This window comes from Dryobates pubescens, chromosome 20, assembly GCF_014839835.1.
Source record: "Dryobates pubescens isolate bDryPub1 chromosome 20, bDryPub1.pri, whole genome shotgun sequence".
Classification (NCBI taxonomy): domain Eukaryota; kingdom Metazoa; phylum Chordata; class Aves; order Piciformes; family Picidae; genus Dryobates; species Dryobates pubescens.
In genome coordinates this window covers 15,749,062-15,892,474 of record NC_071631.1, presented here as the reverse complement: position 1 = coordinate 15,892,474, position 143,413 = coordinate 15,749,062, and the positions used below count along the sequence as shown (strand labels likewise).

At 51.0% G+C, this 143,413-nt stretch overlaps 1 protein-coding gene across 3 annotated transcripts; it reads right to left on the bottom strand.

Moving 5' to 3' along the window:
- Positions 1-33,663: 33,663 nt before the first annotated feature.
- SEPTIN9 (septin 9) lies at positions 33,664-132,523 on the bottom strand. Of its 3 annotated transcripts, none has more exons than XM_054170564.1 (11): positions 131,473-132,523; positions 89,002-89,640; positions 51,407-51,598; positions 47,924-48,052; positions 47,460-47,541; positions 46,485-46,622; positions 39,320-39,437; positions 38,283-38,378; positions 37,391-37,487; positions 35,880-35,931; positions 33,664-34,944 (listed from the first exon to the last, which is right to left on the bottom strand). In XM_054170564.1, exons 1-11 carry the CDS (start codon positions 131,492-131,494, stop codon positions 34,809-34,811), a joined length of 1,701 nt encoding a protein of 566 aa, XP_054026539.1. In that variant the 5' UTR covers positions 131,495-132,523; the 3' UTR covers positions 33,664-34,808. The 3 variants fall into 3 exon arrangements, with proteins under 3 accessions (XP_054026539.1, XP_054026540.1, XP_054026541.1); XM_054170565.1 differs by lacking the exon at positions 131,473-132,523 and adding an exon at positions 103,974-104,191; XM_054170566.1 differs by lacking the exons at positions 89,002-89,640; positions 131,473-132,523 and adding an exon at positions 58,463-58,553.
- Positions 132,524-143,413: the final 10,890 nt, after the last annotated feature.

The following is a 143,413-nucleotide window of genomic DNA, read 5'->3' as shown; positions in this document are numbered from 1 at the left end:
ATAAGGTTGTGACATCCTCCTCTGCTGTCCTAAGTGAGCAGGCTTATATATAATGCATAAAAGGGGGAGGAAAGGGGGGAAAAAAACCCAACCAATCCATCTTTTAAAAGACTTTATGCATCCCACCTGCTTGCAGAGCATCCTTGGGAGAAATCTGGATGGTGGTGATTGACATTACCTGGTGCTGTAATTAGAAGCTGTATTTACAGCCTTGCTGCCATTTTAATGCTGTTTTGCATCTGTTGTACTTTCACTTAGAGAGTAAATGTAGTGGGGAACAGCTGTTTTCTGCTGCCAGCTCATGCGACGCTCCCCGGCCAGCGATTTCCCCTCTGTTCCAGTGGGCTGTAATTATCTCAATTGCCAGTGCAGGGACATCTCCCTGCAGCAACAAGTACCAGTCCTAGTCCAGCTTTTTGGAGCAGATTGGAGGTTTGAGGTGGCCTGGCTGGCAGGTTAGCTTAATGCACCCTCACAACCCCCCTCACAGCAGGGCTCTGGGCTTGTTTTCTCCTCTTCCTCAACCACTAGTCAATCAATCCCCAACCCGATGGGGCTGGGCACCTCAAAAAGAGATGAAGACACTAGATTCCTTCTTCACCTCTACATTTAACACCAGTGATGCCTGGAGCCTGAGGCTGGAGAGTGGTGACTGGGGGAGTGATTTGAACAGGATTTGCTGCTGAAACTGAATGCAGATAAGGCAATGAGGCTTGGTGAGATTCATCCCAGGGTACTGAAGGAGTTGGGTAATGTTATTGTGAGACCTCTCAGTCATCTATCAACAGTCCTGGGAACCTGGAAAGGTCCCAGTCAGCTGGAAGCTAACAAATGCTACTGCAGTTTTCAAGAAGGGCAAGAAAAGACAAGGCTGGTAATTACAGGCCTGTCAGTCTCACTTCAGTGCCTGGTGAAATTATGGAGAAGAGTATTCTAGGAGTTATTGAAAAACACTTGAAAGACAATGCAGTCACTGGACAAAGCCAGCATCTGTTCATGAAGGGACACTTTCACTGCCTTAACATGCCAGGATGACCAAATTCCCCAACTAGTGGCCAGTGGCAAGGCACTGGGTGTGGGATTTGAGCTAGCTTTTGATACTGTCTCACAGTAACATGCTGGACAACATCTAGAGTTAAGCATCTACACAGTACAACTGCCTGAAGGGCCAGGCTCAAACAGTTGAAGTAAGTGAGGCAACATCTGGCTGGGAGCCAGTCAGTAGTGCTCTCCAAAGCTTGGTGCTAGAGTCCATGCTCTTCAGTGTGTTTATCCATGACTTGGTGGCAGGAGTTGGACACACTAGGTGAAGCTTGCCTATGATACTAAAGTAGGAGGAAGACTTGATTCCCTCACGGACAGAGAGGAGACTTGGGAAGGACCTTATCACACTCTACAACTACCTGAAGTTGTAGCAAGGTGGTGGTCAGGCTCTTCTTCCAGGCAACTTGGCCTGGCCTGAAGCTGTGCCAGGGGAGGTTTAGGTTGGATGTTAGGAAGCACTTCCTCATGGAAAGGGGTCGTTAGACACCAGAATGGACTGCCCAGGGAGGGGGTGGAGTCACCATCCCTGGAGATATTTGAGGAAAGATTGGAAGTGGCACTTAGCAACATGGTCTGGTCGAAGTGGGGGGTGTTAGGTCACAGGCTGGACTTAATCTCAGAGGTCTGTTCCAGCCCCAGTAATTCTTTGATTAGATCTCTGGGCATGATTGCCCAACTACATCAGATTTAAGTGCCAGGTTCTGCACCTGGACTGTGTAAACCTAAATGCACGTTTGAATGTATGTTTGGATGCATGTTTAGATTGAAGGACAAAAGGTTGGACCATAGCCCTGCAGAAAGAGATCTGAGGGGGTTGGTTGATGAGAAGCTCAAGGTGTCCCAGCAGCCAGAAGGTTGCTACATCAGCAACAGTATAGCTAACCAGTCAGCAGAAGTGATTGTCCCACTAAACTCAGCATTGGGTGCAGCATGTACTTCTGGGCTCCACAAGGTAAATAGCACATCAAAATATTAGACTGCATCCAAAAGAGGGTAATAAAGGTGGTGAAAGTACTAGAATGGTTCATTTGTGAGGAGCAGACAAAGAGAGTTGGTTTGTTCAACCTAGAGAAGAGCAGACTTAGGAATGACCTCAGCGCTGTCTACAGCTTCCTCCTGGGGGAAAGCAGAGAGAAGGATGCTGTTCTTTATTTCTGGTGCAAGGGAGTGACTTCAGCTGTGTCAGGGGAAGGTCATGTTGGCTCTAATGAAAAGGCTCCTCACTGAGAGGGTGGCCAAGCACTAGAACAAGCTAGCGGTCGTCATCCTGAACCTGTGAGTGTTCAAGCAGAACTTGTACTTGGCTTAACTTCTATCCAGTTAGAAGTAACAGGGGCCAGCCAGGAGTTAGACTCTGTGATCCTCATGGGTACCTTCAGACTCAAAACACTCTATGACTCTGTTCCCCCCTAGCTTAGAAGTGCATTGGCAGTCCTTCAACACTATGTGACTTCTCCCAAGCGAAACAAAGTCTTTTGCTGTTATTGCACTGTACTGAAAGAGGCCTTTTGAAGCATCAAATCACTGCTGAATTACTCATTCCTGGACACACATCTCTCTCTCCACAGATCTGTATCCTTTTCTATCCATTTGTCCATTCTGACCCTGCTCCCAAGCTAAGCCATCACCAACACCTCAGCCACACGCAGCATTTGCCACGAGAGGGCTCCCCCACGCAGAGCCACGGGCAGCAGCTCCCACCCACCCCTGCTCCTGCAAATTAGCTCCAGACCGGAGGTTTTGCTGAAAACAAACGTGTTTCTGAAACACCAGACCCAAACATGTCTGTGTTTTGGATCTAAACCCTAGCACTCCTTTCACTGTCTCATTCCCAGTGGTCATGTGTGTCCTGCGCCACCTGAAGAATGCAGGAAACAATAAAACTTCATCCTCAGAGCTGCAAGAGCTTTCACACAGGAACCAGGCTGTCCTCAAAACTATTTTACAAGAGAAAAACTGCAGCACATGGAGGGGAAAGGGTTAAATCCTTTTTGACCATGCTCCTACCATGGGTTTCCAGCAGACTCCAAGGTAAAAAAAATTATAATAAAATCCAAGCCTCCCATCCCAATCCATTGCCCAGAGCCCAGCTCCATAGCCAATGCTTTCCAAGGAGCTGTGCCCTTTATCTTCTTGTCCTTTTTTCTGCAGTTCTTAGCACAGCATCCTTCAGCCTAGCCCAGTGACTCATCTGGATTAGGAAAATGCCACGAATGCAGCCAAAAAGCTTTTAAAAATCATTGCACTGACACAGGTATGGACAGAGTGCTCTTCATGCTGATTTCAGCCATTTCAGGTTGTACTGAATCAGGCTAAAGCAGCACAAGAGCATCTGCTTGCCCAGAGTAGAATCAGGACTGATTTTCTCAAAGCAGATGCTGATGAGATGGAATAGAGAGCTGGGTAGAAGCTGTGGCTGGGGAGAGCAAAGGAGGTGGCAGCTTAGGGTTGCACTCGCAGCAGGGAGATGGTATCACAGATCTTACAGGTCAGGCTTGAGCTGCATTTGCAGAACTAGATGGTTTTCCAACCCCCAGCTAGCAGTGGGTCTCCTCCTGATAAGGCCACACTCACTTCTGTGACAGCCTTGTTCTAACTTCCTCTCCTCAGTCCTGAAACACCATACATTGAGAGAAGAAATCTGTCTGCAAAGCACTGTGCTCTGGGACCAACTCAAGCATCAAAGCAGCCCTAGGGCTTGCTTTCTACATGGCCCAGGGAGTCCACAGCCAAACCCTCTCCTGATTCTGATTCACTGCCCCTGTCTTTCCTAGTCAAACCAAGCTGCTCCAGGTTGGTGCTGCCTCCCCATCTCTGCAGATCAGGGCCGAGTACAACAGCTTGCTGATCGCAGGGCTCTCCAGACAGTACCACACCACAAACAACTGTTAGTAAACACCAGCAGCTTGAAAATGCACCAGGAAAACCATTCTGCTCTGTAGCACGTGGAAGGAGAGTTATGCAGGTTTGGTTTGTATCTTTCTTCCCACCCCCCTGCCATCATAAAGCAAACAGAAGGTTCTTAGTCTATTTAGGTCAATTAACTTCAGCTTTCAAATGAAGTTCTCATCTCATTTTACAGACAAGCTGTAAGCAAAGCATAAAAAAAAAAAAAAGGTCAGCTGAGGAGAGCACAGCCCTGGATTTCTAGACTGTTAAGTAATTTAAACCCAAAGGGTAGAAACAAAATTGAGATCAGAGAAGAGCACCTAGACCACTGAACGACGTCTGCTGCTTCACACATTTCTTTTTCCTTTACTCTGTGCATCAAACTTCCAGGCCAGGAGAAAAAAAGAAAGAAAAAAAACAAAAAGAGAAGAGTGGATAGTAAGAGCTGTGCAGAGGAAGCCATTTGTGGTACACAACAACACATTTATTGGTCTCACACACCCAGGGATGATGCTCCATATTCTTGAGTGCCATCTACTGGCATTTTTATCTCTTTGCTATATATTAAAAGCCAACCCCAGTGTTAAAAGAGCAGTCAGGTTGCAGTCAAGCACTTGAAAAATGCCAGAATCTGGCCTGCATGGATAACCCAAGCCCACTCCCCTGGCATAGATGCATTGCAACACACGTTGCAAGATCATCACAGACCCCTTGTGCTGCAGGAACGAGCCCCCTTCCATACACCAGATGGATGGTCTTCTCTTAATGAGCAGCTATTCAATATTTTTCTTTATCCTCATCATTCAATATGTAGCTCTGTGTATGGCATGCTATTGAAGTCCTGGTCTAAATAATGAGCTATTAATTTTCTCCTGGGCTTTCACAGCATTTATTATCATAGTATCTGAGTGGCTTGCAAACATTAATTTGCCTTACAGCAGCCTGGGAGGAAGGGTGGAATTACTCTTGTACAGATGGGGAACTGAGGCACAACCAAATTAATCAGCAGGGTATCATGTGGTTGGGTGCTCAATTTGGGATGCAAAAGGATCCATATCTCAGAGCTTTGCAAGTCAAAGCTTTCAGTTGTTAGGGCACTGCTCTGACAGCCTCCACGTTCAGCTATGAGCCCACAGCTTTCCCAGTCCCATCTGCCATAGCAGCTGGGAACCTGGCAGCTCTGGGGTTCATCTGAGATGAAGTTTCTCTATCTTACCTCGTGAGTCTGCTGCAGTCATCCAGGCTGCCTTACTAGCTGGAGAGACACAGCCCCCCAGGAGCAATGTTTCACTCCGAGGTGGTCATCCCTCAGAGACTGCACAGACAGCCCAAGTAACTCCTTCAGTTTGGGGCAGCTATGGATCATTCCAAAGACCACCTCTCCTTGTAACACAACCCACCACAAACCACTTCCTCACACACCCCTGAAAACTGAAGATCTGTATGAAAAGACCAGAAATCATGACCAAAAAAAATGCCAAAGGGGGAGGGAGCAAGAGCATCGCAAACAGACTGGGGTCCTGCCACTGCTGATTCAGAAAAGCCTATAAATACAGCACTACAGAAGACAGCAAACCCATCATCCATATTCCCTGCCCAATGGGTACAGAGGGGGAAAAAAAAAGTGGTCTCCCACATCCAAATCCAGTGGTCAGCACAACACAGGCCATGTGAGCAGCTGCATCAAGCCCAGCAGTGCCAGGACAACCACTCACTGTGCTCTGCCTGTCACAGCAGCTCTCTCTGAAGCTTCAGAAGCAGTGAGAGAGACCTGAAACACCATCAGCAAGTCATGGGTGAGGTCAGGGGAAAGGATAAATCTCTTCTTGATACCTATTGCTCCCCACACAGCACAGACATTGAGCTATATTCACCACAGCCACCCAGAGAGGCAGAGCTCAGTGAGCAGCTACCCACAAGTATGGAGCTCCAGGTGAGCTGCTTTCCACACCACCACCTTTTTGGTAGGGGCAAGGCTTCAATTGCCCTGCTCTGGGGCCGGTACATCAGGTCAGCCCTCTGCTCTGCCCTGACAGGGGCATTTTCCACACCCTGATCACTGTTTTCATGCTGCTCTGCACACCCAACAGAACTGCAAGACCATTTTGGGGAGCAGAAATCACTATTTGGTGTCATATTCAGAGAAGAAGGCACTACCCATTTGCATCACAACAACATTGTATTTCTTTGTTACTTTCCACCCTTTCCCCATCCCTTGCTCCTCCTAAGATCTTATTTGCATTTTTGATCAGACCCCTACACCGAGGAGATGCCTTCAGGGAGCTGGCTGTAGCAGTGCCCAGGTCTTTTTCCTGGGCTGAATCAATTAATCTACACCTCTGGGAATAAAATGATTTTTTTCCCCTGCAATGTGTACAATTACTTCCAGTTTTCATTGGTAAGAGAAGAGGAAGAATGAGGCTTTGAAATGCAAAGTCATATGTGCAAATCATCATCTCCAGCAGGGAAAGCTTCAACCCCTCCCCCCCGTGCTGTGATCCCAGGTGAGGCAGTATCTTACCTGTGCTGGAAGGAGCACTGCCTCTTCTGAGCTGACCTGCCCACACCAAGCCATCCCAGTTCATCCTTGCCTCATGCCCCAGGCAATCAGTGATGGCCCTGCTGGAGGAGACACATGGGATGGTTACATGAGAGCCCAAGTTACTCTGTGCCTTCCCAAGGGGCATCAGCATTCCACAAATCTGGTTGCATAGCTCATGCTCACCTTACAAGGCCATCTCTGATCAGCCCCCACTAGCTTCAGGTACTGCTTTAAAACTTCCATCTCATAACTCAAGCCTGCAAGTCTCCACCACATTCCCAAAGTGAAGCATGGCAGCATAGGGACTGTCTGAAGGTTCTCAGTCTAATTTGAGTTTTTCCAGCCCATTTTCCTCCTGTTACTGTACTGTTACAACTAGACTTATTTCCTCAAGAATTTAAACATGGACAGTCTGTCCCTTGTGGGCAGCTAGGAATAAGTCCCCTTTCTCCTGTAACACTAGAAATAGAGGAGAAAAGACTTGGTGTACTCTAGTGACTCCTTCTAGGTGGCAACTATTTCTGGTTCTTCCCTGAGTAATCTCCTCATAGGTGCTTTAGATAAAATGCTTCTCCAGGCCTGGCCAGCAATCAGGTCTTGCTTCACACAAGAGCTGAACCTCCTCCTCTGCCTACAGCCCCTGCACACAGAGGCAGCAGTGCTTTTGGAAATAGCCAGCTTAGTTAAGAGTATTACACAACAGGCTCGATAACCTCCAGATATGAATGCTGCTGATTAACCACACACAGAGTCCCTTTTTCCTCTCTCCCCCAACCCCCACCTTGCCATTTCAGTTCTCATTCCCTCATCCCTCTATCATTTCTATCTCATACCTCTTTCTCTAACAGAGCAACAGGCAGTTTTGAAGGCTCCTTGCTAATTTTTACCTGTGCTTCCCATCCCTCTTACCTGAGCAGCTCCTCTCCCAACGCTTTCCTTTCTCTGGCACACACTTTCCTAGCCACAGGAGGCTTTTACCACTACACAAACAGCTGAAGCTCATCTACCAAACAATGGGGAGGAGCTGCCAAAGGCAAGGGCCATCAGAAACGTTAAGGTAAAGTCGTCAAATTGGATTCAGGTGACTCCCATCAGGTTGGGTAACTTTATTTCTCGTGACCACTCACGTGCTGACACTCATTAGGTTCAGCTGGTGAGAGAAGGACCTCAGGAAACCGTGTCCTGCAAAAGCAGTGACCAGGGAGCTCTGCTAACGCTGGCTGATAAAATCTGGGGGGTTCTGACACAGCCAAAGCTGAGCAAGTGTTCAGGAGCTTCCCTTCACCTGCAAGGTTCAAAGAAGTTTCCCAGGATTCCCGCAATTTACTGCAGAGGTGGAGGATCTTTTCTATACCAAAGGAGCTGGTGGCGCCATCCTGCGCAGGGGTTGCAAAGGCTCTGGGAGGTGAAAGCCACCCAGCTGCATCCACTGCCACAAGATGCAGCACGGGGCGCCTCAGTTTCCCTCCAGCAGGACATACAGACAGCCACAGCCTCCTTTTGAAGGGGCAGCAACATCCCTGCCTGCAGAGCAATCTTCTCCACACCTGGCTCCAACCGCAGGTGGAGCAACTTAAAAAAATCAAGCTCTCCTCCTCGGACAAACTCCCTGCACCAGGTTAAACTCTGTAGAAAATAGTTAATTAATCTCTCTTGCTGCGGCCTAATTCTCTTTCCAACATGTGGCTGTCACTTCCCTGTCATCAGAGCTGATTTACAATGGGGTTTAATTAAATCCTCCGTACATTATTCAGCATTCTCTGAAGACAACACCAAAGCAGCCAAGGGTATTTAAAATGTCACCTGCTGAGACGTATCATCTCCTCCTAAATAAATATGACAGTGATCAAACTTTGGCTAATTACAGTGACTTCGTTATTTGTTTGTATGTTTTAATATTTAATTGCTTTCGTGTTCATCCAATTACAAAGCAACAGCAAATAGAAATTAACTTTTTATCAGCGTGTTCCCAGCCCAGCTAATCAGCACTTCAAAGGCCAGACACAATGGGAGGCCATCCAACCTGAGAGAGCTTTACAATATATTCTCTGCTGAATGGACCCTTCTATTAAATTAAGGGAGAATTGTGTTTGTCAGGGTATTCCCAGCTCCCACCCAGATTCCCTTTATGTGGCCGTTTATGGGCCTTGTTGTAGCATCCGTGCAGCAGGGTAGTAAATTGTTTGCGTTGCTCCTGCCCTCGTGCCGATGCTGCTGTCTGCTCTGTGGCTGCCCGAGGTAATGGTGCCCTGCTCCCTGCCAGCAAATAACCCTGGGAATGATTTGGCAGCTCGCACCTCGGTGTTGAGCAGAAAGGAGGACGCCGGCGTGCGGCTCCTTTGCACGTGGGGAGCAGAGGCAGCACCGTGGGAAGTGTCCTGTCTGGAAGTCCCTGTCAGCTAAACAGGCACAGAAATTAAACCTGATTCCCTGTCCCCCAAAATCTGAAATTCCCAGTGCTGTCAGCAGCACCAGAGCTCACAAGCCATGGGTCTGCAATAACTTTCTGCTTGTCCTCACACACACCTGGTGCAATTAAGCTCAGCTTTGCCGTGGGAGCTGCTGCACGGAGCCCTTTCACTACACTCCTTTTAGTAACAGCCAGGGGAATAAAAGGCAAGAGAAGCCTGAAGATACACAACTGATTTAAACAGGATAATTCCTGCCACTGCAACAATCTTGCCAGTGACCAGTAAACTATTTATATTGTCACAAATCTGATGTAGCAAACACAAGGTTAAGTGCAGCTGCTTTGCCTCCACAAATCTCCTCGCAGAAATGGAAGCCTGCTGCAAGACAAAATGATTGAGGGTCAAAGCAAACAGATAAACAGCACGTCGGCCAGACATCAGAGGAGAAATACCATCAGGCAAGCACATGCATAAATGACCCACATTAAAGACAACTCATCTGCATTGTGTTTGTCCTGCATTTCTTTGCATCCCCCCAAAGTATCATTACTCCAGAAAGCCTTTCAGTTGCCACAGTGGAAAGCCTAGACAAGGGATCAGGGATTGTGCTGCAAATGCCCACGATTTCGGGAAGCAGTCCTCATCACAATGATCATAAAGCACAACCTCCTTGTTTTAAATATCCAAGCCATCAAATCTGTGCATCTCTAACCCAGGCCAGGCAGTAGATCTTTCTCTTGGAAGCCCACACAGATTCTGATGTTATGACCCAACCTTGCCTTGTTCACAAGCAGCCTCTCTCTGCATGCACAAAGAGAATGAAGAAAAGCACTTGGCATGATTAAAGATCAGACAAATTGGAAGGCTTCTTGCCACACTTGCTGCTGTTCCTTAAGCAAGTTGTATTCAACCCTGCGAGCAGCAGGTAAAAACCTCAATGAGCCAACGAGGTCACAGGTCCTTGTGGCAGTTTTAGGCTGATGCCTAGGAAATGTTTTTGCTTGGCTGTTGCTGACCCTTGGCTGTGTTTATTGTAGTGTCTAAGTACTAACAAGCTACTCTCTGCTCTTCTCTTCTGCCTTGTACAAGGCGGGGGGTAAAGGGAGTCGAGAGGGGAAGCTGCTGGTAACCCCATGGTTTTGTCCAGGGGGGTTCTTGTGTTGTTTATAAATTGTAAATGCATGTAAATATTGTCTATTTTGTGCATATTCCTTGCATTTCATATTTCTAGATGGTAGTGTGCTTGTAAATATAGCTTCATTTGCTTTCCAACTGAGCTGGTCTGGCAACTTTTATTTTGGCAGTAATTTCAGCCCACCACAGTCCTTCACGGATATGTCTTAAAGAGATGCCACAGTGGCTATCACACCTTACTGCTACCTATCTCCCCAGATCTACTACAGCAAGAAAACCTCCCCAAAAAACCCAAAAGGATAACATATATGAGACCTATTTCTCCAAACCACACTCCAGCAGCACGAGCTCATGTTTGTCTCTGGAGCATCAGGAGATCTGGTACCCAGAGAGCCCCCATCTTCCTGCAAAGGCTGCTGCGAGACAACATCAGAGAGAGATTCTCACAGTGTGAGGAAGAAAAATCATTCTGGGGCAAGGAAAAAAACCTAAAAAGAAGTTACTTTTCTCAGATGGATTTATATTTTCTTTAAATAAAAACCACACCACAAAACCAGCCTGGGGGTTGGTTGGTTGGTTGGTTCCCCCCCCACTGAGAAACAACTTTATGTTTAATTTTAGGCTTATCTCATAAAATATTTAAATGGACAAAGAAATATGTTTGAAATACTTTGATTTTCCTGAATTAAATATTTCATTTGACCCAAACTTTTTTTTTTCCCCCCTCTTTTCTTTAAGGTTCTTTTATTTTTAAAGCTTTGAGACTGGTTTCATTTGAGAAATCAAGAATAACAAGAGTTTCACATGCAAACAGGAGACCTGATTTCTGCCTGCCTTCTGTAAGGGCTCACCCACCATAATGGCCTGCTTCAGGTTTTGTTCCCTTAGTTTTTCTCCTCCAGATTTACATGGTTCTCTACCAAAAAAAAGATACAGAAATAATAAGCTCACCTCAAGGATGAAACTGAAATAACTTCAATGGGGCCCTTTGAAACAGCTGAGTGACCAGTGCAGCGGTGGGGAGGGAGAGGTTTAAGGTTGGGAGGAAGAGAACAGAGAGGAAATGCAGAAATATGCATATGAAGAAAAGCAGATCCTTCCCCCTTTGATATAAATCTCAGCATTTTGAAGTCTATGCACAAAGGCTTCACCAAACTCGGCTGACAGCGACATGAGAAAGGCAGGAAACAAAATAAACTTCAATTTAGAAGGGATATGTTTAGTGTCACAGAAAAGTCACTTTTCAAAAGCAAGGGGCAGGAATCACAGAATCATTAAGGTTGGAAAAGACCTCTCAGATCAAGTCCAGCCTTCCACCCAACACCTCCGTGCCCCCTAAACCCTGCCCCACAGTGCCATGTCCACATGAGATTTTAACACCTCCAGGGATGGTGACTCCACCACTTCACTGGTCAAAGGGCTTCAAACCATTTAATTCCAGACAAACCCCTCAGATACAGCCCTTTCAAAAAGGAAACTAACCAGAAGAAAATTATACTGGTTTTCCTGGCCATTGCTGACAGCACCCAGAGCATTCCACGAGAGTGATGGCAACAGAGGCTTCAAAGTTCTGCAGTGGCCCTGCTGATAGCAGTGCCTTGGGAAAAAAATGAATACTACATCTGCTCATTCCTAGCAAAATCCTGGTCTGAGTCACTTCAACATCCTTTGACCTAAGGAAACAAAAGTTGGAGGAAGTTCTGAAATCATGATGATTCCACCTTCCAATATATCATTTCTTTTCCTCTCCCTGCTTGGAGTGAATCTGTGTCCTTCAAGATTAAGGTATTTGCCCAGCTCCAGCTAAAACACAAAACCTCAAGCTCAGCTACCCAACCCAGCTTGGAGCAAATCAAAGCTTTCAGTTGGCACAGTCTGCACTCTTTGTAACTCATTGGAATCTGGAATGATGATTTACCACCCTCATCAGAGCCAAGAATGGTACCAATATTATTATTATTATTATTATGACTGTATCTAAATCTTGACTCTTTTCCAGGGTGGCAAAGATCCCTCCCACTCAGTTTTATTGCCTAGTTTCTGCATTTTTCAGCTCTGTGATATATGGGGTGACTGAATCCAGGGCATATATCCAGGCTTCTGAAGCTGCCATGTCATCAAATCTCAAGGCATAACTCCACTCTGGGGATGACATGAAAAATCAGGGCTCTCCCCAGCCTCCCATTTCTCTGGTCCTGGGTTCTTATTACAGAGCTGTTAAGTTTTAAATTGGGTATTTCATATAACAGTCCCACATCTCAGAGTCAGAACCTTACAGGAGAATCTGATCTTTCATTCTCTAAGAATCATGTTTCCAACCTTCATGTCTGCAGATGAATATTTCAAAAGGCAACACTGAAGGCTGCAAATTCAGAAGAAAGAAAGAAAGAAAGAAAGTAGTTACAATGGAGGGAAAAAAAGAATATTAAATCACATGGGAAACTCTACAAATAAGATGTCAGTAGTTGTTTTGGTCAGCATCTTTGGAAGGCTTAGCATGGGTGTTCCCAAGAATTTATGCCAGGACCCTTGGGATGAGCTCAAGACAGAGGGAAGGAGCAGGTGGAGCAGCCCCGTGCAGGATGGCATTGGGCAAGTTGACAGCAGGGCCATGGAACAAAGCTGCCCAGTGGTGTCCTTCTGTCCCACACAAACCAAACTCTGACTTGCTGCTCCTGTTTCCATCCTCCTTTTGTTCCCATGCAGGTTTCTTCGTCAAGCCAACAAAGTAAGGTGTGGAACCTTGCTTTGTCCAGTTGCAAAGCCTGGAAAGGTTTCCCAGGTCCCTTCGGTCTCACACATGTTGTGCATCTCCCCTTCAACTACCCAGAAACTGCTAGTCTAGCAGCCTAGTCCTTATGATCTACTTCAGAAAAGGGATAGGGATCTGCTTCCCTCCACCTCTTGGCAAACTCAGAGCTGCCCAAGTACCTCCATGGGCAGATCCATCATGTCGTACAGGACAAGTTTCTGGATGAAGACAACGTGAGCATGGTGGATTGCTGTAAAAACCTGCTGAGATGCACATCACTGTCTGCAAAACATGGCACAGGGGCTAGATCCTGGGAGATGGTATGTGACCTCAGCAGCAACTATGCACAAGCTAAAGCTCAAGAACATTCAAGAGCATGGGTCACCTCCAGGTAGTCACATCAGTGCCATCCAGCATCAGGCTCTAATGGTGCCCTGTGCCACGGCAAAGCCTTTTCAGAAGCAAACGCCCCTGGAAAACCACAGACCAAGGAACAGATCCACTTCCAGCAGACCCAGAGCACAGGAAAAGCCCAAAGTGAGTGGCTTGCTCCCAAGCATTGCATTTGCAATTCTGAATCACTAATAGGAAATGGCTCCCAACTGGGGGAGGGGTAGACAGGAAATATTACAGCAATGTTATTTTGTTACACTAATTACCAATAATGGCACAGACTAGGCTACCAAGCACAGCCAATTCATTTTGAAAGCTATATAATAATGTTTAGGATAAGGAATTAATTTTTATAGCCACTGAAGCAGATTTACTTGTACTGTAATGCAGATTTATTACAAATTTAATTTCCTAACTCCAGAGGTTGACTTGGAGAGGCTCAGCAGGACTCAAGGGGAGACACATCCTGTTGCAAGGAATTAATTTCAGGAGCATCAAGGTTCATGTCTTCAGGTCAAAGAGTGCCCAGACCATTATCAGCCCATGAGCATCCACACACACATTTGGATATGTCCACAAGTTCATCCCCACACCGTGAACGTGAGCAGGACCTAGTGTGGGACTTTCAAGTCGACTGCATGTGAAAGGTTGGGGGTTTGGCTTTCATTGCATGGTTTTAAAAGGTAACATTTCAGTACTAGAGGATTGTGGGGGTTTCCAATGTAGAGAACTCCATAAAAGATTCATAGAGTGAAAACTTTGAACTACAGTCAAGAAGATGCACTCATTATTTACAGAAACATCTCTGGTGTCAGTCATCGACTGTGAAGCAATTCAGAGTCTCTCTTCCACTTCCATGCAGGAGCAGCGCTGCCAGGCTGGGCCTGGTGCACACAGAGCCGAAGGCAAGGCTAGGCCTAAGCAGGAGTCCTGAACAAGGCTGAGTCCATCTTTAGCAGGACTTCAGATGCAGTCCACTTCAGATGCCGTCCAGAACAGAGACTGAACTTCATTTCTAATTAGGGCTAACAATCCAGCTTGAGTTCAGCTGAATTGTTGCTTATTAAAGGACTGGGATAATTTCAATTTCTTCATCATCTCTTGCTCATCAGCACCTAGAGCCATCAGTGCCTAGAGCCATCACCACCTGAATGCAACATCTCCAGAGTGTCCAGAATGGGGCACATATTAATGTGCAGCTAGATGAGAAGCTACACATCAATATGCACCACACCAAAGGATTTCTGATGAGACCCCCATCCCTAACAAAACCCAGTGGAAAGCTTTTCTGGCATCTGGCCAGCCCTGGCAAATAATTCAGGCAAAAATCTGTGTGATGGGCACCCACCAGGATGTCTGCCAGGGTGCTGGGCAAGAACTACATTGTGTGCAGCTCCTAATGTGCAGCTTGGAAGAGGGACCCCAGCTTGCCAATCCAACACTTATCACTGCTACCCCCTTTAAAGTCCCACTTACTCAGCCTGAGTTTTCTGACAGCTTCAGTGACAACTGGCAGCACAGCACAGCAGCCAAGGCAGGCAGGAGGGGCTTGCAGCAGGTTTTAAACATCATCGCTGCACCATCTGATCTCTGTAGGCACTAAACAAAAAACCTACTCAAATTCCTTAGGAGACAGAACAACCAAGCTGGAGTTGCTCCAAATCCAGCCCCGGCTGGAAGCAGCTCCTGGCCGTGTCTCCACGGGCCTGATGCACACACGCGCCACTGCAAAGACAATTTGATGGATGCTGTTTTCCTGTTGTTTTTTAATGACACTTCCAGAGATCCCACCACATTAAGTTTCATCCTGGGAGGGAGATGTGGAGGGAGGAGAGTCATTAGCTTATCCCTAATGCCTGGCGAGGAGGAGGAGGAGGGAGGAGGGGTTTCCTATGCTAATTCTACACAGGCTGATCTCCCACCGATGCTTTCCTGTGCTCCAGGATAAATGAGACTTTCCTAATTCTCTCCCCACTGCAAATAAGCAGACAGGGAGCCTGCACCATGCAGCTTGCACTGCCCTATTCATCACAGCGTCCCAACTGGAGGTAGCAGTGATTACAGCTAATTATTGGCAATTACCACTGCTGAGCTGGTAGGTGTGTTTCCCCAATAACTTTCAGCAGCGCCAAAAGCTCTTTGAGGGCTTCTCCATGCAGAAAAGCTGAAGGAAATCACTCCTGCTCTGCCCAGCAGTCTAATCCTCTCCCAAAATCTGTAGCAATCAGGGACCTGAGCTCAATCACTAAAGATAACCAGGAAAAATATCCCCAACACCATGAGCGCCAGCACCGCACCAGGGCTGCCCTCTCGGTCCGGCCGGTTGGTGGGGAGCACCTCTGCCTGGAATAACTCTTGTTTCTCTCTTTTTCTCCTCCACAAGCTTATCCTGCAATGGACCCCACATGCCCCCGCCCCTCCTCCAAAGACATAATTCAATTCATAAGGAAACAAACCCCACACACCCCAGCAAAGCGCATGTACAGACGGTGCTTTTCCCGCATATAAAGTACCACGGCAGCGGGCTGAGGGATGGACCCTTTGAGAAATTCATATGCCAGCCTTCCCACTATAGTAATTTCATTCTGTCTTTGTAATTGTCTGATATTACATTGTTCCCTGCCAGAAGATTAATTAGCTAGTCTTACCCTCCAACATACCATCCCTCTGCAACCCTCAAGGAAGCTGGAGTGGTGCCAAGTCGCAGGGATTTGCTATTCTGGCTGGCAGCTGCTACTGTCGCTGCAAAAAAAAAAAAGGGAAGAAAAAAAAGGGAAAGAAAAAAAAGGAAAGGGAAAAAAAAAGAAGCCTCCTTTTGTCCCCGAACAGCAGTTGCTGTGCCAGCTGACCTCCACGTCCCCAGCCTTTCCCCCAAGCCACCACCAAGGAGGTGGCCAAGTTTCAACGCCATGGGTTGGGCAAAGAGAGGGGGAAGAAAAAAAAACCAGAAGTGGAGGGGGGATGGGGGAAAAAAAATAATTAAATAAATAAATGAAAATTGAGCCAAAAAAAAAAAATAATAATAATCAGACGCCCAACCCCGACCGCCCCTCACACCCCAAGCCTCCGCCTGGCATAATTACTCACGCTCGTTAAGCATGGCTGCATTGCGTATGCGAGTCACGCGGGCCGGGCGCGCGGCGCGCTGCCGCTGTCCTGGCTGGCGGTGGGAAGGGCAGAGGCGAGCTGGCGTCCCCCATCCCAACCCAAACCACCTTCACACCCTGGCCTGCCAGCAGCCCGCACGAGGGAGGAGAGAGCGGGAGGGAGCGTCGCCGGCCGTGCCGGAGGAACCACCGCCCTGACCAGGGCTGCATGCTGCAGCCGCTCTTGGCAAGCAGCCCGGCCCAGCACCGCAGCGGAGCTGCTGCTTTTGTTCGCCCTCCATCTTCCCTTCCCTCCCGCTAGGTTCCTTCCATCTTATCTAAAACATGGTGCCCGGGCAGATGGGATCTGCATGGCTATGAGCACACGTGCTTGTGGTCACCGCCCCAGCAAGAAACAAGCTGTGGGGGCATAGGAGGTTTCCTTCTCCTTGGGGTTTTGGTAGAGGGGAGAAGAGTTCAAAGATGGGGAGACAACAATTAAAACCAGGCACCCATCTCGACTCCAAAGGATACCACAAACCCAGAGCTGTCCAGCACATTGGGTTTCTGTCCAGACAGCCCTCCAGAAGCTGCATTCTCAGTTTAGACTGGATGGTAGAAAAAGCTTCTTCGCTGAAATGATTCTCAAACACAGGAATAGGCTCCCCAGGGAGCTGGCTGGATCCCCATCCCTGAAGGCATTTACAAGACCCAGAGATGTGGTGCTGAGGGACGTTGTTTAGCAGCAGCCTTGGTAGGGTTAGAGAGAATGATTGGACTCAATGATCTTAAAGGTCTTTTCCAACCAAAATGATTTTATGAAAAACACCACAACAGTTAATGTTTGCTGCAGGACCACCCAGTCTGGCTCTCCAGCCATGGATGCCATCAGGGTTGTGGCACAGGGTAGTTCAAAGAGTTTCTGAGGCAGCACCACAGGTGCCAACAGGTTGTGTTTAAGGTAAAATCTGAAAGAAAAGGAGCCCTGCAACACTCTTAGTGACAGCTACCAGCAGCCAGCAGAGAGGTGCACCCTGGACACTCTACAAGCCAACATCATTTAGTCCCAGTGTCTTGCCTGCCTATCCTGGCACCAAGACCCCAGGACAGACCAAAAGTGAGTGATTTGCCTCCTGCCCCTCACCAAGCTCAAAAAAAGAAAACCACACTACTACCAACAGCTAAAAAAAAGGTCCAGTTTGTGATTTTCTTTCCCAACCTCAGGCAGCTGCTGCCGCAGCAGATCACCTACAACACCACGGCACAGGGACCAGCGTGAGGCTGTGGGGCTGCATTAGCTGGGCACGAGATGCCAGTTTGAAGCCACCCATTGCGGGGCTGGGGGAAGTGATGCCACATTGTTACAGGGGCTAATTAAGCTCCTCCACTAAGACAGCACATCTAGACTGCCTCAGCACCCGCCTTTGCCAGCAGCCCCCCTCCGCGGGTGCTACGGAAACGGGAATTAAGCGGTGATGAATGCAGTATTAATTAATTAAGAGAAGACACAGGCAAAGGGGGTGGGAGGCAGGGGGCCTTTGCGCCGTGGAAATTACCCAAGGAGGGGCCGCTGTAAATTTCTTGTTGGGTTTTTTTTTTGCTTGCCAGAAGGCACTGTGAGGAACCCACGTGCCCAGGCGGCGAGACCGATCCCACCGGCACCCCCAGCACCAGGACCACTCGTCCTCCATCGCCTAGGAAGAGGACATCTCAAGAAGAAGCACCGAGGGAGCGGGAGAGGTGCCGGCGGCTGCACGCCGCCATCTTCTTCCACTGCGGAGGATGGATACGAAATCAATTTGGCACACCCCAAAATGGCCGCTCGGGAAGGGCTCCTGCTCTGGAGAGGTTAATGGGGAAGCTCGAAGCAGCTGATGCTGGGGGGGGGGAATGCCACTTTCCAGTCTGCATGTTGAGATTGTTTACACACGTGATTAGTTGGCAATATTAAGCTTCTTTGAAAAAAGAAAAAGAGAAGTGGCAAAGCACATTGTTTGGGTTTGATTTGCATTCCTCACCCACCGTCTCCCTCACCGTGTGCCACGCGGAGGAGAGGAAGGACTTGGTCCTCGTTACAGGCGGTTGGGCTTTGGAGAAGGGAAACAAATGGTTAAAACCCATAAATGACTGTGGTGCCCAGTGCTGTTTGGCACAGCCACACGACCCAAGGGGCAGGCAAGTCAGACAAAAGCTAGTCCCCATCACGCAGTCTCCTAGGGCAGCTCAGCCTGCTTCAAGATCAATTTTAGGTGGGTACTCAGAATCACAGAATGTTAGGGGCTGGAAGGGACCTCGAGAGATCATCCAGTTCAAATCCCTGACAAAGCAGGGTCACCTATACCACACACGAACTCATCCAGGCAGGTCTTGAATATCTCCAGAGAGGGAGAATCCACAACCCCCCTGAGCAGCCTGTTCCAGTGTTCTGTCACCCTCACAGTGAAATAATTCTTCCTCCTGCTCAGCAGCCCAGGATGAGCAGACCCTGACCCAGGAACAAGACCTCCATGGGAAACCTGTTTTGCCAAGCCTGGCTCGGCCACTGGCATCGAGGGTGCAGGGGTCGTGTGGGCTGGGGGCTGCAGAGCCTATGTGAATTGTTTGTGCTCAGTACCACAACTTCTTCCCACTGCATGACTCTCCCCTCCTGTGGGCTGCCCATGACAGTCTGGTAACTGCCTTGAGAATGGAGACAGCCATGGCTTTGTTTTACCAACTGCATAAATTCAACTGTAGGCCTCATTGGGATGTCACTGGGATGACAGGACAGGTACTGTCATTCCCTGCTCCAGAGATATTCTGGGCATCTCCAAAACACCCCTGCCAAATACCTCAAAGCTGGGAGCTGACTGTTTTCTACCCCATCCTATCACACACACCCCTGGCAGCACAACCCAAAGCTCTGGCTGTGCCTCAAACCATTCCATAGATCCAGCTGTGGTTTGGGCCCTTGGTCTTCAAACGTCTCTGCCTCCCAGCCTGTGCCAGCATTTAACATCACCACCAAACAGGCTTCAGAGCATCTCCTCCATACAAACTTCCTCCTGAGTGAGCTCAGTGGGATCATGAGCTGGAAGGTGTTTTATGGAACCTCCTTTAAACACTGGGCTGCACACTCAGGACCTGGAATGGGCTGCCCAGGGAGGCGGTGGAGTCGCCACCCCTGGAGGTGTTTAAGGAAAGATTGGATGTGGCACTCAGCAACATGGTCTGGTTGATGTGGTGGTGTTAGGTCATAGGCTGGACTTGATGATCTCAGAGCTCTATTCCAGCCTCAATAATTCTGTGATTCTGTGACCTTGTGCTACTTCACCAACCCAGAGTCTGTGCTGTGAGCTCAAGTCCTACATCACTATCTCCTGGGATCCTCCAAAGACACAATTCCTCTCTGCATTTCCAAATACACTGGCAAAGCACTTCCAGCTCACTGTCCTCCTCTGCCATGGTTTTAAAACACACTTTTTCATTCCTTTTTCCTTGCTAGGGGGATAATCCCTCCACAGCCAAATATCTCAGCAGCTGCTGCACCAGCAACCTGGCTGTTATTCTTTCCCTCAACTTCCCCTCTAACTCTCACCACCCAGGGTGTGCTATATAAATAACATCTCTTAACATTGACTTTTTCAACACATTTTTTTTCTTTAATTTCTTGCCTTTAGAATAAAAATGCCAACCTATGCGAGTGACTGCCCCCATTACAGTTCCACTCCTCTAGCTAATTAATATCTGTTAGCTTTGGCTTATACCCCAGGATGCCTAAATCCAAAACACACAAGACTGCCAAGTTACTTTGCAAACAGAAGTGCTTGCCTTGAAGAAAGAACCACGTTATCCAGCTTGCTTCTATGCAATCTTACCATAACCCTGACTTTCAAGGTCTCAGTCTTCAGAGAAGGAGAGCTCATCCAGCTCAAGACAGATTGCTAACAAATTGAAGATGAAACCCAGAGGAAAGCAAAGAGAAGAGAACTCCCCAAAAGAAAGAGAAACACCACCAAGCTCCAGGCACACTTTCTACCTGCTTTCTCACACAGACCGCATGGGAAAGATGGGTTCTGTTTAAGAAGAAAACCCCTCCCAGCAGCTCCTAAGCAGGCCCTTTCAGAACACAGCACACACTTCTGCAGCCCACAGAGAAGGAAAGCTGACTAAAACATCTCCCAGCCACACCGGTAATCACTTTCCTTCATGGTGTTATGCTGCTGTAGTACATGTCAGGGAAGCCTGTACAGGTGAAAATAAGGCCAGAAGTCTCAGGAGTGCTTCTTCAGCATGGTGACAAATGCAGGAGACGTGCAAAGGTGTCTAAAAGAATAAGCAGGGCACAAAGGTGGGTACTGCACTCTTGCAAGCCTCCCCCCCCCCCCACTGATAGTCCCCATGTGTCGGTGCTTTCAGCATGTCTGAAGGCAGCAGGTTTAGAACTGATTAAAAAGGAAAAGCCTTATGTAAACTTAATGCATAATTAACCTGAGAAACACACTCGCAGAAGACATTATTGAGGTCATGAGAGCATTAGAGCCACAAAAACAACTCCATTGGTGTGTGAAGGATGGGAACATCCACTGTTCAATTATTTGAACACTCATCTAAGGCAAAGGCTAAAACCTGCTGTAGCTTCACCAGGACAAGCCTCTTCTGCAGGCAGATTATAGCAGGACTTCAGGTGTCTTTAAGCCTTTACAAATCTGGCAAAGGTGTGCAGAAGTCTCACACTCCATTTTCATCAGCTCCTCCTACATCCCTCTCAAAGTCCTGCACTCCCCCTTGCCCTTTACTTAACATCACTGTCAAGATGTCACAGCGCAAAGGCTCCTTTCAGACACACCCAGCTCTCCTGACTGGTTGTTTGGGATTCCAAGGTCCCAAAGATCTTCCTGATGCCAATTAAAATGAAAAGGAAAGCCTCATTTTTGCCAAGGTCTGTAAGCAAAACACCCACAGGCTTTGCCCTCCTCTCTGTTCCTGGCTTGCTTACAACCATAGCAGCTGTTTCCCATTTCCCACTTTTAAAAGCTCATGTTAAATCAAGGTCTTCTTTGCCAAAATCCAGCAAGACACAGATTTCATTAGACATTTCAGAGAGACTGAGAGCTGCCTTTCCCCAGGCTGACCCTCTCCCAGCTCATCATGATGTAAACACTTGAGGCTCCCTTTGGAGAAAGCCGGTGGTGGCACCAGCAGCACACATCCAGCTGGCCAAGCGTGGCTCTGCACACCTACTTTTGTTCTCATTGCTCTGCACTCAAATGTCCCCCATGCACAGCACCTGCTTGGGATCACTACAGCATCCCAGAGGGGTTTGGTGCAGTGGACTTGCCCAGGAGCAGCCTTCACATCTCCTCGTTCCCTCGAGCAATAGCTGATACTTCCGGCACACACAAACCTGGGGCACTGCCAGCAGCACCGAAGAGTCCCTGCAGGGCAGTACCAGGCTTTTATTCCCTGTTCCAAAAAAATCCCCAATAATAAACCAGGATTTCCAAAAGGTTAAATACAGTTAATGTAATGATATTTTGGTCTAATAAGCTTGGGGCCCTCGCATTAGCAGAAAGCAAGTATTGTAGGGCACCAGGTTTTGCTTGCTAAGTGCTTCTTTGCCTCTCCAAGGGCTGGAAAGGCTCACTTCAGAAGGAGGGATGCTGTCAGAGCACCAGACTTGAGGAGAAATGAAAACACCAGGTGTCATAAGACTCCTGATAAGTATAGCAATGACAACACAGAATGTGTTCAGGGCCAAGCCTGAAAGCAAACCTGAAATCAAGCCTGATCCAAGCTCAGCTTTATCAACATGTGGTTCATCCCACCATACAGCACAGACTCGTTTGCTGCAGGAAGACAAATCAGGTAGACTTCCCTGGTTTCCTCCAAGACCTGGAGGACTGGATTATTTCAGCTATTCAGTGCATTTAGACCACCAGCTCCATGCATGGAGCAGCCCCAAGAGAGAAGGTGCCAGACCTCAGCGTGGAAGGCAGCCATGGGGCCTCACATGAAGAGGGGACTTGGGCAGTGAAAGCCAAAGAAGCCTCTGGTTCACAGTGATTATGGCAAGCAGGGTGTATACTTAAAAGCCTCCAGGAAAGCCAGTTTTCCATCTGTTGTCAGTAACACTTGGAGTTTGTACTTTCACTGCGAGAGATGAAAGCCTGGAGCAACCTGGTCCTTCAAACCGGTGAGCGTGTGGAGTCCTGCAAAAAGCAGGGCACTTGTCACACGTTTCAGCTGTGTCTCCTCCATCCTCTTACACAGGGCCTCCTGTTACATTTAAAGAGTGTTTGTGGGATGGCTGCCATCCAGATATCCACCAGAAGTACCACGGCAAAGCCCTGACAACGCAACACCCCTGGTCCCTGCCTCTTACTGAGAGGAGAAATTGACAGCTGGTGGCAGCCCGGAGCCTCTCTGAGGCGCGGTCTCCCCCCTCGCCTATCAAATAACAAGAAAACCTAACTCTTCCTCAGCTCACAGAGGTGCTGTAACTCACACCTGACATTTGTAGCATTGCTCAGCAGCCCCTGGTAAAACCATTATCACTGGAGGGGATGCGAGGCCACACTCTGCCACCTCACTCTATCCATACACAGCAAGTCACTGCCACCAGCTCGCTCAACATGTGAGGCAGAAAAGAAAACTTGGCTTTCATTTGCTTTATGCTGCTTTTGAAATGACATCTTACATGCTTGCTGGGCAAGGGAAGGCTACACCATCATCAGGTCACCATGAAGATGATGACTTCCCAGAGGGACATTTCGTCCCTTTCTTTAAAAAATAGCATTGCAAAGGCACTGGGAGACTTTTCCCCTTGTTCACGTGGAGAAAAACTTGCAGGCTCAGGTTTATGGAATGACAGAGCAGCATCATTCACCTTCAGAACTTGGAAATGAGCAAGGAAAAGGAAGAAAGCAACAGTATTGGAAATGAGCAAGGAAAAAGAAAGGGGGGAAAAAAACAGCAGTGTTTCATATTCAGAGCATGACTGAAGCTGTCCTCATGCAGGAAGCACTCATTCCCCACCCCAGGGGATTCTAGGCATTTTACCCCTGAGCCTTAGGAACTCCTCATGAGATAGTGCATCACTGAGTCCCTTCCAAGTCCTCACCAGCTTGCTCCAGGATGGTGTCAGCATGCTGAATCCTTGTAGATGGAAACCTCTTTGGTTCTCCAGTCCTTTCTCTGTTTTCAGCTCTGCTGGTGTAGTCATTTGGTAGAGATGGATACATTCCCCTCACCTGCACAACATCTCTGGCACAACTGCTGGTGCCCCTGAGAACCCCACTGAGAAAAGGTCACCCTCTTCTAGGGCTCTGGTCTCCTGCAAGCACTCTGGTTGTTCAGCTCACCTCCACAAGGATGTGCAACTGCCAAAGCAAACTGAAACACAACCTTTGGAGAGCTTCCAGAAATCGGCTGCTCCTGACTTCAACAAAGCACCCAAATAACAAATGTCCATTCTTCCATCCCAACATCAGCACCCCAGCTGCTCCCCAGGGTCAGATCAGATCCCTCTAAACATCTCTGACCTTTCCCCCTCCTTTCTTTTTGAGCATCTGAAGCTTTTCCCTCCTTTGCAGACACTCCCCCTTGGCCCTGGTGATTTTTTTGTCACCCATAAAAAACTTGAATTTACTTTATCCAGGTTTCAGCCAAGACTCAGTGCCAGTGCCTGTCCATGCTGATGGCAGGTCCTTTGTTTCAGTAACCCCACTCTGCCAGCCCTACACTGAATTTCCTTCCAGTGTCATTTCAGCACAGAAGAAAAAAAGCTCAGCACCCCACATTCAAAGCAGGGGAGGTCAGTGACCCATGCACATGAAGGGTTCCGCAGGGTGACAGGGAATTGCTAGCAGCAGCTGGACTGAGCTGAGAGTGGATGTTGCTGTGAGGTGATGAAGATGTTTTGTGTTCACAGGTGCCTGGAGATAGCTGTTCTCATTTACATCTCTAAACACAACACTCTTCTCCTGAGCATTTTGTGGCCTTTGCAAAATAAGGACCAGGTTGTTCCAACTTGGGGTCATTCTGCTGCTATTCTTCCAGAGGCATTTGACACCCAGAGCTTTGGGGAAAGCCACTGCTTGGTGCATCCTCTGTGGGCTGTACCCATCAGCCAGCCACAGGGCAGAGCATTCAGCTGGGAACTGGAGGAAGGACTTGGGTCAGGATCTGTCCTCCATGAAAGGTAAGAGCACTACTAAAACAGCCTCCCATCAAACGGGAACTTTCTATCCACTGGGTCCTCATCCCTTCATCAGAGGGTCTTAAACTCTCCAAGATCAAAGGCTCTTTCCTTGCTCGTTCCTGAAAGCCAAGAGGAAGCTGCAGATATACTATGAGCACTTAGGAGGAAAAACATTACAGCATCTAAAGGTACTTTAAATGATTTAGATACAAACTTGCCTGTAATAAGACATCTATTTTGGTTAATCTCTTAGTTGCAAATCTTGAAACTCTTGAACCTGCCTCAGGCTACTGTCAGCAGCACTTCATTTAACACTGCTTATTGGGAATAACTGCTATTTCCCACTGTAACCTCCAAACCTCTTAAAGTGTCTCTTATTGCTTTGCCCAAATATACTTGCCTTGAGGATACAGAAGGGTTTTTTTTCTTGATAAGAACTGTTAAGATCATTTGAAGAAGCTGAATCAGAAGAGACTGTTTCCGAGGCAAAGCAGCCAAGACTCAGAATACCATCCCTGAGATACTGAGGGAGTGATTCTGGGTTTGAGCATTCACTTGGGTTGTAGAATCAAACAGCTGAGCTTTGATTACTCCTCAGGAGCAAAAGACTCAGGAGGATGGGGGGGTTCATCCTCCAGGAAAGCCACTTGGAGCCAACCACCCCTGCTTGCACCTGGGGAAAGAGATCACTTCCCAATGCATGTACCAAGGATATGATGAGCATCACTGCTTACAGAACCACTGTGGTTGGAAAAGACCTTTAAGATCATCCAGTCTAACGGTTAATCTAACTCTATCTAAGCTTTAAGATCAAGTCTAACCATTATCTAACTCCATCTAAGCTTTAAGATCAAGTCTAACCATTATCTAACTCTTCCAGGGCCACTACTACACCATATCCTTCAGCACCACAGCAGACAGTTATGATCCAACACACTGTCCTGGCTGACAGTAGCAAAGCCAAACCTGTTTAAATCAGTTTTCTCCTGGAGCAAGAAGCACCAGGAGTGTGGAATGCTCTGCTAAAAACTCCAAAGGTACTGGACTGAGGTAGGATTAGGTGGTGAGACCAGAGCCTCTGAACCAGGAAGTGTCCCAGATACAGCTGCCAGCACGACCTCAAATCTACCTGCTCCCCCTCCACACCAGGCTGCAAAAGTGCTCAGAAAAGGCAACATCGAGCATCTGCTTCACCTCTTTTCCTCCACGGGACTGAAAATGGATTCAGTGTCTCCTTCTGCATGTGCTGGTGGAGAGAAGTCATTGCAGGCAGCTCCAGGGGAAGGAGCACAGAGGGACACAGCAGGCACCAGCAGGAGAAGAGTTTCTTTGGGGGGAGTGAAGGCACCTCCAAGGTGCCACCCCTGGTCTTACCTTCACCCAGAGATGGATCCCTTGGAAGCAGCTATGCTCAACATCCATAAATCTTTACAGAAAGGCAGATGATCATTAGAGATGCTCCTTCAACCTCCTTCCAAATGCTTTGTGTCTTCATCCATTGATCAGTTTCCTCCTCCACTAGAAAAGCTCCCTTCCATGTTGCAGAGTTTCAGAAGTCATTTGCAGACATCTCAGCTTGCTCAATAATTTTGTTCTTTATTAAATATTGCTAATGATAGGGGTTTAGACTCCCAGCCATGCATCCACTTTCTGGTCTAGTATAAATTTCAATCTGTCTTTCCTCTTCCTTCTATTCAAGCCTTAAAAAAACATCTGCAATATTACTGGAATAAAAAAAGGAAAGCACCAACCAATTGAAGGGAGAAGCCAAAAACAGAAGGCAAGGAGAGCTGATGAAAGTTATGATGGTTGAAAAGTTCACTAAAACTGGAGGGAAGAAGGGAAACATCCCAATTTTCAATGAAATGGATGATGAAAAAGGTCTCTTTTTTCAGCTAAGTATTTTGAATATGAACAAGGTCAGCAGGCTGTAGCCATGATAACAAATCATGCTCCCACCTCCATGGGCCATCCCAGAAACAACACCCTCCTTCTTTTCAGTGGCTACAGCTGCTGTTTCTCCTGTGCTTTCATCCTCATGCTAAAGCTTTTCAGCTGAGCCTTTCAAAGCCTCACCAATAAACTCTTAAAACCAACAAACCTGTTTGTGGGAAGAAGTTTGTCCAGAGAGAAAAAGCACAAAAGGTGGTGGTTTACAGAAAGCTATGAGCGGAAATCAGGAGGTTGGAGTTGAAAGGCTCAGGCAGATGAAACTTGCTCAGTCTATTCTCACCACAATAATGAGCACATGCATGATTAATGACAATATTTATCCTCCTAACCCACTGCAGCAAGTTAATATTTAATCCAAAGGCCACGTGAAAGCCCAGCCTCTCCTGGTTCCTCACCTATCTCCTTGTTTCTTTGGAAAGCTCTGAACTCTGCAAGCTGACCTGAGGTTTGGCTCTTTGGGGCTGATCTAAGAACCTCTGGCTTGCCGCATAAGTATCACACCTTTTGATCCCGGAGCCGCTGTCACTTGGGACCTACAAGGTTCCTTAGATAATCCTGGAGAGTGGCTGCTTTGTAACTCATCTCACTTTGATATTCGAGGCAAAGCTGGACACCCCACACATGAAAAGGCAGCCTTCCCTTTCTTCCCAGGCTTAATTTCATCTGCAAATTAAACATATCGAGACAGATATTTATAGAGGGATGCCCTGATCCTCCCAGGAGGGCCACGGAGTCTCCAATGTGTAATTTTGCTTTAGGAGTATGATTTTAATCTTGACTTTCTTCTGAGGCTGGTGGCAGAAGAGAAGGGCAGGGAAGCGGGGGGGGGATTGCTGGTGGCAGCACTTTCTAAGCACTCCTGTGCTTCCCCCCACCTCCCTGCCTCCCCGGCTTAGGCCTGGGGCTACCACAGCAGAAGAAAGCGTGGATGTACACAAGGGGACTAAGGTGTGTTTTGCTTCCCTGTCATTGTCCTCTGCAAAGTTATTCGAGGACAGGGCTCTTCAAAGGCTACAATTTTAACCCTTACCAAAAAATGGGAGCTGTAAGCTTTGCTAGCAAGTGCTTTTGGCTGTGACTGACCAAAAGAAGCCAACAAGCCTCCTTTAAACATGGTGTGCAGGTTAAAATAACAGCTAAGCCCCAGGTCTTGGTGATTCTTGTGACAAGAAGAGTCTTGCACCTTCCTGTATCCCAGCCCCTCCATCCCACACTCTCACTGTGGGCAGACCCCAGCACTAAAAATCTACCAAAAAAGAGACTTTGGGGCTTATGTGGTTTTCAGAGAAGTCCCAGAGGGGAGAACACAGGACAAAAGGTATCAGTCTCCCTGCAGCTGACTGTCCAGGTCTTACTGCTATGACTCAGAGCTACAGTGGATCAATGATTCCTGCCTGACACTGGTGCTGTGAAAGCCCCAGAAAAACTTGTTCCACCGTCTTGCAGCCTGGTTGAGCCTGTGGAATCCCAGTGGCAGAGGACCTGCAGGAGCAGGGAGGTTTCTGCAGGGCAGGATGTGAAAAACCACAGCCACTCTTCCAGAGCTGTAGCAGGAAAGTGAGGTGGCATCAAGAATCACAAAATCATTAAGGTTGGAAAAGACCTCTAAGATCATCAAGTCCAGACAACAACCCAACACCACCATACCCACTGAACTATGTCCCAAAGTCTTGGACACCTTCCTGGGCAGCCTGTTCCAGTGCCTGACCACTCTTGCAGGAAAGACATTTTTCTTAATAAGAAGTTTCTCCTAACAGGCCAAGCCACCTCTTCTTACCATGGGCTGCTGGGGACAGCTGCTTGGGAACAGTGATGTCCACCTCCATCAGCCCTGTACAGCCCCCCACAAATCTTTGTGAGCCTCATCTCCTTCTTGCACAAGGCACAGCCAGTGCATATGCCTGCACAGGACCACTTGCAGTGGCCTGGGATTATTTCCCTGGGGCACACAGCAGACCAGGCTGAGCCCTGGGGAGCAGAGAGTAGAGTTATAAACTTCTTCCCACAGCAATTGTCCTTCTTCTGTTTTCCAGCTGAATACTGGCTTCTTTCTTACCTTCTAGATAAAGTTAATGCTATTCTTCTTTTGCCCACCATCACTTGCCTGAATGTCCACTGATTTGCACACACACACACTCGCTCCTACAACAAATTCTGCTGCTGAGAACCCCACTAAGAGGCTCTGGCTTGGCATTATCAGCCTGTTAGGGAGGAGTTGGTTCCAATGACTGAGTTTTCTTCACCCAAAGGGTCGTCAAGCCCTGGAACAGGCCGCTCAGGGCAGTGGTGGAGTCCCCAGCCCTGGAAGGTTTTAAAAGGCATGGAGATGTGGTGCTGAGGGAGGTGGTTTAGTGGTGGTCCTGGCTGTGCTGGGTTAATGGTTGAACTCAGTGACCTTAAAGGCCCTTTCCATGATTCTCGATGTTGTGTCATGCTGCTCTTTGTAAGGGCTTGGTCTGGATGCCCAGGCCCATCACTGGCAGCCCTGGGGCAGGGCTGGACACATGGTGCCATCCTTCCATGGTTCTCTGTGATGGGAATAGTTCAAAGGAGGGAAACCTGCAGAAGAGATGCTTTTAGTAGGAAGGAGAAGAGGGACTTTGGTCCATTACTGCATGCTATTTGGTTTAAGCTTCAGTAAACTTCTGGAGTCCCTGGGAAGCCGGTAATGTGCCTTTGAAGGAAGCATGACTTATGAAATTGCAGGTTTTTTAGCTTAGCTGGGTAATGTTAATGAGAAAACATCGTGGGCTGCAGGTGGAAGTCTCCTGGATCCCATAAGTTTGGAATAAATTATTCTGTTTTCTTAAATGAAGCAGCTCAGTGCCATACTGCTCCTAAATCAACCTGCTGGAGAGAATTCTTTATTAATTTGTACAGGACCAGAGACAAGCTCAGAAAAATCATTAGGAAACTCAACTGTGGCAAAGAGTTATAAACTTCGACTTGCTGCAGGCACGGAAGGTTGTGCTGTGGTGTTGAGACGGAGCAGGCAGGCTGGGGCCAGCACCCTGTGCACAGGAAGCGGCACAGGTCGGAGATGGTGGAACAAATTCTCCTTGCTGCTGGAGCTGCAGTGAGGATGATCAAAAATTCCCCAGGCTTTCAACTGCAGTGCAGCAGCTTGGCAGTAATTAAAGCCCAAGATGGCCAGTTCTGCCTGTGCCTGCTGCAGCCCAGCTTGCACATCAAAGGAGATGTTTCCCGTGAGGACAGGTCCCATGTCACCAAACTCAGGTTTTGATGTGCACTGCAGGCCGGTGTGCAGGAGTAATGATCCAGAAAAGTCTCTTAGCAGCAGCTTGTATTGAGCAGGTGTTGACACAGCCCCCTCGGGTACCCTGGGCTCACGGTGCCTCGGTGGTGCTCCGCTTTTGGGTAGCAGTCTCATCCAAAGGGACCAGCTTGGGAGGACAAGGTGCAGAGCAGGCTCCCAGCACTGAGGGCTTGGTGGGTATCACACAGATGGAGCTTTCTCTCCTGCCAGCACCTGGCCTCCTAGCTGGAGAGGATTTATTCCTCCCTGAGCAGGTATCCAGTGCTGTTATTAATCAGGGAGATGGCCAAGTACAACAGGGCTCATTGTGTGCTGTGGATGAGCCTGGGATAGCAATCAGGAGAGGCTGAGCGAAAGGAAGAGGCTGGAAGAGCAGCCTTGTGGGTAAATAGATGTGCTTCTGATGGTGATTACCTTCCAAGTAATTAGTTTTTAAATCAAGCAGACGTTTCAGGAACTACTATGAGCTGCTTTAATTATTTATACTCCCTTTTATTCTTATTATTTATAGTCATCCTCTTTGGATGGTGATTCTCTCTGGGTGGGGCTGGTCAGGTAGAACTGGGACCTATCTCCAGCCCAGCCTGGCTGACCAGCCATCTCCTTCAAACCTGCCAGGCGCCCCCAGAGCCTGGGCTTGGGGGCCCTCCTCTCCCTCCTGCAGCCAGGCAGAAAGGAGCGAGCACCCATCCGCGCTGTGGATCTGTAATTAAACTCTCACTCATCTTCATTTTCCTCATTTGTTCAAGTGAGGCCACTCAATAAGCCATTAGCACAAGGCCCTTTCTGTCAGCTACAGCCTCCTTAGGCAAATTTCCCTCTGAGACAGCTCAGGAGAGTGCAGGCAGGGAAGCAGCCCTCTTGCCTGCCTCCAACTCTCCTCAAGCCCTCCCCATCCACTCCTGCCCTACAGCCAAGACTGTGGGGAGAGGGGAGTGGATTTTGCAATGCCAACCCCTTCCCCCAGATGGGATTTCTCCTGTAGCACCACATAAACCCCTGCTCCATTCAGCACATCTGGCATTGCTGCTCTCTTCACCAACCCCACCTCTCTGGAGCTTCCCAACATCTGGAAGCCATTCGCTGCACCATTCCCACAAAGGGACCTCCGACCCACAGAGCTCCTCCTCTGGGCTAGACAAAGGCTGCCCTTATTGCTGAGCTGTTCTGCCTGCCTTCCCCTCAGCCCAGCCACAAACCGTTTCTCAATCTGTCAGCAGAACATCTGCCTGGATAGCCCTGGAGCATCCTCTGCCTCCACCTCCCTCCACGGGCATGGTGAGATGCCAGCATTGAGGAAAGCTGCAAAACACCCAGACACCAAGACAAGAAAAATGATCAGGCAGGGAAAAGCTGCTGCAGATTTGTCCAGGAGCAATGCCTCTGGTCCATGTTTGTAATTACTACAGCTACAGGATTTTCCACCCTCCTCCGAGAGCTCTTGCTCTGGGTACAACAGTGAGAACTCCCTGATCTCACTGCTACTGCCCAGCAGGCTCCTTCAGTGAGAAGAGCTGAAGGGAGGAGATGTTCTGAGCTAAAGCCACCAGGAAACTGCAGTATGGCCCGAGGAAAATGAGTACTGGAATGGGTTTAGCCCTGGGGAAAAAGGGGACACATCAGCAGACTTCTCTGTGCACCTCACTGGATGCTGTGCAAGAGGAGCTGATTCACTGCTCTGAAACCCAGGTGCTGGTAGAAAAACAGAAGAAAACTGTCTGTAAATCACTTTTGTACTCTACCTACCAATAGGAACCAAATCCAACCCAACCTGACCTCTGTCCTGTTGCTTTTGTTTTCCTGTGGTGCCAGAACCACAGAGTCTCAGAGGGGTTGAGACTGGAAAGGATCTCTGGAGGTCAGCTGGTCCAGTCTCCTGCTCAAGCAGGGTCACTTAGAGCTGGTTACTCAGGACTATGTCCAGACAGCTTTTGAGTTCAACTGGGGTGGGGGAAATACAACAGAGATGTGAGATACAGACTGGGCAGTGTCTTGTCTGTGACACCAGGGAAGAAATGTGATCTCCAGGAAAGTGAGTCCTCAAAGTGAAGCCAACTCCCAGGGGTAACTCTGCAGTCACAAAAGACCACCTGCCTGAGAAGCCAAAGCCTCAGTTGTGTGAAAGGCAAACTGCTGCTGCTGCCCTCCAACTAGGTACAACCCACTACATAAAAACACCAGCAACTGCAGTGGCAACAGCTTCACCATGGAAGCAGGAGGGGACCCACCTGTTTCCCTTAGGATTTGCAAGGACACAATGGTCACACAGGCTCTGTCCCCAGGGTGCTCAGCACCAGCAGCTCCAGCATTTTGTAATGAGTACTGAGGTAGGGAGAGTTAATCACAGAATACCAGGGGTGGAAGGGACCTCGAAAGATCGAGTCCAATCCTCCTGCCTGAGCAGGATCACCTAGAGCAGGTCACACAGGAACACATCCAGGTGGGTTCTGAATGTCTCCAGAGGCTCCACAACCTGTCTGGGCAGCCTGATCCAGTGCTTTATCACCCTCTCAAAGTTTTTCCCTTATGTTCACATGGAACATTCTGTTCTCCAGCTTGCACCCACTGCCCCCTGTCCTATCACTGGGCATCTCTGAGCAGAGCCTGCTCCATCCTCCTGACGCCCGCCCCTCACATCTTTGTAAGCGTGAATGGGGTCACCCCTCAGACTCCTCCAGCCTAAAGAGCCCCAGCTCCCTCAGCCTTTCCTCAGAAGGGAGATGTTCCACTCCCTGAATCAAAGGGGTTAGGAATGAATGAAACCTTCACCCCAAAGCAAGCCGAGCCTGGCAGGAGCTGCCAGCTCCACGAGGCCCCTGCAGCAATGACCACACCGTGGCGGCCGGGAAGAGACATTTCCAAACAAGCCTCCTTCTATTTGCATTTGAAACATTTATTTTGGGAAAGACATATTAAACACTATTATTTATACAAAAAAAAAAAAAAAAAAAAAAAGGACCAAAAAAAAAAAACCCCACCAAAAAAAAAAAAAAAGAGGACTAAATTTGTCATAATTGCTTATAACCCCCAAAAGGCCATTTTAATAGATCTGGATGAAGGGTGTTTTTATTGTATTATTTTCTTTTTCTTTCTTTCTTTCCCCCCCCCCACCCCCACCCCCAAAAAAAACCAACCCCAACCCCAAACCATCAAAACAAACCAACCAAAACAAACCAACAAAACTAAAGAAAAAAGCCCAACCAAACAAAAACCCAAACCAAAACTAAACTCCAATCAGGTTACAAAGGAGGAAGCGGCGTGTCTGGCTTGGCCCAGCTTGAGATACCAGCTAGAGGAAACCCAAAGTTGAAAGATGACATTTGCAGAAGTGCCTCACACAAGAGGGTTTTTTTCCCCCTCCCCTTCCATAGTCTTTTTTAACACTTGAAATATATATATTTTTGTTTTTCAGGTAATACACCTTTTTTTTGGGGGGGGGGTGGGGGTGGTGTTTTTGCTAGAAGATAGCAAGTCAAGAAGCAGACAGTTGGTCTTCTCCAACAGCTCTGTTGTGCTGTTGCAGGAGGGGGAACGGGAGTGAAGGGGGAGAGCAGATTCACTCCTCAACATGCACCCCTTTGGCTGCTGGGGGAGACATGTGTGGGGACTGCCCTTCAAACCCCCTGCTGAGCAACGTCACTTGGGTATCCCTCCTGAGAGGCGAGCAACCTCCAGCCTCCTGCTGGTCACCTGTGCTGAAGAAGGTGGCTCTGCCCCACCATGCAGACCATCAGGTGGGCTCTGCAGGTACCTTTCAGTGCTAGATGGGACAGGCTGCCATATTAGTATGTGTGTGTGTCCCCAAAACAGGGCAGTTTGCAGAAAGTTTTATCCCTTAGAGAGGATACAGAGACTGATGGAGCAGGCAACAGAAGGGCAAGCAGGGAGGAGGGAGGCAGGACTGCAGAGCTCTGCTCCAGGACCACCTGCTCCTGTGTCATGTTATTTAAGGAGACCCTCTTGCAGGGCCTTACTCACTGGAGACTCATTGAAAGAGGAGGGGGACACAGAGAAGGGGAGACAGAGCAGGAGGGGCCACGGGGGGCAGCATCTACCACTGCCCCAGCCCTTCCCAGGGCTGCAGGGCTCGGTCCAAACATGCACAGTGTCCTTGCACAGAGCCTAGGAGAACAGGGCAGTGTGTTACAGATACACACAGGGCAGCCAAACAAGAAAGAAAGAGTAATTAAAAAATACCAAACAGCCTCCTGTGAGCTAGGGAAAAGTCCAAGAATCACAAGGGTCAGGCAGGACAACCCTCTGCCTCCCACCACTAGCTTTGCAGAGACATTCCACTCCCAGCCCCCTTTGGACAGACACACTCTGAGCCTCCAGCAGACAAAATCTCACTCAGCTGAATGAAAAATAAATAGACAAGTGTTCCCAGGACACTGGCCACATCTATGGTCCAAGGGAGAGGGAAAAGGAGTCTCTTCAAAGCATCACAGGCCTTTTGGAGGCTGCAGACAGACAAGGCAAGCCTCCCCTCCCCTCTCCCACACTATTGCAAGGTAACAGTCTGAAAAGGCACTTCTCCCAAAGCAGGTGGCTCTGCCTGGCCAGGGGTTGGTGACAGGCAAGGTGACACCTAAACACTCCCAGTTTATTGCATGTAGGTAGGGTAGAAGGGTTGGGGGCTGGCGGGCCCCAGAGGGCTCTGCTGGCTGCAGAGGGGTTGGAGGAGGCAGCAGGAGACAAGGATGGCACCACCCTGCTCTCTTCATCCTACCAGTTCCTTGCTTCCAAAGGCTACATCCTCTTGGAGAACCCTCGCCTTTAATGGACGGAGAAGAGCCTCTGCACCGAGAGGCAGAAGGGCTCCCAGGCTCACTCCAACCCCATGGATCTGCTCCACTGAGCTTGGCTGTGGTGCCAGCACTGGGGGCCAGAGCCACAGGGAGGCAGCCCCCAGCCCAGGGCTGCTGGGCCCAGGGGCTGAGAGGAAAAGCTGCGGCACCAAGCGGGGCGGCTGAGCGGTCACCCCCTCCGCAGGACAGAGACGGCGCCTGGTTATTTGGTCAGTTAACATGGGCAGGGGGTCGGGGCAGGGGCAGGGGGACAGTGGCAGAGGGTTTATACAAAAATAAAGGGGGGAGAGGGGAGAAAGAGCGAGCACGAGCGAGTGAGGTCCTGGCTGCGGGGCGGTTACATCTCGTTAGCCACCAGCTCCTTGTCGGCCACACCGTTGGAGAGAGAGCTCTGGCCTTCGTTCAGCCTCTTGACCCTGTAGGCTTCAAAGTGGATGTTGCTGGTGATATCCTTGATGTTCTGCATGTGTGTCCTGCAGGAGAGGCAGAGAGGGGCAATCACACCTTGACCTGCCAGCACAGCCCCTGCCACCCAACCCTGGCACCCCCAGGCTCTGCTGTCAAATACTCTCTCCAGCCCAAACTTCCCCTTCTGCCTTACTCGTTAAGGACAGCTTTGGGGTGCAGGCAGGAAGCAAAGGCAGTTACAGGCAGCCAAGACCAAAAGCCTTCACTGGTATCAACAGCCTGTGCTTGGGCATGTGGGGGCCCTGGCTGCATAACTTCCATCCAGGAAGATCCTGGTCCTGCAAGTCCCTGGATCAGGATTTGAAGCCCCCCGCAACCATCTGGCAGCAACAGCCCCACGTGCGCAGAGTTTATCTTGCAGCCAAATTTAGGAGTCGTCCAATGCTTCCTCCAGCAAGCCATGGGGGCCCATCCTCCCACTACCTGCAGCAGGGACACCTCTTTCAAGAGGGACCAACAATTGTCCAGATTCCCCAGACTCCAGATGGTGATGTCTTTAGGGGGTAGGACTCGGGGCTGGTGAGGGATCACTAAGGCCAAAAGGCTTTTTGGCTGCTTGCTGGTGAGCTGGAGCCACACTGCCAGCAATCTTGGAGTCTGCTCTGACCCATCCACTGTTCCTCTCCTCCCTTAACTCAGCACTGCAGCTGAGAAAAGGCCCCTGAAGTCATAGGATCACAGAATCACTCAAGCTGGAAAGTACCCTTAAGATCATCCAGTCCAACCATTAACCCAGCACTGGTGACAAGTCCATCACTAAACCAGGTGCCACTGAGAGGGGCTGCAGCATAGCAGCAGGCTATGAGCAAGGGATGAATAGAGGGATGGATGAGCAGAGCAAAGCAGTGGTTGCTTTAAGCTAGGCTGGGCTCTCCTCTTTCTTTGGATGCCACCTGGTGACCATGGGCTAGAGGGACAGGGGACAGACAGTCCTACTGACCTGATGAGGAGGTCCCGCAGGTAGGCAAACTCACAGTGTGTTGTGTTCTCCACTGGTGGGAGAAGAGAGAAAACCATCAGTGTGCACCCACAGCATGAGTACAGCAACCACTCAGGGGAAGGAGGACCCTATGGGTATTTGCTAGCATGTGGAAGGCTTAGATGGGGACTTACCCCAGGGGCTAGAGGGTGGAGGACCAAGAGTTCTTTTTGCTGCTGTAGGGCTAGTGGTCTACCCAGATACCTACCCCAGCTCAGCATCACCACCTGAATGGTGAGGTCTGAATAGAATCATAGAATTGTTAGGGTTGGAAGGGACCTCAAGGATCATCTAGTTCCAACCCCCCTGCCATGGGCAGGGACACCTCACGCTACATCAGGTTGCCCAGAGCTACATCCAGTCTGCCTTTAAAACCTCCAGGGAAGAGGCTTCTACCACCTTCCTGGGTAACCCCTTCCAGTGTCTCACCACCCTCACGGTGGTCTGTTCCCACCATCTCCCATCAAACAAGGGAGCTCCCAGTAGTATCTACAATTGTGACCCTCAGCTCTGGACCAACACAATGTAAGTGGGCCCCAAACAAAGCAGGGAACTGGACAGGGTGAGCTTTGTAGCAAGCACCAAGCATGTCTCCACAGAGGTGTTTCAAATATAGCTTTGTCCTGAGCACCTTGTGGCATCTGACACACTGCGGTGACTGCTGCCCAGGCTGTGGAAGGATACAACCTCTTGCTGACAAAGGCTTCTGCCAGCTGAACAGAAGCAAGTAAGAGGGAAGGAGGGAAATATCAAGGGGTGCTGCTCCACCACAATTAGCCTGATGGCTCAGTTTGAATTTAAAGGACCAACTCCCTTCTAATTTTTTTTTCCACCCAAGTAGGCTTAAACACAAGAGAGAAATGACAAAGCAACAAATAACACTGTCCTGCAAAGGCTGCCCTTGAGCACAGCTGGCTCCTGGGGTCTGTCTCTGCATGCTGAAAGCAGACGCCACGCACAGATGATGAGTGCCTCAATGAGCCCCATGAAACTCGGAGCTTCCAAAGAGGGAGCACAAGAGGGCAGCAGAGCTTTAAACCAGGAGGATTTTCCTGGCATCTTTGTTAAGCCATCCCTCAACACAGGGTTCCTATAAAACAGGATTCATAAAAGAGAGAAACCTACGAAATGAGGAGGAGGAAGCTAAGCAGGGTGGCACTGAAGAGGTGCCAGCTGGCTGTCGGGGACAGAGAAATGTGTAGATGCACTGGAGCCAGAAGCCTTCTTCTAGCCCTTAAAGCATCATTTAAAATGTGGGATAAAATAGGAAGATGCTGATGGGATGAAGAAGGAAGGCATCCCACAAGGACATCAGTCAAATGCATGGACAGAGGCCTACAGAAGTCAAAGGAGAGGCTCCAATCTCAGTTCAAGACACAGATGTCTGCACTGCACTCATGTGCTCTCAAACCCAACCATCAGGCATTTAATTTCAGATAGGCTCAAGGGCTAGGGAAACAAGGACAAGGTACCTTCAATGGTTCCCCACTTGGTCTTCCTTCCAAGAATTCTTCTTCCATTAACCTGGTACTCCTGGTCACTGCCCACCACTGCAAACGGGATCATTTCCTGAGGAAAGAGACAAGCGAGGATCCATTTTCCTCCTGAAAACACTGCTCAGGAGACCAAGCCAGGGAGCTGAGTCCTACATTAAGCTGTTTTCAGAAGAGTTTCATGGGATGACCTGGTCTATCCCTGATGCCCTTAAGCAGTGCTGCCTGCCAAGGACCACAGGCAGCCCAGGACCTGGGCAGCAGCATCTCTCTCACATGTGCCTAGTCCAAAACCAGTCTATAATCTGACTTAGCCCCAGCACTTCGTTGGGAGGTGCCAGCATACAGCCAGGGCAAAGCCACCTTGACACTGCCCTGAGAATCATGCCCAGCATCTGACAATCTCTGTCTCAGTCACTCCCTGATCCAAAGGCAGTACTTAAGAGCCTCTGAAGACTTTTTTCCTGCCAAATACCTGTCAGGCTATGGGTAAATTCTATCCCAGTGCCAGGTAGGCTGCTGGCCTAGCCAGGGATGGGCAGATCCTGCCATTCCTTGCCCCTGGGGCAGGGCAAGGGGCACTGGGACCTCCCTGTCCAGTGGTGACTGAAGGTACCTTCGAGGAACAGGTTTGGGGGAAGGAACAGCAACATGAATGGGAGAGGACACCTTTCCCCAGGTACCTTCCTCACCCTCTTCCTGTCCCTTCTCTGAGCTCTGGCAGGATCCTTGGTCCTGGGCAGATCCCCTGGAGAGGGGCACAGCTTAGCTTTGGAAAGAAAATAGAGACCCTTTACAAGAGATCACCCAGGACACCAGCAGCCCCTGGAACTGCAGGGCCCATCCAGCACACCCAGGGCCACAGACTAACCCTGAATTTCTCATTCACTAGCCGATCTTCGGAGTCCTCATCAAACTCCTTCTGAGGATACACATCGATGCCATTGGCAAGAAGATCAGCCATTATCTAGGAGAGAAAAGCAGAGAAACACATGAAGAAGACACAGGCAGAAGAGCTGTACTCCCACCATGACAGCAGCTCCCAGCTGATCCAAGAGTGCCCAGCAGCAGCACCTTACCTATCCATGCTAAACAAGGCCCACCTCCAGCAGACATGTGTTTAACTGCTGCACACCTACCAAGCACTTGCCCTACAATCTTTGCAAGAACCTGGTGCCAAGACATGGGTCAGGCTGAGAGTAAGCTGCAGTTATATGAGTGGGATGCTGTCTTGGAATTGAAAAAGGCAGTGAGATGACACAAACTGCACCTTGCTTAGCTCTGCAGGGAATGCTGAGGCCATCAGACCTGCAGCCACATCCATCAGCTACACAAACCCATTTGTAGGCCCTCACTGAACCCCAAACAAGGGCACTTCCACCTCTTGGCAGCACCAGGTGTGCACAGAGTGAAGCCCATGCCTTGGATGGATTCAGACAGCCCCTCCTCAGCTCCCTACTACCAGATCCCAACTAAGGGAATACCATGCCTTGCTTTCCCCATAAACCTTGCCCAGCTGAGCTCAACAAACCCACCGGAGTCAGGCAGAATAAAAAAGGTGCATCAGGATGGATCTCTTCAGTCCCCTACTTGCAGCACCATCTACCTCCCAAAAAAACCAAGAATCAGCCTGAAAATAACAACAGTAAAGGAGGCAGGAGAAACAGGCCCCAAGACTTGGGAGCTCAAAACTTAGCCTGCACTGACAAAGATCCAAGAGAAACACAAGGAACTGCTTGGAGCACAAAGCCTCTCCTCTGGCCACGTGGGATCGCTCAGAGCTGCGGCCGGAGGAATGCGCTGGGCTCCCGGCCAGGAGCTCGCCTTCCCAGTTTGAGGAGCCAGGGAGGGGGAAAGGGGCAGGGGGACAAGAGATGGGAGCCTGGATAAGAGCCACCACCCCCTTACCCTTTGTTTGAAGTAGTCTCTCTCCTCCAGCGTTAACGTGTCGGCTTTGGCAATCACAGGGACGATGTTGACCACTTTGCTCAGGCGCTTCATGAACTCAATGTCCAGCGGCCGGAGCCTGAGAAACGCAGCAGGGAAAAGGAGATTCATGCACTGAGGCTGAGCTGCTGCAACCCCCCCAGCAGAGAGGGCCATTCAGAGACTAGGCACAGAGGAGGAATCGCTTTCTGACAGGACAAACAGGGACATGCTCCTCAAAGCAGGACAGCACGTGTGCCTCTCCGTGTCCCTCTCCGCGGTGCTTTGCAGACAAACACTTAAAAGATTTCCCTTTCAAAGCGCCCTGCTATCGCCTGCGGACCCTCACAGAGCACCTGAAGGGGGAGAGGGCTTTCATCTCTGTACAGATGCTCAGCCACAGAGGACTGCAGGAACTTGCCCGAAGCAAGGCACGTCCTTGGCAGAGCCAGGATGAGAGCAGGGAGATGCTGGCTGCAGGGCCAGCCCAGCCATCATGTACAAATCAAACTGGGGAGAGACCATAGCACAAAACCTCCTCCAACTCTGCCCCTGTTGTCACCCATTGTCACCTACCACCCAGGGACAGCACAATGCAGAAATGGCCACAGGTGACCATTCCTGCTTCCACTCCCTCCTGTGCTGAGCACCAGCCTATGGCCATGCATGAGCCATGATCACATCTCACATCCATCCCCTGGGATTAAAAAAGGCTCTGCTAATTCTCCAGGAGCTCACACAGCTTAAAGGAGACACTGCTTGTTCCAGAGAGAGACATTGCTTGTTCCAGGGGGCAAAAATGTCAGAAAATATCCACAATAAGGGTGTCAGCAGAGGAAAGCTGCAGAGATTGTATACCCCCCGCTAGGAAATTCCTCCCTGCTCCACACTCCTGCTGACAGCATGGACATGACCTCCAGAACCTCTGCATCCTAGGGCTGTAGACCAGCTGCAGACAGCAAAGGGGGAACCTGGCCATAACTCTCTCTCCCTCCTCAGTCCTCCCTGAAGGTGTTTTTTCAAGTTAGCTAGAGGAAAGCCCACCCTGAGACATCTCCACTTACTGCAGGTCCCCTTCATTGGCTCTGAGGTGATGGGGGACACACACCCATGCAGGACAGTTGAGATCCATGGGGAATCCAGGGTACATGAAAACCTTTGGAGTGCTCATGCATTTAGGAGGGTGCTTGAAAGAAACCCTTGCTGAGAACACACAGGGAAGGGGCAGGAAGGTAAATGTCAAAGCCCTAGAAGCAAAGGGGACACCTCTGCCACTTGTACCTCCTGTTGATCTCCACATGCCACCACTACTCAACTCATCTTTGATGAAACTGGGACACAGAGAGAGATGAAGTTGCCTTTTGGAGGAGCTGCAGGCTTCAGTGGCAGAGCTGGGGCCAAGAATGATCCCCAAGAGCACATCAGCCCTGTACCACAAACCAGAGCCCCACAGCAACAGGGAAGACACCAAAATAAATGTGACAGTGACTTAAAATGCCCAGGTGCAAGCAGACACCCAGCAGGAGTCCTGCATGGGAGAAAATGGAGCAGGGCACAATGTTTGGGGAGAACACAGCTAAGAAATTACCTCCTGCCAACATGCTCAAGCCAAACCCCACCACAGTCTTCCTGGGCCCTGCAAAGGCTCAGAGACCCACAGAACCAGCACAGCTCCTACAAACTCAGCAAGAGACTCACAAGTGCAAAGGGGAAGGGGCTGATTCCCCATTCCACAAGGCCACCCCTGCCCACCTCCAGTGCCAACAGACGGACGTCCGGCCCCAGAGAGATGCACTCAGCTCCAGCAGATCCAAAACCAGCAGTTTGAGGCTGCTGCAGCACAGCCAGCACTAGTGACCCACCCAAGACCTTCCCTGGTCAAACCCAGTCTTCTCCCAGGGTTTGAGCTGGACCCTGCCAGGTGGACCTTCTCCCCACACACTAATGGTATGCATGGCCCAGAGCACATCGTTAGCACGCAGACAAACGAACTCCTAACACAAACTCAGGAGTCCCAGATCACCCTGGGTCCCAGGAAAGAAAGAATTTGGCAATTAACAACACCAGAAACAAAAGAAAAAAAGAAAAGGGAAAAAAAATCACAAGGAAACCCCCACGGACACATCTAAGCAGACTTGCTGCTGGCAAACATTGTTTGGAGCTCTGCATAATGTATTTCCCAGACCTCCAAGGAAGTAATGCAGTTATGCTCCTTTCCCAGCAGATTTCTTTCCCCTCCTCTCTCTTTGCTATTTTTCAAACAATTTTCCCCCTCTTAAAGCCTCTTCCCTGCTGAGACTCTGTTCCTGCCTCTTTCATCAGCTTTTCTTTTGGAGGGAAGACCAGGATGCATCTGTAACCGATGCAGATGAATTCCCAATCAGGCAGGCACTGGAGTTTCAGCTTGACTGACATCTAACAGCCCTGTTACCGAGCACTCACCAACATCCAGAGGGTGTTGGCACTGAGCCTGAGAGCAGAAGGCCTAACCAGAGCCAGCCCACGGCCACCAGCATCCATCCAGGCACGGTGACCATGTCCCACACCAGTCTGCTCCCAAGGCACCTTTGACATTTCTGCTCTGACAGGCTTCTGCAAGTGCCTTGTCCATGGCAGTCGCCCCCCATGGGACCTCACTGCACCATCCTGGACAACAGGAAAGAAACCAAAGGGCTACCCCACAGGTTTTTGGAGTATTTGGCAAGTTTCTGGATACTCTACTGAGCCCTGCTGGGCAGCCCCAAAACACCTGAAGTTTTTCAAAGAAAGTGATTCTTTTCACTGAGAGCAAGACCTGGCACCAGACATCACATTCATCTGAAGACACCAAAGGAGAATAAATGGCTTAAGGCAACCACGAGTGCAAAGGGCATGATTTACACTAATAGCCTTGTAAAGATCCAGGTTAGACACAGACAGGTCATGATGGGGCAAGCCCAGACCTAATTCTTCTTCCTCTGCCGCTGTGAGGCACAGCCCAGGACAGCAGGGACTGCTGCTGGTATCTGCAAGGACCAGTTCTGGTGTTTAATCACTACCACCCTGTGACAAGCCACAGGCAGAACAGTGCTGGCCTCCACCACGTATCTGAACTTGTTTCACCTGCACAAAGCATCAATGCCAGCACTTGGCAAGGATCAGCAGTGAAACACTCAGACATGCAGATCAGCAAAACAGAAGGAGAAAGGGAGTTAGTGCAGCTCAGGTGTGCACAGTCTGCTCCAAGCAGACCACAAATGAGAGGGTAATGCTCAAGAAGAAAAAGCATCTGCTTTCCTCCCCTCCCCCAAATGGTCCTCAACATTAGTGGTTCATTGAGACCCCACCTGCACTGCTGTGTCCAGCTCTGGAGCCCACAGCACAGGAGAGATATAGACCTGCTGAGTTTGGTCTAGAGGAAGACACAAAAATGACCTGAGGTGACATGTGCTGTGAAGACAGGATGAGAGAGTTGTGGTTGTTCAGCCAGTGAGGCCTTCTGGTGGCCTTTCAGTTCTTAAAGAGAGACCTTAAGAAAGCTGGGGACAAACTTTTGAACAGGATCTGTTGTGACAGGACAAGGGGTGATGGCTTGAAATGAAAAGAGGAAGATTTAGACTAGAGAGAAGCAAGAAATGTTTGACACTGAGGTTGGTGAAAGCCTGTTCCATGTTGCCCATCCCTGGAATCATTCTGAGTCAGGTTGTCTGGGTCAACGAGCAACCTGCTCTAGGTGCAGATGTCCCTGCTCAGTGCTGGGGGGTTGGACTAGGTGACAGTGACAGGCTGCTTCCAACCCATATCACTCTCTTGATTCTATGGTTATTAACTTGCAACTACACACATACACACTGGGCTTTGATGGGAAGGAGTGGAAGAACGCTAAGGGGAGTGGATGTGCTGGAGCAGGAGCTGCAGGAAGGGCTTCAGCCCACCCTAGACAGTGTCAGTTGCTCCCCCATCCCCTCTTGAAAATTCTGAGGGAAGCAGGGCAGTTGGGCACACAAGATTGTGCCTGGGCACACATTCTGCATCACCCACAGCCACGATCTATGCAGAGGCTCTTTTCTGCTGGTTCCCTTGAAATGCCATTAAAAGAATCAAAATTCATGGTGAGCTGCAGTGTTGCTTTGTTTTGGTTGTGCCCCAGATCCTAGGAGCAAGAATTTGAGCTGTGTATTAAGCAAACACCAGTGAGCACCCAGCAGCCACCCAGCCCCATCACCAAGACCAATCAGCCTGGTGGGCACCCAAGAGGGGCAGCTAGTAGAAAAAGCAGCAGTGGGTTCCAGTCTGTCAGCCATCTCTGGTATGGGTAGAAAAGGGGCTGACAAGGCCAGGGCAGTGTTTTCAGTCCTGTTTTGGTCACAGGGGTCAGAGGTGAGATATTTATTGGGTGGCAAAGAGCTGGACTGGAGCGGCAGCAGCCAGCAGCCCCTGCCAGCACATTACTTAGCCCTCACAAACATGGTTTTACTGGAGTGTTACAAGAAGTACAGGGTGTGTGCAAACTAGATAGGTTGCAAAGCCTGCCCCCAGCTCCCTGCAAATGGAGAGAGCAGAAACTTCTCCACTGATTAACCCCTGAGCTGCCCAGATGGGTGGAATGGACTGTAATCTGCACCTGGGTAACTGAGCTTTTTGTTTCTTTACCTTTCTCATTTAATAAAACAAACAAGTTCTGCCCAATGACCTGGCAGGCTTAGCCCTGGCTTCCTGCAGCATTCATGTGCCAGGGAAGGGATGCTGAGTCCTGTGCTATGCCCATCCACGTGAGGAGGAGGGGATGGACATGAGTCACCACTGCTTTGGTTGCATCACACAGTGGGGGCAGCAGCTCCCTAAAGGAAGTGCAAGCAAGCCCTGCTCAAGCACTATCCCAGGATGGCAAGCAGCACAGGGAGCACATGCCTGGTACCAGATGGCATGGTGGGGTCCTCTGCAGCTAGGTGCAGATGGCCATACTGCAGCTCCCTACAGCACTACAAGCCACTGTCCTTTTCAGTTGTGCTCCCCATCTACTCGTGTCCACAGACCACAGGCAATGCTGGGGAAAGCCTGTTCATGGTGGTGAGAAATGTAACTAGGGCTTCATAAGGGAGCAGAAAGGAAACTCAGTGCCTGCTGGAGCTCACAGAGAAGAAAAATTTCCCACCACTTTCTCTCCCCCCCAGTAGGTTTTGTTCCTCTTCAATCATTCCTCATCTTATCTCTGTCCCCAGCATGAGCCTGAGGCTGGCTCTGACACTGGGGCAGGAAAATGCAGCCCCTGAGCCACGGCAAGGGGGGCAAGCACTGGCCCCAGCTGGGCTATCAGGCTACAGGGGAGGAGGATCAGCAACAATGGCCTCCAGCTGCAGGGCTTGCTCAGCTATTGGAAACACATGTTGAGTGGAGAGGGGGAAGAAAGGCAGCTCAACAGCCACACAATTGCTGCTAGCCGGCGGCTGAGGGAAACCAGAGCACAGGGCTGGAGAGGCTCCGGCAGGGGACATGGGGAGGGGGCTCCAGGACACCACCCAAAAATCTGCAACTTCTGTGCAGCTTGGATGTCTGCAGGGTTTAACCACTGGAAGTGCTTTCAAGAGTTAAACACCCAGAGTGAGGAGAAGATGCTTGAGCCTAGTGAATGCTGCAACACCCCGACCTGCACAGGCAAGGTCTGCAGATTGGGGCTGAGATAAGCAGGACCACCAAACCAGACTGGCCTAAAAATGTCACCTCCCTTTGAAATGTTGTCTGCTTCTCATAAGAAAGTGTAAAGGTTTCACCATCCCCTCTGCTCCCAGTCACCAGCTAGTTACACAAGAAGAGTGCAACTGGCCCAGGCAGTCATTTTATTCCATTGAAAGATGCATTTTTGGTCTACCCACTGACAGAAGCAAAACAAAGCCTTTTCTATTGGAATAAATCTCTACATGGGGAAGAGAAAAATGCTGACATTAATACAGTGCCAGCAGCTTAAGTTTGCTTTTGAAAACAGACCCCAAAAAAATCCACCCCCAGACACAGCCAGAAGTGGAAGGAACTGACACCAATCAAAAGGAAATTCAGGTCTCATTTTATGTTGTGATACTTTAAGGCACATTTTTCAAGATGCTTTAGGCGCCCCAGATTTTTGCCCTGGGCTGCATGCCTAGGAAAGGGGAAAAAAAGAAAGAGAGAAAAAAAGAGTAAGATCTGAGCCTCGCAGGCTGTCGCTTGAGAAGTGCCAGAGCCAGGAGAACTCTCTGCTGAATAAACTGCATCCCGCTTGCAGACCAGTCAAACAAGCCACAAAATACCCTGAAAGGGTGAGGTGTTCACTCGCCTGGTAGCAGAAAAAAAAGCCCTGGCCTCTCCCTTTACAAAGGCAGGGGCACAAAATGGAAAGATTGAAGTTCTGTTTGCAAGGGCAACCCTTTCTAGCTAATGCGAGGGCTCAGGGACTAACATCCATCCTTGGTCGAGCAAGCAAGGTAACCAAAGCAAAGCAAGAAGCTAACAAGCTCAGGGAGCCTTATGATGGCCCATAAAAAGAGGAAACACCATGTTTCCCTGGGGTATGGCAGCCTTGATGTGCTACTGCGAGGCTTCCACATGCTACAGCCCTAAGAAGGACAGCTTCTTCCCCAGGGAACATGGGGGGATCCCAAAGATCAGCACAGGAAGGATGTAAACCTGTTGGAGTGGCTCCAGAGGAGGCCACAATAATAATCCAAGGGCTGGAGACCCTCTGCTGTGAGGACAGGGTGAGAGAGTTGGGGTTATTCAGCCTGGAGATAAGAAGGCTCCAGGGAGACCTTTTGGGGGCCTTTCAGTACTTGAAGAGGGCAGTAAGAAAGCTGGGGACAGACTTTTGAGCAGGGCTGTTTGTGACAGGACAAGGGGTGATTATTTTAAACTAAAAAGAGGGAGACAGACAAAGAAGGAAGAAATTGTTTACACTGAGGGTGGCGAGAGACTGGGCCCAGGTTGCCCAGAGTGGGGAGAGATGCCCCATCCCTGGAACCACTCCAGCTTGTCTGGGGCTCTGAGCAACCTGCTCTAGCTGAAGATATAACTGCTCAGTGCAGGGGAGTTGGACTAGATGACCTTTGAAGGTCCCTTCCAACCAGATCTAAGCCATTCTATGATTGCAGCTGGGTTGCCTGAGCCCAAGGGCAGGAGAGGCCAGCAGGGTACATACGAGTGGCCGGTGGCTGGGATGAAGTATATACAGCAGTGCACACGCGTGTCCGGGATCCGCTTCTTCCGGTTAATGTTGATCTCCTCCTGCAGGTACTTCTCATACTGGTCATTGATGAACTTCATGATGGGCTGCCAGCTGCAGAGAGAGAGGAACATGTGATGATGGGTTTGTGTGAGGGATCTGGACCACCCTGAACCTCCCACCTGGTCTGACTAAAGCATTGCCTGCTGAGCCAGGGATGCTCAGCATCTTGCAGAACCCTGTAAAACAAACAAGCCAAAACACACACAGGGAACATTTCGGTTCCTATCGGCTCCCATCCCCACAGCAGCTGTGGGTGGCTGGGTAATCACAAACCTCACGTGCTCACCACTTGGCAACCTCAAACACTGCAGCAGCAGGGGATTTACAGGCTGGTTTAGACAAGCCAGTCCCGACAAAACCCTTCCTCTTCTCGTCCTGGACATGGCAGCTGAGCGGGGCAGGGCTGGGAGCATCTCTTGGCTCCCTGCACAGCGACACAGCACAGGAGCAAGAGCAGCATCAAACCCCACAAACCCAGCTCAGCTCAGAGTGAGAAGGTACACCTGCTTTCACCAACCAGACCAGCCCTTGCCCCAGCCCAGAATGGGCATCCTGCACAGCCAGCCAGGAATTCCTGGCAGAGTTCAGCCTTCAGAACACACATGAGTAAAGTCCTGGGACCAGCCAGGCTGGCACACAGCTGCTCCCAGCAGTGAACAAAGGTTGTCTCATGCCCAGAACAGCAGGATGTTTGTGGCCTTTCCCAGCACCCAGGATCAGCCCTGGGGAGCATGGCACTGTGCTGTCACCCAAAACAACTCTCTGCCCTGCTCTCCACTGAGTGTGTGTGTCACAGGACTGGGCTACAGCCCTCAGCACCAGCTCTGGGTCAGGATGCCCTGGGGCTGGTTCGCCTTCCCTCTGCACTGGTCCCCCACAGCAGCTCACCAGTTCTCATTGTTGATGTGGTCTCCAAAGCCTGGGGTGTCAATGACCGTCAGTTTCATGCGAACCCCCTTCTCTTCAATCTCTGAACGGGGGAGGAAAGACAGCGTTTGAGAGACAAACATCAAGGGGTGCTCTGGTAAAGCTCAAAATCAGCTGGAGGGGAGAAAGGCAACTCCCCAGCTTCTAGCAGGCACAAATCAGCCCTCCAAAAGGGATGGAAGCATCACATCTGCCCTGAAATACAACCCTCCGTGGCTACCTCACTCATTCCCTTCCATCACAATTAAGTAAATCCTGGTGGATCAAGGAAAATCAGATGCTCTGCCAGCCCTGCAAGCATCTATGGATGGTAAAAGTCCCTTCAGAGAGACAAGAGTGGAAGTTTTGTGGAGGTCCACAACCCTTCTAAGTCCCTGGAGCAGGACCAAAAGCCAAAGCACCAGGTGTGATCTGCAGAGCCTCACCATGAGTGATGGATTTGATTTCAATGGTCTTGGGGATCCGCTCTTCAGAAGTCGGCTGGACAGACTTCCGGCTGATCTTGGATTTGAAGAGGGTGTTGATTAACGTGGATTTCCCCAAGCCACTCTGACCTGGAAGAGAGCAGGACAAACCACGCTCAGCACTTCTCATTTCCGGGCTGTTCTGTTCAAGGGCCAGGGGATGAGGACACTGATGGACTCAACCCACACTGCACCTGTGGGAGGGAGGTAAGAGGGGCAGTTGCCTCCTTGCAGCCTCCTGGCTCAAGGAGCTTGAATCTGCCCCAGGCAGGAGGATGCTGAGGGTAGCAAGCACGTCTCCTAGCCCCAATGTAGCCAGCCTGCTAGGAGTGAGCAGGTCAAGAGCTGGTTCCTTGCATGCAGCTGAAATCACAGCAAACCCGAGGACAGGTACACACTGACAGGGATGGCTAAGGGTTGTGGTGACACTGGGCAGCCCTTAAGAAGGGTACAGGGAACCCCAGGAAAGAGCATCTTGACACATCTCTGCCTTTAACCTCTTCCTGCACCCCCACAGGGAAGACTTAAGAGCAACTTGGCAAGCCCTTAGCTGGACAGGATTAATGGCAACAACAGTCTTCCAAAACTCAGCCCTGCAGCATCTGCTGCTGCTTCCCTGCTGGACTTGATTTTGCAATCAGAGCAGCTGGCTGCACACACTCCTTTAAGCAGGTCTAGGCCAGGAGCTCCTCTGAATCCCACAAACACCCCAGGAAGCACAACAGATTCCACAACTTCAGAAAAATACAGTTTTTAAAAGAAGCATTTTCATGCATAATATCCCAAAGCTGAGGCTGATCTATGCAAAAAGGACAACAGCAGCTCTCAGATCTCCAGACCAGTTGTCCCATGAGCTCAGAGAGCAATTTTTCCAGAGAAAAGAAAACAGAGCAAATCCTCAAAACCCAGGGAGCAGATGCTTGGCTTCAGCTGGCTGTCAACCAGCACCCCCAGGTCCTTTTCCACCGGGCAGCTTTCCAGCCACACTTCTCCAAGCCTGTAGCATAGCATGAGGTTGTTGTGACTCCAAGCACAGAGCCAGCAAGGGTTTCACCTACATCCTTCAGGGCTGTGACCCATCCAGACTGCCAAAGGCACCCAGCACTGTGCCAACAGTAGTCAACCAGCACATGAGCACTGGGCATCATCCCCTGGCTGGCCCTTCCCTGATCAAACTGCTGAGCTTGCAATGCCACTGACCGCACACTGCAATCCACTGGTTGTCAGCCACTATCACAGCTGGGCTGTAGAAGAAACATGTGGACCAGGCTCTGCTCAGGTGCTCATGGGTGTCTGCTGCCTGTAAACATATCAGCCAAGCACAAATAGGTCTGGAGCTACGAATGCAGACAGCCAGGCTGAACAAGCCCAACCCTCTCAGCCTATCCTCACAGCAGAGTGCTTGCAGCCCTTGCATCACCGTTGCAGTCAGAGGAAAGTGGCCTCCTTCCCCTCATCTCCCTACTGTAAAACACAGATTGCAACAATTTCAATTGCAGGTTAGACTAGATGGGAATAACAGAGCTAAACTCATCCCTAGAAGCTCAACTGTCCCCTACAGAAACGCAGCAGGACAAGGGCTGGCTGCTGCCTCCCAGCCTCAGAACAGCACCCTGTCCCCAAGGGCACCCCAGGGTGCTGCTCCTCCCACATCCCTCTCTGCATCTTCTGGGAGGGCCAGAGCTCAACTTGTTTATGCTGCCACGAATTCCCCAGCTTGTAAACAGTCAGCCCAGGGCCTGCCAAGGGAAGAACAATGTTTTCCAGCCGTGCTGCAGCATGGGCTTTCATACCACACACAGTGTTGCCAAGGCAAAGCCAGGCCCTTTCCTGCACATCCCTCTGCAGCTGCAGAGCAGAAAGCTGAGGCACAGCTGGCTCACAGAGGGATGGGTGCCTCTTCGGGCAGGGAAATGGGGGCTCAGCTCATGCAATCTTGCTTGGGGATGTTCAGGATGAGTGCTGTGATCCCTCTGCCCTGGGAGTGCTGCTCCACTGGCAGCAAGGGGCTGGGCTTCTTAAAAAACCTTCCAAGAACTGGTTCTGCAGCAAACAGGCTCACAGAGATCTCCCAGCCTGGGAAGCCCTCCCCATATATCAATTTGTGTACAAAAATATCACAATGGGAAAGGCAGAGCAGCAGCAGAGCTCACTAGGGAGCTACAGCACCCAAATATCTTTCACAGAATTAGCAAACTCTGGATCAGGCCCTCCCATAACCCTGGGAAGCCCCCCAGGGTGCTGCAGCTCCCACCCCATAGGCACAACCCTGCAGCTCTACACAAATCCTGGCAATAGGAAGCAGGATGGTGAGACTCCATCGACATAATACAGGCCATGGCCTGGGCTTTTGTCATCACTTTGTGCACCTCCCTGGGAGTTTCAGTCAGGGAGAACTGCTGCCTGGATAGCCTGGCCTCAAGGAGCACAGCCCACCTCACAGAAGGGACACCACAGGGCCAGGACAGTTGCTGGGGAATGCAGAAAACACTCATTTCTTCTCCATTTCCCCCCTCATCTGGTCTCCCAAAGTGTCCACCTAGTGCAGACCCTGGCACAAGAAGCCCAGAGGCTGGAGGAGCAGACCCCTCCACCCCAGACGAAGCTGTAGTGGTGATGGCCTCTAGCCAAAAGAAAGCTCCTTCATGCCATCCACCTCAGAAAGCTAATGAAAAGGAGCTTGCAGGCAGCAGGATTTGAACACATAGCCTTTCCAACTCTCCCTCCCTGCATACAGACACACTCTGTGATGCTCTCATTGCCCTCCGCTCCCCAGAGGAGCCCCCGGCGGCAGAAGCCACTCAAGCGAACAGCCCAGCTGCACATATCCCTCCCCAGGGTCTTTACTCCCCTCAGTAAATCACACGTGCCAGCTCTCCCCCAGTACCTGCAGCATGGGTGCCTGAGCTGCACAGCACAACAGAAATAACTCACAAGCAGGAATTTCACCCAAACTGCTGGAAATACCAGCAAAGATTAGGGGGCTCTGGTATTGCAGCAGCAGTGCAAGCCCTTGAGCTCTCTGACTGCTCAAACCAGGGCAGGGCTCCCAGGAGAGCAGATAAGGAGCTCCCTGCAAGGCTCTGGTGTGTCCCAACATCCCTTGAGGCATTACCTCCAGGACACGGCTATGGAGAACACATCTTGAGCTGCAGGAAGACGAGTGGCATCACAGGCCGTGTCCCCAACATTACCTCCAGGACATGGCTATGAATAACACATCTTGAGCTGCAAGAAGATGAGTGGGATCACAGGCCACATCTCAACAGCTTTAATGACAGCTGGACTCCAGCCAGCTCCTCGGGAGCAGGGTTCACTGACTCCTAAGGCAGGGACCCCAATGTTGAGCCCAGGCAGACCCCGGAGAGGACAAACATCACCGCAAAAGAACAGAAACAACTCCCTGAGCACGTTGTGGGCAGCTGGTGCTGGGGGAGAACTCACCCACGACCATGATGTTGAACTCGAAGCCCTGCTTCATGGCTTTCCGCCTCATCTGCTCCAGGATGGCGTCGATCCCCACGTAGCCGAAGTCTGCAGCCGGCTTCTCCGGCCGCGCCGGCGCCGCCTGCTTGGGGCCAGCATCCCTCGGAGCATCCGTCATGCCGGGTGCCTGGCTGGGAACTGCTTCTGGACCTGCAGAGGCAAAGAGAGGGTGGTCAGAGGTGCCAGGCAGTGCCCAGCACAGCAGGATGCAGCTCCTGGCAGGGAATGAAAGGAGTCGCCTGTTGCATCTGAAGCAGGAATAAAGCTCGTGTGGGGACTCAGGGAGGAGGCGTGCAGGACCTTCCTTCACCTGCACTTACATTCGGTTTGGGATTGCTCTTCTTAACTCACTGCACTCACCTTAATCCCTGCCCACATCACCAAGCCTGCTACAGCAACGACAGGCTGCTACGTGGCAGGAGGAGGCGGCGGCACACCAGGTCCCACCAGCAGCTGATCTGCCACCACAGAGCAGGACCCAGCATCGTGAAAGTCCTCGGCACAAGCCTGGGAGGTTATTCAGGGAGTGATGGAGGCTTTCCAGGGCACAGCCCTGTGCCCTGGCACTGCCATTAAAGGCTTGCATATCCTGCCCACTCCTCCATACCACTGTAATTACAGCACTACACACATTGCTGAGTGAATGCCTCACAGCCACGTTTTGAGGAACTGGGTGGCTTCGCAGAGAAGTCCTTGGCATCTACTGGCACGTGCCCTCCTCGAGCTCCAGCTGACTCAGTGCAGTAGCTGCTGGCCTCAGCTTGCAGAACACCCAAACCCCAACACGTCTGCACCAAACGTGTCCTGCCAGACAGCACCCCCGCAGCTCTTGCCATCCTGCTCTAATTCTGCCAATATCTGCCTGAGGAACCCAAACGTTTCAGCTTCCTGCAGAGACAGTGCCAGGTTAGCAAAGCATGCAAATGTGCACCTCCTGCCTCATTTAACTCCTTTATTACCAAAACTGAGGAACCAGGCAGAAGCATCTACTCCTGGGAAGGACAAACTGCCCTTGATATGCCCAGCTCCAGCTGCTCCATGTCACCCACGGTGGATACAGCAACATTCCAAAGGCAGAGAGCATGCACAAGTTCAGCCTGGTCCTTAGAAGCTCCTGCACCAGGACAAGTTCCTCTGATACAGGCACAGGGAGGGGGATTTTAGGAAAACACTCTTCTGAGAGCCCTCCCCATCCCAGGCTGCTGCTGGTCGATGCCCAGGTCCCTCACCCACCAGCCTAAGCATTTCACTTTTGTTAGCTTTTTGCAACACTTATTTTATATTATTATCAATACTGCAAAGGTTTTATTGCATAATCCTCATCCTCACTCCTTCAGACAGCTCTCAGCTCATCACACTCCATTGTCATTCCTGCCCCCTGATGAGGTGCTGCCTGTTTCTCTCTCCCTCCCTCCCTCCCAAGGGATTTGTCTGGTCCAAGGGAATGTGGTTGGTCTAAACTCCTTCAAGCTCAAGCCCATCATCCTTCCTCATGCAATGAGGGGCAGAAGCCACAGAAGCAGCATCAAATCAGAGCCTGCCAGGTGAAAGCACTCACTCCCTGCAAGCACAACACATTTCCACAGCCAGAGCAGAAAAAAGTACATAAAACCAATAAAATGCAAACCCAGGCCTGATCCCAAAGGCTGCTGGGCCACTTTGAACACTTTTTTCCAACCCTCAGTCCTGGGCTGTGCAGCCCAGCATTACTCACATTGCTACTGGAGAGCAAACACACCACAGCTGGCACAGACAGCAGCAACATGCTCCTCCTGGAGCACACATGGGTTCAGGCAGGCACAGCTGGCAACATCCTGCCATGCTGCCCCTTGTAAATCCAGCTTGCCCAACATCTCAGCACAGGTCCCACCTTAGCCCTGTTCTAAAACAGCAAGGCCAAAAGTGGAAAAAAGTCCCTATGTGTCACTACTGAAAAAATAAAACCAACACAAAACACCCATTCAATGATGTGGAATTTATGCTCTGATCACAGCAGCCCTGAGCAATGCAGGGGCTTTAATTTCTACAGGCACTGTCTGCATGGGCAGGAGTAAGACCTAAGTGAGCTGGCCCCATGGAATGGGATGGCAGCCTGGCAATTAAGTGTAGGTAAGGTCCAGCAGAGTGCACAGGGAAATTAAGAAACTAACAAATTGAGCAGAGAGCCACCCTCCACTCAAGACAAAGGCCAGGAGCATCTCCAGCACCTCCTGGGTGCTGCTTGGCCATCAAGCTCTGCTAATGAGCAACCAGCAGCATGCAGAAGGTGCTGACCCCCTCCCTGCACCGGACAAAGTGCAGGCAATCCTGTGCCCAGCACAGGAAGCAGACACTAGGTGCTGCCTCACCATGTGACCTTCAGCACAAGGAGGGGAGCTCAGGGCTGCTCAGCCCCCAGCCAGACCCAAGGCAGCGGAAGCGTGTGGTGATGGCAGCGAGTGGTTTGTCACCATTGAACACGCAGGTGTGCCCAGTCCAGGACGTGCTTACGCAGCACAGCCAGAGCAGGGCCCACGCAGCTCTGGCTCAGCTGAGGGGAAAAAAGTGACTTAAAGGACATTGTCTCCTGTTTGGGGAACAAAAATAAACCAAAAAAATTAATACATTGCAACTAGGAATGCCTGCAGGTCAGCAGAGGTACAAAGACCTGGCAAGCACCAGCAGATTCCCAAGGGGAATGCTGCAACCTAGACCTTCATTCTTCCTTTTAGCTTCCCAGCACTGAGCTGGTCTTTCTTAGCAAACTCCAGTAGCCCTCCAAGAGCTTTGTGCCAGCAGAAGCAGGATGTGGCCAAGCTGCAGGACCACCCTGTGGCACAAGCACACATGGATGCTATGCTGGGTGGCAGGGAGTACTCCTGGCAAACACTTGTCTAAAATAGAAAGAGCCTAGAAATGTGCCAGGGGCAGATCCTGTACTTGTTTGATCTGTCCTACTCTCTGCAGGGGCACTGCTGGAGCCAGCAGCACTGAGCTGACCCATCCCAAGCACTGCAAGGAGGGATGAATAAATAAACACTCAGTACTGTCAGAAGTTCCTGATTGCCACGGGGTACCTCGCAATAGCAAGATCAGACCTCATCCACCACCGCCTCACTAGTGCCACCGTAACACAGCTGTTTGCCCTGCCCCCAGGGAGGGAGGCTGATGGGGCAGAGCCCAGAGTCTGCAGCTCCCTCTGGCTTGCATGTTCCTGGGTAAATATGAAGCACGCAGGAACACGTGCTTGTGCCACATCGTGACATCCTCTGTGAGGGAAACCCCCTCCACGTGGGCACAGAGGATGTTGAGACCCTCAGGGCAACGCTGCAGGGAGCAGGCATGGCCCCACGGCTCCTGCCTGGGCGCCAGGCTGACTCAGGACAGCTGCTCCAAAGTTGGTTCTGCCAAAGGCTCCGGGATGTTGTGTCGTAACCGATGCACACCAGACACGAGCCAAGCCCAACATCTGTGAAGCAGCAGATGAAAGGCACCCTGCGGGGAGGGGAGTCCCGGGGAGCCCCTCGGGAAGCCCCCAGCTCCTCCAGCCAGCTGGATGCTGTGCACAGGCAGCTGTGGGATGGGCTCTGCCAGCAAAGGAGGGCTTGGAAATGCTGTGCTGATGCCACGCAGCCGCAACAAGCCAGGTCGGATGCAGGCAGGGGATGCAAACCGTGAGCTTGCCCAAAATCCTGAACCCCAGGGCTGGTAGTCTCCATCCAGGATTTGGGAAAGGGAGCTGCAGGATTCTGGTGTTTCCACTGCAGATACACAAAGGTTACAAAACTCCCAAACAGACTGAACTGGAAATGTCTTGTGTACCCCAGCTCCCAGCTAGGTGCAGCAGCTCCATGCTCTGCTCCTGTAACGCATGGGCAGTGGATGGCAGTGATCAGTGAGGGCAGAGCTGATCCTTGAGTGGGGCTGGTTATGAATCTGGTGCTGGAGAGGTCAGGAGGCTGCACCTCTGTCACTGCCACCCACCACCTGATTCAAACCACACACTGTACAGATGGACATGCAATCAATGAAGAAATGCTCGCTGGGTACATCAAAGAAACACCCCTGGGATGAAGGGAGCACCAAGCATGTGCCAACTGTTGGTGACTCTGCAGCCAGTTCTGCCAAACTACAAGCACTGAGAAGAGCAGGACAGTGTGATAGAGGTAACTCCCCTTCCCTCCACACAGCAGAGACTGGAAATACTGAGCTTCCATATTTGTTGGATGGGTTCATGAGAATACTAAGAGAAAACAGGGGAATATCAGTGTGAAAACACAACTGCTTCCCTGGCAGCTGAGGACCCACACATGTTTTCAAGGGAGCAACCTAGACCAAATAACCTTTGGATTTCTGGGAGCAGCAATCTTACACAGCTGTGCCTGTAGGTGTATCAGGCACATTTTTAGAACCAAAGAGTGAATTTACAGCTCCTGGTAAAGTACAGCTGGCCAATGGGACTCCAGCATGTGCTACTTCTGGGGCCTCCCCTTCACACATACAGCTGGTGACCATGGAATCATATCCAACACACGAAAGAGATGGAAAAGTCACAGCTCTCACTTCTGAGGGGACAGGAGAAGTTGGGAAGGAGGCAGCAGGGCTGGGGCTGGATGCAAAGCCAGCATGCCCCAGCAACTGCTGCTTGACTCTCTGGACAGACTCCCAAGTGCTGAATGCAGCAGGTCTGTGTTGGTCCCACGGGTGCAAAGGTGGCAGAGAAAGCAAGGCACAGCTTGGTCCAAAACCAGGCAGGGGGACAATCCAGAGAAGGGGAGCAGAGCCATAGCAAAACACCCTGCACCACCAAACTCTAACTAAGTAATGTTTCTATTATTCAATTGCAATCATCTGTGCCTAGCTGGCACAGCCAGGCCTGAGCTGGAGCCTGCCCCTGACATAAGTGGGCACCAGGCTGTGGTTTCAGGCTGGCCACCAGCCCAGGTCCACCTACCAACCAGTTACATTTCATTGTCAGCTTATGTTTCCACTCAGGTGCCAACAGATACGACATAGAAACAGCAGAGGATGCTACATTTCGTTAGACCAAATCCACTGAAGAGCTGTCAGGGGCAGCCAGGTCCCTCCTGAGCATGCAAGATGCTGCAGGCTCGAGGCCTTTGCTCACACCGGGAGATAAATCCCTTTTCAGAGATCAAGACAGGAGGCAGCAACTCCTGCTCTGGAGCAAGCACTTTGATAGGTGACCAGACAGGGCCACAGTGCCAAGCCAGGGCACAAGCCACAAGCAGCTCAGCCATCCCCGCTCACCATGTGCTCTTCAGTCCTTGCTCACTGCAGCTCCCCCCGCCCCCCACTCCGGAAATGGTCCTCCGCAGCTCACCCCTGGGCTGCTCTTTCATTTACAAGAGATGGATGCTCTGTTGCTGCTTCCCTTCCCAGTTTAACCCTCCAGCTGCTATAGGCTCTGGGTGTTTCTCATCTGGGATGCAGCAAACATCCCAGAGGTCAAACCATGGTGCTTGGACACAGCCTCAAGAGCTGCCTGTGAGCTCTGGCACAAACCAGCATACAGTGCGAGGCCAAATGCTGTCTGTCCCCAGCTCAGCCGTTAGTTAGCCCTTGCAGAGCAGCCCACAGCCCTATCTCCTCAACCACGTGTGGCAGCAGCAATAAACCACTTACAGAGACCTGCAAGGAGTTGCTATGCTGCTCTCCTCCTGTTTGTCCACAGAAGTTTAAAAGGAAGCAGATGATCACAGCCCCAAGTCTTGTGACGGGGAGATTCTCCCTGCTTCATTTGTCTGCCTCTATCTTGCAAACTGAGTGCCCTGGGCACATGGAGGTCTCTGTCCATGTAGCCCCAAAGGTCTCCTTGTTTCTCTCTGGTCTCCTTGTCTCCCTCAATAAGTAGCTTTCCCCAGATCTGACTCCAAGACCAGCCGTGCCTCACTGGGAACAGCCCCACTGCAGGGGGACCTTCCTACATACCAATGCCATTGAAAACTATCCCATCAGCCATGCAGCAAACCCCACCATTGTCTTTGTTCAGGGGTGTCTAGGGACCCCAAAAAAAGCCGAATCTCTGGTTGATCTGGGGAGGGGATCACTTCCCAATATCGTATCGACCCTGGACAAGAAGGGTCGAGGCACAGGAGGGTCGTGGAGAACCTTCCCGGCTCCTGGGCAAAAGTATGCACCTCTCAGCCCTGTCACCCTTCTCTGTGCAGCTGTGCTCTGAAAACAAAGAGGCTGGCAGTGGTCTGCAAACTCAGCTTGGCCAAAAAGCCTCGCAGGAGGAACCCATCCCACCACAACCCCACATGGACATCTGGGCACAGACACTTAGCAAGGCTGTTTGTGCCCAGGGCCACCTTGCTTCCAGCCCAGGGTGACCTCCCATGCCTAGCCGAGTTCTGGCTTCTGCAAAAACAAACCAACCAAAGTAGCAGTGCCAGGGCTGCAGCAGCCCGAGGTACAGGGGCGACCAGCGCTCAGGGATGGAGTTTTACTTTACCTTTTTTAAAAATTCTTCTTCCTTCCCCTCCCTTCCACCCCCACCCCGATTTTTTTTTTTCTTCTGAGGTTTATGAGGCGGTTGTTTCGTCTTTTTGTTTCTTCTTTTTCCACCAAGGGCAACGGCGTCCCAGTCGCTGCGGGAGCCCGTTCCGGGGCGGGGGGGGCGGCCGCGGGGCAGGCGGACCCCGCAGGAGGTGCCCCCCCCGGACACAGCTGCTATTCATCCCCGGACAATGCCGGCATCGCGGCCAGGCTGCCGCCGAACAACGGCCCCTCTCTTGTGGGGCGCAGGGGCGAGAGAAACCGGGTGGGGTCTGCGGGATGAGACCCCCTTCCGCAAACCCGCACCCAAGGAGCCCCGGCCCAGCATCTTCCCACCACGCTCCGCTGCCCGGAGCCCTCCGTGGGAACCGGCGGGAAACAGCCCCACCCCTCCCTCCCGCTCTCAAGCCCCCTCCCGAATAATTCACCCCCCAAAAAACACTTCCCCCCACATCAAGCCCCCGCTCCGCTGCCCCCCCGGCGAGCCCCCGCCTCCGGGCACCGACGACTCACCCGTGGCGGCGGCGGTTCCTGCAGCCGGCGGGTCCCCGCCTCCTCCCGCGCTGCCCTCCGCCTCCTCCCCCATCGCCCTTCCTCCTCCTCCTCCCCCATCACCCTGCCTCCTCCTTCCCCACCGCCCTCCGCCCCTCCAACCCAGCCCGGGGGGATGGAGCCTCTTCCCAGGAAGTTTGCTTCGCCCCAGGGTGGTTTCCATCCCCCAGCCGCTGCCAGCCCTTCCCGGGCTGGGATGTGTGTGGCGGGGGGGAGGGGAAGCTCGTTAGGGGTTAAAAGGGGGAAGGGTTCGGGGACGATGCGCAGTAGCATGTCCCACCCTGGCCTCGCTCCCGGGCCCACGTAGAAGGGTCGGTGCTGAGGTCTCCCACGACAGAGGAAGCACACCCAGGATGCCCCCACCAGCAGACCCACCATGCGCAGACCCTCCCATCCATCCCACTGCTCCAGGGATGAACGGGCAGGAGCATGTCCCCATCCTCATCCCCAGCACAGCCCTTCTGGCACCAAAACTTGCCTTTTGCTTTCAAGCATCCCGAAACCCTCCCAGCAGAGCCCAAGTCCAGTCTCTGGTGGGTGTTCACACCGCGGACCGTGGGCTCACTTCGCTCTGCAGCTGCTCGAAGACCCCTGGGCCACATCTCACATCCGCTGAGGACGAGATAGCAGCCTACGCCCACGGCCTGGCTGCTTGCTAAAATCATGTCAATTAAGCTGAATAAAGTTATTATCTGTCTCCCTAAGCGCCTCCTGCCTTCAATATTGATTACCAGAGCTTCACCACCACCTTTCCCACCAGCAGAACCAAGAGCCCCAGTTGCAGGACAGAAGCAGTGATGTGGGCTGCACCACAGCACCCTGCTCCAGCAGCATCAGGTCCTGGCCACTCCTGGTGTGGGTCAAAGCCCTCCTGGTGCAGTGTGGTGGTGATGGAAGCCCTGGGCAGTAGGCACAGAGAGCTCAGCAATGGCTGCACAGCCCAAGCTGCATTGGGCAGGAGCGGGGCCTCTCCAATCTTCACAGCCATGATGCAAAGCCAACCTGCCTTATTTTGGACCCCCAGTTCTGAAGTTGCTTTGATCTATCCTATGATCTTGGGATAATCTTACCCCCAGGTTTCTAATGGGGAAAACCAAGAGAATCATAGAATCATTTTGGTTGGAAGAGACCTTTAAAATTATCAAATCTAACCCAGCACTGCCAGGTCACCACAATGCTATGTCCCTTAGTATCGCATCTACATCTTTTAAATCCCTCCAGGTATGGGTCTCCACCACTTCTCTGGGCAGCCTGTTGCAGGGCTTGACAACCCTTTTGGGAAAGACCTTTATCCTCATCTCCCCTGAAGCAACCTGAGGTCCTTCCCTCTTGTCCTATTGCTTGTTACCTGGGAAAAGAAACCAACACCCACCTCACCAAAACCTCTTTTCAGGGAGTTGTAAAGAGCAAGGTCTACCCTTAGCCTCCAGGCTCAACAACCCCAGATCCCTCAGCCACTCCTTGTAAGACCTGTTCTCTAGACCCTTCACCAACTTCATCTCCAGACACACTCCAGCACCTCAATGTCCCTCTTGTAGTGAGGGGTCCAAAACCAAACCCGCTGTTCAAGATGCAGGCTCACCAGTGTCCAGGATTGGAGGATGATCAGTACCTCATCCTGCTGGCCACACCATTGCTGATACAGACCAGCAGATGTGCACTCCCAGAGAAAGCTCTGCAGGCAACGAAAGGGTTAAGATGCCTTTGCACATTTGCAGTATCAGTACCCAAAGGACTCCACTTCCACTGCAGCCACTAAGCCAGGGGCTAGTATTTGTCCATCCCTTTTGGCCTGGTATCAGCATTGCTGGCCACTCTCAAGACTCCTGGCTCCAGAGACAAATCCTTCTGCTCACAGCAGCAGCACTGCAGCCCAGCCCTGCCCTGTCACCACTTGTGGCTCTCACATGGCTGTCACCTTCCTGCTCCCCTTCCGGAACACCAGCCCATGGCTCTCACGTGGTTGTCACCTTTCTCCCCTTTCAGAACACCCAGTGCAGCCACATGGGCTGGGCTGGAAGCATCCCTGATGCCCAACAAGGCTGGTGTGGGCTGTCCTGGAAACAATGCATGCTCAGAGGGAGAGGAGTCACGTCTCCCCTCTTCAGTAAGTGCCACAAACAGCCATTGCTGAGAAACCTCCACCCCAGCACCCAGGCAGGAAACCCAGCCTCAATCTGCTTACACTGCAGCTGTGCTCAGCTTTCTGCTGGATTACACCACTTTTTATGACTTAATAAAGCTTTAACCCCTATCAGTGGGCATTAGTGTTTTAATCTTCCTAATCTCCAGGAAAATCCAATGCTAGATGCCAAACTGGGCTTGCCCAAGTAGCAGCTGGGTCTGTTTGCAAGTCCATCCAGCCCTAGCTGGAAAAAGGCAGGAGCAGAGCTGGAGAGCAGAGCTGGAACGAGCTCATCCTGGCTCTGCAAGATTCCAGAGTGCTCACCCAGGTGCTCTACTTGCACGGGGAGTAAGGAGGAGATCTTGTGGAGATCTCATCCCTGGAATTGTTCAAGGTCATGAGGGATGGTGCTTTGAGCAGACTGCTGCAGTGGAAGGTGTTCCTGCCCCTAGCAGGGGTCCTGGAACTACATAATCTTAAAGGGCCTTTCAACCCAACCCCTTCTGAGATTGAGTGATCTCAGGTGCATGTGAGTGCTGCAGATGCAAGCACCCTTCATACCCCTGTCATGAAATTAAAGCTGTAAGGCTGTGAGCGCTGCAAACAAAACCAGCTTCACCAGCACCAAGCAGCCTGTGGGGGAGACCTGCACAACAAACATGCTGCATCCCAAGCTGCCCAGCTCTAAGAAATCAACCCCTGGAGCACAGGGAATGTGAGGAGGGCAGCTGTCACAGGAATGCTGAAGGGACATTTCCTATTTGTACTGTGCCACACCAATCCCCAGTTAAAGTGCACTGTTAGGGCTTAGGAAATCATTTTTCTTGTTTTAACAGTACAGCAGTGCTGACCACCTGCAAGTCCCCAGTGACCTCGATGGACAGCTGGAAATCCTGCCAGCTGTATTTATAATCTCAGATCAATAGCAGAATGAAAAGCACATCCAGAGACCTTGGTAGAGCACCAGCATGACCAAGAAAAGGACGTGGGCTTGCAGACCACAAGATGAAAACACATTTTTTTAAACACTGGAAGAGACATCACCACTTCCAGCAGGAGCACAAAGGATTCCCCAGGACCAGGAACATCTCAAACCAACCCAAACACTTTCCTAAGAGCCTGGCTGCAGGTCTGCAGCTGTTACCACCCAGGAAGGGCTCTGGCTGGTTGCACCATGGTCCCTTCTGAACTCTCCAGAATGTTTGCACTGTTAGGACCTACAGACCAAGCCTTCTTCCCCTTCTGACTGCACTGGACTCAAGTCTGTACATGATGCTGTTTCTTTTTCTGTCAAGCTACCTGGCTTTAGGCATTCAGCAGCTTCTCTGAGCAGCCCATGTCAGAGAGACATCCCTGCTGGTATCACACCAGTTCCTTCATAAAAGGAGTTATTTGGTGGCTTAAACCTCCTTAGACAACAGTGGAACAGCAGGTACCATGGGGTGCAGGCACTACCAGGAGCATCTCTGTGGCCCTGTAGGCTCCATCATGCAGAGCAGGGACATCCTGAGTCAGCACTGGGAGCAGCCACCATCAGCCTCTCCTGGCCAGAAGCAGGCAACAGAACCTGTCAGCATCACTGAACCATGGCCTTTTTTTGGAAGCCATGTTACACATGGCACCACCAGGACAGTTTCCATTCCCACTGGACTGAAAACTGGGGGCACCTCCAGCTCATTCCCATTCTCCAGAAGGGAAGGAAGGAAAGAATTATTTCACGTGCTGCCATCAGCCAGTGCACACAGCTGGCACCACATCCTTGGTGTGAGTCACCCACACCCCAGAGAGGCTGTGCCTCATTTCCCAGCATCACAACCGCTCTCCAGGGAGGCTGTGCCTCGCTTCCTGGTGTCGCATCCCAGCAGTGCCCCTGCGGCAGCCTCCCTTCCTCTGGCATTTTCCTTCTGCAGAGGATCTGCAGTGTCTGCTCACTTGAGTGGAGAAGGCAGGAGGCTGCTCGCCTTGAGCAATCTGTCACTCTCAGGAAGGGAATGGGCTCTGCTAGAAAGCCACTCAGGGTCACAACTGTTTGGAAAAAGCAAGAGGAAAAACTGCCTCCCAGTACCCCCTGACCCCTGCAGGGCTTTGGCCACTCACATGCCAACTCAGACAGACGTGAAGCACAACCAGCATCTTAAAGGGAGCTCCCCCCACACCACAGCCCTGAGCACAGGCTGTGCTCAGCAGGGACCAGGCTGATTTGGCACTAGAACACTGCAGCTCAAGAGTCACCAGGACAGCTCTGCAGATAGCACAGCCCGGCCCTGGCAAGGAAATACACCTTACTCCTTCAGCTGCTGCCTCTTCTGTAGGAGCCATCCTCTTCTACTCCCCAAACACCTCCAGCCTAATTATCACAAAGGACAAATTAATCTCAAAAGTGTATGCCAAAACCCACTGGATATCACCCTGGCAGCATCCCAGAGCCCTGCCCCACCAAACCCTGCATCCTGCCCCATAGATGGACCCCCCATGGGTCTGACATGCCAAAGAGCACCTTACACTGCCTCTTGTTTCCCTCACCACCAGCAGCACAGTCAAAAGAGACTCAGCCACAGGGGACAAAGATGAGTTTGGTAATATAAACCAATTCCAGTCACTCCACAGCTCAAGAAAACTTGCTCAATTGCTTTAAAAACTCCATTTCAGCTCCTGTAGATGGGGAAATGCTCAGGTAATGGCAAGGGGATGCTCCAGTGCTGCCCAAGCAGCACCATCCCTGCCAATCACAGCACCCAACCACTACAAACCAAGCTGCAGAGTGGGTGCTGATGGCAACTTGCATGCTCAGGGCCAGCAGCACAATGGATATGCATCTGTGCAAGCTGTGCACAAAGGGCCTTCTCTGTCCTTTGTGTGCTTCCCCTTCTAAACCCATAAATTCTCTTTGGAGGTAAAGAAGAAAGAATTTAGGGCACCCTAACCTTGAAAAGAAGGAAAACTCCATTCAAGCTGCTGGGCTGTCTCATGCAGCTTAATTAATAGCAACCCATCCCCAGCAAGCTGCTTGCAGCCCAGCTGTCCCCTCTGATGGAGGTGCTTTTCTACAAAGAATAGAGCTTTGTATTTTGATGGGGAAAGGTCAGGAGGATGGGGGGAGGAGGAGGAGGCAGGGAGGGAAATGCCTTGCTTCCCCACAGCTCCCAGCTTGAGTCCTGCTCGGTCCCCATCTGCTCCTGGGGTCAGATCTTGGAGATGATGGCATCCCTCCATCAGCCTTGGAGCAATCATATCCAAACAGCAGAGCAGAGGGGCATGGAGAGAACTCAGACCTGTGGTCTGCAAGCCAATTGCTGTGAGGAGGCACAGTGAGCTCTTCCTGGAGTCACTTTGACACGGTCCAGGATCCCCATGAGGAAATCCCTGCTCTGCCCTTATCTGGAGCCAACGGGATAACAGCACAGGACTTGCACTGCAGGGAGCCAGTGATGGGTGCCCCTGCCAGATCTGCTGGGCCACCAGAAAGGGACAGTCCCTGCTGCCATTTGGCTTTTGCATAAATACCAAACAAGCTGCCTCATCAGACTCTGGGCAAGGGAGACGAAGGCTTCCCTGGAGCTGCATGGGCGCTTTGTGCCTTCAGCCACCCTGCTGCTGGCTGCTAATGAAGTCCTCCAGCTCTCCTGACAAAAGCATGCTCCTGCCCTCAGCCCAGTGCCAATGCCTGGCTGGGCACCAGTCTCCAGCTGGGCACTGGTGCCACAAGGAGGACCACAGACACGGTCATTGCTCTCCAAGGAGCACACAAGCAGCTCTCCCACTCTTGCCAGCTGGCTTGGCCTCTGAGCTCGCTCTGACATTTGTCTCCCCACTAGCCCACTTATGTCCCTCTGTAACACCCAGGCATCCTGAGAGTGCTCTAGCATGAAGAGTGCAGGAATGAGACACATCTCCCCTTCCACAAGTTTAACTAGGGTAATGAGAGATAAAAAATGCCAAAGGCAGCAGAAAGAAGTGTAAGGGCAGGTCTCTGTCCCACATATATGCCAGCATGGTCCCCTACTCAAGCATCAAGCTGCAGCCTGAGGCTATGCAGGGGAAGGACACATGCCACAGGGCCTCAGCAAAAGGTTCCTGCTGCTTAGCAAAGAGCCATTCATCATCAGGACTGTGTGGGGTGAGAAAGGGTTAAGCCACTGCAGCTGGGCCAGGAATACAGTCCAGGACAAAGAGAGACTTCATGTCACCCGCACCCACCCGGCACAGAAGAAGGGGCCTTAATCTGATTCCCAAAGAAAATGTGGCTTTTACAGCGCCGCTTGGGGAGGCCCCTCCAGTTTTGCATCCATGGCAAGTGTTAACCCAGTCTGGGAGGAAGCCAGGAAATGGGGAGAGGAATTGCTTTTCCACAAGTCTGTGAAAAGAGAGAGGTGGGCGGAGGTGGCAGGACCCAGGAAGTGTCCTTGCAGCAGGGGAGACACAAACACTTCAGCCTCGCAAGATCTGGCGGCCACAAAGCAGCCCCAGAGCAGCCAGACCTCGGTATCTGTTCCCATGTGATTGATCAGGGTCTGGAGAAAGAACCAGCTGCCAGTTCCAACCGGGTGATGCTCAGCTGCACTCCACTGTACCGACCACCAATAGCAATGACAATGTGCAGGGAGGGACCCATGACCATCCCGACACCCCCCAGCATTTTGGGGACCATGCATTGAAATGATGCAGGTGAGCCAGCACAAGCCAGAGAGCTTCAGGTTGCTAATGACACAGCTCTGCCCCTCCCCTGCAAGGACAGGGACCCAGGGAACAAAGCCAAGGATGCTGCTGGGAAGCAGACGCTGCTCACACCCACTGTGGATGCAGCTGAACTGTTTTTGCCTTCATCTCCCAGCTGACACTCGGGCACATGGGCTGATGCAGCATCACAGCCACACGGAAATCACAGCATTTAAAACCACAGGCTATAAAAATTCCACTGTGCTCAGAGAGGGGAAGTCTGCATTCCCCACGGAGAGGTGTCCAGGAACCGCTGCTGCCACGTTATTAGCCACCAAGCCATTAGACCTCACTGCATCTGCATACCTTGAGCCATGGCCAGTATATACTAGCAAGAATGTATGTCCTTAACGGCTGTGAGGTCAAACACATTCAATACACCACCACTGAGCTACCCACAAGCCCCACCAGCATTTTGCTCTCGATGTGGAAGATCATGGACTGCAGCTACAGAAGCACAGGAGGAGTCATAGCTCCTAGGGCTACCAATCTGCCGTTTGCTCCAAACACTTTTTTTTTTGCTATCCTGACCTGTCCTTATCTGCACTCAGGATACCCACACAGCAGGGCTGTGGCACAGCACACACCCCAGACAGCTGTACTCCTCCTGGGTGCTGTATCCTGCAATGTGGAATCACACTGGGATGGGGCAATGGCACTCAGGGCTTCACATGTAACTTGTTTGTTTTGTTTACTTTCACAGGGTGGTGCCTGGGCCACCATTCATCTCAAACCCAGAGCTCAACCAAGCATTGCCTGCACATGCAAATCTTCCATCACCCAGCCCAGGCCCACCTACCTCACAGGGGAATTCAGCCAAACCAACCAACGGTTGTAAGCACCAGGGAACTCAGGACCCTCACCCAGCACACCTCCAACAGGGGTTTAAATCTCTTCCCACCCTACAACTACACAACTGGTCTGCTCCATCTGCCACATTTGCCATTCAAAGCAGTCAGAATTCAGTAAAATTAAGCAACTTGCTTAACACAAGGGATATTTAACCCAAAACTTGCCTCCTGCTATAGTAGGATGTTCCTCTGCTCCTCTGGTCTGTGATCACGCAAGTTCACTCTTGAAAGCAGTGGGAATGAGCCCAGCACACCATGCAAGGTGTGTGGCTGCTCAGCTACGGAAGGTTTGACATCTGTAGCTCCAAAGAAGGGTTTAAGGAAGAGATGGAGTGACCTGTGATTTATGGAAGGGCAGATATAATGCTGTCAGTGCCCCCTGACCCTAAACTATAAAATCTCGGAGAAACCCTGTTATAAACAGCTCAGTGTATGCTGAAAGCTGCAGCATGGGGAAGAAATGTTGGCCCCTTTGGAGCCCAGCTGCTCCCCTGGCCCTGATCTGCCCTAACAGAGCCAGAGATAGTCTGGGCCCCAAATACGTCAGCCTAGATCCATCCCGGATGCTTCTTTCCTGAATGAAGTGTGGTCACACCAGGGATGGATATAAAAAGCCTGGTCTGAAATCCTCTGGCATGAAGGCTTTCCGGTGCAGGGGCTGCCTGCAGGCAGGACCAGCGGGTCGCAGCGCAGGCAGGAGCGGAAAACCCAGTCCCAGCTGCCTCCAAGGGGCATAAAGGTGCCAGCTGACAGCAGGTCATGGGGGTACAAGGGGAAAATCATACAATTACTGAATCATTTAGGTTGGAAAAGACCTTTAAGATCATTGAGTCCAACCATTAACCCAGCAGTACCAAGTTACCACTAAACTGTGTCCCTCAGCATCACATCTAGAGGGCTTTTAAATCCCTCCAGGGATGGCCCCACCACTGCCCTGGGCAGTCCATTCCAGGGCTTGACAACTCTTTTGTGGAAGAAATTGTTCCTAATGTCCACCCTAAACCTGTTCTGGCACAATTTAAGGCCACTTACGCTTGCCCTGTCACTTGTTCCTTGGGAGAAGAGACTGGTCCCCGCCTGGCTCCAGTCTCCATTCAGGGAGCTGTAGAGAGCAATCAGGTCTTCCCCTCAGCCTCCTCCTTTCCTCAAGGCTAAACAACCTCAGATCCCACAGCTGCTCCTCACAAGACCCTTCACCAGCTTTGCTGCCCTTCTTTGGATGCCCTCCAGCACCTCGATGTCCTTCTTGTGAGGGGCATGAATGCACGTGAATGAAAATACAATTGAGTGAATTATACCACCTAAGAACAGGACTAGTGCAAATATTTTTATCAAAACCAGTTTGCCTGCTGCCTCTACAGGCATCCTTTTTTTTTTCCTGCTGTGATTGTCTCCAAAACATATCTAAAAAACCCCAAAACACCAAAAAACAACCCAAAACAAAACCCAACGTTCCCTTGACATTCCAATTAGGAAAACATAGATTCCCCCTCCCCCTTGTAGAAAATGAGATTCCTGCAGGCACAACCCACACACGGCCCGGGCTACCCGTGCCCAGCACCCCCAGCCTCTGGTGCACTAAGGCACGGGAGAAAAGAACCTGCACTTAGCAAGTCCAGAGGGTTCCCACCATGTCACTTATGCACATTCCCAACTTCCACCATCAGTGTGCAAGTGGAAAGAAAAGGAGAAGGAAAGGGGCAAAGGAGAGAAGGAAAGGGGCAAAGGAGAGAAGGAAAGGGGCAAAGGAGAGAAGGAAAGGGGCAAAGGAGAGAAGGAAAGGGGCAAAGGAGAGAAAACAGAGGAAAAGAAAAGGAGATTAAAACAAAACAAACAAGAAAGGAAAAAAGAAAGAGAGGACAGAAGAAAAATGGGGAAAGGAGAAAAAAAAAAAAAAAGTAAGAGAGGCAGGAAAAATCCATCTTCCCAGCTGGCGCGGCTTGCACGGCACAAACCCGCGGGGGCCCGCCGTGCCCGCACGCAGCTCCCCCATACAGGACCAGGAGGGGGACCAGGGCGCGGCGAGCCCCTGCTGCTCCCGGAGTCCCAGCCCGGCCGGCCGCGCCTTCTCTTCCTCCTCCTCCCGTCGAGGCCCTGGGAGGGCCCCTCCAGCCCCCCCCGGGAGCCCCCAGCCCTGTCCCCCCCAGCCCCGTCCCCGCACTCACCCGGGCTGCCGCAGCTCCCGCGTGGGGCCGGGGCCGGAGGCGGCGGCGTGGGGGGGTGGGTGGAGGGAGTGGGTTGGCCAGGGCCGGTTCAAAAGAACCAATTAAAGAGAAAAGCCGGGGAGAGGCTCTCGGGGCGGGGGAAGCGAGGCTCGCTCCTCCAGGGCTGTCCCACGCGTGGGCACCCGTGGCGATGCTGAGGACAGCGAGTGGTCAGTACACCCGACACTGCTGCCCCAAGGGCAAGAGCTTCAACATTTCCCCACCCTGGAAGGGATCAGACCTCCCCCGGCAGGCAGCTGGGCATCCTCCTCTTCATCCCCTTGCCTTGTTTTTTCTTGGGGGGCTGCAGGGTGTCCCTAGAGCTCCAGCACACCCTGCAGGACACCCCTCTGGGACACAGGAAGGGACACACAGGCCACTGTGGCTCAGATTTGGGGGACGCAGTGTGTGCACGTGGAGAGCAGTAGGCAGCTTTTGGAGAACTCCTCCCACATGAGCATGGAGAGGTACAGAAAAGGTTTGGAGAAAGAAGGATTCTCCCACTGCCCCATTGGTCTGGTGCACCCACCAGCACCCACAGGGACACCCAGGAGATGGGTTTTCCCCAGTGGTCATCAGGACAAGAGGCCATCAAACACCAGGAGGATCCTTCCCTGTGAGTTCATAACCAGCTTCCAGAGCAGGAAACGAGATGACCACGGGCTATCAGCCCTCCCTTGTATCATCAGACACGCATCCCATGATGCTACAGAGATGTGGCTTGGGGCAGGGCTCCCAAAGTCAGTTCAGACCCTTTCACAGGCAGCAGTTTAACCTTGCCTGGCATCATCAGTAACCGGGGTCTGTTTTCACTGCATAGCATTAAGGTCCCAGCCTGCTGGCAGCTGATACCCCAGGGAACCCCCATCACCTGGATCACACTGCGGTTACTGCCACCCTGTCTCACCCCCAGGACCTGGCCACTGTGACTCCTCTCTTCTGCCAGCTCCCTGCCTGCCATGGCACAGCCCAGCACATCCCCATCCTAGGGTGAACCCAAGGGGCAGCACAGCTGGGGTCTGCCTCCTCCCTTAGCACTGGCCCTGCCAAAGGTTTCCCACACCGATGCCTGCATCATGCCCTGGGATATTTCCCCCTTGCTGGGCCACTGCTATGTTTTTCCCTTCCTTACCCTTCAACCTCCCTTGTGCTCACTGTATGGCCAGGACTCCAGCTCCCCTGCACCACACAACTCCCCTCTGGTAGGGCTCTGGAGATCTCAGCACAGCCCTTGCCATCGCTTTTTATTCCCCGAGGCTGGGGAGAGCTCACGCAGAGACTTACTCAGCCAAGGATTCCGAGGAGGCCAAAGCACGCTGCTGGATGTCTGCAAGAGCCAAGGATGCTTCAGCACCTGGTGCAGCTGCTGCCCCAGCCACTTCCCCCCAGCTTCTCACAAGTTTTGTTCAATTCCCACTGTAAAGGTCTCGCAAAGCAAATCCCTCCTGGCTCTCCGCCTCCCTCACCACCAGACATGAAAAGCACTCGAGTTTCTCCCCGGGAAACGCGGGCAGAAGCTTCCAACATCAAAGGCATCACACAAAAGTCCCACCCCCCCCAGCCCCCCCTCCCCTCCCATGCAGCAGTGCTGGGGCTGCCTTCCCTGCAAGCACAGCAGCCTCGGTGGTTTAGGTGCTGGCTGCACTCGAGATGTAGTCTTGGTTGGTTGCTGGTTTTCCCCCCATCTTTGTTGTTGTTGTTTCAGGGTTTTTTTAAGCTCAGCCACAAACTGGGGGCCTTGGGACAAATTCAAGCCAAGCTCTCTTTTGGGGGCAGTGTGAACAGTATGGTGGTGATGAGGCTTTGCCCACTGTCTGGTGTGTGGTCACTCAAGGAAAAGGAGAATAAAAACGTTCCCTGTGCCAGTCCTGTCTGCTGGTTGCCCAACACTGAAAGAAGCCACCGAGTGTCCTGGAGCAAAAGCACAAGAGCCCTCTGAGGAGCAGATTCACACGCACTTCTCAGCAGCCTCCCCAGCGCTGCTCCCCCATCTGCAAACCAGAAACGTCTCCCCCTGCTTTGCAAAGCACTTTGATATCTCCACAGCAAAGCAGGGCGAGGGAGGGGTGTTTACCTTCCTGGAAACAGGGAGCAGCATTTACACCCAAAACAACAGCCTCAGCACAAAATACCGGGGGGGGGGGGAGAGGGAGCAGTTGCAGACACAGCAGGAATGGCTGTGGACTCAGAAGATGAGGAGGACTCGAAAATAGCTTCAAACACCACAGGGATTTCCAAAAGCCCTCGGACCACATGGTTTCTTGGCCCATTGAAGGGCGTTCTTCATCCCTTCCATCCCACACAGCGGTTGTTCCTGCCAGATCACCGCCTGCCCGGGCTGCTGGGTGAATTTTATTGCTGGAACATTGAAACAACCTTCATGTGCAGGGGGGAGGTGGGAGGGCTCTGCCGTTTAACACTTGGCGGCGTTCACGCTGTGATTAATATCACCCGATGAGCAGATACCAGATGTGCTCGGGGCAGGCTGCAGCGTATCCTAAATTGCACCAAGATGGAATTTTTGGGCAAATTTCAGGGAGTGCCGAGAGCAGGCACTAATGGGAAAGGACAGATTTACATAGAGAGGAAAAAATAAAACCCAACACACCACCAAAAAAAAGAAGCCTGTGGGGTTAGGGCCCCGGTCACAACGCCCCCAGGCTGGTTGCAATGCCGCGGGCTGCACTTACAATCAGCAGCTTGTTATTTTGAGGGCAGTTACTCCGATTCCTGCTCTTCAGTGGGTCACAAGCTCTGACTTTCATGTGTTCACAGCCCTAAAGATTTCAGATTTGTCCCTGCCTCTGCTGCCCTCCTGGGCTTTTCAGCTCCAGGAGTGAATTGCTGGTACAGAAACAGCAAACACTTGTAAGGTTCAGCCTCTCCATTCTGCTTCCCCAGGGTCCCCCTGTAAGCCACTCCAAAGCAACCCCTCCAGCCAAGTGCCTCAGTCCATCAGCAGCTTCTCCCCACCCCTATGAGGCTGCCTGCTGAGAGGAACACCCCGAGGTCACCTACACAGGCACCTGATTAATTAGAACCAAATCCCATCATGTTGGAGACACCATTCCAGCTTTTTGGAGGCCATGGCCGAGCAGCTGGCCACAACCAGGGTGAATTCTCCTAGCTCATTGCTGGGTCAAAGAAAGGCACACCTACTCACAGTGAGTGAAGCTGACATTGGTGGGCTGTCCATCTCCAGCATGATGCAACTCAATGATTGCTTGAGGACAGGGATCACCTCACTGTAGTGAGTAGCCAGCCACAAAGCAAAATGTGGGGCAAAGTCTCTCCACAGCCCACTGTGACTATGCAAGCACAAATGGTCAACTGGCAAATACTGAAGTCCAAGTCAAGAGGGAATTTGCTGGAGCATTTCCAGTATGGCAGAACTATGTGATGTCCAAAATCCTCCCAGATTTCAGAGATCTCTGCTTCTCTTTCCATAGTTTCTACCTGCTCTGCACCCATCCTGCTGATCTCACATGTGGGACATGACTGACGTCCACAGAAAATCAACTGAGGCACTCCCAGGACCTGGGTATTTTCTCTTTTCTTCTTTGCCCAGGTTTGGGAGCTTGGAGCTGAGGTTTGGGTAATTTTTCAGGTTCCCCAAACCAGCTCATCCCCATACTTAAGATACAGAGGTGGCCAGGCTGTGGTTCACACACTACTCTGACAGAGCTGAGTGCTGCTGATTATGTGACTGGCGTCACCAGGGCTCATCCTACAGAAGACAGATCATGGGGCAGAAACCTACAGTGCCGGCTGTGCCTTCTGCTGCAGGCATGAAAAGAAGCAATACACAAGAGCAATTCCCCTCCCTCAAACGCCATCACCCCCCGCTGCTGGAGTCAGACACGCCTGCTGCCAGCAGGGAAAGGTCTGGGCAGGACCTGAGGCCACTGCAGGCGTGAGAAATCCCACATCCCACGGGGCTGCCTTTTTGTTTCTTCTGAAATGGTAAGGTCTGGCTGGCACCTAAAGCCTGGCTTGGGGGGTGGTCAAAGCAGGAAGGAAGGGGAACCTCTCTGCAGGCTCTCAGTTCCTGCTATAAAGGACTTCACCCTAGTGAAGTCTCTCTCTGTGTCTCTCCTCCAGCTTTTCCCACAACAGAACCGTGCTGTGCATATAAAGCTATCACCCAGTTGTGAATTTACACCCAGAAACCAAAAGTAAAAGATCTCTGTTGGCCACTTCTTTGAGTAAAGGTTAAATCAAACCAAACACGCCAGCTCTCGCGGACAGGACGAGTGTTTGGCAGCCAGCAGGAAGGAACAGGGACGTGGGAATTCCTCCTACAACTTGGCAACAGGCTCTTCCCCCAGCACGGGAGCCCTCTGGGGTCTGTTCAGCCTCCATCAAACTCAGAAAGCCCTTACTCAAGGGTTCACTAATCTCACAGGACATCCTGTAGCTCAAGGAGAAGGCTGGATAGATTCAAGCTGCTTAGCTGCTGGAGAGAGAAAAAGGAAAGGTGGAGTGACCAGACCTGGAGCTGAGATGTCCTAACCAGCCATTTGGAGCAGCATCTCTCTTCCCACAGAACACAGAAGTGACTGCAGCAAATTAGCCACCAAGCTGCCCATGCAAAGCATGAAGTCTGTCTGCTCCATCATGACATGCCAGAAGCTGCACTGATATTTTCAAGTCCCTCCTTCTATACCTAGAGGCATTAAAAAACAGCAGAGCAAGGGAACAGGTGCATGATGGCCACAGTCTGAGCATGGTCCTCTCCTCAACAAGGCTCTCCCCAGCAAGTGCTTCTTCACCTGCCCATACCCAAACATCCAGGGGACACACCTGGCCCAGCCCCTGCCTGCTCCCAGTAGCAGCAGGACTTGGGCAAGCCGGGGCAAGCCATGCTCTGCTGAAGGACAGCTGGGGTTTACGTGCAGCTGATGATGATGCTGGGTGCACAATGCAAGCTTCTACCTCAGGTCCAAAACACTCACATTGGGTATCTTCATCCAGCACCACCCTAACACCAAGACAGCCCTGAGGCTCTCTAAAAACTAATAATGCTACTTAATTTCACCATAGCTCCCAGGCCACCAGCATGGCATCCAGCTCCTTCCTCCCATGCCACAGCTACTCCCCCCCATCCCATTCCCCATGACAGGGCACATCTTTGTTTTGATGCTCTTCCAGCATCAGGGTGATGGGGCAGCCTTGAGTTCAGAGACACAGAAGAGCCAAGATACACATCTTAAGAAATACCTAATTCCATTCAGGCTGTAATGCTCCTCAAAGGATTTCAGTATAAATATAGAAGCACCAGTATCTGAGAGGTGTTCAGGGGCAGATCTGCACCACAATCACACCAAATGAGGAATAAAGCACCCAGGACCTGCTCCCAGGTCTCACCATCACCACTCCAGCCTACGCAGCATCACATACTCAGGACTGAGGTTAGAGACCTGTGACAGGGGCCAGGAAGGCAGAGAGTTTATTTGCTGGGGAAGTGGAGACACTCAAATTAGTAGCTGCTACTGAGTAAACTCTTACTGGATCATGAGGAACCATTGTAGGAGCTCCTGGGGAGACAATCACCTCCAAGAGAGCAGGGCTTGGTTTGAAGTGTGCATAAATGAAACACTTCTTCAGATCTACCATGAGTATTTGGTGCGTGGTTTGATTTGGGGGTTCATTTGTATCTGGCTCTGTTACACTTAACTCTTAGCTTACAGCATACACAGACCTAACATTGTAACAGCAGATCATATTTTCTGGTCCAGTGGAAGGAGATCAGAATGCCAAGGGTCACCCCCAAACTTGTCTCCATTTTCTACAAGGACTGAAGAACATGGCTAGGGAGTCTCACTAGTAACCCCATGAGTACCTGAGGAGGGGAGGCAGCAAGGCACCAGGTGCCACACTCCCCACCAGCTTCCAAACCCCTTGTCTCAACATGGCCAGCACAAAGCAGCCACCCAGCTGAGACCCATCATGAACCAGAACAGCCTGTGGTGCTCAGAGCCACCCAGAGCTGCCTTCCACCCCAGGCTGTGATCTGTAGATAAAGGCAATGGCTTCGCTCTGTGACGCCTGCAGTCTCATAAAGGTCACAGGCCCTGCTGGCTTTGAGGTTTTCTGTTCTACTGCATATAGCTCTTGTTTCTGACACCCTCTTGCAGCCAAGAGCAGACAGCACTGCCAATTTCAGTGTGTCTCTGAGGACTCAAGCTCCCCTTCTTGTCCCATCACATTCCCACCGCACCGGGAGCGGTCTTGGGGCATCAGTCATGGCTTTTTGTCCTGAAAAAAAAGCATCACTGAGGGCTCCAAAACCAGACCCCAGATCTAGAGTTTGGGATCATTCAGACAAGGGCTGGAGTGAAAACTTAGGTGAAGAGCAATGGGGAAACCAGTTGTGCCTCCAATATCATCAAGAGAAAGCTTTCTACTCAAGGAAGTCATGTCCTGCCAGGACACTGATGACTCAGGGTCGTTCAGCCCCCACTACAAATCAGCTCCACCATGTGAGGGGAGGGAATTTTAGGAAACAACCCAGCTGGAGAGAAGGGCTGGGAGAAGAAGCCACCACAGTGTTCCTGTGGGCTTTTATGGCCCTGGTAACTCATTTGCTGGCAAGACCTCCAACCAAATGATGCATGAAGCACCTCAGCAAGGGGTCCCTATGAGTGGTTATGCAGCAGGTATTGCTGTGTCTACCAGAAGAGTCAAACCCCCCACAACTCAGCACCCCACCTTCACCCTGTGTGCCAGTGAACAGGGATCAGCAGTCACATCTCACCAGACTCTTCCTACAGCTCCAACACACAAGTCCCAGAGCTTCTGGAAAGCATCCTTAAACTACCACCCCACACACTTGAACAGCATTCTGGGTTGCCAGGACCAGGAAATAGGTACAGCCCTTAGGCTGTTCCTTAGGTGTGAGGTACAGAAATGCCAAGTCAAAGCATGAAAATATCTGTTTTCTTCTTTTCATCTCACAGGTTTTGTGTTTGAGCACCAAGCCCTGATATCATGGCCAGATCAAGCTCTCCTGGTCTTTAACCTTTCTAAGGCGAAGGCTGGGTGTTGGGTTTAAACCTCAAGGGCCACAGGCAGGTCCAATGCAGCCCCACTCTACCTAATGCAGGATGGATGTCCTTGCTTACACCATGCCACTCACCTGCAGGGCAGTACACACAATGTCTGGGCAAGGCAGAACCCAGGTCTCACTTGCTCAAACTCACTCCTGGGGTCCCAAATTGCCCATTCATTTCAGATTTAAGACAAGCTGAGCAATCAGCTTTGGCGTCCCTACGGACCTGCAGTCCGGCGAGACGAGCGGTGCCCTCTGCCCTGCACAGAGCCTGTCAATGAGCCCTTTCCAGGCTCTTCCCAAACCTTTCCGTGCCTCTCCCACTGCTGCAGCCCCAGGGCCCTGCATCCCTCTGTGAGAGCCGTGGGAAGGAGGACACATCCCGTGCAGGGACATGCTGGCCTGCAGTCGCAGGGAGGGAAGGGCTGGGAGGAGGACCCTGGAGGTCAGCAACAAGGAGAAGAAAAATAAATCAAGAGCACAGCGATTTACACAGCAGCATTTGCTCCTTCCTGCAGACCCACAGCTTCACCACAGCTGCTCAGCAGACACTGAATAGCCTGAAGGACACTTCTCTGGAAGAATGGTTCTTTTTCCAGTGAATTCCTCACCCATCCTCCCTCCCTGAGGGCACAGAGAGCCCTATGGACCCCAGGGTGCTGCCTGGTTATCTACTTCACTGGCTCCATCCATGAGGTTTTGCTCTGGGATGGGCTTTGACCCAGCACAATTTGGGACAGCAAGGCTTCTTCATCCCACCACTGTTCTGTGTGACCACCCTCATGTTCCCTGCAAAGTGTTGCAGCCATGTGGCAAATGGTGATGGCTCCAAGGTAAAAAACTGTATTTCTGACCCCAGAGGATCAGAGCACCTGGCCCTCAGGTCCTGCAGCCCCAACACAGCCCATCCAGCTCAACCCTCCACTCCTTCACCCCAAAACCCCAGCCTGCATGGAGCAGAGCCTGGGTCAGGGCTGCTTCACCCCCCAAGCTTTAACCAGCCCCAGCATGTTGGGCAAGAGCAGTAGGCACCACTGATGTATCATAGGGCTGCACACACAGCTTTCAGCCAGCTGTAACTACTTCTGGGATTTTAATCAGCTTCATTTTCTCTCCTCCAAGTTTGTCAGCCAAAACTTTCCCGGGGAAAAGCATCCTGTGGAAGAACCTGGGAAAACAAACAGGCTGTACACAGCCAAATCCCTAGCCCCAAGGGCTGTGCTGCTCGGGGTTTAGTGGGGTTATGAGCCCTGCTGAAAGGTGAGAATCAGCAAGTTGCCTCCCCCACCTCTCCAGGCACACAGCTGCTGGCTGAGGGCAGTACCTACCCCCTCCTGATCCTTGCTCCTGCAGAGCAGCCCAAGGTTTCCCCTGCCCCACGTGAAATGGTGCAGGAAAAGAAGGGGTCAAAGAGGAAGCCAGGGAGGGAGACAGTTTGGAGCACAACATAATGCTCCATTCGTGGTAAAGCCACCTGAGGTGGCACGCACACACTCTGCTTCTGCAGCTGGAGCAACACCTCCCAAAGCAACTCAGGTCCCAGCACAGATGTAACAAGTCTGATTTTTTCTTCCCTTCTGAGCAATTTCATCATTCTCAGTGAGTGTTAGGAGGAAGTCAGTGCAAGTGAGCTCAGACCAGCCAAAGATGCTGCAGAGAAAAGCTCTGAACCATACCCTGCTTGCTCTGCCTGTCTCATCCCTCCACTGGAACACTGTGGGCTCCCAGCAACAATGTAGGTATGTTTTAGCCAGCTGATAACTTTTTCAGTAAAATTACCTAAACCTCCATGCTCTAGCCAACTAACTGAGCTTGGGAGAAGTTCTCCTTAATGAGGTAGTAAGCTACAGCAAGCTGAATTACATCTGAAGAGCTCCAACAAAGAGCTCCACAGAACCATTCCTGTCCTTCCCCACACTGCCTACATACAAATACTCGGATTTCTTTTCTACCCTTGTGTATTTAAGGAAGCAATATTTCACACTGAGGGTGGTGAAACCCTGGCCCAGGATGCCCAGTGATGCTCCCTCTCTGGAACTATCTGAGGTCAGATTGGATGTGGCTCCAAACAACCTGATCTGTTTGCAGATGTCCCTGCTCAGTGCAGGGAGGTGGGCCTAGGTGAGCTTTAAAGGACTCTTCCGACCCACACCATTGTATGAGTCTATGATACCATGATCTGTCCTGGACAGACGGACAGCCAGCTGCTATTCCCTGCCTGGCCAGGTAGATGGTGCTCAGCCAGCATGAAGTGGGAAAAGCTGGAATTAAGTTGCCTCTGATTAAGCCAGTAACTCAGTGTGGGATCTGCTGACAGATGTGGAAGGTCCCACTCTAGCCCAAAACAAACAGGATTGACTCAGACCTTGATCATCTATTTCAGATTTTTGCCTTTCCCTTTGGGCTGGAAGGTGGCAAACAAACTGGTAGCAAACATTCCATCCAAACTAGTGCTTTCCCAACTTTCCCAACTCCTTTTCTGCTGAAAATGCACTCTGCTGACATGCTGACCCCCACCTTTGACCAGCTCTCCCCACACGTTTCCCACAAAACCAAAACACAGCAAAGCCCTGCAGAGCAGGAAACAATTTGTCCATTTTTTCCCCCTTCGAAGTTGGGGCTGAAGGATTCCAGGGGGGTACAGGCAGGGCCCCTCATCCTGCCAGCAGCTGCCAAGAGCAGGCAGCAGGGGGGGTACAGCCTCTCCATCCTATCACCCCAGGGTCATGCTCCTCTGCCGTGCCGGATGTAGGATGTCTAATATTTCTCCAGTTCTGTTTTAACACTCACACCATCTTGGGAGCAGGAAGCTTAAGCCATTTCCTGCAAGGCATTGCTCTGGCCTTTTATATATTTTCAGCTTTGGTGCAAGCTGTTTTAAAACCCAGCCTGGCAGCTGGAAGTGTGAAACGAGAGGAGGGGCTTGTCCAGGGAAAATCCAGGTTGCAAAACTGATCCAGTCCCTGCTGCTGCAGAGCAGTAAAATAAATATTGCCCCAGGCAATACAAGGGAAAAATTAATTGTGCATGTTTAAAAATGAGAAGGAAAAGCATAAACTCAAAACAGTGCTCTCTGTGTCCCTCCTGAGTGACACAGCACTGCTGCCCAGCAGAAAGCCACTGCTGTGTCTCCCCATGTCCCTGCAGCCTGCAGTGCAAGGGTTTCCCGGCTTTGCTCTTTCAGTGGAGCCCCGACTATGGCTTTGGTGTGATTGCTCTTCAGATTACCATCCCATAGACAGTCTGTTCCACAAATGGGCTGAATTAACCCCAAAGAGACCCTTCCTGCTTCTCTGACTGAAGAAGTCAAATCCTTATTCCCTGAAGCTCCACAGATCAATTTCAAGCCCAGGTCAGTGAAGCTCAGCCCCATCCCATCACCCTTTCAGCAAGCAGCAGTCACTGCTCAGCCCCATTCTCTCTTACCCTGCCCAAAGTCCTGCATGCAGAGGAAGGATTCAGTCCTGTGCAGCATCCTGCAGAATCCTTTTTCCAGAGAGGAGGACCCTGGTCCTGCTGCCCAGGGGTTAACAGAGCAGGATCAAGACTGAAGACTTTTGGACAGAGCTCGTGCCAAGCAGAAGCAGCCAGGAAGCAAAAGAAGGTAGTGCTCTGCTTTCAGCTTGCTTTGAAGGAAGACCAGAGTGCATTGCTGCTGGTGACACCAGCACCAGCTTCAGCCTCAACACAAGAAAACAAGTCCAACACACACATGGGGTCTGGAGAGATGCTGGACAGTGGTGGCCAAACTGGGGGGCAGATGGATGGCAGCCCATCGCCTGCTTCTGCTCCTGGCTGCTCCAACCCATGTGTCACACGTAAACCCTGGGTATCTCCTCCCGAGTTTCCTTCTCCAGGTGACATGGACACATGGCCTTACTACAGGAAAACAAAGCCAAGCCCCAGGGCCCAGGCAAAGGCCTTTGCTTCACTAAGCTCCTACCCACAAAGCATCTCCTTTGGAAGGCTTTTCTGCCCAGGAAGTGAAGCCACAAAGCAGAGAGGAAACCCCAGAGCTCCTTCAGGGCCCCACAGGAACCCTTCACCTCCCAACCTCAGGGTGTGCGCTCCTGGGCTGTAAATAAACTTTTATTTGCTACCCAAAGTAGGGCAAGGAGGACCCTGAGGGATGGTGGGAGGAACATCAGCTTTATGGCAGGATTTCAGATTTCATCTGACTCTACAAGGGAATCCTGGAGACCTCAGTAGTAGCCACACAGAGCAGGGCAATACCTCTTCTGTGGCCACATCCCACCAGAGTCCTGCTTGTCTCATCATTTCCAGTCCAAACAGGAATCTCTCTGTGGCACAGCTCTGGCCAGCTACCCTATGACCAGGACTGCAGGTTTGGAGAAAGCAAGGCTGGAGAAAATTCACATCCCAGAGAGCAACACACCACTGAGATCCATCCTCTGCAGATGAACCATAATGAATTTAATGCTGCCCTCCAGGACCACCTGTGTCTCCCTGCTCCCAGCACTGATGTGCTGCACTATTAGGGTCTTCTCCACATTTCAGAGCACTGAACTACCTAAAGCTTGGGCATCAACCTCAGCAGTCAACTGCATCCTCTCATCTTCTCCAAGGCCACCAAAATGGGTGGACAGAGGATCTTGGGGGTGGGGTGACCCCAGGGAGGGCCTCAACAGCCTGTGAACTCAGCCTCCCACTTCCACCCCATTTATCTGCACATTGGGCTGCAGGAGGAAGTGAGTTCAGCCAGAGTTTGTCCAAACAATTATGTTTTATCAGAAAAGCTGCTCAGATCTATTCCTTTTTTCCAGGACAAATCTGGACAAGTCCAAGGTAATCTCCATTCTCCTTCCTATCTGCACAAAATGGAAGGGGAAGAGGACATGAGGCAAAGAGCATTCAAACACCCCGCCAGTGCCTGTTCCACCTCCCTCAATGTCAGCTGTCTCCGTCACTCATAAATCAGCAGGCAGCATCCATCCCCACATCTGCTCCCCACACATCCAAAGTTTGCCTTCCAACTCTTCTTTTCCCCTCCAAAATGCAGGTTTTCCAAATTTAGGAGAACTCAGAGCTGAGTAGACTGGAGAAGGTTCTGAAACAGAAACCATTTGACAGCCTCCCACTCCTCCTGGACAGCCGAGGACCTCTCTCTTTGTAGAATTACTCCAGCAAGCTGGCCAGGACAGCTTCTTCCATCCCACAGGACCCCACTGTGCCTCTGCAACCTGGACCAGTAACTTCATTCTCACCAGCTGAACTTCAAATAAGAAAGGACTCAATGCAGGGACTGAACCCCAGGCATCTTGATGTTCACCAGCTCCTTGTTACAAAAGTAGAAACTGAAGAAAGTAGATGAATTTACTGAGGACAACGAGCAAGTGAACAGCAAAGACAGGATCCTGACCAGGCTCACAGGCCATCCAACCTTTTGTCATCTTCTCACTGTTCTACTGCCTCCCAGCCCCTGGGAGGGGCAGTGAGTTGCCCAAGAAATCTCCAAGTACGTCAAGCGTGCAGCGGAGAGCAGCAACCTCTGCACCCTAACAGCATGAGCCTGGGCATTCACCACTTCAGAGACTGTAACCAGGGACTCATCCTATATTTCCACATACCAGAATAGCAGAGAAGGGGTCAGAGGACACTACCACCATCAGCAGAACACAGGCCAACTTCCTATGTGAGAGCAAATAACAAGCAAAATAAGCAAAACCTCCTCTCCAGACTCATAACTGAGAAAGCTCTTTTCAAGAGCTTAGGTACCATTAACTTTTATCACTGCCCTCTCCTCTAGGCACCATACCCTTTAAGATCCCCATCTAATCTTCCTCCCCTGAGATCTCCCCAAACTTCCTCTCTCTATTGAGAGAGGGAAGGAGTCTCTGACCTGCTCCATGAACAGGAGAGGGAAGAAGACACAGACATCATAAAAAGTTACAGCACTACTGATAAGCATCAAAGCACTTCAGTAAACGACTGTCCACAGTGACCTGTTTGCAGAAGAACCTGACACAAGGGCACCAGGTTTGCAGGGGGGCTCTCAAGCACTGCTGATAAGGGATTAATGGCTTGCCCAGTTCTGTAGTGCTGCAGTCTCTCTCTTCACCTCTGTTTCTTTCACTCTGGAAATAACATAGGAAGGTAAAATTTGATTTGCCCAAATGGAGACATCGCCAGCTGGAGACCCTCTTTACATTCAGTGGAGAATCATAACCCCTTTGAGGACACAATTCACACCAGCCTAAAGGAGACATCCAGATGATTAGCTCAAGGGCAGACATCTCAAGTGAGACAGGGTGAAAGCCATGCAGTAGCTTATACAGAAGTACCTATAGATGAAGCCATGTGCAAGGAATCCATTGGCATAACTCCCTGCAAAAGTCTTGCTCAGAGATGGACAAAGGTTGAATTCACAAAGAGACAAAAGAAGGTAGGTGCTGAGCTCTCACTAAGTATTTTTGGACCCCTGGGACACACTAACCAGGGACCACATTACAGCTGCAGCAAGGAAAGCCTCTGCAGACCCAGAATGCAGAGAACACCCAGGGGCTGGTAAGACCACCCAGCTCAGATGTAATCTGGACACTGTCTCTTGGGTTGGAAAGCTAAACATAAATCTAAGGCTATGGTCACATTTGCTTGAGCATCAACAATCTTTGAACTTTAAGCTGTTGAAAGATGCTTCATTTCACTCATTCTTCATCTCTGCTGTACAAACTGCCTTTGCTGCACAAAACCCAACACATTTCTTCCACCCAGAAGAAACTGCAGACAATACAAGCCAAGGAGCAGCCAAACAACCAAAAATCCCCACACTGTCACTCCTGAGCTGGCACAGCAACCTCAGATGGCTTGTAAAAATCATTTGCTTCTCTGAAATGCCTACAAATCTGCAAAGTTAGGTTGTTTGCAAAATGTTTTGGACCAGACCTTTCAGTCCAGCTTTGTCTCTCAGTACGTCTGGTACTATCTTCATGCCAAGATACATCAAAACAATTTAGGAGAGTGAAACTCTGATGTATGTGATCCTACAGAAATCCAGGGAACTTCTACACAGAGCCCTGTTCAGAAGGCCAACAAAACAAATGGCCCAAATTCAACAACCATGAAGGAAAGCAGCCCTCTCCCCGAGTCCCTCCTTCAAAACCTGTAACACGTGTAAGAAAAATTGGGCTCAAAGAAGTCTGAGCACAGGCTGCAATCCAAGACCAGCTGCTTCTTCCATTTATAGCCACATTCACTTCAGCTTTGTCACAGCATCTTGGACAATACAGAAGTGGCTGTTTGTTTGCTGAAGGAGTAAAGGACACAACTGGCTTGCTATCAAGTTATGGTTTTTGCTCACAACAATGTTTGATCTTCTCCAAACAAAGTTATCTCTCTATAATCTCAATTCAGTTCCTCAAGTCCCCTTAACACAGTTTATAGAGTTGGCACCATATCCAGCCTATGGTGTCCCTTCAACTACTGGCCAACAGAAACATCTCAAGCAGGGACAGAGGTCTAGAAATAGTTTAGAAGAAAATGATTTCTTAACTATAGAAAGTTCATCACCATTGCCATCACTTCCCTCCCCCAGCAGACAGCAGAGAAGTCACAAAACAAGAGGCCAGGCCTTACTGCAGGAGATCAAAGCAAACTCTTTGTTTTATCTTGGTCAAGATAACAAATTTTATTTGCCTTATCAGCCTGTAGGATGATTACCCCAAATGTGAGAAAGCTTGAAGATGCCAAAGGAGTTGCTGGACAGGGAGCATGTTCCCCAGCACAACTGCCATGGGCTGCAGACATGCAGATACCACAAGATAAGCAAGGAAACTCTTGGGTCTGGTTCGTACACCCCACCCACAGCTCAAGTTCCATCTCCCATCCCCTTCCAGTGTCACTTACACACAGCAAATCCAAGAGCAAGCAGAAGTGCTCACCTGTGTTTCTTAGCCCACCAAAGGCCCTTCTCTGTCCCTGGGCTGCCTGGAAGGCAGTGGTTGCCCCAGTTTGTATGCATAGAGGTGCAGAGTCCTGCAGATGCACAGGGCTCACACCCCAAAACAACCCCATGAGACTGCAGACAGGAGACACTCTAGGTGTCATGCAGTTGATCACCTTCCACCTGGAACAGGAGGCTTTGACCTCTACAGGGACCTGTTCAGCCTTCAATGCTTCCTGCAAGGTTCGAGAAGCAATGCCATTGATGCATGGCCTACCCCACAGACCCAACCCAGCAAGGGAAGAGACCTGCCAGGTTAAGCCCAGTGCCAGGAGGACTCTGCAGCTCAGCACCCAAGGGTTTGCCCTCTCCTGGTCTCAAACCACATGAGGAAGGCAGGGGAAGTGGAAATCCTGACATTTCCTGTGGGAAACTATTCCTTTGGATAATGAATCTGCACTGGAGAGATCAGTGATTTTCCTACAGGCCCTCAGGGACCTCTGACAGCACAAAGGAATTCTCCGTGTGACTGCCCCTGGCTCTGGTTGCCTGTGCTGGAGACCAGGGACAGGCAAGCTGCTGCCCACGGCGTATCCTGCCTGAATGGAGCACCCCACATGGCATCACTACCATGATGGCACCCACCCAAACTGTGCCCACACACACAGGAAGAAGGGGACACGTGGATGGCAACGTGACTGGAGCTGAACGTGAGGTAATGAGTTTGGCAATAGTATTCCTGGGGGGCAAAGATGTGCAACAGAAGTACCATCACATCGACATGACCTGGCCTCCTTCCTGACGTTGTAAAGCAGCGGTGTCAAGCCCTGAAACAGGCTGCCCAGGGCAGTGGTGGAGTCACCATCCCTGGAGGAGTTTAAAAGATATGGAGGTGTGGTGCTGAGGGGCTAGGTGATGTGGCAGTGCTGGGCTAATGGTTGGAGTTGATGACCTTAAAGGTCTTTTCCAACCAAAACAATTCTATGATTCCATGACATCCTCAGTGACCAAAATAGACCCCAAAAGGAGCTGTGATGTGCTGGCTGCTCCCTGTAGAGCTAGGGACTGATGGCACAGTGGGAGTGGGACAGAAGGAAGTGGCCAGGCCCACTGCTGCCCTCCCAGTGCGGGCAGGAGGCCACGCATGTGGTGTCCCAGATCATGGGACACATTCGTCTCCCCCCCCCACACTCCTTCATTCCAAGTCACTGGCTCTGCAGCTCTCCATTTTTCCAGATTATCTCATTTTTGGCATCTGAGCTCACAAACTAAGGCTCTGGGTTTCCCACTCAGCTCGTCTGTTCGGTATCACAGGCTGCAAACACTTCCCGTTACAAATAACAACAACAAAACAGAGCCTGCCCCCAGCCCAGCCCCAGCATGTCAGCTGCTCTGGAGGAGATGTTTCCTTCCAGCTTTCCTCTCTGGGCACAGCTGAGCTGCAGCAAAGCTCAGGGAGCTGGAAACCATTACTCACTGCAGCTCCTCTTTGCTGCAGGGAGAGTCACTGTGCCAGGAGTTGTCCAAATCCCCATATCTCCCAGCTCCATCCACCAGCCCAGCCCCACGCAGGACAGCACCGAAGAGTCATCCCAAGGCTGGGGTGGTTTTGCTTCTCCATCCCTGGGTGTTCATGGCAGGATGCAGGCTAGAGGCTGGCTTCAGGTGACACCAAGCTGCATACCCCACTATGGCTTTCCCAGCACACAGCAACAGATCCCTGGCTTCCAGCCTTTGCAAGGAGCTGAGGCAAGCTGAAAAGTCCAGGGGAGTCTCTAAAAGAGCAAGTTCTAAAGGAAAGGCTTTCCACAGGAGTTCAAGGGTGGAAAAAAAGAGTGAGAAAGCTGAATTGCTTTGCTCTCTTTATGTCATCCTCCAGGAATAGCACTTCCCCTCACCTTTGTATTTACTTTTAATTGTGCCATTTACAGAAACACAGAATCATTTTAGACCATCAAGTCCAACCATTATTCAACTCCACCAAGTCTAGTGCTAAACTATGTTCCTCAGCACCACGTCTCTGCATCTTTCTGCCCTTTGCATACCCTCCCTTCACCTACATCTGCTGCCCAGCTCTGCTCACATTGCTCTGGAAGACTCCAGATACAGCAATGCACATTGCCCAGTTATCCCATCACATTTCCTTGTCCCACCTAGGGAGCACCAGCACAAAGTCCAGCATTGCCATCCTACTGGTGCAGTGGCACATCACAGCTGTGATGTGCACTCATGTCCCACATCCCTATCACCAACGGTCCATCTCAACTTCAAACCTGCAGGAGCACAGCTAGTGCTCCCTGGGGCATGCAGGAGGGCATGAAAAGGACTCAGAGAGGAGGAGTATTTCTTGCTCTTATGCTCCATGAAGATACCTCCTGCCCTGCTCCCACCTTGAGAACCATGGCTCCAGAGCAGGCTCAGCCCACGCCACCAGCCATGACAGCCAAATGAAGTTCAGTGCTGTAATTAATCCTTTCCTTTGTGGTTTGTCTGAGCTGCTGAGCTCTCAGCGATTGCCCTCTCCTTCGACCGGCCTCTTCCTGCACAACACGCTCTCCTGCATACCTCTGGCAGTGGGACAAGGGGTTAAGGGCAAGGCAGCTGAGCCCTGGCAGCTGGGGAAAGACAAGTCCCAGCACATGGACGAGGGCAGCTGGAGGCAGTTGCCGGCATCCCCTGCTCAGCTGTTTGCACTGGAGACCCATTGAGCAATGGGATCGAGAGTCATCCAGTGCCACAGGAGCATCTCTCAGGTGCTCCAAACACTGGGAGCAGGACTTTGTGCCATACATTGTGTCTGCTGCAGACATCAGGGAGCCAACATTTTCATTTGGGAGGCTGTGGTGAGGCCAGAGCTGCCAAGGAGCTGGCAAGCACTGGCAATGTGCCTACACCCATTTGCAGGGCTCCCTGAGGGTCCCTGCTCAGCCTCCCCAAGCACACTCCTTTGTGCGCTTACACCATTGACAAGGAGAGATGCCATCCACCCAGCCAGCATCACCCCAGGGTGGGTATTGTGAATCAGAAGTGCTCTGAAATGGGGTCCTGCACAAAAGGAGCCCAGGGCAAACTCAAGTCATGGCAATGGAAGAGGTTGGAGGTGACCAGAAAGGGGGAATTGGCTCTGGCAACAATACCTACAGGGAGGGAGAGAGCGTCAGAGTTCTCCCTCCCCTTACAACTTTGTCTCCTGGGTCTTCTTAGAGGCATAAATTCCATAAACCCAAATAAATGACTGAAAGCCTCTTTTGTACCAGGACCAGGGACTGGCTGGTTCTGCAAGGCAGACCCCAGACAGCTGCACTCTTGGGTAAAACTCATCCCCAGCAGCTGTCCTGGGCTTTGAGAGTCATTTTTGGATGCAAAGAGCCCTCCCCCCTCCACTCTGGGCAGCTGAGGGATTCAGCAGCTTAGATGGCCTGCTGCTCTTGAAGTGCACAACCATGTGCAGTTCAGAGCTTGGGAAGCTCAGAGCAGCTCAAACCCAGCAGGACAAGACTCAGCACCCACCCATAGGAGAAGATGTGTCTCTTGGGCACCACACACAGAGCACATAGAAACAGAGAGCCCACAAGAGAGATCCAGGCCTAACTCCATCATTGGGCTGGGCCATAGAATAGAATAGAATAGACCAGACTAGGTTGGAAGAGACCTTTGAGATCATTGTGTCCAACCCATCATCCAACACTATCTAATCAACTAAACCATGGCACCAAGCACCCCATCAAGTCTTCTAAACACCTCCAGTGATGGTGACTCCACCACCTCCCCAGGCAGCCCATTCTAATGGGCAATCACTCTGTCTATGAAGAACTTCTTCCTAACATCCAGTCTAAACCTCCCCTAGTGCAGCTTGAGACTGTGTCCTCTTGTTCTGGTGCTGCTTGCCTGGGAGAAGAGACCAGCCCCCGCCTGTCTACTACCTCCTTTCAGGTAGTTGTAGCCAGCAAGAAGGTCTCCCCTGAGCCTCCTCTTCTCCAGGCTAAGCAACCCCAGCTCCCTCAGCCTCTCCTCACAGGGCTGTGCTCCAAACCCCTCACCAGCTTTCTCTGGACACCTTTCAGCAACTCAACATCTTTCCTAAACTGAGGGGCCCAGAACTGGACACTGTACTCAAGGTGTGGCCTAACCAGTGCAGTGTGCAGGGGGAGAATGACCTCCCTGCTCCTGCTGGCCACACTGTTCCTGATACAGGCCAGGATGCCATTTGCCTTCTTGGCCACCTGGGCACACTGCTGGCTCATGTTCAGCCAGATGTCAACCAGTACCCCCCGGTCCCTTTCTGCCTGGCTGCTCTCCAGCCACTCTGACCCCAGCCTGGAGCACTGCATGGGGTTGTTGTGGCCAATGTGTAGCACCTGGCACTTGGATGTGTTAAATCTCATGCCCTTGGACTCTGCCCATCTGCCCAGCTTGTCAAGGTCACTCTGCAGAGCTCTCCTACTCTCTAACAGATCAACTCCTGCCCCCAGCTTGGGGTCATCTGCAAACTTACTGAAGATGGGCTCAATGCCCTCATCCAGATCATCAATAAAGATATTAAAGAGCATGGGGCCCAGCTGGAGATGGACCAAGCTGCTGGAGGTGCTCATCCACTCTTTAAAATCCTGCTCAGAGAAGCCACATCTAGCCATACAAATGCACAGCAAAATAAAACCACTCAAGTCTTATGAGTTCAGTATCAGCTCCACTAACACATGATTTGATTTCAGACCATGAGCACACAACAAAACCTGGCTTGTCCACAGACCTTGTGTGACCATAGGGCTGCACCCAGGGAGAGGCAATGGAGCAGGAACAGGAGATCATCCTATGGTGGAGCAAGAGAAGGACATGTGGTCTAGATCCAGAGCCAGGCATGGACCTCCCAGGTCCTGGCTTGGCCACCACACATCATCCCACAGCCCCCACAGAGAGGCACAGGGTGGGGAGGTGGTGCCCTCCAACTGACCGCTGCAGCCCGTGCAGGAGAGAGCTCGTGGGTGATGGGGAACGGAAAAATAATGAATGGGCCAGAAGCGGAAAAAACCATCTCCAAAGCTTTGGGGAGAAAAAATGACAGCTGGTGGGGGAGGGAGGTGGCTTTAACAGGGGATTAATTGAAAACAAGATAGAGCTGATACACGCCAGGGCTCCAGTTTAATAGTGGCTCTGGTCCATGAAGTTATTAGACTTTGGTTCCAAGGCCAAAAACCCTCTGACTCCTGCTAACAAAGAGGCGGTTTCTGACCCACAGCCATAAGCAACAGCACTAAACAAGCCACCACAACAATGCTTCCACCACCACCTCTCCAGCACCTCAGAGGCTTTTCTAGATGTTGCACAGGTAGCTGGGTCTGCACACAGGGCTTGAGCTGATGGAATTGTTGCTTTCTGCCAGCACCCAGGCTTTGGGCATTTTTTTCATTTCCTTACAGGCTTGACAGCATTTTTTACCCAACCTGACAGCTCCTTCAGCCAGCATAAACCCAAAGATAACAGCCATGCCTGCAGACACATCTGAGCACAGATCCAACACCAGCCTTAAAAGACACCACCCCTGGAGCTGAAAGAACAGCACCCAACACTCGCTGTCCCTGCATGGCCTCTGAGCCCACAGAAGGCAGGTCACAAGCAGCATCTCACCCAAGCAGCTGCCCAGAGCTGTACTCACCTTCTTCTCTCTTCGGTGGGCTCTCCATCAGCACTGGCTGTGGCTTTGGCTCTGCCTGGGGGGGCTGGGTGGCCAAGGGAGGCTCTGAGCTCTCCGTGTGCCGCGCCGGTGGGGCCGGGACTTCGGCAGCCTTGGCTACCTGAATTTCCACGCGCTTGGTGGCCGTGTCAGGCACGGCAGCGGCGGCCACCTCAGCTCTTTGTTGAGGCATCTCAGGGATCTTTGATGCCGGCGCCTCCACCCTCCGGAGACTCGGCTCCTGGGGCTTGCCGAGGGTGATCTCAGTGGGTTTGTGCCCCAGCACATCTGCTCTTTTGAGGCCAAACCTTGACAACCCTGAGGTGGAGTTCTCCACCTGCTTGGATGTGATGTCAATGGAGATTTGTGTTCTTCTGGACACCGGCTCAGGCAGTTTGGGTCCAGAGAGCTCCACCCTCCTCAGAGAGGGCTTGGGTGACCTTTGGCCTGTGAGGTCCACATGTCGGGCAGGGGGCTCCAAATTCCTGGCGCCGAGTTCCTGAAACTTCTGCGTGGAGCTGGACACGGTGGACCTAAGGAGGGGGTTTGGGGTCCGTCTTTGTGGAGTGGAGGAATTTGAAGACTGATCTACCTCCTCGACCTCAAAAGATCTTTTCAGAGCTGAAAAACAAAAAAAGAGTTCACAATTTAGTTACCAGCTACCTGAGCATCTCAAGATGCTTACAGGTGCTGCCTGAGGCTCAAAACCCCCTTACTGCTACTCCACCTGAAGGTTCATAATCCCATTGAAAGCAGGCTCTGCCTCTTTGGACATGTTACAAATTCAGTAACGAAACAAACCAGAGCCAGGAAATTCAACCCAGAGCAGAAACCATCTCAGTGCTGCCCTCCATCCCATCCACACACGGCTGGAGTGAAGAAGAAGGTCCCATCACAGCACAGCCCAGCAGAGGGCTTGGGGGCAGCCACCCAGCTCCTAGTGCCTCCCTTTCCCTCTCACATCCAAAGGATACACAGATAAACACAAGCTTCCCAGTGAGGGCTGCCAGCAAACAATCCCAGGAGAGCACCAAATCCATAGAAATGCACCAAAGGTGGCAGCCACAGAAGCTGAAATCCTTCAAAACAAACCCAGAGATCATCCAGCCAAAGGCAGAAGTGTTTTGAAAACACCAGCATGAGACCCAGACACAAGGAAGAGGCCAATTGAGAGAGCTTAGAGACATCCTAAAATCTAAACATCCTCATTTCCACTCCTGACGGCTCTGTCAGGAGGCAAAGATGGATGCAACATCATCTTGGATGTTCGGGTTTACACTTGAGGAGGCAGCAGCCCTGCCTGCCCCAAGCCCCAGCAGCACACACAGATTCTGTCCCAGCTCTCCCAGCTGCGGTGCAGCAGACACACAGCAGACTGGCACTCAGACCATTGCCTGTCATTTGCCTCTGCCTGTCACACAGGTCCCCCTCAGCACACAGAGTTGGCAGGCTACATAAAAATGAAGCCCCCAAACCCCCTGAGGTAAGAACATATCCAAGGAAACTTGATAGTCACTGGTGTCAGACTCTCAGCTTAGGGGCAAAAAGCATTGCTGAAGGAAGCCTCAATCCATGGAGTGAGGCTCCCTTCCCAGTCACACAGACGAAGGCCAGTAGCTGCCTGATGGTTCCTGACTCATGCCTGGACATCCGTGCAGCCTTTCCCACCCTACTCCAGCCAGACCTCTTCAAAAATAGATGCCCTGAAGCCCATCAGCAGGGAGACAGCCAGGTGGAAATGAAAGACTGAACTTCACATGAAGGAGGGAAAAGCAGACAATCGCTGCTGGATCTCACCAAAATGGGCTGCTCATACCCCCTGTGCCTCACAGCACCCAGGCACAGTGTCAGCACAGAATGAGACACAGCCCCAGGGTCCCAAGGGGTTGACAGCCCCAGTATGATGACCAGCACAAGCATCAGTCATGAGTCCACCCATCCTTTACATCAAGGGGATAATATCAGTGAGATTTAGCCCATAAAAACTTGGGCTTGAGATCACACAGGATGCAGGGGGAGAGATTGGAGCACAGCCTTCCCTTGTCCCAGGATGTCCACCCACCCGCGGCCACCCCTGGGGTGGAGCTGGAGAAGGGCCACCCTGTACGTGGGAAGCAATTCCTCTGCGTGGGGCTGCTCCAACCCCTGGGGGCAAGGCCAGGGGGCCTGGGGACCCCCCAGCGCTTGGACACATCCATTCACCAGAGAGAAGCCATCTGGCACGGCTGGGGCCAGCCGGTGGGACCGTCCACGGGGCAGCCACCCCAGCTCCACTCCACCAATGGATCGCAGACGCAGCTGCTGATACAGGGCCACCCCCAGCCCCAGGCAGGGCTAGCAGCAGATGCCAGCTGCCTCTGTCCTGGGCAGCAGGGGCTGCGGACAGCAATAGCCCCATCCTGTGGCAGCAGCTCCAAGGGCTCCCAAAGGAGATAGTGAGGAAAGCAAGACCCTCAGAGCTGAGCAGGCAGACAGAGGTTAGTGCTGGGATACAGGCTTGGGGCTGCTTTCCCCAGTTGTTATTCCCACATTTTAGAGCTGTTCCCACATGTACATAGCTATCAGGTCTCCAAAATCCAGTTGGCCCATATACTCTTCAGCACAGACTTTTCTATCTTTTTCCATCACACCCTTAATCCAGAATAGAACATTTCAGCTATTTTCCCCCAAAATCCCCAGTCTGAAACAATGCAGCAGACAAGCCCAGTTTGCATTCTGCAGGAATACAAAGGGAGCGGAAGGCACGACCCAACAGGGAGCATTTCCCTGGCCTTGAGCAGAGCTGGGCAGGGAAGAGCAGTGCAGGGCATGGCCCAGTCAGGCACTGCCAGCTCCTAGATGGATGAGATCTCAGTTTTGTCCACCTCAGGCCTCTAAAACCCATTCATCACTCCTCCGGTCAGTCAGATCACTTTCCATTTATTCCCTTCCACAAAGCAGCCTCATGACAGTTGTGTCTGGAGAAAGAGTTTGAAAGTAAATGCTCCCAAGCAACCTAATAGCAAAGGAAACCCTGGTGAGTATCATTTCTGAAGGGACTGCCACCTTCAGCAATGGTGGTCCTTGGTGGGACCAAGTACGGCTGCAGCTCCTCTGCTCAGCATCACCTCTCTCCTGCTCCATGCACAGTGAAGAAAAAAGGATCTCAGGAAGCAAAACAACTCTCAAAAAAATAAAAAAGGGAGAAAAAGCTTAAAAATAGTCTGTCCTGCCCAGAGCCAAGAAAGGAAAGCAAACAGCCTCTGCCCCAGATGACTCTCCTCCTGGCTTCCTGCGGGAAGCTGGTGTATTCCTTACAACAGCAGGAGCCAAAGGCAGGGCACTGCTCCCACCCTGCGCTGGGGTCCCACGCTGGCAGTCGTAGTTAATGCTCCAGGTCCCCATGGGGCTCCAAGTCCACATATCCCTGACACCCTAGGCCAAGGTGTCCCAGCATGGGGGCAACGCTGCAGAGTTGCCCCCACTGTGGTATTCTCCAGGGGATTGTTGGTGCTAGCAGGGCTTCCCCAGCCCCACCAGCAGCATCCAATCTGCTGGCCGGTGTCAGAGGCAGCTGGCAGGGAAGAGGCAGAGGTGCTGAGCATCACCCTTCCTTCTCTTCCTCTGGTGGTGAGTGTACAGTGCGGTGTGAACTCAAAACAACGTGTTACCATCAACATGTGCTTCCTTTTAACCAGTTCCAAACCAAATCAGGCTGCTCTGCCTCAATTCACCACTGCTGAAGGCAGCAGCTCCCCTCCCACAACAGGGAAAGACCCACATCCCCCAAAATGAGGTTTTTACGGGCTTCCTTTCAGATCCTTGCCAGCCTCTGCCCATAACCATTATGCCTGGGCTGGGAACCACTCACTGGGGTGTCCTTGTGGGGCCCAGACCTTCACAAATCTTACAAGGTAGCAGCATTTTGCTCAGCCTCACACAGACGTGGTCCCACAGTGCAGGGCCAGCTTTATTAACCCTGGCAGATGAGGGAGGCATGGGCTTTCCAAATGTCTTGACCCAAACGTGCTCCCTACCAGACAGGCACTTTGGGGCAAGAAACACATCTTCAAAGGTCCCAAAGCAAGCACAGGGTCTGAGAAGCAGCAAAATAAATTATGTCTTTCCATGCTGCACCACTGGGGATGTCTGCAGAGTGTGGCCACTGTGTCCTCCCAGTCACCCCACGGTCAGGCATCAGCAGGTCACACGCCACCAGTTAAAGCTGCTCTTCAGGGATCTTGCAAGTGGGGACGAGAGGCCAGAGGTCTGGTTCAAATCCCAGTAGCTCAAACAACAGCCAAGACTTCTCCACAGAAGTTACAAGCAAATGCTATGGCTGAAGACTCCTATCAATATGCTCCTCTCCCCAAATGCAAGCTGGAGGTCCTTCGGAAGTCCCAGCTAAGCCAAAGGTGCCCAGATGCCATGAAGGATTCTATCTTCTGCCCAAGGACTCCACATGACCTGGTGGGAAGAACTGGAGCTACCCAGCATGCTATCCGCTGCAGCTCATCCTGCTCCACAGCCTGGCTCCAGGCATCCAGTGGGACCCAGCAGGGGGATCAATGAGGGAACATCTGCTCCTTCTTTCTTCCCTTCTTGGACAGAATAGTCAAGTAACAGTTGAGGGGATGCTTTACACAAGGAAACCTCTATGCACAGAGCTCAGGAGGAGACCAAAACAAACAGCAGTGGATGCTGGCTCCTCCGGGTCCCACTTCACAACCAGAGCCTTGGGCTCTGCCATAGCCACAGTGCCCAACTGCTTCCCATTAAACATCCTCTGCTCCTCACACGGTCCCTGTAACCCAGGGGTTACTTTTGCTTGCTTGCTTAAGCACAGAAAGCTTCTCCTGGGTTGTCTGACACATAAGAGTGTTTCGGGAGCAGGGCAGGCAGGCGCCCTGTTACTTCACACAACACAATGGTCCCGTTTGAGAACACTGGCTTTCTCTAAACTGCTACCAGATGGTCACCTCCTGTTCCTGGGGAGGAAGGAGGGGGAGGCTGCAGGTCTCATCTTTCAAGAAGCCTTTGGAAACCCAACAAAGCATCACCCTTAAAGCTTCCCTGAGCCCTGTCACCAGGCAGCAGGATGCTCACAGCAGCTTTCTGAGCCAACTCTAGCACAAAGAGCATGTTTGCCCATGTCACTGCAAGGCCACCTGGCTTTGGCTTATCCAAACCTATTGCCCATGACAGCTTTGAATAGCTGCTGCCATCTGTAACAGAGGTGGATACATTTTAGAGGCTCAGGGACAGGTAGGATATTCTTTATGTATCTATGAGGTGTACTGAACCTAAAGGTCATGCAGCAGAAAGGGGAGTTGCAGCCCTGCTGCAGGATCAGAGGGGGCTGCCCTCTATCCCATCCTCAACAAGGTTACCCCAATTGCACCAAGCTCCTCAGTGAGGTTAAAACTAGGAGGTTGAGATGGGAAATTCACTGGGCCATGCAGGCAGCAAACAATGCCACACTCACCGGTGGGACTTTGCACTAACAGGTCCAAGGAATTCAGTTCCCCTCTTACACCTAGAGAAATGAAGGCAGGAAACTTTAAAATCACCTTTCTCAAGGCTACCAGTCACCCAGTGTGAGAGAGAAGTCAGCACTGCTGGGTCCCTTCCCTGCACTTGCACTAGGAGGTTTCTCACCTTTCTTTTAGTAATAAACCAGTCTGTTGCAATGCAAACATATCTCTGTGAATATGTATGCAACAAAAAACTGCTGTTGTGGTATGACTCACACCATCCTGGGTCAGGTTGTGAATGGCTTCTGCACAAATAAATCCTTTTTCTGACTTTGCAAACAGGACTCAAAAGAAGCTGCTGTGGATTGCACTGTGTGACACAAATTGTACACAGCTGATGGGCTGTCTGACATGTAAGAGTCTTACTGCTCTTACCCTCCTCCCAGAGGAGGGCCATGAAAATGATCAGGGGTTGGAGCACCTCTGCTACAAGGACAGGCTGCGGGAGCTGAGGCTGTTCAGCATGGAGAAGAGGAGGCTCTGGGGAGACCTAATCACAGCCTTCCAGTACCTGAAAGGGGCCTACAAGAAGGATGGAGAGAGACTGTTTACAAAGGCCTGCAGTGATAGGACGAGGGGCAACTAGAAAAGAGCAGATTTAGATCGGATGTTAGGAACAGGTTCTTTATTATGAGTGAACAGGCTGCCCAGGGAGGTGGTTTGGGCCCTGTGGTGGGTTGAGAGGCCGATCCTCCCACCACGGGCAAAATAAATGAGACTCAGACATACAGATTGCAAAAGTGGTGGAAAGTTTAAATGGAAAAGCAGTGAATTCTTTACAGAGAACCACAAGCACAGTGACAGAAGAGATCCCAAAGCACACCCAGAAGCATCCCAACACTTCCCTCTCCCCAGCTGAGGGTACACCCACAACCCCCAGGGCTCTTTCATCCCCCCCCTCCACTGTTAGGCTAATCTCAGCTGGCCAGATCTGAGATTGCCCTTCCCCCCGGCCTTGGGCCTAGCGGGCGCAGGAGGCCGCAAGATGGCTCCCCTCATTACCAGATAGCTGTGAGGGAAGAAAGAGGAAGTGCAGAAACCCTGCTGATGGTTTTATAGGGAGCAGCACATTATGGCATGAAACATGTAGCTTCCCGTGTCCACCCTCTGGGCTGGACCCTCAGGATACCACAGGTGTGGCTTGTGTGGTGGCACCAGGGGCAGCACCCAGCCTGAACCACCACAGGCCCCATCCCTGGAGGTATTCAAGGTGAGGCTCAGTAGGGCTCTGGGCAGCCTGATCTAGTTGAGGATCAGGCTTACACCTCCTTACTGCAGAGGGGGTTGGACTGGATGACCTTCAGAGGTCCCTTCCAACCCAGACCGTTCTATGATGGCTCTGGCAACATGCAGAGCCTGCCTAAATTCTACAAATGGTACCAAGTTATCGAGGAAATTTGGGGATAAATGCAAGTTCAGAGCGCTGACATTAACCAAAGCTTTCCAGGCAGCATTTCACTCCCAAGCAGCAAGCTAGAAAACATCCTGAGACTGATGCAGCAAACCCTGTATTTACCAGAAATGAACATGCACAAGCAAAGTCAAGACTAAGAATAGAAAAAAAACTAAAATCCATGCTCAGATTAATTAAAAATCCCAGCTTTTCAGGCCCTATAATGCAGTTCTAGAAAGGTTTTTAGCTCTGATTCTCCATTACACTTGGGTTTACATAACCATTAACTCTCAGCAAAATGCTTCCAGATCGGAGCAGTGTATTTTACACCCCTTATATTCATTTCATACTTATACAGAAAATGACACCAAATACAGGCCATCCAGCCCTGCAGATTGCATTACCCACTCTGCCACAGGCTCTCTGCAGCTTTTTTCTCCAGCCCATGCTCCAGTTTCCCTTCATAATTGGAAGAGAGAGGAGAGAAATAAATCTCTGCACTTCCCAGGGGACTGCAGATTTGGGGTTTGGTTCACTAATATTTCTAAAACACCTTAAAATTATTACCCAAAATGCAAAAGTATGATGCAGATGGTTTTGCAGACCCCACACTTCCCTGGTACTGCACTGGGTGAGGAAGCCAATCCCACGACTCCCAACACCCATGCAGGGGACATGGAGAGTGACTTGAGGTGGGTGACCAGCCCTGGTGGTGGGGACTGTGTGATTAAATCATTAAGTGATCAAGTCTTCACTTGAGAAGATGCTCTGATGGGTGGTATTGCAACACTGCTGGTTAAAAAGTTGCAGAAAAGGATAAACTGGTAAAAGTGGCTGAAGGAGGGGCCCCATTCAGGCTCCCAGTGCTTCCTGTTGATTGCTGGTGCCAGCACAGCCAGCTCTGCCATCTCTGTTGGAGGGGGCACCCAGCACTGCAATGCAAGCAGTTGTCCAAGTGTCCTGAAGGCTGACAGAGAACAGAACCTTCCCTTCTTTTCCTTGGAAATCTAAGTATGGTTCAAAAATGAAAATTCATCCTTTTCACATTTCCTCATACTGGTACTTCTAATCACCAAAGACTGAAGTCCCAACCCCTGTCCTCACCCCACTCCTTCCCTCTCAAACCAGTCCCACAGACCAGCATCAACATGATGCTGTATGCCCTTGTCCTCACCACTAACTCCTGCCATGACTCCCAGGACCAGGACAAGCTGGAGAGCACACAACTCACCAAGAACAAGGAGCCATACAATTCTGTGATGCTTACTCAGTCACCTCTGCTGCAGGGAGCATGGTGGCACAGCCTGATATGGTCATGACACAGCAATCCACAGGAGGCTGTCTGATGCTGGCAGTGCCTAAATGCAGGCAGCAGGTTCATACCCCACCTCAGCTTACCCTAACTTGGCTGCCAGCAACAGGGCATCTGCTGCAGCACTGGGAGGATGCAGGGGGAGAGACCATCCTGGCACCTATGATGTCTCACCTTGTGGCAAGCAAACTAGCCAGGGGTCTTGGATGGACCTTACAGCTGGGTCACTGATCCAAAGGCATCCCCAGGAGACCCAAGTGCTGAGCTCTGTCCAGCAACCTCACAAAAGCAATCAGGGTAAAAGCCTGAGTCAGTTTGAGTCACAGCCATCAGGAGATAAGAGCTCTCATTAATCTGAGGGAAGCTTTACAGAATAAGTTGAGGGTAACAATGAACTCCTTCACTTCCCATGGGGTACTCCTCACCAGCACCCTTTGTGCAGTAGGGAAGGGAGCAAGGAGGGCTCTCCTACACCAGCACAGCAGGTGGGTGAAAGCTCCTGATGCCTCCATGAGTGTAGCAGAGCAAGACAAGGACCAATACCCTGCTGGTATGAAATGAGAGGTGGCCAGGACACAATCCTAGCCCTGTGCTGAAGGGCATGCCAGTCCACTTCTGTCCCTGATGGCCCCTGACCCTCACCAAACAGACCCATCCCCATCAGGAACTGGACTCAGACCCACCGACTCATTTCACAGGCTTCAAACAAGCTTACCCAGAATCTAGGGTCACTTCATTTGGCTTGTTGCCTCCATCTCTAAAGACCAAGAAGATGACAGAGCTCACTGCAGTAGAAGGAGGGAGAGAGGCTGGAAAAGGGAAAGAGCCTGAGTAATGGTCTACAGAAAGACACTGCTTTAAATAACAAGGATCACATTGAGAAACTTGAATATCTGGAGTGATTATGGGCTCTGAAGCCTCCATTATTGTCTTTGGATTTATGACAAGTCCCAGTCCAGTCTCTTGTGGCTGCTGTCTGGGTCCTGGCTCCTGAGAAAACGAGCTGAGCAGTTCCTGCAAGAGGAGGCTGCAGAACAGAAACCAAACTAGCACCGAGACTGTGCGGCCACAGGACACCCAGAGGTGCCTGCACTCTCACTTAGCAGCAAGTTTGCTGGCACATATTGGCCAAGAGATGTAGACGTGGTCACTCCAATTTATTAGGCATGATTCAACATGTTCTAGAGGTGCCTCCCACTCACACCATTAACATAAACCACCAAGAGACAATGAGCTAAGAGTAAAGCATGAGAGTGATCATATTTTATGTTAGCCTCTTCCTAAGAGAAAGATGCCACCGAGATCCCAGAGACTGATGAGTCCTTGGAAAATGGATGGTGCACATCTTCCAAAACCCTGACACACATCCAGGCACCAGCAGTACACTTGCACAGTCAAAAGAGCTGCCCTGGCCCTGGCATAGAGACTCATCCTTTCTCTGTCCCTTCCCCCCCAGCCAATTCTGAAAGGTTTCTTCATGATTAGTGCAACACTGCTCACTTTGCCCAGGATTGATCTATAATGGACAGCAAGAGCTCACCCATGCCAGCCAACACTGGAAACCCTCCCTGCTGACGCAGAGCCAAGGACACTCTGCTCCGTGCTGCAGTGGTTGCCCGTCCCCAAGGACACACACAGAGCCCAGCCCTCCTTGCAGAAGATGACTACAAACAAGGACCTTTGAGTGATCCTACATCCTAACTGGGGCCACAGGCTATCTCCAGAGCCCAGCTCTCGTGGGTGAAGAGATCCATGTCCTGTGCTTCCATTTCCTACTCCTTCACAACCTTTTTATTCCCAAGGAACTAAATATACAAAGGGAAAAAAAGGAACCTAGAATGGCAGGTCTCCACTGCTGTAACCAGGCAGATGCAATTCTTCCACTCTGCTCATGAAAACCCAGTTCTGCAGGGCAAGATACCACTTCTGCTGGGGAAAACACAACTCCTCTCTTCCCACAGACACCTTCCCCCAGCTCCTGCCTTTCTTACCACATGCTGATTGGCAGGAAACTCTCATCCACCCCATCCTTTTGTATCAGATTTAGAATCATAGAAAGGAAGAGAGGAAAAAGAGGATAAATTCCGAAGCACCTGTGGAGGAGATCAGAGACAATTTGCGGTCTTGGAGCAGCAAGCTACATCCATCAGCTGGGTAGGCTCTACCTAGGCTGGGCTGGCGATGAAGAGTACCGAAAGAGACTAATCACAGTTGTGGAGCCAGCCCAGGAAATCAAACAGGATTTGCTTCAGTCCTAGGGTTGAGATGATCCAAGATATAATCTGAAAGACCTTTCTGCATTTCCTTTTCCAGGCACTAAACCTTCACACAGTTGGGTCAGTGAGTCACAGACCCAGACTCCCAGCCCACTCCCATGCACGTAAGCCAGGTGAGCACTCAACCTGCAAACCCTTAGGCAGGGCTTACAGAAGACACCCTCAACCCAGGTGAGATGCTTCCACAAACATGGAGCACCTCCTTTCCCTTTTCATAGTGGCTCTTCACTGTGTTGAAGTAAAGCAACATTGCCTACATAACATAGTGACCATCCCTCTGGCATGATCCTGCTAATATTAGCAGCAGGGTTGAGTCCCAGCATCTGCAGCATGCAGGCAGCAGCTGCTCCCCATGGCAGCAGACACAGCAAAATCAAGCTGCCTGGGAGATGCACCAAGGCCATGTGTCCCAGAGACATCCTAGGCATTTGCTTGAGAAAATGTTAAAGATGTCCAAAGCAGGATCACCTAAAGCAGGGTCACGCAGGAATGCATCCAGACAGGTCTTGAACTCCACAAGTCAGGAGCTCCTTGAGACAAAGTCTGTGGCTGACATAGCAGAAATACTCTGCACAGGACAGTACAAGAGGTATATGTCTGCAGGGAAAGCATTCAGTAGTGAGAAAGAAAATAGAAGTAGCATGACCAGAGAAGCTTTCCTGGAAGCACTGACATGTCCTGGCAGGGCTGGAGGCTCCCTGCCTGCAGTACCCAGCTCCATGCAGCACACAACAGCTCAGACTGCAGCAGTGCTGAGGCTCACCTGCCAGTGAACACCTGCTCCCCAAGGGAGTTGGGCTATGGGGAATGGATAAATCAGGGCTTAAGAACCATCAAAGGCTGCCTCGTGGTTTCTGCCAGAGAAAGCTGCAAGCCTGCATGTCCCCCCACAAGCTCTACCACACCATCTTGCCACTCCATGCACTTATCTGGACATCATACTGAATCCCACCACACCACCCTGCTGCTCCATGCACTTATCTGGACATCACACTGAATCCCACCACACCACCCTGCTGCTCCACACACTTCCAGCCCCACGCACCTTTCACCATCATTCACAGCTTGCATCCACTGTGACGTTTTGTGTTTCAACATTAGGAGGAAATGAAGCTGGTGTTGACTGACAGCATTGGCAAAGAGCACTCAGCATCACTGCTGCCAACTTGCCACCAGTGACTGCCAGAAAAAATGCACCTCAGTTACTGCCAGGACTGTGCTCAGCAGCAACCACATCCCACCAGGATCCCACCTTCCACCAGATCAGGTTGCCCAAAGCCCCATCCAGCCTGGCCCTGAACACTTCCAAGGAGGGGACATCCACAGTATCTCTGGGCAGCCCATGCCACTGTCTCACCACTCTCAGAATAAAAAACTTCTTCTTAATACTAATCTAAATCCAGCCTCTTCTAGTTTAAAACTGTTAACCCTGTTATCCTATCACTACACTCCCTGACAGAAAGTCTGTCCCACTCTTTCCTGTAGGCCCCTTTAAGTACTGAAAAGCCACAAGAGAGTCTCCCCAGAACCTTCTCTTCTCCAGGCTGAACAACCCCAATTTTCAGCCTGTCCTCATGGGATAGGTGTTCTAGCCCTCAGATCACCTTCATGTTTCTAAGTGGAATTATCTTTGGGTATCTTTACAACCAGCCAAAGTTGTGAGCGTAAGCACCCACACCTCTCTCTGCAGTCAAATATCACAGACACCCACACTCCCAGATCACCCAACCTGAGAGGATCAAGATGGTTTGGGGTTTACACAACATTAACACACTGCACATGCCTCCCACTACCTGGGTTGATTTAATGCTACATGTTCCCTTCCCTGCCACTCAGCAGTCCCTGTCTGAGGCTCCAAGGAGCTGAGTGACCCAAAGCCCCTCTGAGCCAGAGGTGAGTTTGGGAAGCGCTGCTGCAACCTCAGCTGAACCAGCCACACTTCCAAAAACCTGCCAAAATCTATAAACCCAGGGGCAGAAGTATTATGCTCTGTAAATCCTGGCAAACCGCAGACCTAATAACACTCTCCCCCAGAAGAGACAAAGGAGCTCTTGCCAATCAAATTAACATGACTGATGCCCTCCCTGCAGGACCCACTGGCTTGGGTGCATGGTGATCACACATACTGCTGCTCGGGTGCAACCAGTCCTCATTGCATCACCAGGCACAAGAAGGCATGCTGCTGTGCTGTCTGTCCCTTTCATATGTTGCTCTGATTTCAAAACTAACCTGGAATTAAGTATCTCATACTCCTTCTCCCTCCCAAAGGGCCCTTGCATCTCCTTGGGCTCAGAGAGCCTGGCAGCCACTCCCTGTCTTCTGGAACCTGGCAAGTACAAGAACCCTGTCAACCCTACACCAGGGAGGGATGCTACAAGGCAAGCAGGCAGGGACAACCAGGGTGAAGGCAGGAACAACCAGGGTGATTCGGGAGGGCAGGCAGCGTGTAACCAGCAAGAACAAAGAGGGCTCTGGCTGCTGGGTGATCTGGTGTTTCTGCTCCGTGGTATTTTGGGCTGATCTTTCCTGCTTGGCCGTGGGCTGCCCGGAGCTGAGATACCCACCCAGCAGACACAAACACTGCATCTCCTGCCCTACAGGCCAGAAATTAATTGCCTTGTTCTTGGGAAGCTGCTGTGCTACTCAGAAAACTAATTAAATTGTGAAACAGTAGCCCGGGTCCCTGCTCAAGGGGAAGGCCAAAGCTTTTGGCTCTGATGCACAGAGCTTTCCCCTGCCTCTCCCTCTGCACAGGCAGGAACTATAAAGTGTTCCATGGACTGACAAAATAAATCGCACTGCAGAGCGGCTCAGTGCCACCAAGGAGCACACAGAGCCCGAACAAGCGGCCCTGAGGCTCACAGCAGAGTCTTTATCATACCCAAGTAGGGAATTACTCATTCTTCAGAGATTTAAATGCAATCAGGGCAGGCGAGAGGGAAGGCTGTAATTACATCAGAGCTCGGAGCCCTGCGGTGGGAAGCTCACAAGTTCCCAAAGGACAGTTACAAAGACGCCGTTGAACCCCGAGTGCCAAACCGATGGTGTATTTGGGTTGCCCTCTGTCTCCCCACACTTCTTAGACCACAGGGACATGACTTCCTTCAATTTCACACTTAGCCTTCCACTCCCGACTTTAGCTGAAAAAAAGCCCAGGGGATGGAAAAAGAGGACATGAATGTGGCTAAACCTCAAGACAAGGCCTGCAGGGACCCCAGTTCTGCCACCCGTTTCCTGCCTGACCTGGAAGAGGAACCCTTGTGCTCTCAGCTTCCTCAGCTTCCCAGCAGGAAAAACACCACCAGCTCCTTCCCGAAGGCAAGGCTGGGTTCACCAGGAGGCGGTGAAGTCCTCTCAGCCTATAGCTAGACGCGCACAGCCCCTGGATAAGCTTTCACCGCGGCCCCCAGATCTCCACTATTTCTTGGTTGTTTTTTCTAGAAACCGCTGCACGAAGCTCAGTTTGGGTCGCTGCCAGGATGCGAGAGTGCGTAGGGACGGAGCTGCTCTTCCAAACTCCGGCTCCGTAAGATGAGCTCTCCTGAGCTGATCTCTCAACGTTTGCTTCAGACAAACCCCTCCACCCTTCTTCTGCCCATCTCCAACTCTCGTCTGGCAGCAGCACGCTTCTCCACTAGCTTGTTTTCTTGCCTGAAAAAGCCAGCACACGGGGCAAGAGCTGCAGATGCCCGAGGAGAAGACATCCCAGTCCTAACACCAAGGGGACTGAAGGAGATCCTCCATCGGAGAGCAAAGCAAAGCTGTCGGGCAGCTGGAGCTCTGCCATGGGACAACTGCAAAGCTTCCCAGGGTGGGCAGATCCCACTATGGGCATATAGGAAACTTAGGTTCATTATCCACCGCCCAGCTACTCCAGGGCTGTGTTTGCGTCCAAAATCTGGGAGCCGACAGAAAGGAGTGGTGTTTCACAGACTTTCAATCATGTCAGGCTGAGTTTGCAGCTCAAAGTCTACAAAAACCAACTCGGAAAGGCAGGAAAGGAAAAAAAAATCCCGCAGGATCCTGCCTTAGCATATAAAACCCGCCGCAACGCTGCTCCGAACAAAAGCCGCGGCACCGATACCCCCGGCCCCGGAGCTGCGCTGGCTGCCAGGGGATGCGGGCTGGCCCCCGCCGCCCTTGGGCCCCCGCTCCTCACAGCCTACTCGGGGAGGGTTACCCGCAGCGAAGCCCCGTCAGAAGCCGGGTCCACCTCCTGGGCACCGCCGGGGAGAAGCGGAAGGCAGCCGGGCTCCCGGGGAGTGCTCAACCCTACTCCGCCACAGCCCCCAGACCAGCGCGGTGCCTGCGAGAGGCGCGGGTGGCTCCGCGCTGCCCGGCCACAACTTCTTCCCCGCTTCTTCCTCAGTTTAGCCCAAACAGCAGCGGCAGCTCCCACACACAGCTCGGGGTTTAACACACACTCACTCACGCCCGCCGCAATCCCCAGGGCGACCTACCTTCGAAGTCGGAGATGATGCCCTCCAGGTGGGCGTTGACGGCCGGGTCGGCCATGGCGGGGCGCAGGGCGCTGCCCCCCGGCTCTGCGAGCCGCGGGCGGGCGGGTTCGAGCAGCAGCAGCCGCCGCCGCCTGCGGCCGAATGAATGGCGGAGGGCGAACGGCTGCGGCCGCCCCCCGCTCCGGCGGGCAGCCTGCCATGCCGCCCGGCCCGGCCCAGCCCGGCCCAGCCCAGCCCGACCCGGCTCGGCCCGGCCCCCTCGCCGCGCACTGGCTGCTCCCCACGCCCGTCACACGCCGCCCCGGCCCCTCGGTGGAGCGGCGGGCGGGGACCCCCGCACCTCTCCCCCGGTGGGTTGGTGAGTGGAAGGGGCACCCGCGGGGGAGTCGGGCACTGCCCCCGCCCCGGGATACACAGCATCTCGCGGACATGCCGCATCCCCCCGGCCCAGGAAAGAGCTCAAAGTAGGGGCTGGACGCCGCTGTCGGCTATCTGCTCCCGGTCAGCCCCAAGCCCGCGGTCAGAGGGTGATGACCAACCCATGGGTGCCCACGAGATGGATGGCACCGTTACACCACTGATGTTCTCGAGCACCCATATCCCATCCAATTCCCGATGTGCCCTTGTTTGGACACACTGCTGGTTTTGTCATTTCTCAAAATACAACTGGAGCACTAGCAGAGCTGGCCCAGCACTACCAAACCCAAGCCACCAAAGCAGCAGAGACAGCTGTAAAACCCGCTCCAAAGCCAAGCACACAGCTGGGCACACCTGCACTGAGCCCCATGCTGCCACAGCTCACTCCTCTCCAGACAGAGCCAGCAACACCAGTGCCAGCTTTGGGCATTAACACTAGCCCCATCCATGGCTGCCTCCCTGCCACTTCTCACACCCACTCCCTTTGTGCATCTTTCTGCTCCTTATCTGATGTTTCTCCCTTCCCGTATTGATTCAGATCCTGCCCTCCTGACCCCCCTTTTATCCTCCCCACCCTGTATTTTATTAGCATCATTTAAAAGTGATGATACCCACTGAAACGTGTCCAGGCACATCAACAGGAAAAGGAGAATTACTGGGCTGGGTTTTTGTCCACTTTGGGTGAACCATAAAGAAAAATTATGCAGAACAGTAGCACTGTTAGTGCCTGGTGCTGCAGAAAGCACATGCTTCATCACTTCTGTCACATGTAATTTTACACTTCCAAAGTCTGCAGACACCACAGACTGCCCAAGAGTGTGTGTGAACCAGAAAATGAAACCAACAGCACCAGCTATTTGTTAATAGCTTGAGGTTTTAATCCAAGGAAAGGCATTATTTTAAAACATGAGAACTACTTAAATAATCTTGAGAACATCCCTTTAAAATGGAAGTATGTTATTTTAAGGTATACAGTGGTTTTCCTCCCCTTCTGCAGAGACCATTGTTCATCTCTTTCATTTCTTGCACTGCCAGTGACATCAGAAACCAACACACCACAACAGAGCACAGGAAGAGGCTTCACATCGCTCTGCCATTGCAGCACACAGATGCAAATGCCTCCCCATGCCACACACCATCCATAAAGCCACAGCTGCCCATCTCCCCAGCAGCCCCACTCCTGAACACCACTACCTGTCCCTGATGCTTTAGAGGAGAGCAGGAGTGAACATGGACCCACAGCTCAGTGCCCAGTGTCATGTCCCTGCTTTCCCCACATCCACACACGCTCTGCAGGGAGCAGTGCCACACTGCATAGAGGCACACACTGTTTGACCTGCACTGCTGGCATCAATTTTCCAAATAAAGTGGCTTTATTTTTCAAGTCTGCTCAAGTGGTCAGAGGCAGATCACGCCCACAATCCATTTCAAGTAGGCAAAACCATAGCTGTCAATAATTAACCTCAGTTATTGAGTGAGGAAAAAAAGATACTTGGTTAAAAACTGCAGAACCTAGATCAGTCTTTTGTGAAGGCCGTTAAGCATCAGAACTCCCTGGTACATTGTCATTGCAAGGTTGTAGAGTGAGTTTAAAGAGGGGGAAAAAATGAACCAAGCAAGACAAAACAAAAATCAGCATCACAAAAAAACCACCACAACTTAAACAACATTTAAGTGTGGGGAAGAACTGAGCACATTTTTTTTTGGTGTTCAGTCTGCCCTCTTGCACACCCCATAAGATTCAGAATCAGGCTCACTGCTTAGAGTTTGTTGGCACTTCCTGAACTAAGTCACATGGGGATCACTGAGGCACTGTGATGGGGACTCTGCTTTTGAGGTCAACCAGAGGCAAAAAGAAGTAAACCACCAGGAAAAAAAACCAAAACTGTTTGATGGGCTGTGAATAGTGAGTGTCATGAGCTGGGCTCATGAAACTGGTGAGGAAGCTCAAAGTATTTTAGCACAAGAGTTAGAGGCAGTTTGGTTCAGTCCCAGTTCCTTGGCTCACTCTGCATTTCCTAAGAAAGATGATGTTATCATCCTGGATCTAATAAAGGCTTAGCAAATCAACAGGCCTAGAGGAGAGCTCCAAGAAGTGTGAAATAAAATATCCGGACTGTAAGTAGGAGTTCATTTTCATTAAAACCAGGTGGCTAATATTGCACCCATGTGCACCTAAGGCACTGAGAAAGGCAGAGGAAGATGGAAAACTACATCTACTAAAGAGTAGCAAGAATATCCAGAGCTCTAATAGTAAATATTTAAAGCAGGAAGGTATGTAAACAACTTGCTTCACAGCAAGTAACCCAAGTGCCTGCTAGCAGAGGAGGAGAGCAAGCTTTCCTCTAGGGAGATAAGCCCATCCTTCTCTCTCCTGGAGACTTTCTTGCACCTTTATCTGATTTAGCCATGGTCAAACACATGGCTTTACAAGGGTGTAAGACCACAAACATCTTTTACTTGTCCAGTCTGCATGAAATAACCATTTCATCTCATTTTCTACCTGCATCCTGAACCCAAAAGCTTGTGTTTAGCTAACTGCTCAAGAAAGACAGCAACCTTGGGAAACTGAGCACCCATCCCAGTGGGATGCAGAATCTACCTGGAATTGGTTTCTGGGGCTCCCTGTCAGCATAGCACAAGCATGCATTATACTACTCATCCAAATACAGTTTCAGCACAGGCCCTGCTTCACTCTTGTCTGGTAGATCGAGGAGATTAAGGACCCTGAGCATCCCACACTGGTCTTGTCAACTACATTCCCTTTGATAAACTAATGTATGGTTTAGTTGATTAGGTGGTGTTGGGTGATAGGTTGGACATGACAATCTTGAAGGTCTCTTCCAGCCCAGTTTATTCTATTCTATTCTAATCTGGTTCTGCTCCTCTGTCCTTCATGTCAGGTGTTTTTTTCAGTCCCTTACTTGGCTCTCCTGCTCCTTTCTCCCAACAATTCACAAGTGTTTCTTTTTATTTAACAGAGAGAACTCACTTTTCAAAAGAAAAGAGAGCAGATCTCATCTCTGCTGCTGCTCCCCTTGCTTACATAGCCAAGGGTCTCACTGTTTTTATTGTATCAGCGGACTCACCTTGAGCTCCTGGTCAGGGAGACCTTGAGGATACTTCACGCAGCAACTGCTGCCTGAGGCACAAGCCCGTTTCTGCAAACTGCTGGCTACAGGAGGGATCTAGGATAATGCCTTTCCCTGCTACAATGGAAACATTTCTTGTCTGCTTACTAACCCAGGCCACCAAGTGCACTGACTGCCCAGCCCTTTTTCCTTCATCATGCACTTCAGATGAGCAATAGACTTCCTGCAAAGTTGTTTTGTTGGCCTAGAAGTGATTTCCTGCCCTCAAACAGACAGTCTGGAAAATGTGCTGATCACTTAGTTGTAGATACCAAGCAAAAACTAGATCAATGCCACGATAGCTGGCAGACACAAGAAACCCTGAGTCTTGTTCCCTGGGTACCTTACCCCTGGGCTCTCCTGATCTCCAGATCACAGCCAGACCTCCTTCAGAAGCAGCTAGTGCTGGATTCTGCCTCTGTCCTGACATAGGTGTGGAGCAGATCTAGAAAATCACTTCCATGAGAAAAAACCCCAAGGAGATTTTAAGTATCAGTGTTAGAAGATCCCTTATCAAGACAGGCTAAGGCAGAAAAGGGACTTTCCTATCTACATGCATTTTAAACAGCACAGTGCAGTTTCCCTGCAAGCTGCTAAGAATGCAGTTTTTCAGGCAGACTTTCTTCCTCCCACAAGTCAAGGGTTTTTCTGAACCCATGCAGCTCTTATCGGTCTCATGATCTGCTGCAGTCATGAGCGTCAGATTTGGTTCGAGGAGGTGGCATGAGTCATTGGTGCTGCCTGAATCTTCAATCATCTTGTACACAAAAGCAGGTAATTCACCCACACCTTCCCTTTCCTCATCCTATTTTAATTAGAAAAAAACCCCACAACTCTTTATTGATCCTGACCTCTTCTATAAAATGCTTTTGAGACAGCCTGCTCAAAAGTACTATGTAAGAGCAGCTAAGTATTATTATTAACCACCTAATGTTTCTATTGAGGGTCCAAATCTCTTTTCCTGCTGAAACACCCTTCTTAGCCTTTCCAGGTTGTAGTGTGTAGATGGGGGCTCTTGCACCATTCAACACCAACTCCCAGCATCTGCAGTGGTCCAGCACTCCCCAGGGCATCTCCTCAAGCCGAGGCACCGGGCAGCACTGGCTGCACCATCCCCTTGGCTGTTGTTGGACAGGCAGCACCAGTGCAGGGTAACAGCCAGAGCCAGATGTATAACGACCCAGACAGGGCAGATTTTGAAGGTGAAGGAATAGTGAGTCACATCTTTCTAAGCCAAAAAGACTGTTGCAATTACCTTCCCTTTCCACTCCTCTGCTCCCTGCACCTCCTCAGTTCTTGTGCTTCTGCCCAAAAAAACATTTCTGTTTCTGAATCCACCAGGAAGAGGTGGAGTGATCTCAGGTGGGGAAACAGGGGCATGTAACAGCCATCTCTCAGAAATGGGGGCCTGGCATATAATACAACCAGACCTGGCTGTGATGGTGAGCAGTGCCAAATCCAGCTCCTTGGGAAGTGCCAGTGGTACTGGCTGAGAAGGAGAGGGGGAGACTCTGGAAGGAAAACCAGAGCCGCAGTTCCCACCACCTCCACCCATGCTTTCATGAAGGTGACAGCATGAATCCAGCCCCGCTGATTACGCAGGAACTGTCACGAAGAAAGGTTCTTTCCCAAGGCTTCAGGCTCTTCCTGCTTCCAAAGGAGTAGGAAATAGAGTGAGGACAGCCACACTTCAGTGCCAGTCACACTTCCCTTCGCAAGGAAGCCAACATCATGGGAAAAGTTTAACAAATCAAACCAGGGTTGCTGATGAAGATTTCTGGGCAATTAATTGAGTTTCTTAATGAAGGAAGCATGGGCAGATCTCAGCCCTTAGTGCCATGGAGCTTCACAACCCCTGTTACAGATAGGGCCAGGGTACTGCACAGAAAGGGTCAGGTGACTTTGAAGATAACAGAGATTAAAACCTGGAAGAACAATGGAGGGTCAATAACTAAAGATCTTTTAGTAAAGTTTTTGCTCATGAAAAGTGCATCAGCACCGAAGACCTTACTGCACTGGGGGGTCCCAATGTGACCACAAGCCACCAATGCCATGCAGTTAAAGCAAATGCACTCCTAAAATGTAGTAAATGAGACACTTTCAGCAGCAAAGCAGAAATCATTAGGGCTCCATCTGCAGTCATCCTGGCTACCCAGCACCAGTAAAAGTAAGCAGAAATGAAGGTGAAAAGGGGATGGGACTGCAAGAAGCATCACACGCAGATGCACCACAGGGGAGAGAGCTGCTGCAAGCAAAGATCACCGTTGCCAAGGGAACAAAAAAAGCCCCAATCCAAACCCAAACATGGTTATGGTACAACCAGGCCAATAAGAGCTGGAAATGAGAAGATCTTAACAGCTAGTGATGGGAGATACAAAGGGACTGCTGTGAAATCAAGGGGGCAAAAAGCCAAACAGGTTTCAATGTGGGGCACAGCTGCTCACAGGAAATACAGTGTGACATGGGGAAGATGGTCCCCAAGCCTACACCCAAGATATTCACTGCAGAAATTGGGGAAACAGCAGACCTGATGTTCTGGGCCAGCCCTGGAGCTGAGACAGCCCATCAGAGCCAGGCAGATGGAGGAAAAATCACAGACACAAGGTCCCTGCAGCCTCTTCTCCCCATCTCCAGCAAGCAGACAGCTGTGAAGATCAAGGTTTAACTTCATCTTAGGTATAACTCTAAGTTAGCATGCAGAGTGAGTACTGGCTTACCCCTGAGCAGGACAAGGGAATGTAGTGCATCTGGTTGCACTGATCAGGGCCAGGGAAGGACCAGCATCCATCCTCTCACCCTGCTAATCTGAAAACAGAGCTGAGTCTTTTCTATGCCCCACATGTGCATATTCTTGATAGTCTCCTCTGCCTCCATGGGGACCAATGAAGTCACCCTGAATTTACACCAGTGCTAAGGTGGGTTTCAGACCAGGCACCTGGTCCCATTGCCTGCCAGAGGGAAGGGTGCTGCAGGTGAGCACCCTCTATGTGTGGATCTAGCAGCACATAGCTGGGTTGTGAGGGCACAGCTCTGCCCCCACCAACACCCTTCTGTGCACTCTGAGCCTCATCAGCCCAAGAATTTTGCCCATTTACCTGGTGATCTGTGTGCATGGGACGAATTTGCTGCTGGCCCCAGAGACCTCACGCCAGTGCTGGAGCCCAGCTTGAAGCATTTCACACCAAGCCAGCAATTCCGGCAATTGTGCATGCGGAGAGCCTGGAAAGGGAAACACTGTCCCCAGCCTGGGCCAGGCACACCATCCCAGCCCCAGCCAAGCATACAGCCAGCTGCCCCAGTGTTCCCAGTGGGGCTGTGGGGATCCCTACTGCACTGGTGGTGCGGGCTGGCAGCCCCCATGCCTGGGAAGGGAAAGGAAGCTCAACTCCCTGGTGTTGATTAAACGGTGGGGGATGCTTGCAGGGGAAGGAAGTGGAAAGAGGATCAGGAACTGCATCTGCCTGAACCTCATGCAGTTAAAACAAACTTGGTCTCATGCCCTTGTTCTTCTCATTTATTTTCAGGTCAGACTTTCCTAAGAAACTGGGAGGTGCAGTTTAGTTTCTGAGCAGAAAACTGACTTAATTACTTCAATTATTAAAAAAAAATATAATTAATTACTGCATTTTAATATTAAGACCAAATAGGGAGAAAAGAAAAGAAAACAAAACACCACAACAAAACCAACCCAGCACTGCATGACAGCACAGATGTTTTAATAGAGATGAGAGGCTTCAGAACCCTTGCTCATCCTCTAATGAGTTTAACACACACACGGCACGGCACGTTCCCATCGCAGAGCCTTCCCGTGCAGCTGAGGATCCATCCCACTCCAGGAGAAACTGTAGTGCCTGCACCTCAAGGTAGGGAAGACATACCACCCCCTACCACCACCCCCATTTCCACCATATACTTGCTCATGGTAGTTGCAGGGAGAAAAAGGGGAAGCAAGGGTCAGCCAGAACACTGAAGCCCTCACAAGGAGGCTGCAAACTTCCCAGCAGTCCCTAATCAGGCACAATTTGCAGGAACACAGAAACTGGCAGCGCTTCGTGCATGCACTCTGCTTCCAGATGTGCATGGCTCATTTTCACGTGGTGTCCAAGGCAGGGCTGGAAACTCCATCCCTGCACAACAAGGGGAGGAGGCAGGCCCAGCGTGAGCTCTCCATACCGAGCCCACCTCCCCAGAAGTGTCATGGGTGCAAATTCCACTCCACCCCAGCTCCCCATGAGCATCCCAACTGCTTTGGGCACTGTCCCTCACACCTCTGGTGCTCACCATCTATATTCCATCACACAGGGCCACTGGACCCCTATGGGACATTCCTGTCCCCACTGCAGAGCAGGGTGTGAGCTGGGAAAGCCGCTTTTACAGCCACCACGTCTGCTGCTCTCTCAGCTGACCGCTGATGACCTTTTCAACCCAAAACTTTCCAGTCATAAATATACCAGTTTATGGCACAAAACTTGCTTTTCTTATACTTCTTCCCTGCTTCTCCAAAAGCCATTTCCAGCAGCTCGAGCTCCCTGCACCAGCCCCCAGTTGTTTCTCCCTGCTCCTCCAAGATATTTCAGGCATGCAACAAAATCTGCTGCAGCACAAAGACCCTAAAACTCCCTGCAAAGACTCAGGAAGCACCATGAGCTGTAGGTCAGGCCTTGGGAGCAGCGTACCTCCTGATCTCCCTGGTTACCATCAAAGGCTTTATTATTATTATTCCTTTTTGACATAAACCAGTTTGATAAGAACAATTCCCAGATGGAGCCGCAGCCCCACACCCACTCTGCTTCCTCCGGGCAGCGTGGACACAGCGCAGGAGCTCAGCGCACGGCGGGAGGAGGACGCAAGGGGAGAAGGAAAGGAAGGAGAGGAAGAATGAACACATTTTTCCTTTCCTCTTAAAGGCTTTGGCAAATGCCAGCAAAACCACCAGCAAGGATGCTGAGGTGTGGCTGTCAGCATCTGCCCAGCACCAAGCACCACTGGTGTCTTCTTCTTAGCTCCAGCTCTATCACACAGCAATGGGAAAAGTATACAAGTGGGCAGGCATCTCTGCCAAAATCCATGTGCTGTGTGCTCCTATCTCCACGTGGATGGGAATTTGGGTGCCCCTGTCATCACCCAGACAGGCAGAACCATGTCTTCAGCTCCACTGCCTGCATTGCTGCTGCCCAGGAGAGTTTGGCAGGTCCAATGTTGGCATACAAAAACCATTAGGCAGGATCAGTACCATTAAACTCCTGGGCTGAGGGAGTGCAAATCAGAAAGAGATGGGCCAGCCTAGACCCAAGGAGGCACCAGCTGCCTTCAGCAAAGGGCAGGTCTGCCTTGGCTTTTACATCTCATGAAATTATCCTCTTGAAAAGTGAATTACAACTCTCTCATGCTCACACCAACGACACAACCAATCCCCCACTAACTGGACCCCAGCATAATCAGGCATGTTCTCCAGCTGCTGGGCAGCACTAAAGCAGCAACCTCAAGCCATCTGTTCAAGAAGTCTGCCCCAAACACAGGAGGCAACCCAGGCACCCAGACTCCAGTCACCTCTTCTGCTGGAAAAAGCAGGGCAGGATAATGCCCTCACTAACTAGATCTCCCCTCAGCACCTCAGACTTTGCTTCCCTCCCCTCTGCCATCTCTCAAACACCCAGCACTGCCAACAGAGACTCAACCTGTTCTACAGATGTAGAAGTTGCACAGCTCATCTAAAAATCTGGATTGAAAAAAATCCAACTGGGTTGGAAGCTTCTGGGAGAATTTCCTTTGATTTCTTCTCCTTTTCAGATGCTCACTTCTTCTGCCTGCCCCAGCTCTTGCCATACACAGCCCTGTGCCTGCAGGGCACTTGTTTCTGCTCAGATTAAATGATTACTGCAGGAGGGACCTGCTGCTGTCACCACCACTCTGTCTGCTAGAAAAGACTGTCAACACTAAGCCTCAACCAGATCAGGACAACACTTGGGCTTCCCCCATCCACTCTTGCCCCAGTGCAGCTTTCCAAGAGCCATCTCTCAGCACAAAGCCGCAGCCAGCACACGTGGCTGGGGGATGCTGGGGATTGCAGCCTGCAGAAACAAAAGAGGATAAAAAAAAAATTAAATAGCTGGGAGATGTGCTGCAAGCAGGCCAAAAGTAGAGGCCATCCAGTGTTTGCCCTAAATGGGAAAGGGGCCTGTGAGCAAGCTGGGGGCAGAGCACCAGTCACGGAGAGAGACGGCACCAAGCCAGGCAGAGAGAAGGTTGCCAGCAAGCTGTATGAGGGGGAGAGAGGCTCTGCTCTGGCAATCCTCCCAACAAACAGGGCAGGAGAACTCTGGAGATGGGCTGAGTTTGGGGGTCCCTGAATAGGGTGAAACTCAGAGACACTCCAGCAGCATCTGCCCTGCCATCAGCTGTGAAACACAGCCCTGCCCTGGGTGGCTGTACAAAGCATCTTGCTGAAGGCTGCCGGGTCTGATGCTTTGGTTTCTAAATGAGGATAGCAGAATCCAAATGTCCTGAATGAACTGAGCTGGAGTTGCTCCCTCCCAGTGACAAGCAGGGCTGGACGCTCTCTCCCCATACGCAGCCTGTCCTCTGTTTTCATCCATAAACCCTGTGGCCAAGCCCAGCAGGGAAAGGGCAACAGGGAAATTCCCCTTAGACAAAAGGTGGCTGCTGCCATTGCACCAAGTCATTCTGTGACCAGAAATTCATACAAAGCTCTCTTGTCATTGTCTCTTCTGTCATCTCCAGACCCCAGGGCAGCTGTCTCCACTTGCCACCCCAACCATACACTCCACTCTGGTGAGCTCAGCCTTCCCATGCTGGCTTTTTATTAATTCTTGATCTTACTTTGCAGTGCCCATAATAACCACACCAGGTCAGGGAGTATTGGACTAGATGTTCCACCAACAGAATTAAACTGCCCTTGTTTAGCAGAAGTTAAAATAAGGTAGAAACAAAATCTGAAATGTTTTCCCTTATAAAGGAAAGTGCTGGGTGCAGTAAGCATCAGCCCTTCTCATTCAGCAGGGACTGGCAGTGTCTATGAGCTCTGGGGATATTGTTATTCCCAGACAAGTAATCACAGGGCAAACCAACACAGCCATGTTTATGTTATCACAAGAGAATAAACTGCCAGACCTGAGCTCTGTCTTTCCATTCCTTGCTCCTCCCCCTGAACCCCTCTGGAAGAATCCCTCTGCAGCACGGTACCGCCAGTTTGGACAGTTTAACGACCAGAAGATGTTCCTGAGAGTTAAATAAAACTGTCCTGCTGCCTTGATCCAGTGCCTGCATCCCTGGGGAGTGCTCCTCTGCAGAAACATGTGCTTTGACACACCAGCAACACCCTCTTACAAGAAGGAGGACCCTTAATCACTCTACAGATGCATGCTGCCGCCACCAGCTCTGGCTCTCTGGTCAAAGATCTGCACATCCCCTGCCAGGGGCATCTCAGCTGCAGTTCCTGCTCCACTTCAGTAGCTGGTTTCCAAACAAGCCTTCTCAACAGCGCTTGTGTGTAACTTGCTGCCTGCCAGCTGGAGGGTGGACAGCTATTTCATACACTGCAGAGAAGGGCTAGCAGTCCAGAGCAGCGCTGTCTGCTTGCTTGGAGCCAAGAATGGTGACTCAATGCTGAAGCAGGGCTGGGCTGCCCTGGTCCTCACCATCCCCTGCAAAAATCTGAGCACTCAGCAAGATTTGCAGGCATGATGGCAGAGGCATGCTCTCGTGTGACTCTGGTGAGACAGGCACTGTAGAAACACCTAGAGGCTGATTTGTACAGAAGCAGGCAATTGCTTGGAGACAGAGGTGCCCATCTGGTCACTTGCCAGTCTGCAGGCAGATTTAAGACATGAGGGAATTGAACCTCCATTCCAGATATGACTGTGGCCAAACAGGCCACCTCCTTCAGCGGCCTCTGGGAGAGTCCTGGCAGCACAGTAAAAGGAGTATTTAGTAAAGCTACAAGTTTGCTTGCAAAAACTCGAGGATGATGACCCATTTTGCAGCCAAGCTTCATGTAAACACATTGATAATGATGTTAGCATCAGAGCTGCAGGTGAATAGGGCTGCACAGCAACAGCAGCCCCCTCTGTCTGCCTCAAGGAAGCCCCTTTCTTGCAATGCACATGTTTAATCCATGATCTGCATCTGCTGCCAGCCACATTCATACCAAAATCTGCTCACCTCATCTATCTTCTGTACAGATATGCACAGATTTAGGTGAGGTGGGAGCACAGGCAGAACTGCAGAGCTCGCCTGCAAATTCCTCTGTTCTGTGCTCTCCTGTCCTTCGGTGAAACCCCCACCCCCTCTTCATTAAACATCATCAGAGTTTAGCACACAGATGTGGGCTAGCAGCATCACACAGCTGCAGCACCCTCACATTAGGTGTGGCTAAAAGCTTCAGCATTTTGCAGCTTTGATGAAGCCCATCTGAAACATACTCTTGGTCATGAAGAGCCATTTCTCCACCCTATCCAGGGGACATTCCTGCACCCCACTGTCTCTCAGGGCAGAGAGACTGAAGGACCTCCTAGCACTGAAAGCAAACATCACCTCTTGCTCACAGAGACCTTCTGCAACATGTTTCCTGGGGCTGCCCCAGCTCTGCGGTCTAAGAACAGCCTCACCAGCCCTGCCAAGTTGCTCATTAGCTGAGGTACAAACACACCAGCAGCAGCTGCAGATTGTGCTTCGTCTGCTGAGGATAACATTAGGTTTGGGACACTCAGATTCACTTGTAGTCACGTTCGTGCAGTCCCAGAATAAAGGCTGCAGGTTCATCTCTAATGGATCTGTCTTGATGTGGCTGTCACTTCCATTTGTGTCACTCAGCAGCTTTGCTGACTGCTTCAGAAAATGCAGGTTTGTGCAGCTCCTGGTCCCCGAGCTCAGCCAACCGTGTTGACTACAGTCAACTTCACAACGGCAAAAGAACAGACACCAAGCACTCGTCCTGGCAGAGAAGGAGACGATGTCAGCAGAAGTCAAACTCCTGTGAGTGCACATGTGAAGACACCTCACTGAGTTGAAAGAAACAACTCTTCTTCCCCAGCTATTGCTGTCATCCTCCATCATTTATACATGCTGACCAGCTACGACCTGCCATGACTTTCATGGTCATTCATTTCATTAGAACTATGGATCAAGCACTCCACAGCATAATGAATATTCATCCTGCCTTCCCTGGCAATGAACTGGGATCCCAGCAGAGTACAAGCTCTGCAAAGCCTTCCCCACCCGCTTGCAAGGCACAGAAGTGTGGGAGTTGAACAAGGATCTGTATTATCCACTAAACCACAGGATGAGCTTTGCAGGAACTGGCAGGCTGGATTGCTTCCAGTCGCTAAAGAAGGCAAATAGTCCACTGTAGCTCTCGCATGCCAGAAATGTTGAGCATCTGCAGACTTGAGAATGTGAAGACAACCCAACCCCACACTGAGAACCAGCAGCCTCCCTCTGCACACCCCTGGCAATGTGCTACCCAGAGGCAGAGCTGTACTGTTGAACAGCTCTCTTGATTTTCCTGGATTACGCATTAAAAACCCATTTTGAACACAGCACTTTCCTTCTATATCCAGCAAACATCTATCTGACAGAGAGAAGAGCTGACTGAACTCAAGGAAAGCTGACAAAGGAATAAACCAAAAGAAACCTCTCATCTTATAAGGAAACAGCCACAGCCTCTCCCTGCTGAGGGCTTTACCTGGGAAGGCCTGACCAGACATTGTGCAGCAGAAGGATGGTTAGTGGGAGATGAACTGAGCATCTTCTAGGGAGAAACATCTCAAGGCAGACACAGCTCTAGACAGCTCACACTGTCTGGGGCTTCCTGAAAAGTTTCTCATCCCAAAGAAAAGGACTTCTTTGCATGTCACCACCACCTCTGATCTTTTACATGACTATAACTCTATCTTTCAGCCACATCTGAAGAGTCTGGATGTCCATCTTTCTTTCACTTCAAGTGCTCCCCCAGCCCACTGCAGGTGCTTGAGAAAGAATTTCTAGCCCCAGCAGTTAGACCTGTTAGGCATTTATAGGATGCTCCTGGTCTGCACTTTGCTGAAGTGCTTCTCCTGAGGGAGCTGCAGCACGGGAAGGTCTCGAAGGCACAGCCACAACATCACCCATCAAGCTTCCCAGAGCTCAGTTCTGAGGACAGCAAACTCTCCAAGCCTGGCAATGAAAGAGCTCTGCATTGTGTTATCTGTGCTTTTGCTTCCATTCCTCTCTGACCTTCACACCCAGAGCTGGGAGCTCCTTCCAGCCAAGCCTGCTTAGAGCAAGCACTTTCTCAGCTTGAGAGCCAAGAGAAGCCCCTGTGGACCACAGCCTGTTGCTGCATTTGTTGTCAGCAAAGCACAGCGTGTCAGAAATCACGAGAAGGGCAACGAGCTGTTATTTATGACACCGATTTATTGCTACTCTCCTTCCCCAGGCCCCCTGGAAATCTCAAAGTGCCCTGGCTTTACGGCAAGCCCATGAAATGCCTCCTCAAAGCCCATGTCCTGCCTCTTCACTTTCCCGCTCCACCCAGCCCCAGAAGCTCCCAGAGGTGTGGCATCCTCCTTTGCCTGCCAGCACGCAGATAAACCTCAACTCCTACGCCTTCCTAGAGAGAAAAACCTGATTGTGCCGTGGTGGGTCCGCAGGGCCAGCTTCTGCAGCAGCCCAGACTGACAGAAACTCTGCAAGAGAGGATTAGGAAGGTACAAGGAGGTGAGACTTCAGGTGGAGCCACACAAGCAAAACTCCTGAGGATGATCTTCACTGGGCAGGAGACCCAACCCTGCTGGTCTGAGCCTCTTGCTGTATCTGAATCAGCTCCCAACATCACCTTCAGCATGAGCAGGCACTGAGCTGGCCCATAGCCATAGCACACACCCCACAGCCAGACCCCAATGGCTTTGCCCTGCGGGAGGCGGCTCCTATCCCTCTCTGACCAGGCTGCCAAAGCATCTCGTGCAGCTCTGCATCTTGCAAGGGACTGTCAGCAATTTGCAGATCGCATGTCCTGGCCCCATCTATAAAGCAGGGATGTTTACATAACCCCAGGGAAACGCCAAGTGCAGCAGGATTGCCAGGGAATCTGCTTTCAGCTGCTGGAGTTGGTGGAGCTCTGACAACCCACGTCAGTTGACAATCTGCCCTTAACTCTTAATGCTGCAAGGGCAACTTCCTATTTAATGGAAAACAACAAAGTCCTTGCAGCATAAGATGTTCCTGTTCACCACAGATACAGCTGAGGAGCAAGCAGTGCATTAAATCCAAACGGCCACTTCCAGTGCTTCCTGAGAGACCGGCTCCCCACAGAGAAAATTCTGCATCCCGCTGGAAAACACCAGCTCTGTTGTTTGGTTTTTTAAAGCAGTTTCTTTTCCAAGCCAGGAGAAGGACTGAAAACCAACCTGGCTTTATTAAGTCCATGCAATATGAATGAGAGGGCTCTGGAGGAGATATTTTTGATGGCTTATTCTGATGATGGATCTGACATATCTGCTTTAAAGAACCTCATTTGCGAGAGCAGCCTGCCTCAGAAAGCAGCTTTACAGATATTGGCAGCCCTTGACATTAATTCACTTTCCTACAGACAAGAAAAATACTTAAACCATCCAAAAGGCAATGAAATGGCAAGGCAGAGATTTGGGAGCCAAGATCTAAAGCAATCGGAGGGAGACGTGACGGTCTGAAGGCAGGCAGAGGTGGAACAGCAGAGGTACATGGGCTTTGCATGGTGGTGATATCTCCAAGCCTCATGCACCAGTCTTAGCCACCCTCCCATGTATTACCACACTCTGCACTCAGACACCCCTGCCTACATGGTTTTATACATCTCCTATTTACCATTTAAGCAGAGAAGGAAGCATGGGAGACAGTTCCAGTCACTCAAATGGCATTTCCCAGATGACCAGAGGCTCTGAGGGATCAGCCCTGCTTCTGCTGGTCTTTCCCAGACACATGGGACCACACATCAGGTCCTGGAGCAATTGTTGTAGCTGGGAGAAGCAGCAACCTGAATTTCAACTCAAAATGCCACGTGAACTTCTGCTAAAGTTCAGACAAATGCTGCCCCTAAAGCTGGCCTTGGTTTTGACACACCCTGCAGATTTTAAGCCAGCAGCAGTGAACCTTGATGGCAAAAGCTTACCCTTCAGATCCATCTGTATGTCAACAGCCAGCACTTTTTATTTCATGGGAAAAATCTGTCAGCAGAACGTCCTGAGCACAACCAAGGTGCCTTTGAACAGCACGTCCGACACAGGACCGGATTTCCCAGGCTTTATGCTGTGCAGTGCTTGCTGCTGCCAGGGCACAGAGGGGCTCCCACCAGAAACAGGGTGCTGGAGGCCACCAAGAGAGCACATAGCCTTGTCCAAGAGGGATTTCATCCAAGAAAAGGAACAAGTTGCTCAGGTTTGATGGCTCAGGCTACTTAGTGCTGTGTAACAAACCCTTTCAAGACAGAAAAATGTGGGCCATGCTGCCTGCCCACTGTTTAGATTCACAGAGGGCTCTGCATCACTCTGCAGGTAACCAGCAGCAAAACAAATCTCCTCTTGTTATGCCCAAGGTCTGGCTGATGAGCAAAAACTGGTCAAGCAGGCAAGCCTGAGCTCTATCAGAGATGGAGCAGGGTCTGGGTCTCTGCTGGCCTGAAAAAGGAAATGTCACACACAGCAGAGAGGAGGAGGAGGAAGGTGTCAATCCAAGAAAGAGGGAGCTGAGCCTGAGTCCCCACCCCTGCTGCTACAAAGCCCTCCCAATGCCCCTCCTTCTGCCTCTCAGGTCCTTTCCACCAAAATATCCCATCTTGTCTTCCCCCAACACTCCCAGCTGCCTCACAGCCCTTCAGCCCCAATGACCAAACCACCTCTGCGTCACCCAGCACTGCACATCCCCCTCCCCACCCCTTGCTCCCCTGTGCCACTGGCTATTGACTTCTTGCCTTTGTACAGGGCAAAATTTGGTTTCTTCTCCAGCTGAAGATGAAGGGCCTGCTCTAAGTAGCCTGGAGATGGTGAGGGGGCTGTGAAGCAGCAATAGAAGTGAGTAGAGGACACTAGAGATGGGTTTTAACGAATCTGGAGATCAACTGTGATATAAAAGGCCAATTTTAGCACCCCAGCTTCTATACGCCCTGGGAGCACTCAGGTCCCTGCACCAAGAGGAGACCAATGCCATGAGACACCTCTTGCCACATCACATTGGAGCAAGGCTGGGAGCAGGCATCCAAACCACATGCCTCAGCCAACACTGAGGGCATTGCCCCAGATCCAGCAACACCCACCACGTTCTCAAAGCACAACCAGTGAACACCTTGGGTACAGAGCACAGCACCACCAGCAACACCAGTCTGCTGGGAAAAAACTGATGAGCAAAGGACAGTGAACCCTGGAGCACAACCTGAACTTAAACAGGCTGTCCCAGTGAGTGCCCCAAGAGGCACAAGAAGAATCACCAGGAGTAGCCTTTCTAGATGGAAACACTGCCTACACCACTTAGCTCTTGCTGCACAGGAGAGCAGGGAGGGAAGGGTTTCCTGGTTTGTGGCCAATGCTGCTGTTCCCCTTATGGAGGATATGCCTTCCCCAGGGGGTTTTTTCACTGAGAGCGTGAGACACACAGTTTCCATAGCTCACTTTCCCTCTCCACCTACTGTGATTTTTTTTCACATTTCCTGAAATAAAAAACAAACCACCACACCACCACCCCAAAACAACCAACCAACTGCTCACCAACCATGGTAGTTTCCAACAGGGCCTCCCCTTCCCTAGAGAGCAGCTGTCAACAGAGATGTCAACCAGTCCTTTTTAGGCAGCTGAAACAGGGTTGGATCAGATCAGATCTTCACTTGAATGAAGAATGGAAGAGTAAAGAAATGGTAAGTATTTTAGGTGCTGAAGACCATCCCTTCCTGCCCCAACAGTTCATTAGTTCTCAAGGTTGCCTGCTTTGCCTCTATACTGATAAATCAAGATAACACTTAAACACAAGTTGTCCTGGTGAGTGTTTCAGGAGTGGCAGCTCCAGCTTTGTCACTCCAATCCCGTCTCAGAGAGCCAAGAGAAACCACAGGGGAGAGGGAATGCAATAAAGCAAACCCGCTAAATGCTTCAGCATTGAGGAGGAATCAGTGGGACAAATGGGGAGGGAGGCAATGGCAGGTCCACACCAGAAGATCATAATCTCTGGGGGAAGGGAGGCAACGTTTAAAGAACTCAGCTGAAGGTCATGAACAGAAGACCTCAGGGAGCAGATAAGGGACATGTAAGGTGGTGGTGCTTTAGCTGTGAACGTGGCACAGGCAGGTGATTCTGTACCACTTGGCATCAGAGTCCCTCTGAAAGAAGCTCTGTCTGTACTTGCTGTACCTGCAGTGACTGAGGGACAAACATTGCAGCCCAGGAATAAATCCCATATTCTTGCTTTTTGGCTCATGTTCCTCAGCAGAGAGGGATCCAAGGAGAACCATTCATGTTTCCAGCCTAATGTTCAGCTACTCCCCCAGCCCCACATCTCAGATTAGCACCAGCCATTGCTTCCACCCCGTAGGGAGCCTCATCCCAGCCCTGCACAGGGGTGCCGGTGTCTCAGAAAGGTCAAATTCCCAGCTTTATCATGACAAATCCCTCGCAGCTGTCTAGCAGAGGATCCTGAAGTGCCTATGAAAAGCGGAAACTATCTACCTCATTTTCCATATAGGAAGTTAGAGCACACGTGTGAAATGATTTACAGAGGGACTGAGTGGAATAGCTGGAAAAGGATCCCAACAGCCCAGCTCCTAATTGCCAGGAGATCACTCCCTCCCAGTGCAGCTCAAACGCCGACTCCCTGGTAAATGACAGCTGTACCCAATTTAGGAGAGGGGCACTCAGAGGCTTTTAGCACTGCAGAGAGCAATACCAAACCATTTTTGATGAACAAAACCTCGCCCGAGGAGCAGGTACTGGCATCTGCTCCCCTTTGCTCCTCAGCAGCGATTCGCCTTCTCGCAGCCCCACAAACCGCAGCCCCTCCAGTTTCAGTGGTGAAACGCAAGCCGGGGGCTCCCAGGGGACCCGCACGACCCGGGGCAGGGAGTGAGCAATTCGACCACAGGCAGAGGTTGGGGCAGCGGGAGGCCGCCGGCCCCGAGGGCTCCGCTCCGCCCCGGCAGCCGGCAGGGAAGCGACACCGCCACCTAACGGCACCGGCACCGCCGGAACCCCCGCGCTCGGCTTCGGAGGGGGAGAGGCAGCACGCAGAGCTTCGTTCAGTCCTGCAGATGCCCCGTGAGCATCCCGCCATCATCATCATCGCTCCCCGAGGCTGCGCATCCCGCCTGTGCTCGGGAGGGGGTCCCACGAGCTGCCAGTGGCAGATCAGAGAAAGGTTTGGGTTGGAAGGGACCTTTACAGGTCTTGCAGTTCACCCCCCAGCAGTCAGCAGGGACATCTGCGACTAGAGCAGGCTGCTCAGAGCCCAAACCAACCTGACCTGCAATGTTTCCAGGGATAGCCATCTACCACCTCTCTTGGCAACCTGGGCCAGGGTCTCACCACCCTCATAGTGGTGAAGAATCTCTTCCTTCTCTTTTCTCTCTAGTGGAAATCTCCCCCTTATAGTTTAAACTCAGCATCCTTTGTCCTGTCACAACAGGCCCTGTTAAAAAGTCTGTCCCCAGCTTGCTTTTAGGTCACTTTAAATGCTGAAAGGCCACAATAAGGTCTCCCCAGAGCCTTCTCTTCTCCAGACTGAACAACTCTCTCTGCTTGTCCTCACAGCAAAGGGGTTCCAGCCCTTGAATAATTTGTATGGCCCTCTCTGGACCCACTCCAACAGGTCCATGTCTGTGCTGCTGAGGGTTCCAGAGCTGGACCCAGAACTGCAGGTGGGGTCTCACCAGAGTGGAATAGAGAGCAGCAGAATCTCTTCCCTTGACTGGCTGGCCATATACCTCAACCAGCTGGTCACCCCTGTCTGACCCACAGGCACCCTGTTCCCAGGCCTGGCACACCCCTGGGGTTGGGGATGAGTCACTGGGAGTGAAACTCATGAGTCAAGAAGATGTAAGACTGAAGCCTCTGGGGATGATGATAACCATCCGTAGCCTACTGGAAACCAGTGACCAGGATACAGCTGCTGTTAACATCACTTGAAATGCAGGATGACTCCCTCTGGGGTTTTGCAGAGTCAGCCCAGGGACTCCAGTCATCAGGCTCCAGCAGGTACCTACTCAAAGGCATTCAAAAGGTTAGTGAAGCCAACCAAGGTGCTTTTTACACAGGGATCCCTTCCAGGTACGTGCTAAGAAAGCAGCACGGAGTTTCTGGAATGCTCTTCACAGAGCAAAGGTTAACAAAGGCCAGCTGAAGCAGATAAAAAAGTCTCTACTCTCCCCTTCACAGACATTGTAGTCAAGGAAACAGGTCCCTGGACTGAGAAGTGTGAGATCTGAGGCTGATCAATTGTGCAGCCCCAGGCAATTCACTCTATGTATGAGTCATCCAGACCTTGTCTCCAGGTACAGCCACAGCAGTTGTCACCCAGAAACTCTGACCAGAGCTGGGTGTCCTACAGCCCTATTACATCAATATCAGTAACAGAAAGGTCCACACAGAACACTCCTGGGGCAGGAGAAAGCACCACCATGGTCTAGGATGAGGCTCCCAAGCCATGATCCCCACCAGGCCAGGCAGCAGGGTGCCAGTAGCGCAATACTCTGTAATATAGACCAATACCTTTGTTAGCAGCCACACCAGAGGGTGCCCACCCTTCTCTGCCTTGACTCCACCTCTCCAGATCTTCTCCAGATTCAGTGGGATTTTGAAGAACCAACATTTGAGACAGCAAAAGAACCAAAATATGAGTGTTTCTCTGCTCCAGTGCCCCACAGATCAAACTTGATTGCTGTGATTTAATTTTCCAGATCAGACAGTCAAGAGTGAAATGCAAACAAACCTTTATTTCCACAGCCTCAAGCTACAACCTTCCTGCCAGGTCATGATCAAAGCTGCAACCTGGAGATGTTGCAGAGCTAAGAGCAGGTCCCCTCACAAATCCTGCACCCAAGCAATCACACTTATCACTCCCCAAACTGGTTTCACTGGAAACAGGACTCTACTCCAAGAATGACTGATTTCATTTCTAAGGCATCTGATAACAATGTAATAACAAAATTAAGAGAGGTCTGTTTATGCAGCACCATCTTCACATGGGCTTGGATCCAGCCAAGGGGAAAAAACAAAACAAACACCAAAAACCTTCATCTGATACAAGAAAGACATTTTTTACAGTGAGAACAACCAATCACTGGAACAACCCCTCCAGGGAAATGACAGAGTCCCCATCACTGCAGTTTTTCCAGATACAGAGTTTTTCCAGTGTTAGATAATCTCATCCAGGCTCCCTTTTCCCACAAAGGGCTGGATCAGCCCTTTGGAGGGATCCCTTCCAACCTGGCCTGTTCTGTGATTCCATACAAACAGTTTTTAAAAAGCACTTCCAGGTTTATTGTGTGATTATTGCTTGTAAAACTAATGCAGCTTATTTACCTGTAAAATGATGCCCATTCTCCCCCAAGCCACAAAGCATGAAGCAGAGCTGTTTACAAGCCTCCAACAATGCTCTTGGCACCAGCATCCCACCTGAAGGGCTATTTCACGTCACCTGCCACTCAAACAGCAGCTCCCTCCAGCAGCAAGGGCTCACAGCCTTCATGAGCCAGGGGTGCAGCACTGAGATGCTAGCACAGGACACACAAATACAACAGCAGCAGCAGCATGAAGCACTAGAGGAGAGACAGAGCTGGTGCCATATCCTGCTCAAATACAGCCACGGGGAAATTCATTTCCAATGTGTTGCTGACAGAAGCACTGCCCAAGCAGCTCTGTGTAAAGGGGTGACCATGTCCAAGGTATGTATGTAAGGGATGCCATCTCCATCAGCTGTTCAGAGTAGCCTCACATGCCATGCACACACCTGGGTTAGAAACACAGAACTCCTTTTGCTGCAGTGTCAGAACAGATTTGAGTTCCCAGATGCACTTTGGAGCCATTCATGCAGCCAGGCCCTGCTGCAATCCCTCTTTTGCCTGTCAAGAGCTTCAGCACAGACTCACAACCGCCACCTCCTTACCCAAAATCAAAGGGTAAGTGGAGCACAAACACCTTTTCCCAAGGACTTCAGAGAAAGTCTGGGGCAGAGCAAGAATATTCACATAAATTTTCTCAGGTATAAGACTGTTCCTAAAAACGGGACTGGCTGCCCATCAGGACCTTCCCTGCTGCCTGTACCATGCCAGGGGCAGGCTGCAAAGTCCTGAGCCCAACTGCAGTGCTTCCAGCACAAGGCACTGCTGCTCTCTACCAAATTATTCTGTCCCTTAGTTGTAGCTGCAAGTACCACGTGGAGAAGCCAACAGGACACAGCTATTGTGCTTCTGAGATCATTAAGGCAACAGAAGACATGTGTTGACCCAGACATACTTCCCTAGCTACGTACTTGCTCCTACTCAGCATTGTGGTATGCCGGACCTTGGAAGAGCCCTGACTTGCATGAGAAATGTCCTCCCTCACCCCAGCAGCATGGGAATCGCTTTGCTAGGAGGTTTCGAGTCATCCAGCAAAGGACAAAGCAGGAGGGCAGGCAGCAAAGGACCTCCTGCTCCAGGAGTTGTTAGCCAAGTTCAACAGAGCCATGTGGAGAAGCGTTACCTGTGCTGCCGGGCGGGAGGTGAGCTGTACCCCACACCGGGGTTGTATGTCCTGGAGATGAGTAGAAATTCCAGCAGATTTAAGAGCAGACATCAGGAAATGGATAATGCTTCATACCTTGACATGCCTCAGACAACTGTGGGAATGCATCCCCAGGCAGGAGGAGGCAGCCAAGAGCGGGCTGGAGCAGCATGGAGCACGCTGCAAACACAACCATACGCAGAGGCAACTCCACAGCCTCGTGAAACACAAACTCTTCTTCTAGAGAGGGTATGCATGGACTTGAAATTGAATGACCCAAAATCTGCCACCACAACAGGTGACTACCCTCATCCTACATGCTCTGTAATTGCTTGAACAAGAAGCTCAGGTAATTTTCACAGTATACAGCACAGAAAAACACAGCCTTGGGGAACAGGGTATCAGGACAGCAGAAGGGAGGACTAAGGACAGACCAACAGCCACCACAAAGGCAGGACAGACAGAAAGGTGTTCCTGGATGCCAGGGCTGGATGAATGCAGTGGGATCTAACAGGAGGTAAAACCATCCAGACTAATTGCCTGACCTGGCATCTCGTATGTGAGATGTGCTGCAAGCCAGAGGAAAAAGAAGGAAAAATGTCTGGCAAAGGAGCTAAATAGCTGTGAGAAGAGCACTGAGAAGGAGCATGTCAGGCTTTTATCTGGCATTTCCTAGGAATAATAGGGACACCATGAAACCTGAGATAGAAAAGATCTTCTCAGTGATGTGCAGTGACAGGACAAGGGGCAATGGGTGCATGCTGTAGCATGGGAGGTTCCCTGTGAACATAAGGAAAAACTTTTTAACTGTGAGGGTGCTGCAGCCCTGGAACAAGCTGCCCAGAGAGGCTGTGGAGTCTCCTTCTCTGCAGATGTTCAAACCCCACTTGGATGCACTCCTTGTGTGACCTACTCTAGGTGATCCTGCTCTGACAGGGCAGTTGGACTCAATGAACTTTCAAGATCCCTTCCAGCCCCTAGCTTTCTGTGATGAGAAGCAAGCCCAACCCCTCTGCCCTGCTACCAACATTTTAAAGATTAACTTCTATTAAACAAGCACATTCCCTCCAAACAAACATCACACCTTTATCATTCACATACAAGGTGAGTACTTTCCTGCTGCTCAGTCTAAGCACATGGTGCTTCCTGGGTGTCTGGGGACTACTGGAGTTGCTCTGTCTTGCAGCATTTAGTCTAAGAGCTGCTGCCAGCACAGCCTCTGCACACTACAGCCAGGGGCTGTCTCCTTGCTGCTCAGGTCATCCAGGTGGATAGAATGAGGTATAAAACCTTTTTAAACCCTGTGCACACACGCACACACAAACATGTCCCACAAACATGTGCGTGTATAACTGAGAATGACCACCAAGGGGTTAATAAACAGCTCATCCTCCTGTCTGGAGTTCAGCAGACTGCAGGCACCTACAGCACTCCAAGCTGCCTACTGCTGGGCCCTTCCCAACACATGCCACTCTTGCAGTCAGGTGTTGTGATCACCTACTCATCAGCATTTGTTAACTCTTAAAATGAGTTTGCACAGTGCAGTTTCAAAGGTTGACATTAATAATTTACCTCCTTTCCCATCATGGTTGCACCCATCCTGTCACCCCATCATCACAGCAAACAAAACCCCCACTGCTCATGGTGCTGCAGGCCCTTCCTTCTCTTTTAAGAAGAGCTAAGAGCCCCCATGGCACTAACGACTGAGGCTTTGTAGAAAGATCTGGACTAGGCAAAAGAGCAATCTGCTAGGGAAAGACAGGAGAGCCATCTCCAGGCCACTGCCACCAAAGCAGTCTGGCAAGGCAGAGAGAAAGAGCAGATGTAAGGAACACAACAGCCCCACAGTACAGCTCCCCAGCCCCAGAAGCACAAGAGAAGGATACCTGGAAACAAATGTATTTCGAGCTAAGGGTTTTCATGCAGTATGAGCTTGCAGAAATGTGTGAGAGATGGTTTAACCAGATTAAAAGGCCTAGCAAGATTGTGTTTCTTACACGGGCACTCACAGGCACCACCCAAGACTGGTGCCATGTTATAGAGGTTGAGGCAGACCCTTGCTTCCCCAGAGCTGGCAGCAACCCAGGCACAGAACTACAGCATCACCTTGCCCCTTCAATGCCTTCCCCCAAAGCACGAGGTGCTTGTCACCCTCACAGATGGGATCCTGGATCCTGGACAATACTGTGTGCAAGAAAGCCTGAGCTCTACCTGAGCAAAGAACACCCTGTGGGACATGCTGAGCTCCAGCAGCTATGGGAAAGCAGCCCTCAAAGAGGAAGCCAGGCCCAATTCCCACCTGCCCTGGGGGTGCCCTTGCCCCATCCAGCAGCCCCACACTCATCTCAGGACTCAGCTATTCCCACCCACAGCAGACACTAATTGGAAGCATGTTTAGGGCCAGAGCAGTGACTGGGATGTGGCCCCCAGCACTGCACGGAGCTGCTTTCATCTAAGTCATCTTTCAGCTGGTCACCAAGGCCAGCACCCTGGCTGTCCCACTGCCCACAGGCTGAGCTCCCTGCTCCTTTCTCCATCAGTGTGGCGGTGCCAGAGCCCATGGCCCTGCCAGGCCCTTGGAGGACATCAGCTATCACGGCCACTCCATGACAGCAGCATCAGGATCAGTGTGAGTTGAGCAGCTCACCTTGTGAATCCATCCTGCACCATGGAACTGGGAGCCAACAGCCTGACCTGGTGATGTTGTCACTTATGTGCCCTAATCACTCTCTATGAGTACCTGAAAGGAGCGGGTAGAGAGGTGGGGGTCAATCTGTTCAAGCCAGTAACAAACGATAGGACAAGAGGAAATGGCCTCAAGTTTCATCAGGGGAAACTGATGCTGGATATTAGGAAGAATTTCTTGAAAGGTCATCAAACCCTAGAACAGGCTGGCCCAGGGAGGTGGTGGAGTCCTCATCTCTGCAGGTATTTAGGAGTCACATAGACATAGTGTTTAGTGATATGGCTTAGTCAAGGGCTTGTCAGTGTCAGGTTAATTACTGGACTTGACGATCTTAAAGGTCTTTTCCAGTCTAGGCAATTCTGTGATACCAACTTGAGCTCAGTTTTGCTCCATCCCCACAGAGGGGTTTAGGATTCCCCCTGACAGTGCCCCAGCTGAGCAGCTTCCCCTGCCTGCACTGACCCCTCCAAGCAGGGACCTGCAGAGAAATCCGAGACCAGCCCTTCAGCCCATGTATTTTTCCATCCCATATTTCATGCTGGAGACAAATATCAGAAACACCATGGAGATGGTCTGCATGGCTTTGGGGTCTCATGTAGCACACACCCCACTCACACTTATGTGAGTGCAGAGTGGCCATGTTCATCACCTCACACCAATGCCCCAGCCACAACCACCCTAAGGTTGCACACACCACATTTACTCACTACGCTTGGCCCAGGCCACCAAGCAAGCCCATGTGCCCTGCCTGCTGCCTGCCCTGTCTGCAGCTCAGCCTGTAGAAAAGCCAGTTCCAGCAGAACTCAGTGAAACCTACACAGCTGGACCTCAGCATTTTGCATTTGGCATCTTTGCGGTAGCCTGGGGTCTTCCTGCCTGGGGCATCCCCTACAGTCAGCCCAGGCACAAGAGGTCTGTGCTCCTCGCAGCCCTCAAACAAAATGTGCAGCTCAGGGGCTGAGAGAAACCCACCTTCTGGAACAAAGGACCCTGGATCACATCACTAGGGAGTCCCCTTTCTCACCCATGACCCTTCGCAGAGCCCTGCCACCTTCCCCTCCCTCTGCCCCACATCTCTGCCTAGCAGAGGCCTCCACATAACGGCAGAGGCTGTCCAGCCCAAAATGCTGAGCTGCTGAAACACCCACCAGGCTCTGAGTTACAAGCAGCTCTCAGGAATGCTTTGAAGTGGCTCAAACCAAGGGAAAAGACACAAGCAAGAGAGATGGAGAGAGGGACAGGAAGACACCATCTACACTTCCCAGAGGCATTAGGGAGTGGAGGATGCTCCTGCAGGGAAGTCCTCATCCAGGGGCACTAGGTGCTCTCAGCACATCCCCAGATGGAGCCCAGTGGGTCTGGTACAGGCTAGCCATGAGAGCAGCTTTCTCTGGCCACAGTTTCGCTCCACCCTGGCTTGCGCTTTTCCTCTCATCCCTGTGGTTTCCCTCCCAGTGCCGATGCCCAGCAGCTGGCTGGGAACGCCCAGGAGAAGAGGCCTCATGCTTCCCTGGGGCTGCCATGCCAGAGAAGGGCAAGCTGTGCCGTGTCACAGGCAGTGGGAGGAGAGAGACCCACAGCTGGGCTGAGGCACACCGGGTCTGCACAGACACCCCTTCCCTCGTTTTCCCTCTTTGATCCTGGCTATCCTGCTCAGGCATGCAGTGAGCCAACCCCATGAATGATGCCATACTGCCTGTCCCCTCTCCCTGCCAGCAGTGTCCCTTGCAGCCATCCCAGGAGCAACTCACTGCAACACCTCTCCCCAACAGCTCCACATATCTGGGAGCAGCTTTTAGAACCACGCAGACATGCACCATTAGGTGGGATTTGCAGGGAAGCTGGGGAATTACATGGAGTTATTCACTGCTCCACTCACCCACCCCTGTCTTTCAACCTCCACCCAAATCCCCCCATGTCTGGCCAGCAAGGTTAAGCCCACTCCAAGTTGCTGGCCACCAGCTCCACTATTGCTGCAGGACATGCAGGCAGCTCCTGCCCAGCCAGGGTGGGAGGGCAAAAGCTGAGGGAAGATAATTTGGCAAGCGGAGAAAGCTCAACCACAACACACACACACAAACTCAGGAGCCAACCTTCAGAGCAGAAACGCGTCTCCATGCCAAGAGCTCGGCTATTTTCCTCCCTCTTCCCGGCTCGCAGCTCTGAGCTAACAGGCTCAGCATTCATCCCCCCGCGCCGTGCGGCACATGGGAACAGGAGGGGGCGGAGAGAGAGACTCAAATGAAATCCAGACCTAGAAAGCAGTTTCTTTTCCCCCCTCACCCCCCTCCTCAGCTTCTGCTGGAACCACCTTCTGTCGAGAGGGCTCAGGAGGATGAAAAGAAAAAAAAAGGGGGTGGGGGGGGGAGGGGGAACCCAAACCAACACGAAATAGAAAAAGGCAGCATTGGGGAGAAAAAAAAAAAAGAAAAAGAAGGAATCGGCTGAAATCCACCCGGAATGTGGCTGTTTCTCTTCTAAAAGTACAGAAGCTGCTGGAAAGGTAGCAGGGCAGAGGCAGAGTACGACATATTTAAAGATCAATAGCCTACCTGAAATCCGGTCCCTCTCCATTACTACAGGATATAATTAGCATCCGCGTGTCACGGCCGTCCCTTTTTTTCGGTGGCGTCCCCTTCTTTCCCCCACTCTCCCTCCCTCCTTGCCTTGCCTCCTCCTCCTCCTCTTCCAAAAAAAGCTCTTTGTCTGGTCTAATTTCTTCAATCTGTTGCAATCATGAATGCATCCAAATTACCACATTTCCATGTGCTGATCATATGTTTGTGCTCCAAACTGAAGTAGCTTTGTCTCTTTGAAATGAAAAGGAAGAGCAGGAGAGGAAGAGAAAGGAGGAAGAAAAAAGAAAAAGGGGGTGCATGACCCGAAAAATCCTGTAACTCCCTGAAATACTCCACCAGGCGCAGGAAAACTGGAAATCCCAAGTCCTCTGTAAAACAGTCTTAAAGCTACAGCGTGCGAGTGTCCAGGGGAGCGCTCCAGCCTCCACAGCTCCCTCTTAGTATCCACCAGGAGATGCTTAAGGAACTTGGCTCCTTACAATAACAGAGCGAACAACTCATCCAGCTTCTCAAATCACTCCCCACTTCCCGAGCCTTATTTTCCTGCTATTTCCTCTATCCCCTCCTCCTTCCTTGGCTCCAGCATTTTAAAAGAGCACAGATCCTGCGCTTTCCCCCACCCTGCCAGGTCTGAAGTTTCGATTCATGCATAAACTATTCGGCTGATGAAGGCTGACTTCATTCCAAGCACAGCATCATGGGCTGCTGCTGCTGCTACCAGGCAGGACCCGAGCGCCGCACATGTTTACTCGCCCTGTGCAACCGCTGCAGAGCTTCGCCGCCGGCCCTGGCACCGAGCCCCGCTTCGCCTTCCTCCCCACTGCTCAGTGGCGATAAGGAGAGAGCTGCTGCAGCCAGCCTGAAAGCGATAGTGAAAGTCTGTGCCTCGGGCAGAAGTTCTTGGTCTTCTCCTTGGTCTCACGGTGGAGCAGAGGTGGGATGTGAGAGTAATTTTCCTTCCCCGAGATGCCCGGGCAGGGTGTAAGGGTGCGGAGGGAGCAGAGCAGCGCCGTGGAGCCTGTCACCAGATCCTCCTCTCCCCAGCTGGGATGGAGGGACGTGCAGCCACAGCGATGGGCCGGCCCGCTCGGAAACTTCCACTTGGCTGGTGGCCAAGGCAGGCAGCGGGGACACGGCGCTAGCACCTCCGCTGAGACGGTACCTGTGCTGCCTGCAGGCACAGCGCTACCCAAACCTCCCCACGCTACCCTCCCGTGTCATCTGCTGCCGATTCCTACTGATGGTGTGGAGCCTGAGTCACCCAGACAGATGTGGGGCCACTGTCCCCAGTGCTGGCAGACAAGTCATGCCCGCCACAGCCTAAGGGCTGGTGGGGAAGGCACGGGTGCTGCACAGGGTAGGGGTGGTGGCAGGACCCTCGTGTGCTTGGTACCATACACATGACACCTTTTGCCCCCAAATGCTCACAGTTCATGTGGAAAATCACAAGTATGATAGGTGTGACAGAACTTGGCACCTCTTCCCCCCATAGTGTGGGCAGAAGGACAAATTGTTTCCTGTCAGGATGAATCAACTTCCAAGGAACGGCTCCAGGCATTGCAGGCACTGCTGGGACCTTTGGACAGCCTGGACCCACATCACGGTGCTTTTCAGTATTGTGTGTTTCCCCGGTGTGACAGCATCATTGTAATCAAACCAGAGGGAGGGGGACAAATGGTGGGCTGAGGCCAGCACCCCCAAGCCAGCTGCAACCGCTGCACACTAGATAGCAGAGAACTGGTGGGAGGCAGTCCCAGGATGGTCCACTACTTAGGGAAGTTTCTCTCTAATCCCCAGCAGATTATTCCCTGGGCAAGAAGGTTTAGATTGCTTCCCAAATTCCTGTTCATTCACTATTTGCTATTAAAGCTCTGCATGTCCCTGCTGCCAGTGCTCAAGGCATTAGAGAGGGGACAATAAGCAATGTTTTCCCAAGAACAGTATGAAACCATGTTTCCTGCTGCAGACCTCGAAGGTGCTGAACACAAAGCAAAGACCCAGGGGAGCTGTATACCCTCATACAGCACAAAATTCACTCCACTGCCTCCACCAAGCAGCTTCTATTGCCAAGCTCCTTACAATGGAGATGAAAGGAAAATCTCAAGGGAAGTATCTAGAATAGAATAGAATAGAATAGAATAGAATAGAATAGAATAGAATAGAATAGAATAGAATAGAATAGAATAGAATAGAATAGAATAGAATAGAATAGATCAGGTTGGAAAATACCTTCAAGATCACCGAGTCCAACCTATCACCCAACATCATCTAATCAACTAAACCATGGCACTAAGTGCCCCATCCACTCTCTTCTAAAATACCTCTAGTGATGGTGACTCAACCACCCCCCTGAAGAAGGTGAATGGAAAGCAGTAAGGGATGGGGGCAGCACACACATTTCAGCCTGTAGACTTTAACCCATCCAGACCCAGGTGACCAGGAGGGATAAAATGAAGCTGTCATTTCTCACAGGCTAGATGACTGGGAGGCACTCAGGGAAGTGAATCCAACCAATGATTAATGCAATTGAACTTCATACTCATAAAACCTCCAGGTAGATGCTCTCATTCAAACTTCAAGTCCTCAAGCAAATGTTAATAGATTTCACTTTCAAGGAGCAGCTGTGAGTCTTCTTTTGAAGTAGTGATGCTCCAGCCACTGCCACAGGTGGCACATTATGGGGCTGGGGGTTCCCCCGTCTCCTTGGTTTCCAAGAACCTCATCAGGTACCTGCTTAAATGGGTATTTGGTGGTCTGTGGATTGCATAAGTCTAAATAGAGAAAAATAACACATACAGCATTTTCTAATCCTACTGTTAAAAGGGCTAGGGAGGGAAGTCAGGCACATCTTGGGTTCAGTAAGTCCCCTGTCTCCCCAGAAAACTGTCTCCTGGCTGGAGCTGGCTTTTGGGAAAGCTACAAGGAGAAAAAAGCAGCAGGAGCAGCTTTTAGGAGAGAGCTATCTGCCACAAAGATAAACCAAATTTCCATTTGCAAACAAGCAGCTGAAACAAAGCAGTGGCCCTGCTCCGCCCCCGCTGGCAGAGGTTGGCACACTTTCCCTCACCCCACCTCGCAGGCTCAAACATTACCGGGGTGGCAGCCAGCACGAAGCACTGCCAGGTGCAGAAAGCAAGGAAGGAAATCACAAGAAAGCAAGCAAACCAAACCCTGCTCCAAGCTCACTTTCAATCCTATCTCTCTCACACCTTTCCCTGGCTTAGCCAAGCAACGCCCAAGCCTTTTGCTAAGCAATAAAGTGCTTGTTGTGCTGCAGATAAGCAGGGAAGGTGCTGTGAAGACAGCACAAGTTCACCTCCACCTGTGGTTGTGTCACAGAGGCCAGGACACCAGTGGGCAGGACAGGAGGGTTTAGAACTATTGAACACCATCACCAGCCACAGCAGCAGCCACCACCGTAGGGATGCCTGCAGGTAATTCAGGGAGATCTATTTGCAATTCCTTGTCTGCCTCCCTGGGTTTATGCTCTGACTGTGTTCCTCTCACACTGCATCCCACAGAAGAATTATTTTCTTTTCTACCTCATTCACACACACAGTCCCATAGTCATAGCTGGCCACTTCCACCAGGCTCTCAGTAACCCAGGCAAGTATCACCTTGTAACCCTGCTGATCAGCGAGCTGGAAAGGAAGAGCACTGCAAGTTCATGCAAGGATCAGAGGTTCAAGCTGCATTGACAGAGGTGCTGGGAAGCAGCCAGAGCAGCCCAAGATGTCTGGGGCTTGAAGAGGCAGGAAAAATGGGGATTGAACGGGTTCTTTCAAGAGCTCAGCTATCTGCAGCACTGGCAAGCTGGGAGGGGCATACAGAGGGGGAGGACAGTGCAGGGGAGCAGAGCATACCTAACCCAGATTATGTTTGGTGAAGCATTTTCACATGAGGAAATACAGGTCCAAACTCAAACTATGTAATCAAAGGTTACTCCATTATATTCCCTCTGTGCTACTTAGCCTGAGGCTGGACCCAGCCTGCAGATGACAGTACCTGAGCCCCCCCTGACTGCTTGCTCCAAGAACCTTTCAGTTGCATTTTTATGAGCCTTAACGTTTGGAAAGAAAGAGGAAGGAGTAAAAAAGGCTAAAATCCTCCTTTTCATTTGAAAAAAAATCAAAACCCCAAACCAATGAGATCCTCCTCTCTCCAAAGGAAGTACTGATCCTCTGAATGCTGCTGCCCTGCTCCTTGCCAGTTGTATTTTCTTCACCTCCCACTCCTCCACCCCCTTTCCCAGCTGGGCAGACACAGAGCTGCTCTGCTCTGGACCACAGCTCTTGGCTGCTTCAACTTTGCCAAATACTATTTTGATCCTCCCTGATTATTTCTAATAAAACCCTGTACTTTTCCAACAGAGAGGAACACAGATCCTCCTGAGTTATTGCTTTTCCTAAGCTAAAGACCATGCCCAGGACACAGGGTCCATCACCTAGGAGCACGCATGACAGTTTGCAGCAGGGGATTGCTAAAGCCTGTCAGCACATCTCTCCTCCTGCCCCAAGTCCATGCAGCTCCTTGAGGTGATCCCTGCACAAGTCTCCCATTGTTCCACCCCATGGAAGGATGTACCTCTAAGGAGAGCCCCTGTTTGGACTCCTGTCCACGCTGGCTCTCAACCTTTCTGCCTAAAATGCCTCAAACTGCCGGAAATCCCTTGTATATCCTCCCTGGGCTTTCTGCTCATGCTTTAACACTCATGTGCTGAAGTATTAATAGCAGCTGGCAGCACAGAGCAAAAGGCAAAGCAGGAGGACTGGACACACACCCTCCTGGGAGAGCACAGGGAGTCTCAGATAAATATTAACTCTTCCACAATTCTCTGATTATGTTTTCCTTTCCAGACTACTCCCTACCATCTGTCTTGCCCTCTCAACACTCGCTCTTGTCCAGCCCACCACCTGAGTCGCAAAACCAGGGGAATTACTCCATACCTGAAGGCCTGTGGTGATTCTGCTCAGAGCAGTTGTTGGGGAAATCTAGGGTCCCAATGGTACCATTGCATTTGCTCTTTTGAACAACCAACCATTTGTTCTGCACCTTCCTGTCTCCTGGACAGGTCACTGCAACAGCTCCTACCTGGCAGGAGGAACCATCAAGGAGCAAAGTCTTCAGGAGATGCTGTCTGGGTGTGATGCAACCCAAAGACACCATGATGGCTTACCATACTTTAAATCCCCATTGCTGAAGAAGGACCACTCCACTGAAGGACAGATGCTCTGGAATTGGGCTGCAAGCCCTGTATTCACCAAACAGTAGAATCATCCACGCCTCACACTTCTCTGAACATCACAACATGCTTTTGAGCAGAAATTTAATTACAAATAAAAAATTAAGCCAAGGAGGGACTGCTCCCTCGAGTCAGTCAAGAAAGCCTCTTGCTACTGGTGCTTCCTTTGGGCCTCACACGCTGCTTTCATGGCTACCAAAATATCAACAGAGAGGCTTCACGCTTTGCACATCAGCCCTGAACATCTGCAGTGCTTTATCCACCAGCTTGGGTCCAAAGCTGCCCTGCAAACAAGTCACCTCTGCAGAGAAGCGCATGAAAATCTGCTCCCATCTCTTTTGCAGCCCTAGACACAAGACAAATATAGCAAGGGGTAAATTTGAGCTCGCTGCCCAAGGTACAATTAGGGCTCTGGTAACCGCTGGCCACCGCCGGACACACCGGCCTTGGAGGCTCAGAGGATGCCTGCGGTGGGCAGTCAGGGCTGGAGAATTTGCCTCTGCCCACGTGATGAGGGCCACCAGACTCTGAGGGGAAGAGGGAAAGCTGAGCATGCCAACGTGCCCAAAAGCAATTTGCAAACTGACGTTTCAGCAACAAAAAGATGAAGAAAATCACCAGGGGGAAATGCAAGTATTCAGCTGAGAGAAATGTGACCACATGCAGCTGCTGAGGTAACCAGCACTGCAGGAGCTGGCTCAGACAGACCAGGTCACAGCACACCAGCCCTCCTTCCTGCTTTGGCTTTTTTTGCACCTTTTCCTAAGAGGAAGGGTGCCAGATGTTGTAACCCCTCCACATATTTTCATCCTGCTCCTCCAGTGCCTGTTGACACCTTGGCTGGAAGTGTGCCCTTTCATTCTCCAGCTCCAGGAGGGCTCCATCAGCTCCTGCACAGACATTTTGGGTCAGCCACATTCCATTGTGGCCATGCTCTTCATGGAACATGGTCCAGGGCTTTCAGAAATGATAACAATCATCTCTTTCCCATGTCACTGTGCTCTCCCCTGGATGTCTGGGACGGGGTTTTCTACCATTCTTCAAAATGGGATGAGACAGATGAGATAAACCCATACTCCACTGCTGTTTCCCTTCCCTGCTCTCCCATCTCCCTTATGCTGCAGCTGATGTGAGGTTCTCTTGGAAGGGCATTAGAAGCTTACCCCAGAGACACTTGGTGCCAAAGTGATAAATAGCCTTGCTCAAGGATTACTGCTCCTGCCCTGGAGGAGTTGCACCATGCACTTCTACATTTCCTTTCCCTGGGGGAAAACTGTGGGCCTTGTTAACCCTCATCAGCAAATCCATATCCCATTCCAGCAAGCAGGATGGTTATCTTAAAATACAGTCAGCAGCTAAAGCCTCCAAACATTGCAAAGCATCAAATCCCAGGTCATTCCTGAACTACTAAGTTTCATTTCACTATCTCTATTATCATAGAGTTACAGATTTGTTTCAGTTGGAAAGGAGCTCTAAGATCATCAAGTCCAACTGACAACATAACACCGCCATGGCCATTAAACCTTGTCCCTTGTCTGTATGTTTTTTGAACACCTTCAGGGATGGTGACTCTACCACCTCTCTGGGGAAGCCTGTTCCAATACCTGACCACTTTTTCAGGAAAAAGATTTTTCCTAATATCCAACCTAATCCTCCCCTGGTGCAACTTGAGGCCACTTGTTCTCATTCTATCACTTGGTACTAGGGGGAAGAGGCTGACCCTCACCTCACTGCAACCTCCTTTCATGGAGGTGTAGGGAGCAGCAAGGTTTCCCCTCAGTCTCCTCTTCTCCACACTGAACAACCCCAGCTCCCTCAGCCACTCCTCACAACACCTGTTCTCACACCAGAGACCACAGTTCCAGGTGCTGTATAAAGAAACCATCAAGAGATCTATTTGCTCACCTGTGATGTACTTCTGGAGAGCCCTTCGGGACTAAAAGAGACTATGTATAGGACTGGAGCGCCTTTAGGGACTATGCATAGGACTGGAGATGAATCATGAAAAGGAACGAGGATGACAAGCCAGTGCTCAGAACATCCCCTCAATATCCAACAGACCCAAGGCACTTATCACTATTCCTTAATTTCTTAGCTGGGCACATAATCACCCAGGCTCCCTCATCCTCTGTGAGTAATACACATCTCTGCTTGTAGCACGTGGAGCCCCACAGGACTCTCCCAGGCAGCTTGGAGTCCACGTGGCTGTGTTATGCAAGTACCATCCTTCTGTGTCTATGCAGGAAACCAAGTACCTGAAGCACAAACAGACTTTGTGCTTTAACTTCTTGTTGCCTGGAGTTGAGATTTCCTGCAAAGCCACAGTTGTGGATCCACAATGCTGCAGAAGGGACTCTCCAGGCTGGCTGGTGACCAAGCTTCATCCTTTGCTACTTTGCCCTTGTGATGAGAAAGACCAAGAGGACACATGTCAAATGAGGGCTTGTCACCAGGGAGCCCAAGGGGAGTGAGTGGTGCATGTGCATGGGGACACTCGTTGGCACAGAGATCTGCACAGCTGGGGTGGCCAGTGTGGTGCTTAAAACAAAGGGGAATAGAGGCTGCCCACGGAAATTCATATGACCTCATCTAGGGACACGTCCAAAGCAATGAGGCTGCAACCGCAAGTTTCTAGTTAACCCCTCTGCTGCTCCACCAAGGGGAAAGGCACGCCTGAGCTGAAAACAAATACAGAAAAAACCACCCTGCAAAGAGATGAAGAGATATGCAGCCTCACCACTTCCAGCTGGACCTGAAATGCTGCACCCACAGCCTGGATCCAAGCGTGCCAACAGGAAGCCAAACCTGGATGCATTGAAGGTTAGGGTAATCTGAAGGTCTGGAGCAAGGTTTACAGGTGGGGTTCCCAAACTCCCTTTGCTGAGATAACCACAATGATACATGAAGGGTTGTGCTGGGGGAGTGAGGGTGGCCATAACCGAGCTGCAGGAGATGGGTGACTGTTCTGACAGCACTTCCCTGGGGAAAAGCCTTCCAAACATAATGGTTTTTATAGCACTGTGCCTTAGCTTATGTAACACTAATCATGCATGCTCCAGCAGGGTGCCCCTGGCTTTTGACAATGCCTTTGTTTCCTCTGTTCTGGTTAACCTGAAGCCTTGCATAAACCAATTTCTGAAGCTGCTCTCTTACAGACTCCAGGATAGTCCCCAGGGCAAAGCATTAAATCGAGATGGAAACATCAAGATCTGTTGCCTTATCTACCTTCAAATTACTGAGTGATTTTGGAGCATCCCAAATTAGTGAGCCCTGCTGAAATTCTGTTGACCCCGTTGAAGTGATGATGCCAATTTCAGTTCTGCTCACAGCTATGTGTGTTCAGCTCTGTCTCCCACCTGGCCGCACATCTTTCCATTTCAGTGCCCTTGGGGAAGGATCCCCAGAATAACAGGCAATGCAAAAGGTGCAGCTTTCAGCTTCTCTGTTGCTCTACTTCCCCCAACTATGAAATGGGAACTTCAATAATTATTAAAGGGAGAAGCAGGGAAAAGAAAATAAGACAAGCTCTCCGTGCATGTCTTATTGAAATGTTCATACAAGACCACATTCTCTCTACTTTTATTAATCTGAGCTATCAGCTCCTGCAGAGGCATCCTGGGTACAGTGCCATTGTAGTCAATAGCATCCTAGAGCTTGTGCCCCAAACAAAATCATCTCAGACTGGCAAGAATCTCTGAACCACCTCACCTACATCTCCAGCCCACACTCATCCACCCACTGTGGCTTCTGGCATCCTCTACCACCACCAGCCTAAAGAGTGGACAAGTGGCTCAAGCTGGCACAAACAGCCTGGCATTGGGCTCCCTCCACTTTATACGCAGGACAAGTATTTAGACAGTACAAGACAAACTGCCCCAGCAAAGGCTTCATGTCATCAGTGAGTGCCCCTTTCTAATGAAACCCAGAGAGCTGGCCTTGAGCTTCATGCCTCTCTAAATTATGATCTATGCTTCCAAAAAGCACCAAGACAAGTTGTGGTTGATCCTTGGCCAACTGCTGATGATGCAGAAGCAGGGCTGCTAGCGCCCTGTCTGTTTTGGATGGAAGAGCTGTGCCTGCCCTGGACTGCAGCTGGCCCTGGCAGTGTGCCCCTGCTCTGCAGCCATGCAGCCAGACAAAGGCTGAAACAGGAAAGCTGAGGCACCTGCTCCCTTCTCACCCCTTTGGGACCTCTCATGAACAAAGCACCTGACACAGAGTGCAGATCCAGGAACAATTCCGCTGCAACACAACTGGAAGGCATTCTCCTCCCTAAGGTCACCTACACAGAACAAGCAAGCTAAAATCTTTAAGCTCTGCCCCTTTCTGGACCCTCCTGCATTAGCCCCACCAGAGAAGTTCCTTCCTCTTAGCAAAAAGTGAATTGTAGGCTGGAAACAAATCAAAGTACAGAGCACAGCTGTCTGCCCGAGAGGAACACGATGCCCATTTCTTCCACTCCAGCTGCTTGGGGGCTGTTTTCTGGCTGGCCTGGGAACACAACACTGCTCCCAGTGACAAATGTCAGCAAATATTTCTTGTTTTCAAATTCATCAGGTACAGTTGTAGGAAAACAAAGTGGGAAGTAACTTCCTTGATGTGTTGTTCTTAACTCTGCAAGAGTACTGCCCTAAGATATCCTCAGCAGGCAGCGGTGGCATTTTAGGCACTGCAATTCAGAACTCTGAAGGAGCCTTTTACAAAAGACTTCCTCCCACTCCTCTTTCTCTGCCTGTGTCTAATTCACATTGAACAGAGCCTCCAAACCACTCACAAAACTCAACCTTACGGGCATGGTCCCATGTCCTAATGGAGGGGAGAGATGCCAAGCTCCGAACATCTCCCTTGTCCTTCCAGTTCTTGAGCTGAGATCCTCCCAGGCCCCACTATCAGGCTGGCCCCCAGAATGGTGGTGAGCCACAGCCCCACGTCAGCCCATCATGGAGCTGTGGGGCCTGAGGACTGATACAATGAGCAGTGGTGGAGGAAGAGGGAACCAGCAGTGAGCCCAACTCCACATCTTCCATTGAATGAGCTTTGGTTAGGTACAGTTCAGCGCCTCCAGGGTGCTGGACATCAGAATTTGCTTCTGTACCAACAATTTTGGCATCTCTTCATATAGCCAGAGCCCAGTTACAACTATGAGTCTTAACTTGGTGTCTCCCACTTCCCTGGGCTTTCACCAGGTATGACTGATATCACCTCCACTTTTGCAGCCAAATCAAAACAGAAAGAATAGGATTCACATATCCCTAAGCAGAGCTTCCTAAAGAAATAGTGGCCTTCTATAATCCCATTTGTGTGTTCCTTCAAGAAATTTATTCTTCCCACCCTAAAATGAGTGCTCTCAGACACTTTCTAATAGCCTCCAGCTCTCTCCATTGACCAGCACAGTTGAGTCCCACCTCACTGCCTTACCTGGGATGATAAAGCAGGTCTGCACAAAAAACCCCTACAGCTCCAAAGCCCTGGAAGTGCTGCTCACTCAGCAGTGCTGGCTGCCAATGCCATGCAAGCCACTTTCAAAGGCACAAGTAAAATTGAGAGGAGTCACAGGAAAAGGTTTCCAAAAGGTGTTGACATCAGACCTCTAGGTTCTCACCATCAAGGCAATAAGTGGCGTGTGGATGACTGTGTAGCTGTCTGGATCCCAAGAGCTGGTGGCTATGGAAATGCATGTCATCCTTTCCTTTGTTTAGGGTGGCAAAAAGCCCAAAGCTACTCCCCTTCTGCAATGCTTCACTTGCAACCACTGCTCAGTCATCCCAACCCCAATTTATCTTTTATAGGAATAAAAGCTTCTGGGTGCAAGGCCAGATGTGCAGAGGGGAAAATTTGGACCCAAAACAAGGGGAAATTGAGCTGCAGTTATATGGAGTCATAAATATTTACTGCAATGTAAACTGGAGCACTGAGCTGTTCATTTGATTTTTAACTTGAAAAAAAAATATTACAATTTAAAAAGTCTCTCACCAGAAAAGTAGAAGAGTATATAATTAGAGTCTAAAGAAAACAAGCTTGAACAACTGTGCTGTGTCTTTCAATTTAGATTCTCTACACTCCAGTTACCTTTGGAGCTGAACCAATTCCCTTTTCTGTCTGCAGACACACATATGTGTGTGTGTGAGAAAACACACTGTGCCAGGGCTGAGACTGCAACTTTGTTTTTGCACATGCAGAAGATAAACATGCACTGCAGTTCAGAACTAGCAGCTTCTGCACTGGTGGCCCAGTTTTGAAGCATCAGCTTTAAGATGAAACTCAGTTCTTATGGACTGAATGATTGCTGCCAGAAGTTTCAGTACCCAGCCCAATACCACAGCTGTACACTAAATCACTCTGTGTTTTTTACAGTACCACAGTATATTAGAGGTTGGAAGGGACCTCAAGAGATCATTGAGTCCAACCCCCCTGCCAAAGCAGGGTCACTTAGGGTAGTCCACACAGGAATGCATCCAGGTGGGTTTTGAAAGTCTGCAGAGAAGGAGACTCCACAACCTCCCTGGGCAGCCTGTTCCAGTGCTCTGTCACCATCACTGTAAAGAAATTTCTCCTCATGTTGAGCTGAAATCTTCTATGTTCAAGTTTGAACCTGATGTTTCTTGTCTTATTACTGAGCACCACCGAAAAGAGCTTGGCCCCCTCCAAGAATCACAGAATGCACTGGGTTGG

Excerpts from the sequence above, each read along its gene's own strand:
- SEPTIN9 (XM_054170565.1), bottom strand. The coding sequence starts at position 104,028 with ATGGCCGACCCGGCCGTCAACGCCCACCTGGAGGGCATCATCTCCGAC. Across the intron at positions 89,641-103,973 it reads CATCATCTCCGACTTCGAAG|CTCTGAAAAGATCTTTTGAG; the intron begins GTAGGTCGCCCT and ends TTTGTTTTTCAG. Across the intron at positions 48,053-51,406 it reads GTTCAACATCATGGTCGTGG|GTCAGAGTGGCTTGGGGAAA; the intron begins GTGAGTTCTCCC and ends GCTCTCTTCCAG.